The 144,179-nt window shown below is 37.7% G+C and overlaps 5 protein-coding genes and 1 pseudogene across 11 annotated transcripts; 2 read left to right on the forward strand and 4 right to left on the reverse strand.

The window, feature by feature from the left end:
• Positions 1-37,539: 37,539 nt before the first annotated feature.
• On the reverse strand, positions 37,540-40,714 carry LOC114283655 (phosphatidylinositol 4-kinase gamma 2). Its single transcript, XM_028226523.2, has 2 exons — positions 38,454-40,714; positions 37,540-38,167 (listed from the first exon to the last, which is right to left on the reverse strand). Exons 1-2 carry the CDS (start codon positions 39,828-39,830, stop codon positions 37,790-37,792), a joined length of 1,755 nt encoding a protein of 584 aa, XP_028082324.2. The 5' UTR covers positions 39,831-40,714; the 3' UTR covers positions 37,540-37,789.
• Positions 40,715-40,982: 268 nt separating this feature from the next.
• Positions 40,983-44,331, forward strand: LOC114287312 (uncharacterized). Its single transcript, XM_082895698.1, has 5 exons — positions 40,983-40,991; positions 41,155-41,292; positions 41,845-43,000; positions 43,169-43,565; positions 43,686-44,331. Exons 1-5 carry the CDS (start codon positions 40,983-40,985, stop codon positions 44,329-44,331), a joined length of 2,346 nt encoding a protein of 781 aa, XP_082751824.1.
• Positions 44,332-45,153: 822 nt separating this feature from the next.
• On the reverse strand, positions 45,154-52,093 carry LOC114289495 (uncharacterized). Its single transcript, XM_082895699.1, has 11 exons — positions 51,981-52,093; positions 48,749-48,786; positions 47,784-48,637; positions 47,536-47,670; positions 46,846-47,437; positions 46,363-46,666; positions 46,191-46,281; positions 45,949-46,050; positions 45,642-45,860; positions 45,402-45,529; positions 45,154-45,307 (listed from the first exon to the last, which is right to left on the reverse strand). Exons 1-11 carry the CDS (start codon positions 52,091-52,093, stop codon positions 45,154-45,156), a joined length of 2,730 nt encoding a protein of 909 aa, XP_082751825.1.
• A 28,313-nt stretch (positions 52,094-80,406) lies between these two features.
• Positions 80,407-84,456, forward strand: LOC114283652 (SGNH hydrolase-type esterase superfamily protein). Its single transcript, XM_028226518.2, has 5 exons — positions 80,407-80,865; positions 81,242-81,369; positions 81,663-81,902; positions 83,532-83,787; positions 83,897-84,456. Exons 1-5 carry the CDS (start codon positions 80,508-80,510, stop codon positions 84,127-84,129), a joined length of 1,215 nt encoding a protein of 404 aa, XP_028082319.2. The 5' UTR covers positions 80,407-80,507; the 3' UTR covers positions 84,130-84,456.
• LOC114283653 (calcineurin B-like protein 7) lies at positions 84,175-86,503 on the reverse strand. Of its 6 annotated transcripts, none has more exons than XM_028226521.2 (8): positions 86,037-86,503; positions 85,833-85,903; positions 85,566-85,625; positions 85,368-85,476; positions 85,219-85,271; positions 85,033-85,113; positions 84,834-84,946; positions 84,175-84,359 (listed from the first exon to the last, which is right to left on the reverse strand). In XM_028226521.2, exons 1-8 carry the CDS (start codon positions 86,104-86,106, stop codon positions 84,272-84,274), a joined length of 645 nt encoding a protein of 214 aa, XP_028082322.2. In that variant the 5' UTR covers positions 86,107-86,503; the 3' UTR covers positions 84,175-84,271. The 6 variants fall into 6 exon arrangements, with proteins under 6 accessions (XP_028082322.2, XP_028082321.2, XP_028082320.2 ...); XM_028226520.2 differs by having other exon boundaries at positions 85,033-85,104; positions 85,833-85,915; positions 86,037-86,476; XM_028226519.2 differs by having other exon boundaries at positions 85,833-85,915; positions 86,037-86,476.
• Positions 86,504-120,258: 33,755 nt separating this feature from the next.
• On the reverse strand, positions 120,259-132,343 carry LOC114310198 (calcineurin B-like protein 7; annotated as a pseudogene). The gene is made up of 8 exons (XR_014344660.1): positions 129,420-132,343; positions 129,195-129,277; positions 128,910-128,987; positions 128,737-128,845; positions 128,600-128,652; positions 124,014-124,092; positions 123,820-123,932; positions 120,259-120,346 (listed from the first exon to the last, which is right to left on the reverse strand). The product of XR_014344660.1 is annotated as a calcineurin B-like protein 7 (transcript).
• Positions 132,344-144,179: the final 11,836 nt, after the last annotated feature.

Below are 144,179 nucleotides of genomic sequence, written 5' to 3' on the forward strand. Positions count from 1 at the left end.
AACAACCCGAGTAACCCGAAATCTGAATTATACATATATAGATATATAAAAATATTAAATATACATATAAATTATTAGCTATTACATGATATTAAAATAATTTAGATTATTAAATCATATTGAATTTATATTATATATACAAATAACATAAAATCTTACTTTTTTTATTTTTACTCATAAATTGTAAAGACTACTATAGCGACATCCTTCTTACATTATATAAATTATTTATTTTGATGGTATTAATGATTTTTTAAATAAAAAAAATGTAAATAGAGTCAAATTTTATTAATTTAATAATGTAGCTACAAAAAAAAAAAGAGGACTTGTGCAAGTCTTAGCATAACTTGGATTGAGGTTGGATAACCTCCCAATCCGGCCAAACCTGCCTGAATTACAACCCTAGATCGTATATTGATTGTAATAAGGTACTTTGGGTGGTGTTGAACTCTCTAACTAATGAAAATTCATGGACAATTATATTTCCACATGGCGTTGGAATATTGTGGCTTTTACCTATTATTCCTAGGAAAAATCAAGCGAACTTCCGTGTTGAATTCAATGCGTAACAAAGTATTTGCCTATTTTTCCACAATAATTTTTTAGTAAGAGTTTTTTTATACATTTTTTTGGGATTAATTGGTCAAAATATTTATAACCGGGTGATCCTAGAAACTCCATATGATTTATTAAATATTGTGAATATTTAAAATTTTTAACATGATTTTTTTTATATTTTATAATCAGACAATCATATATGATCGAAAATTAATAAACTCCCATAATAAAGAAGAAACCACCAGTCCAACCATGTTTAAGTAAGAATAAAACTTATAACTTTTTAAATAGAAATATACAATGAATTGAAAAAATCATAATAATTTGAGCATAATGCTATAATTATCATATTCTTCTATCATATTTTATCAATAATTGTGGTATGCACATTACCCTATTATTAATATTTAATTAATGGGTGTGTCACGTTAAATAAATTTTAAAAATGTGATAATAAAGATTATCATTGTAGTATTACTAATTGATTAAACTCTTTATATTTCATTAGAAAACTAGAGATTCTTCCCAATTTGTATATGTGTCTTCTTATTTATTAAATTTATTATAATATCTTAAGTTCTAATAAAAACCATTTTCTTCATTCAATTCGATTGAAATCAACGTATGACTTCATCACGTCCTCTTCAATCTTGAAAACTCGGTCAATTTCAAGGTCTAGTTAATACTAAATTCAATTAATTAACAAAGTTCTTGGAATTTTACCACAAATAAAAAAATAAAGTAATAAATTGTAGAAATACAAGAAATTAGTTTTTAGAGAAGTATTTAATGCTCCTCGAACAATCATACAATAATTTTTTAATTTCTTTTTTTAAGAATAAAAGAGCAACATTATTGTATTGTTAGTTTTGTTCACCGACTCCAACACATGATAGTTTTGTTTAACTATATATTTTTTATTTGTGTATAATGGTAAATAAAATCTTCTTACCAATTTGTTCTATGTATAATATTAATTTTATTTATTTAATAATTATTTTCAAATAAAAAACTAATCAAAATTTTTTACATACAGGTGATACGAAGTAGAAGGGGATCCCTATTGTTCACAAATTGTTACGAGAGCCCATCTCTAGTCACTAATAATTTAAATAGCTCATCTCATAAGTTCATTAACAATTTATTTATAAAAGAACTTAAATAAATTAGATATCAGTGAAAATATAACGAGATCACACTTAATTTTTTTTTAAATGAACATGTATGTTCTTGATAATCGGTGATTCAATTTTTTTTAAAATAATAATTAAATTATGATTATAGAGTTATCGAGGTCTAATAATTCAATTTGTTTGCCTGTTTTGAAAGGTTAAAAAAAGAGCATCAAGGTGAAACTTTAGGGTTGCGTTTGGTAAAGTTTTGTAATTATGATTTGAGAGTATAAGTTGTATTTTGAGTTTGTGCGGTTTGAAATTATGATTTGAGTGTAGAAAATTTATTTGGTAAAGAGTTTTGAAAAGAGTTTTGATTTGAGTGGAAAATTGTTGATGTGGCATTTGATATTTGATACAAAAATTTACAATTCATAACTAAATATACAACTCAAAATTATTTTAAAGCACATAAAAAATTTTAAAAATTTCAGAAAATATTTTTTTCAATTATATAAAAATTAATATATCAATTGCAAAAAAAAAAAAAAACTGTTCCGGCCAACCGGCCGGACGACTGGTTAAGTCAAATTTCGAAAAAAAGAATTGAAACTCGCGCTCAGTTTGACAGAATACACAGAACTTTCTGCAGAGTTGTGGAAAATTAATTCCACAACTCCATCCAAACATCATACTCAAACTATCACCTAGAAAACTAATTTGAAAACGGTTCCGAACAGAGCCTAGTATTTTTGCGCAATGTTAAACCACTAACCCTAGTTGTTTTTTTTTTTTTTTTTTTTTTTTTTTTTTTTTTTTTTTTTTTTTTTTGTGAACCTAACACTTGTGTTTTGGATGGAAAGAAAGTGCTTACAAAAGACTACTAGTCTTGCCGTGTACTTGACGATGGTCCACAATTCCACTAGCGTACGATAGATAGATAGATAGATATAAGAATAATTTTTTAGTAATTTTAGAATATAAATATGTAATTTTTATAATATTGTGATTGATAAAAAAAAATAAATAAATAGAGCATTATGTTGAGTGATTGAAAAATATGAGAGAATATATTAAAGATGATTGATTAAGAAATGCAAACACATAATTTTTTAAAAATATTTTAACTCATTTTGAAAAATAAGTGAAAAATCACTTCTCATATTTTAATCCACTCATCTCTCATAAAAAAAAAATAAAATAAAAATAAAAAACTTTCAACCAATTTTCCAAAACACCTTTCTATAATTTCCCTAGACATACTCATCTCAAAAACGGCCCATCAATTCTCTTCCCAAATTGCACTCTATACAACAGTAACCCCTACTCTGTTTCTCTCTCTCTATATATACCCTCTATCTTCCTTCACCTCTACATTAATTCGCCACCATAACCCAACTCTCTCTCTCTCTCTCTCTCTCTCTCTCTAAAAATGTTAGGTCTTTTGCAATCCTACTTCACTGAAACCAGGTCTGACCCAAAACAAAAACTCAAGAAACAGAGCAAGCAAAACTACATATACAGAGATGAGTTAGACAAGAAGTCATCAATACTACCAAGAAAGCTCAAGAAAACAGCTAAAGAAAGTGAAGCAGCCAAACCACTGCTTCAAAAAGAAGATGGTAAAAAAAATATTGAGAGAGAAAACCACCATGGCGACGGTGGCGGTGGTAGTGGCAGTGGAAGCGGAGGGATGAAAGTGAGAGTTTTGATGACGAAAGAGGAGGCGGCGCGGTTGCTGTCAAAATGCAAAGACGGAGGTGTTCTTCAGTTCAAGGATGTGGCTTGTGAGCTCATACAAATTCCCCAGAATCGTGTTAGTGTCGTTGATTCCTCTCAGACTGTATCACCCATATCGATACCTAATCCAGGACCGTTATTTAAAACTAATGATGGAGTACTTGAGAGCATACCTGAAGAAGAGCTTTAGATTAAATTAGTACTATTTTTCTTTTTCTTTTTTTCTGTTTTTAGATTGATTGTCAGTCATCATGTATACAACTGTTGGTTTGTGATTTTGTTTCGATAATTATTCAAATCCACCATCCTCACACATACGAGTCCCATCCCATGCCACTCCATTAATTGTGAAGTTGGGTACCAAATATTTTCTGTTTAAATAAATTTATTTTCTTTATTGATTATCGACAACGTTTTCTTTGTTTTTGAATTCACCTTCAAATGAGCTCTCCCCTCAGGCTGGACTTTGAATTTTGTACATTTAGGGGTTGTTTGTGAGTAATTTTTGGGTGCCAGCACCATCACTTGTTCCATAGGTGTTATGATTGATGGAAAATGTACAGTTTATGATTTTATATTATATATTTGAGAAATATGATGATGTGTTATGATTGATGGAAAATGTAGAGTTTATGATTTTATATTATGTATTTGAGAAATATGATGATATATAATGTATGACGATTAATGAAAAATATAAGGAAAATGACTTAGACCCCCAGCTGGGGGTGTTGGGGGTCGTCCCTGATTGGTGCAAAAACAGTTTTTTTTTTTTTTTTTTTTTTTTTTTTTTTTTTTCGGCCAACCACACGCTGTCAGGTCACTGGGGGTGCCACTGGGGGTCGGAAGCAATGCCCAAAGTATAAACACGTGATAAGCATCCAATAATTTTTTATTATTTGGAGATCATCTAAATAAGTGTATCTATTTAAGTTACATCATCTTTTTTTTTTTTTTTTTTTTTGAATATTTCATAAAAAGTCAACAAATACACTAAGTAAGCAAATCTCAAACAACCCCTTAACCTCTATTCTTGAAATTATATTTTTTGTCTATTTTTGAATTTTTTGTTTTCATCAAGACAAATGTGATTAAAAAATATTAGGTAACGTTTGGTTTGTATTTAGAGTTATGATTTGGGCGTGGAGTTATATTTTGAGTTTGTGGAATTTGTAATTATGATTTCAAAAAAAAAAAATTTATTTGGTTATACGTTTTGAATTGAGTGTTGAATTTTTTAAATGAGTGTTGAGTTTGTGAAAAGTTATTTGATTATGAGTTTTAAAAAGAGTTTTCAAAACTTAATTCAAAAACTTAAAACTTAAAACTCATAACCAAACACACAACTTAAAACTCTATTCAAAACCTATAACCAAACTCTTTTTAAAATTCAATTTAAAAAAATAACTATTGAAAAAAAAATTATTTAAAATATTAAAAAAAGGTTATTATTTGTTAATAAAAACATTCAGTTAGTGCTTTAAAATTACTTTTGATTGTATATTTGGTTGAATTTTTTTTTAAATATTTTTTTTTATTTTTTAAAAATTACTGTGACAAATTAATTTTTAGTTAATTTTTTGTTTGTTAATTTTAAATAAATGTCCAAATAATTTGTCATTTTGGTCTTCAATTTTTTTTTTCTATATTTAAAAAATATCAAACACAAATATAATTTTTTTTTCCAGATAACAAGTGTCAATTGATAAATTAAAAAAAAAAATATTGTTCTAATCAACAGGGAGGATGTCGGGGGTGTAGCAACCCAGATTTTTAATTATTCTGTAGAATTTATACTAATATTATTTAATCTCAGTTCGGAAAATATGTAATTTATTATATATTATTATGCGTAATTTTGTAAAATAATATAATTATTAAAAGTTTAGGGGTCAAAATAATAATAATAATAATGGGTGTGATAGCAAAATAAATAATTAATTTTCTGTTGGTATAAGATAAAATGTAATTTAATTAAAAATTATTTTATTTATATAATTATATTAAAATATTGGGTCAAAAGATAATTATCTTAAATATCTATTAAAGATAAAAATAAATCTATATAATTATGAATTAAATCTTAACGAAAGGGGCACTTGCCACGTGTTAACCGGCTGTGGCTTCCTCCTCCCTATTTAAGGGGAATGAGGATCATCTCCTTGCAGCTCTTGTACTTGCGTCCGTCCTTGCAGGCATTCGGATTTACTTTTAGGTCCAATTTTGATAATTCGAACCGTTCATATTTTATAATTTATTCAGTATATCATACCTGTAAAAAATCAAGTTGATCGGATATCAGAAAGTATGTGTTCGAAAAATTGAACTAAAAGTTATTTTTTAAAGAATTTAATAAACAGTTTTCTGAATATACACTTTCTGATATCCGATCAACTTGATTTTTTACAGGTACGATATACTGAATAAATTATAAAATATGAACGGTTCGAATTATTAAAATTGGACCTAAAAGTAGACCCAAAGACCTGCAAGAATGAGCGCAAGTACGAGAGTGCAAGGAGAGAACCTTGGCTCTATTTAAGGGTGGAGGTAATCAACCTGCGCAAAAGAAAGAAAGAAGAAAGGAAAGGAAGAAAGAAAAAGAAAGAAGGAAGAGAGAAGGAAAGGAAAGAAAGAAAAGAGAGGAAAGGAAGAAAAAAATAATAGAAGTTAAAAGGGTCTGTGATAATGGAAAGAAAGAGTAAGGTATTAAAGTTAATGTGAGTTTTATTATACCTTAAGTTATCAAAATATATTTTACATATGTTTTGACTTATCAAAATCTATTTTATACAAGTTATGTTTTTAATAAAAGTTATGTTTTATAAAGGTTTCAATTACGTGGTTTTATTTCTGAACCCTATTTGCTTAAAAAGAAATCCGTGGATATGTTTGTTTTACTTTTAAAAAATATTTGACTATGACCTTATAAACAATTATGTTTTGTAAGTATCACACGGGAGTTCCATGCTTTGGGGGACTTAAATAACCATTGGCCTCTGTTTGGTTACTTTGTGGCACTCTGATCCATTGACCTCTGTTCTGTGTGGACCAAAGTGTTGTGCGGAGGTAAGTGCTACACTATTGTGGGAGCCACCTCTAGAATCCGTACGAGCCACCTCTTGAATCTGTACCTCTATTCTGTGCGGACCAAAGTGCTGTGCGGAGCTAAGTGCTACACTATTGTGGGAGCCACCTCTAGAATCCGTACGAGTCACCTCTTGAATCCGTACCTCTATTCTGTGCGGACCAAAGTGCTGTGCGGAGCTAAGTGCTACACTATTGTGGGAGCCACCTCTAGAATCCGTACGAGCCACTTCTTGAATACGTACCTCTGTTCTGACTGTCACTTCTGTAACCTCTGTTCTGTTCTGTTGTGTACCATGGTTATGGTTATCTATTTATATAATATCTGTATTCCAGTTTCTGCTACTCAAATGATTTATGTACCAAACTGAGTTATATAAATGTTTTGGCCTAATTAATTGTCCATGGTTATTTCATGTCCCTGGTTATTTCATGTCCCTTATACTCTTGGTATAATATTTCTCACTCTGTCATGTGCTTATAGTTGTTTACCAATTTTCAAGAATCAATGTACTTCAGAAATAGCTTTTAGGAAAGTCGGGTTGCGGAATAGACACGCATAGTACTTTTATTGATATTTTTATATGTAAATATCGGTCTTTTTTGGTCAATAGATTTTGTAATAAAAATAGAAGCTCCAATGATTATTTTGGTACCCTTACTTAAATTTTACTTCCGTTTGCGTTTATTGATTTGTTTAAGAATTGGCCATAGGTAACCTCAGTTACTGGCCATTACGATGCTTAACCCTTGGGTACAGGGAGCGGGTCGTGACAAATGGTATCAGAGCAATGGTTTATATTAAAAAAAAAAAAAAATCATCATTGGAGCATAGGACACGCGCACATTTAAGAACTGGGATAACGGGTAATTAGTACCGAATTATTATATTTTGTTCGTCGATTTAAGTATATTATGATTTTATATGATTATATATATATAATAAATTTTTTTTTTAGTATGCCTAATTTGTGAAGGATATTAGATATAATTTATATTTGTTATAGTAAAAGAAGGACAATAACAGAAGGATGTCGGGTTCAATCACCTTCCAAAATTATAATATAATTAAATATATATAATTTTCAGTTCAGTATTAAAAAAAAAATTATTTTGATGTTTTTTAAAAGTGGGTTCAAATTATAAAGATACTATTTTTGAAACTATTTTCCATCAATGAAAGGTTCATCTCAATTTTTTTACAACTCTTGCATATGATTCTGTTATTATGTTCTCATTTTATTTATTTTTATTTATTTTTTATCGTAAACAAAACAAGTGAAAAGTTTTTAATGTCGCCCATTATTTCTCATTTTAGCCCAAATCAATTTTTGACAACTAGCCAGTGAATTATTTTTGGTAAAGTTTTTTTTTGAGGTAATATTTTCTATTAGATTAATCATCTAACATATATTTATCAGAGTCCGCAGCGGATAGCTTATGCATATGACAAATTTTGAAGACGAAATTTTAGAAGGAGGGAAGATTGTAACAATCCAGATTTTTAATTATTCTACAGAATTTATACTAATATTATTTAATCTCAGTTCGGAAAATATATAATTTATTATATATTATTATGCGTAATTTTGTAAAATAATATAATTATTAAAAGTTTAGGGGTCAAAATATAAATAATAATAATATAGATAATAATAATAATAATAATAATAATGGGTGTGATAGCAAAATAAATAATTAATTTTCTGTTGGTATAAGATAAAGTATAATTTAATTAGAAATTATTTTATTTATATAATTATATTAAAATATTGAGTTAAACAATAATTATCTTAAATATCTATTAAGGAGGAGAATGAATCTATATAATTATGAATTAAATCTTAATGAGGGACACTTGCCACGTGTTAACCGGCTGTGGCTTCCTCCAGGGAGGAGGCGATCAACCTGCGCAAAAGAAAGAAAGAAGAAACGAAAGGAAGAAAGAAGAAAGGGAGAAGGAAAGGAAAGAAAGAAAAGAGAGGAAAGAAAGGGAAAAATGGTGAAGGTTAAAAGGATGTTTGATAGTGAAAAAAAAGAGTAAGGTATTAAAGTTAAGGTGAGTTTTATTATACCTTAAGTCACCAAAATATATTTTACGTATGTTTTGACTTTTCAAAATCTATTTTATACAAGTTATGCTTTTAATAAAAGTTATGTTTTATAAATGTTTCAGTTACAGGGTTTTATTTTTGAACCCTATTTGCTTAAAAGGAAACCCATAGATATGTTTGTTTTACTTTTAAAGAATATTTGACTGTGACCTTATAAACAATTATGTTTTGTAAGTACCACCACGGGAGTCCCACGTCTTGGGGGACTTAAATAACCATTGACCTCTGTTTGGTTACTTTGTGGCCCTCTGATCCATTGACCTCTGTTCTGTGCGGACCAAAGTGCTGTGCGGAGGTAAGTGCTGCACTATTGTGGGAGCCACCTCTAGAATCCGTACGAGCCACCTCTTGAATCCGTACCTCTGTTCTGTGCGGACCAAAGTGCTGTGCAGAGCTAAATGCTACACTATTGTGGGAGCCATCTCTAGAATCCGTACAAGCCACCTCTTGAATCCGTACCTCTGTTCTGATTGTCACTTCTGTGACCTCTGTTCTGTTTTGTACCGTGGTTATGGTTATCTATTTATATAATATCTGTATTCCAGTTTCTGGTACTCAAATGATTTATGTACCAAACTGAGTTATATAAATGTTTTGGCCTAATTAATTGTCCATGGTTATTTCGTGTCCCTTATACTCTTGGTATAATATTTCTCACTCTGCCATGTGCTTATAGTTGTTTACTAATTTTCAGGAATCAATGCACTTCAGAAATAACTTTTTGGAAAGTCGGGTTGCGGAATAGACACACACAGTACTTTTATTGATATTTTTATATGTAAATATCGGCCTTTTTGGGTCAATAAATTTTGTAATAAAAATAGAAACTCCAATGATTATTTTGGTACCTTTACTTAAATTTTACTTCCGCTTGCGTTTATTGATTTGTTTAAGAATTGGTCGTAGGTAACCTCAGTTACTGGCCATCACGATACTTAACCCTTAGGTACAGGGAGCGGATCGTGACAGGGGAGGCGACTGGATAGACCCAAAAATTTAAAAACTGTCTAAGAGGATGTCCAGGTGGACGACCGGATAGATCAAAAATTTAAAAACTCTCTAATTTACCAAACATGTTTTCAAAATGTATTTTGAAATTGATTTGGATTTATGATTTGAAAACTGTAATCAAACAGATGTTGATTCTTAGTATGGAATCATGGTTTGAGAATCAAACCAAACACATCCTTAGTTTCTAAGACCTCGTTTGACAGCTTTCAATTTTAGTAAAAAAAGTCACCATAAATTATCACATCACCCTCTTTACTTTTCTGCACATATTTTCATTAAAAATAAAAAAATTACTAAAATAACATGTGAAAAATCTAGAAATCCCCTAGATGTTGATTTGTGATTATGTATCAATTTTAAACAGTATATAACAATCCAAATCAAACAATCAAGACAAATCGACACAACGATTTTATGTGAAAAAACCACAATTGGACACCTCCAATTGTGATAAAAAAAAACTACGGGCAACAGCCACAAAACAATCCACTAAGAAAATATAAAGGAATTACACAAGTATACTCTCAATTACCTAGCGAATCCACGCTTGAATTGAACCAACCTCTATATGCCTCTTCTAACCTCGTCTTCACCTCGGAATTGTCTTGACGATGAGCCACTCCAGAATCCACCAAAACTTCAGGCTCGAATTCTTCAGAATCCACCGTAGAACAACTCTCTCTTTTGTGTAGAACAAACAAATAATCCTTTGATGTATACTCTTTAAACTATAAGTTTAATACTCAATTAAAACATAAAAAAAAAACTAGCAAAATATCCCCAGATATAAACCCTAGAACCCAAGAAGAAGATCTAGAGAAGTAATCCTAAAATCTAATTGAATCACGTACTTATAGAAATCTGAATCGCGATGCTCGCTCGAGCAAAGACTCTCTCGCTCAAGCGAGGAACCAAAAACGCGTGTTTTTCATAAGTGGCTTCGCTCGAGCCACGCACCCTTCGCTCAAGCGTACATTCATCTCTTTCAGGCTTTCACACAGACGCAGTCTTCGCTCGAGCGAGCACTTCTTCGCTAGAGCGAGCAAGGCCAGACAGGCAACTTTGAATGCAATTTTGCATTTTGCTTCGGGGGCGCTGCCCCTGGACCCTGCCTGAGCGCTGCCCCCTGGACCCCCGCGAGCTGACCGGGCAGCTCGATCCCCATCATAATCAGCGAAGTGACAATCTTGAAAGTATTAACATCACAAACTTCTCTGCAAGGCACAATTCGAGTTGGATTCGCATCTAAAAACTCATAGCCTCACTGAAATAAAAAGTGTGAAAATAAATACAACTTAAAAGAGTTTTGTCAAACGGGGTTGCCAAGTACAAAAACCTAACAATCTCCCCTTTTGGCAATGCCGTGACAAAACACACCTAACAAATAAAATCCTAAACACCCCAACCCTTACAGCCAATAAAAACAAGCTTCTTTCTCAAGGTCATGATCTGCAAAACAACTATTAGTGCCACAATCTCCAAAACAACTATTAGTCCTACAAGAGTATATGAAAAAGCAATTAATAGATGACACGATTATCTTGAAACATGAGATGGAAAACATGAATAGATGAAAACTAAGATTCATGAAAAACAACTCTCAAACAACAAAAATAAGATCATAAACCACACAAGCAATGATATGACGATGTAAATATCAGGAGCATGCAAGAAGGAAATAATTAGCAAACAGTGCATAGCAACATGCAAAACAACTATAGCCAATCTCCCTTACCAAACAAATCAAAGTGTTCATGCTAACAAACTCTTGTAATGATAAACCAAACTCCCCTTCACTAAAAACAATAAACAAGAAGAAAAAGACAAAAAATAATATGATGGAGCAAGCTAGAAATCTCAGATTTGTACCTTAGAACATACAAGATTATCCAAGAAACACAATTACTTGAAAACACAATGTGCGCAACCTCTAGAAGATTCCTCATAAAAGAAAGTGATGCATTATGTGAAAAGCATAGATCCCATGAGAAAAGTGTGTGTGAGACTCTTGGAGTTCGACAAACTCAAGATTCAAATCCTAGTAGTTATCTTAAAGCTGGACCTCTGACAAGAGAATCTAAGCACAACTACGAAAAGTCAAACCACTAGGAATCAAGGGGTATTTGGTGAGTAAAAACGGAGGCTCTTCCTCAATCAATGAATCCTTTATTTTTTCCTTTTTTTTTTTTTTTACATTTTTTTCTTTTCTTTCTTTTGCACATCCTTTTTTTTTTTTCTTTCTTTTGCACATTTTTTTTCTTTCTTTTGAACATCTTTTCTTTCTTTTGCACACTCATTGGCGGCTGACACGCTCAAGAGTATGGAAACCGAATCAGAGAAGCATGGATATAATAAGGATGGCCTGATTGGTGACTCTGAGGTAGCCTTTTCCTCATGGCTGGACTATAAAGAATAGAGGGGAAAGCCGTGGAGATGCAAAAAGATGGAAGATCATTAAGAGACTCAACATCACCCATGATATGCTAGTATAGGTCAATTCCTCTAGAAACGCAAAAGATCAATGATAAAAGTCCATAGAGAAAAAATAATCACTAAGGCGGAAGACTCCAAAATTTGCTAATCCAAGAGTGTGTACAGAATGAGACATACTAATCAAAAAACTCACACTCCAAAATGAGTAATGACCACAGAAAGCACACATATATTAACATGTAATGGATATTCTCATCAATTCCAATATGCACCAAGGACCACTCAAAAATTTCAAGCTTGCAAAACCATACTAAGAAAATCTTTTTGGGAATTTTTTTTTTTTTTCAAAAATAAAGCAAGACAAAAAAATGAACAAGCACACATGTAATGACAAAAAAAAAAAACATAGAAACCCAAAAACTAAAACGACAAAACAAATTAACACAAGTCAAGTTTTCTCACCCAAACTGCTTTAGTACGAACAAAGTTGTGAGAATTACGGTTCTTAGGCGGTGTCTTAACATTGTGGTTCCCTTCCCTTTCAATGGGAACCTATCTCGACATGGTTTCCAACTTCCTATTTCTAGGTCTAGGTAAACACAACCTCTGTTCATGTTTGGTCTCAAGCAAATCAAAATAGCAAGGTTTATTATGACCCTTAACCGCCTTACGACCAATGAAGTGTCTCTTACCCCATGAGATGTTAGAATTTCTTCCATCTTAATGAGACAATCTCCTGTGTAACTTATAACAATAAGGGTGAATATGACCACGCATATCACAATGATGACAAATAAAAACTGGGTGTACAGGGTGTACCTTATTTTCTTTTACCTTACCAACTTTAGGAAGTTTAAGAAGTCCATCCTTATGTTGAATTTTTTGTTCTCCCTTTCCTTGAGTTCTTGTATCATGAGATGTAGATGCACTCTGTGTTTTGCTCTTTGTTATCACCAAAGCCAATGCCACTCTTGTCAAAACAAATTTATTGAGACCCGATGATATTGTCCAAAGTCTTTGATCATCTATTCCAAAGACCAATGGTAACCATAGCACACTTGAGTTCTTCCTCTTTCTTGATCATTAGTTCTTCCAAAGCAACTTGAGACATCTCGAGAGTTTTAATTTTTTCTTTATATGTTGCATAGATTTGTTGTAGCTCGTTCCTCTCTGTCTCACAAGTCAAGAGTTTTGCACAAAGAGCTTGTCGATCATTAGCTATCTTGATGGCATCAATCCTAGCCTCGGAAATCTCCTCATTTAGTTTGACATTCTGTAGACGTCCCCGAACGTCCCGGGAGGGAAATCCCCCCGTTTTGTTCATTTATGGGCTCACTACAGTTTAGAACTCAATGCCACGGTCCTGTATCTAATCTCGCAGAGTGTAATGCAAGACCGATGAATCATCAAAGAGTCCAAATCCGGCAAATCGTTTTTGAAAACAGATTTTTTTTTTGAAAAAATTGCCAAACATGGACTGCTTTGCCAGATACAGAGTCGCCACCTAAATATTTTATTTTGAGAAATTTAGGAAACCCTGACTCGTTGCCTAAGGTCACGTGTCCGTCATCACCAAAGTTGCCTCGGCTCGGGAACTTAGGTACGATTGGGGAAGGTCACTTCGTGAGCACCCCCGCTCGCCCGATCAAAGATCGGCCTCTACTAACCATGATATCTAGTTTTGAAAACGTTATGTGCTCTTATCCCGGTTATTAGCCTAGATTTACTATGTGATGCGCACAGCATACAAATATAGACCGGATCGCCTGAATTGAAACAACACATCTCATGTTTGTTTTGAAAATAGTTTGCTACTCGTAAGTAGGCTTAAAATGCAGATTTTGCCCCCCTCGGGTGGGCTTAGAAAACAAGATGATTTGCCACTCTCAAGTGGGCTTAAAATTCACAATTGATGAATTGTTCCAATCCAAATAACCCAACCTTCACCCACAGGCATTCAGGCAGGTATACCACGTAAGCATGTAGCCTCATGGTAAGCATGCTATCATGGCAGTCACTCACACACATGCAAAGATGCTAAAGCATAAACACTTATCGAGTACTCCAAGCCAAAACAGAAGCTATGTTAGAAATCCATGCATGATCCTAACTATACAGAAATGCCTAATGCAACACATGCAGGAATGCAATTACAATAGGCTCGGCTATTCTAAAGATGGCATGTGATGATGCTACGACTAACACGTATTCAATTTGAAATTGAAATACAAATGCAGTTAGTATGATGCGTCGAGCCCGATGCATGCAAGACAGATGAATGATGCAAATATGCAAGCATAAGTATGCTAATTGAAACATACCCTAATCTAACCATCATAAGATGGTAAATAAAAGGGAGAAAGACGTGGGGTTGGAAGACATACATCACACGCACGCACACTTATTACAATTGTGCCCTTGTTCGGAGGGTCCGAATAAATAATACAGTCCGAATAAGTACAAAACCCTAATTAATTAACAATTTAACTAGGAAAGCAAGTAAATTAGCATGCAAATCCATGGACTGCCTCAACTCTGTTCCGAATGATGAAGATGCATGCTCGAGTTACCTTGCACGGAAATCCATTGCGATGCCCCGATTCGCCTCTGATTGCAATTAATACCGGAATGCTGTGCAAGGCTTTAAAAAGCTACTGATTTCTGATTTGTTGCAATAGAGAGCAAGAAAGGGGCACAGCAAAGTATTTTCATATATGTATGCATGACTACTCTTCAGGGAGTATAGTCCTCGATTCTCGTGCCACCAATCACGCATCTCGATGCATGATGGCCGAGGAGTCGAATTGCATGACTCGATGTGAAATGAATGCACATATAAACACAACAAGACCTAAACTCCATCATGGGTAATCCGGCGTGTTGGCGACCGGGAATTGAGACACGTTCTGTCACTCGGAGTACGAAACGTCCCTCGTTTCCCGTGCTTGGGCTAACTCCTATCCCAAACACAATGCAAATGAGATGGCATACACAATACGACTAACATACAACCTAGCATACGCAATGCTATGAAATGGCATACACAATGCTCGATGTAACATGGCATACACAATGCTCTAACATGCAACTCAGCATACACAATGCTATGGACCGAAATGGCATACACAATGCACGATGGACTTACACCAACATGAGTGGACCTCAGCCACACTCACATCAGTGGCCATTAGATGAAAATGAGACAACCGAAATGCGTGCACACATGCACGAATACCAAGGACCGAACCTAAGGCATCAAATGCCACTCTACCAAGGCATGGAAGGGGATGAAAGATGGCATGCAAGCATGCAATTTCCAGCACTAAAATATGATGCTCAATGGTCCCGAATCATGGAACTATGGCACCCAATGCATGAAAGAGACCCCGAAACTCAAAACTAGACAAATGCATTGAACCACAAGTATGCAGAGCAAGCATTATTTGGCCATGAGGCATGAAAACAGAGCTAAGGCAGTCCAAAATAAGCACAACATCAGTTCCAAGCATAGCCCAAAAGTGCTAACATGAAGGGCTAAAACAACATGTAACCTAGGCTAGTAAGCATGGTTTACATGGCATGTACATGAAGCATAAGAGATGTCACTAATCCAGCCAAAAATAGAAACATGATATGCTAAAATATGCCCAAATAACCATTGAAATACATCCAATGCATGCAAAAATGATGAGCTCCTTTAGAGGGCCATGCAAGGGGTTACTCAACACATGCATCAAGGACACTTAGCATAGCAAAACCAGCTCTGGAACTCAATTATGACAGTCCTAAAACTCACCAAAAAGGGCCTGAAATGGCTCAAGGAAGTATGCAATGAAAGATCCCCTTGAAAGGCCTTAGGGAGGATTGCTCCACACATGCATGATAGACATAAAATATGGCCAAAAGGGCTCCGAAAAGAGCTAAGGCAGTCCTCAAAACTCACATAATAAGGCCTGGAACAAGACTTCAAAGCATGCAAAATGGGGGTCCTTTGGAAGGCCAAAAGGGCCAACAAACAAGACAAGGAGAGAGGGAGTCACCCCCATCTGATTTTAGCTCTCAAAAACATTTCAGTGGCTAAGAGGCCAAACCAAGGCCAATGCGAATGCTCTAATGCATAGCCCTAATCATGAAGAAATGAAGCATGCCAAGAGGAAGATGACCCCAAACAGAAAAATGCCCTTAATCAAACATCAAGAGGGGCTCAAAATAAGACTTTTTTTAGTTCATGGAAAATCTCGAAAATGCTTGCAAGTAAGGCTAAGATATCATGCAAAATAAGCCCTAAAAGAGAGATGAAGCATACAAGGATGTAGGAGACCTCAAATAGAAAAGTATCCTTAATCAAACTTTAAGAGGAGCTCAAAATAAGACACTTTACAGTTTATAACAAAACCCAAAAATGATTTCAAATAGGGCTAAGCTATGGAGCAAAATAATGCAAGAAATGGGAAAATGGAGACTTACCCTTGTAGCACAGCAATGCAGCAACTTCTGGACCAAGTTGGTGAACCTTTAACCCCTGAAAATCAATCCCAAAGTGCTGGAATGGATGGTGGAGGTGGTAGACTATGAGGTGTAGTGTAAATGACCAAGAATAACAGTGTTTTGAGCTTGGATGAGAGAGATATGGAGAGTTGTATGTATATGCCTCAGCTGTTTTTTTCTAACCCTTGCAAATAGAAGAGGAGGCCTCCCTTTATAGAGAAGAGAGGCCAAAGCTTCTCTAAGAAGCTTGAAACCAAGCTCAAAGATCCTCCATACGTGTATGGAGGATCACTTCTAAGGCTTCCAGCTGGCACAACTGGCTTACACTCAAAGAGACCAAAAAGCAGAAAGCAGGCCGACCAGTTAAGGCGGTTGGCCGGCCACTCCCCCTGGTCGGCCGACCAGGGGTCAAAAAGGTCAAGTTGAAAAGGTGGTCGGCCATACCAGATTGGTGGCCTCCCAGGTGAGTACAACACAGCTGTATGGTGGAAAACCAGAAAATGTGACCCAAGAGAGAGAAAAACCAACTTTTTAGCAAGGTTCAAAAGGGTCAAGAAGAATTATTGGTCGGCCTACCCATGTTGGTGGCCTCCCAGATGAGCACAACACAATGGTGGTATAAAAAACCAGAAATTGTGGCCCAAAATTGAGAAAACTAGCTTTTTGTCAGAAAAATCGGCTGGAGGAGAGAGAAAAAGAGAAAGTTGGTTTCCAAGGAGAAAAGGTGGCCTCCCACCATACTACCACCTCCATAGCAATGAAAATAGGGTCCCTACCAAAAATGGACCAAGACGGATGCAAAACGAAGGTTCGGAGGCCAAAACGCATTGTCCGGGGCCCCGAAAACAGGCTGTTAGGCACCAGAAGTGGCGTATGACCACGAAGGTGGTCTCCTGGGCCACAGTGTCCCTCTAAAGGGAGGAAACAAGGTATGTGCCAAAAATCGGAGCAAACGGAGGTAGTTAAGCGGTCCCGAACCGAGGCACACAGCCGACGACTCTGAAAACCGGAAACTGGGCTCCAAACAGGAAAAATGGCCTACGACCACAAAACGTAGCCTACGGCCATTGAGAGATGGTCTACGAGACCTCTCCCTCCCATCGGGAAGAGAAAACAGAGAAAACAGGACCTAGTTCACAAACCGAGGCAAAGCACAAAAGAGCCCCGAAGTCCGGAGACAAGGCTCGCAGCCGAGACTCTGAAACCTCAGAACGAGCACAATATTCATCATCACCGAGCGCTCAATTGGTGACGTATGAGTCTTAAGGTCAGTCAAAAATGGGATGTCTACAATTGCTCCTCTTTGACAGAACTCGAAAGTCAGAAGTGACGGGAGTGAATGTCAAAACCCAGAGACGACCCATTTTTGACAAAGCCGAAGACTTAGACAAACAGGCGAGATAAAAGATGTGCCCGTAGGCAGGGGCAAAATGCAGAATGATATGCACCAAGCCGGACGTAACTCATGATCACGCAAAGCAACAAGCTATAATGAAGCACATATTCACAATGGATGCACCAGTTTTAAGCAAGCATACACAAATCTAACTACATTATATGCAGAAAGGGTATACGAGAATTACTGCAATTCTCACTGCGAATACAATGTGCATGTGTGATAGATACACAAAGCGAACGTGTGATAGATACACAAAGTGAGTAAGCACGTGTGATAGATATACAAAGGTTGAACACAAAGTGTGATAGATGCACTTAGTGAACAAGTGTGATGGATACACAAAAGATGAACACGAAGTGTGATAGATGCACTAAATGAACAGAGTCTGATAGATACACTAAAGGTGAACACAAAGTGTGATAGATGCACTATGTGAACAAGTGTGATGGATACACAAAAGGTGAACACGAAGTGTGATGGATGCACTAAGTGAACAAAGTATGATAGATAGACTAAAGGTGAACACAAAGTGTGATAGATGCACTATGTGAATAGAGTATGATTGATACACTAAAGGTGAACACAAAGTGTGATAGATGCACTATGTGAACAGAGTATGATAGATACACTAAAGGTGAACACAAAGTGTGATAGATGCACTATGTGAACAAAGTATGATTGATATACTAAATGTGAACACGAAGTGTGATAGATGCACTTAGTGAACAAAGTATGATTGATATACTAAAGATGAACACAAAGTGTGATAGATGCACTTAGTGAACAAAGTATGATTGATATACTAAATGTGAACACGAAGTGTGATAGATGCACTTAGTGAATAAAGTATGATTGATATGCTAAATGTGAACACGAAGTGTGATAGATGCACTTAGTGAACAGAGTATGATTGATATACTAAATGTGAACACGAAGTGTGATAGATGCACTTAGTGAACAAAATATGATCGATATACTAAATGTGAACACGAAGTGTGATCGATGTACTTAGTGAACAGAGTATGATTGATATACTAAATGTGAACACGAAGTGTGATAGATGCACTTAGTGAACAGAGTATGACTGATATACTAAATGTGAACACGAAGTGTGATAGATGCACTTAGTGAACAAGTATGATGGATATACTAAAGGTGAACACGAAGTGTGATAGATGCACTTAGCGAACAACTATGATGGATGTACTAAATAAATAAAGTGTGATTGATACACTAAATGAATGAAATGTGATTGATACAGAAAATGAGAAGGTGTGTGATAGATACACAAAAGTGAATATGTGCGTGATAGATACACAAAATGAGAATGTGTGTACTAGATACACAAAATGAATGAAGTGTGATTGATACACTAAATGAGTGAGAGTGTAATAGATACACAAAGTGAATGAAGTGTGATTGATACACTAAATAAATGATCTTAAACGGAACTTCTTTGAATAAACCGTACATACAATATCGTGCATGACTGAGAAAGAAATTTGATAGGTACAATGCATTACAATGCGTGATGCTTAAGGAAAGCAATAAATAGACAAAGCGGCGCTTTAGAAAGCACCTCATGAGGCGAGTGGCGGTGAACTGCTCTTCTCCGACGGGGATCTTCCCTTGTGCTCTTCGAACACTTACTTTCAATTTACAGTACAAAGGTTCTGAAATGCTGACAAGGGTTCTTCATGTAGAACACTCTGGATGCTGCCTTTCTTCCTAATCATATTCACAACTTTCCCTATTCTCCAACGGGGTGACAGACTAGGTTGGTTCGGTATCCAGAATTGAGGTGCATACACGCTATCTCAATCTATGGGGCTTCCATATAGATTTCAAGCCGAGGACACCCCTCTGGGTATTTAAACTAGACTTTAGTTTCGGAAATCCTGAACCTTTGCGTTCTAGGCAACAGCCATTCGAACTCTAGTTTCCACTGTCGCAGTTGGTCTCCTAGGAACTCATTGCGAACACAACCGAGATGCCTCTGGTAGGGAATGGTACTCAGGGAGAGCACTTTTGATCGCCATTCTGGCTTGAAGCAGACTTGATCTTGAGCTTGAGGTAGAGGCACACTCATACTTCGGAGCATTGGCAAGACCTGAAGAGGTTCACACGGAATGTAGTCTCGGAACTTACTGAAGTTGAAACAAATTCAGATACCCGACATTTTCCTTTTTTTCTTATGCTTTGTAGTCTAGAACTTTCATAGCTTCAGATAGGTCCTGGTTGTACTATTCGGGCATGACTTGGGTTGAACCCTGCGGTTTTATGAAAGAATGAATCTTGTTTTGCACAGATGTGGAGAACAACACGGCACTCGGAGCGCAAAACGATTTTATTTTTGAAATTGAGAGATGAGTTCCTGACCGGGGTATTGAGCCTACGACTGAACACAGCGCACTACGACTTAACAACAGAAAACAAAAGGTAAACAACTTAAACACATCGAGTAACACTCGAAACGACTTAAAACAAGAATTGAGATAAAACAAAAAGACACGACACGCAGACATGCACAGGGAGCCTGTTTCTCTGGGTATTATTTCTCACCCTTTCTCATTTGTGATTCTCACATCACTCGGCCCTCAGGCTCGATTTTTCTCTCAAAACCCTTTCCTCGCTTTTCCTCTCAGCGTACATCTCTCTATTCTTTAATCTCTCATTTTTCATCCCTTCCCAGGGTGGTTGATGGATAAACAGAAAGTTGCGGGCTCTTGCCCCTAGCATTCTGCTAGATTCTCTTTCTTGTTCACAACAGTGAGTTTCTCCCACAGAGCAGTTGCAATGCGACTAGACGCGCAGCAGATCTGCAATTGACATCGGTTAACGATGCTCCGCTGGGGAGTTTGGACGTGATCAGATCTGTCCGGATGAGGGAGTGGAATACCTTGCTCCATTCCAGTTCGTGCTTCGCACTTGGCTTGCTACCTCGCTGCTCGAAGGATATAAGAGCTTTCAGCCCTTTTCTGTTAGCTTCCGTTGTGCCTTTCTTGGCGAATGGGGTGCCCTTTCCAGCAAGTATGGTGCCCTTTCTGGCAAATGTATTGACAATGGGGGAAAGACAGGAATCCTAGCTCAACTGTGCCCCTAGTTCATCATTTTGACCATTTTTTTTTGGTTTTCTACTAAAACAATTTTGACCGACATAAAAGTTAGATTGACATGCTTGTTTAATTTTCTGATTTGAAATCATGCTAGTTAGGTTATGATCACTGAAAATTTTTCTTTTTGGGTCCAAGAAATGGTCCAGTTTTGGAAAAGTGGAATAATTTTCGAGAGAATTAGTCAACCTTAGTGAAAATTTTCAAAACTGTTTTTGCAAACGGCCACTGCTCAACGAGCACGGAACCTACTCTCGAGATGTGCAACCTCGGATACATAACAATGGAAAATTGCCCCTTGCTTGAACGGCACTGCATGGCAACGGAAAGTTGCCCCTTGTTTGAATGGCGTCGCAGCGTATTGGCAACGGAAAGTTGCCCCTTGCTTGGATGGCACCGTAGTGCATTGTAATCAATCCTCATAGCGATGGTCACAACTGAACTCTCAGATACAGAGAAGGCGAGGATTATCAGAACCATTACATGGACACAGTCGGATTTGAAATGTTTTACGGTTGGACTTCAGAGTGAAGTTGCCTACGTATCCCAAAGATGGGAATCAAGCCTTACGTAGTTCGGGGTTAAGGTACACTCGGGTATTAACCTCTCCTTTTGCGCTCTAACTTTTGCCAAGGCGGCCCTTCCGGGTTTTCAACCTTGCGAGCTTTATTCTTCTTTTCTTTTCAATTCTTTTCAATTCTTTTCATTTTTTTTCTTTCTTTTTTCTTTTTTCTTCTTTTTTTTCTTTTTTCTTTTCTTTTTTTTTGTTCTTTTCTTTGCTCTAACTTTTGCTTGGGTCGCCCTTCTGGGTTTTCGACCCAGCGAGCCTCCCAAGGGTAAAAGTGTAGCTTTGTCCGTGTCAAATGGTTTTGAGATTCTGAAGTCATCTGAATCCAGGAGAATGGCTGCTGTTCGCTGACGATGTAGGAGTCCATCCGATGGGGGGTTGAATTTGCTCCTAGTGTTGTGGATAGGAACTCGGTTATCCTTCAGCAATACTTTCTTCTTTCCTCTCTTCTGGGATTTGGCATTCTTGCCGATCTTCATTAGCTTGAGAAACATCCCAATTTTTTGACTCTTTGAGCACATCTGACATTTTTGGCCCTAGTTTGAGGGCTTTTGATCTAGCTTCGCAAGCTTCCTTTGACTTTCTTGCCCCTGGTTCGTGGGCTGCTTCAAATCTAGCCACACAGGCCTCGCATTGTGGTTGACCGTTGAACATTCTGAATCCAAGTTCAAGGTTTGAAAGTAAAGGGGTCGAGTCTCGAGGCTGAGAGCGATCCTAAGCTGCACAATCTCAAGAGCGATTCCACACAGGTCTTCGCAGGACTGCGCAAAATATTTTTTGAAATCTTTTAAGAAAGCGACTAATCGCTCGCGCGGAAGACAATGTGAAACCAATCTAGATCAAGCCAGGATCCTTCTCAGTACTCACATTAACAAGCATGATTTCATTTATTAAGGGCTTAGCATGCCTCTCTTTCTCTCAATTGATCAAACTTCATAAAACCCGAGGAATTCCTTCCTCTTCGTTTTCACCACAGTGTACGAAAAAGTTTTGAAAAATTTAGGTCAATGCAACAATTTCAAGGCACAGAAGAGCAGGTGAAAAGTACTGCCACTTCATTCAAACTTTCTGGTACAACTGGCACAAGGCAGAAACAAACACAAGAGTATGAAAATCACTGCTGTTTCATTCAAAATCTGTTGGCATTACTGGCCCCAAGGCAGAAACAGACTCAAAAGAAAACAAAAAGACGAACACAAAACAAGCAAGTGATGTCCGAGGTAACACTCCCGAAATCACCCGACTCCAACAAAACAGGACTAACTCGATACAACAAGACAGACCCAACTGACTCAGTACAAAAAGACTGACTATATACAAAACAACAAGACTAACCCAATACCCAAGTCAGAAAGTACAAAAACTAGCATTCACAAATGCTCAAAACAGTGCGTGCCATACGCCACATCGGGAGTAAACTGAGCGCCGCCCGCAGGTGGTTCATCCCTTGATCACATCACATTATCCCCCACAAGTTCACCGATCAAGTGCCGATAGACTTTGCTGAGCTGGTACGGCGATGACCTTGTTGTCAAACAGATCTTGTACATCGTGGCGAAGACGAAAGCAACTGTCAGTGTCATGACCGGTTTATTGATGGTAGGCACAGTATTTAGTGTGGTCATGCTTTGGAGGGATAGGATCGGGTAGAGGCCGTTGTTCTAATGGTTTCAGATATCCCTTCCGGAGTAAGGCCTCTAGAGCCTTTGACAAAGGCATATAAAATGGGGTAAAAACCCTCTTGACTCGAGGTGGATATTTGGTTTTTTGTGAGCTACTTCCGGACGCACCGGTGAATGGGGTAACTGTTTTTGATGCAGCGGTGGTGACCATACCTACTTCAGAAGATCTTGCAGCTGCATCACCACTGGTGGTCGCATTCGAACTACAGGAAAACGCCCTCCTGGGCTGCTCCTTCTCATGGTCAATGAGGCCCTGCTTCATAGCATCTTCAATTTGTACCCCCATCTCATGTAAATCTGAAAAGGTAGGGAAGGGGAGAACAATTATTTTCTGTATAAGCTTGGGCTGGAGATTGCGCACAATCATCTGAATCTGATCTTTGTCAGTGGGCCTAGTGGTCATCATTGAGGCCTTGGCCCTCCACCGGGTTACGAAGTCAGAAAAACTCTCCTTAGGCTCCTTCCTAGTCGTCTCGAGATCACGGGTTGTGACCTCGATCTGTGTATTATAGGAGTACTGAGCATCAAAAGCCTCGGTCATCTCATCCCAATTCCTTTTAACATCGTTTTCTAATTTTGCGTACCAGATAGCGGCCACACCCGACAGGGTCCGGCCGAATAATGAAAGCTTCTGCGGTCTAGTGAGGCCCATTGGCCGTAGTATATCTGAGAACAACCGGAGATGCACCATGGGATCCCCAGATCCATCAAAGCGATCGATTTGTGGCATTTTGAACTTATCTGGTAGCGTCACAGCCATGTCAGTGTACCCGTCCTCAACGTCTGGGATGGACTTTATCCCTTGGGATTTCTTGAACAACTTCTCAAGCTTGCTCAATTTCAAGGCTGTAGGGTCGACCTCGAATTCGAAGGGAGAGTCTGGTAGGTTGGTAGGTGTTTTGGACAGTTGGGGTAAGATTGGGGGCAGAGCCGGTCCTATCGGAATGTCCGTACCCTCCTGGACATTTGGTGTTTCCCCGGGTGTCTGAACCCCTGGTGGTGGAGGAGCTTGATGCGAAGCAGATGCTCCGCTTTGCTGTTGCAACCTGGTGATTAGTTCGGCCTGCTGGGCCATGATCGCAGCCTGCTGCTTGGCAAATTCTGCTTGACGAACAGCGTCCTCCTACATGGTTTTCATGCTCTCTTGGAGCTAACGCACCATGTCTTCCATCCCTGACATATTGCCCCCTGACCTACTGCCTTGATTTATCTAAACTACCGGTGTATCTATCTTTATAAAAACAGATATCTCAACCCAACTGTGCACAGGTGGGATAACTGTTGATCCGAAGACTGTTGCACTGATGATCTATGCCTGACTGGCTTTTTTACTCTGCCTCTGGCAAAGGAGCACTGATTTCGCTTGAATTGAAACTCTGACCTAACAAAGTCTATTAGCACAAGTCCGACGAACCTCGGAGGATATTGGAGCCTTCTGAAGCTACGGTTCCAAGACCTGCCTAGCAAAAGAGAAAACATGCAGCATCTCAGCCTGATTTCACCAAAACAGATATGAGTAGCCGAATAACTGTGCTCTTCTGAATTTTGTCCAAGATTCCACCTATAAACTGATACCCTCAAGTCAAACTGATTCTCCACATACTGATGCCCTCAGGCCTGATACCCAGACTTGTAAGCTGATATACACAGCCCTACAGAGACACACTCTGACAGCACATAGCAGGCAAGTGAGAGCCAAAACATCCCTATTTTGGGATAGGGTTTCCCTGTCCTATTTTGTCAGGAGCTAGGGTTTCACTACATACGCAGCGGTTTCAAACAACCTATGATCGGGTAAGCAACCTGTCCTAGTTTGGAATGGTCACTATGGATTCCGATATGCACTAGGTCGAATGGTCAAAAAGGGTGCCCTGGTAAAACCGGGGTTTGTGTTCCCGTCGTGGCAGAGCCCGCAACCGGTCAGCCTTATGGCACGCTTCGCAAGGCGAGCCTCTGGTAAACCGTTCAGGAATAACATACGGCAAACACGGTGTCCTAGGCACATCAATGCAAATGCAATGCAAAGAAACACATAAGTGTAGTCAAAACCAGATATCATGCGTTCGAGTCAAGTTCTCCAAATCCCCAGCAGAGTCGTCAGAAACTGTAGATGTCCCCGAACGTCCTGGGAGGGAAATCTCCCTGTTTTGTTCATTTATGGGCTCACTACAGTTCAGGACTCAATGTCACTGTCCTGTATCTAATCTCGCAGAGTGCAATGCAAGACCGATGAATCATCAAAGAGTCCAAATCTGGCAAATAGTTTTTTAAAACATATTTTTTTTTGAAAAAAGTGCCAAACATGGACTGCTTTGCCAGATACAGAGTCGCCACCTAAATATTTTATTTTGAGAAATTTAGGAAACCCTCACTCGTTGCCTAAGGCCACGTGTCCGTCATCACCAAAGTTGCCTCGGCTCGGGAACTTGGGTACGATTGGGGAAGGTCACTTCGTGAGCACCCCCGCTCGCCCGATCAAAGATCGGCCTCTACTAACCATGATATCTAGTTTTGAAAACGTTATGTGCTCTTATTCCGGTTATTAGCCTAGATTTACTATGTGATGTGCACAGAATACAAATATAGACCGGATCACCTAAATTGGAACAACACATCTCATGTTTGTTTTGAAAATGGTTTGCTACTCGCAAGTAGGCTTAAAATGAAAATTTTGCCCCCCTCGGGTGAGCTTAGAAAACAAGATGATTTGCCACTCTCAAGTAGGCTTAAAACTCACAATTGATGAATTGCTCTAATCCAAATAACCCAACCTTCACCCACAGGCATTCAGGTGGGTATACCACGTAAGCACGTAGCCTTATGGTAAGCATGCTATCATGGCAGTCACTCACACACATGCAAGGATGCTAAAGCATAAACACTTACCGAGTACTCTAAGCCAAAACAGAAGCTATGTTAGAAATCCATGCATGATCCTAACTATACAGAAATGCCTAATGCAACACATGCAGGAATGCAATTACAATAGGCTCGGCTATTCTAAAAATGGCATGTGATGATGCTACAACTAACACGTATTCAATTTGGAATTGAAATACAAATGCAGTTAGTATGATGCATTGAGCCCGGTGCATGCAAGATAGATGAATGATGCAAACATGCAAGCATAAGTATGCTAATTGAAACATGACCTAATCTAACCATCATAAGCTGGTAAATAAAAGGGAGAAAGACGTGGGGTTGGAAGACATACATTACACGCACGCATACTTATTACAATTGTGCCCTTGCTCGGAGGGTCCGAATAAATAATACAGTCCGAATAATAATTACAGTCCGAATAAGTACAAAACCCTAATTAAGTAACAATTTAACTAGGAAAGCAAATAAATTAGCATGCAAATCCTTGGACCGCCTAAGCTCTATTCCGAATGATGAAAGATGCATGCTCGAGTTGCCTTGCGCGAAAATCCATTGTGATGTCCCGATTCGCCTCTGTTTGCAATTAATGCCGGAATGCTGTGCAAGGCTTTAGAAAGCTGCTGATTTCTAATTTGCTGCAACAGAGAGCAAGAAAGGGGCACAACAAAGTATTTTCACATATGTATGCATGACTACTTTTTAGGGAGTGTAGTCCTCGATTCTCGTGCCACCAATTACGCATCTCGATGCATGATGGCCGAGGAGTCGAATTGCACGACTCGATGTGAAATGAATGCACATATAAACACAACAAGACCTAAACTCCATCATGGGTAATCCGGAGTGTCGGCGACCGGGAATTGAGACACGTTCTGTCACTCGGAGTACGAAACGTCCCTCGTTTCCCGTGCTTGGGCTAACTCCTATCCCAAACACAATGCAAATGAGATGGCATACACAATGCGACTAACATACAACCTAGCATACGCAATGCTATGAAATGGCATACACAATGCTCGATGTAACATGGCATACACAATGCTCTAACATGCAACTCAGCATACACAATGCTATGGATCAAAATGGCATACACAATGCACGATGGACTTACACCAACATGAGTGGACCTCAGCCACACTCACATCAGTGGCCATTAGATGAAAATGAGACAATCAAAATGCGTGCACACATGCACGAATACCAAGGACCGAACCTAAGGCATCAAATGCCACTCTACCAAGGCATGGCAGGGGATGAAAGATGGCATGAAAACATGCAATTTCCAGCACGGAAATATGATGCACAATGGTCCCGAATCATGAAAATATGGCACCCAATGCATGAAAGAGACCCTGAAACTCAAAACTAAACAAATGCATTGAACCACAAGTATGCAGAGCAAGCATTATTTGGCCATGAGGCATGAAAACAGAGCTAAGGCAGTCCAAAATAAGCACAACATCAGTTCCAAGCATGGCCCAAAAGTGCTAACATGAAGGGCTAAAACAACATGCAACCTAGGCTAGTAAGCATGGTTTACATGGCATGTACATGAAGCATAAGAGAGGTCACCAAACCAGTCAAAAACAGGAACATGATATGCTAAAATATGCCCAAATAATCACTTAAATGCATCCAATGCATGCAAAAATGATGAGCTTCTTTGGAGGGCCATGCAAAGGGTTACTCAACACATGAATCAAGGACACTTAGCATAGCAAAACCAGCTCCGGAACTCAATTATGATAGCCCTAAAACTCACCAAAAAGGGGCCTGAAATGGCTCAAGGAAGTATGCAATGAAAGGTCCCCTTGAAAGGCCTTAAGGAGGATTGCTCCACACATGCATGATAGACATAAAATATGGCCAAAAGGGCTCCGGACAGAGCTAAGGCAGACCTCAAAACTCACATAACAGGGCCTGAAACAAGACTTCAAAGCATGCAAAATGGGGGTCCTTTGGAAGGCCAAAAGGGCCAACAAACATGACAAGGAGAGAGAGAGTCACCCCCCTCTAATTTTAACTCTCAAAAACACATCTAAGCCACTGAAAATCCACTGGATTTTAGTGGCTAAGAGGCCAAACCAAGGCCAATGCGAATGCTCTAATGCATAGCCCTAATCATGAGGAAATGAAGCATGCCAAGAGGAAGATGATCCCAAACAGAAAAATGCCCTTAATCAAACTTCAAGAGGAGCTCAAAATAAGACTTTTTTTAGTTCATGGAAAATCTCTAAAATTCTTGCAAGTAAGGCTAAGATATTATGCAAAATAAGCCCTAAAAGAGAGATGAAGCATACAAGGATGTAGGAGACCTCAAACAGAAAAGTATCCTTAATCAAACTTCAAGAGGAGCTCAAAATAAGACACTTTACAGTTTATAACAAAACCCAGAAATGCTTTCAAATAGGGCTAATCTATGGAGCAAAATAATGGAAGAAAATGGGAAATGGAGACTTACCCTTGTAGCACAGTAATGCAGCAACTTCTGGACCAAGTTGGTGAACCTTTAACCCCTGAAAATCAGTCCTAAAGTGATGGAATGGATGGTGGAGGTGGTAGACTATGAGGTGTAGTGTAAATGACCAAGAACAACGGTGTTTTGAGCTTGGATGAGAGAGATATGGAGAGTTGTATGTATATGCCTCAGCTGGTTTTTTCTAACCCTTGCAAATAGAAGAGGAGGCCTCCCTTTATAGAGAAGAGAGGCCAAAACTTCTCTAAGAAGCTTCAAACCAAGCTCAAAGATCCTCCATGTATGGAGGATCACTTCTGAGGCTTCCAGCTGGCACAGTTGGCTTACACTCAAAGAGATCAAAAAGCAAGAAGTAGGCCGACTAGTTAAGGTGGTCGGCCGGCCACTCCCCCTGGTCGGCCGACCAGGGGTCAAAAAGGTCAAGTTGAAAAGGTGGTCGGCCATACCAGATTGGTGGCCTCCTAGGTGAGTACAACACGGCTGTATGGTGGAAAACCAGAAAATGTGACCCAGGAGAGAGAAAAATCAGCTTTTTAGCAAGGTTCAAAAGGGTCAAGAAGAATTACTAGTCGACCTACCCATATTGGTGGCCTCCTAAATGAGCACAACACAATGGTGGTATGAAAAACCAGAAATTGTGGCTCAAAAGTGAGAAAAACCAGCTTGCTGTCAGAAAAACTGGCTAGCGGAGAGAGAAAAAGAGAAAGCCGATTTCCAAGGAGAAAAGGTGGCCTCCCACCATACTACCACCTCCCTAGCAATGAAAATAGGGTCCCTACCAAAAATGGACCAAAACGGATGCAAAACGAAGGTTCAAGGGCCAAAACGCGCAGTGTAGGGCCCCGAAAATAGGCTGTTAGGCACTGGAAGTGGCGTATGACCACGAAGGTGGTCTCCCGGGCCACAGTGTCCCTCTAAAGGGAGGAAACAAGGTGTGTGCCAAAAATCGGAGCAAACGGAGGTAGTTAAGCGGTCCCGAACCGAGGCACACGGCCGACGGCTTCGAAAACCGGAAACTGGGCTCCAAACGGGAAAAATGGCCTATGACCACGAAACGTAGCCTACGGCCACTGAGAGATGGTCTATGAGACCTCTCCCTCCCTTCGAGAAGAGAAAACAGAGAAAACAGGACCTGGTTCACAAACCGAGGCAAAGCACAAAAGAGCCCCGAAGTCCGGAGGCAAGGCTCGCAGCCGAGACTCTGAAACCTCAGAACGAGCACAATATGCATCATCAGCGAGCGCTCAATTGGTGACGTCTGAGTCTTAAGGTCGGTCAAAAATGGGGTGTCTACACATTCTCACTTTCACATGTTATGAGTTTCGTAGTGAGTTTTTCATTCAATTTGGATAACTTAAGAGATTCCTTATACAACTTTTCATAAGCTTACTCAAGCTCTTCATCATCATTTCCCGAGGATTCATCATCAGTGGCATTCTCAACCAGGCTCTTCGGATACTCTGTTCGTCCTTTAGTTTCGGAAGCCGCCATGAAAGTAAGGAATTGTTTATGTCCCTCTTCACCTTGATCTTCGTTGTCACTTTCATCTTTATCAGATTCTGATTCATCATCCCAAGTGATGGCGAGGGCTTTCTTCTTCTTCAAACGAGTGGGGCATTCTAAAGCAAAGTGGCCAAATCTTTAGCATTCATAGCATTGGACTCTTTCAGAGTTCCCTTGTATCTTTCATTTCTCCTTCTTGGCTATAGAATTAATTTTGAGTTTATCTTTGCCTTTAGATTTATAGGTATGAGTAGATTCCAAAAGATTAGGATTCTTTTTCAAAAAAGATTTTTTAAATTGTTTAATAAAAGCAGCCGTAATCTTGGAATCTATCTCACAATCCTCATCACAATCCTCTCCAACTCTATGAGTACTACTAAAAGCAATATCTATTTGTTTCTTTTTGAAATTCTTATGTGCCTCATAAGTTTGGAGATTTCCAACCAAGTGATCCAGCTTGAGGTTGCTAACATCTTAAGCCTCCTCAATAGCCGTAACTTTTGGTTGGAACCGATCGGGCAAGGATCTCAAAATTTTTCCCACAACTTTGGATTCTGGTATTTTTTCACCTAAATTGAAGCTGGAATTTACAATGTCACTCAACTTCGCATAAAATTCATCAAAGGTCTCACTATCTTTCATTGAAAGGTTTTCGAAATTAGACGTGAGCCTTTGAAGTTTTGAGCGTTTAACAGAAGGAGTGCCCTCATGAATAGTTTGTAAGATATCCTAAGCCTCTTTTGCAACTTCACAATTACAAATACGACTAAACTCTTCAGGTGTGATAGCGCAAAAGAGAGAATTGATAGCTTTACTATTCCAGCTACTATTTTGGTAATCAATTGTGTCCCACTTATCAATTGGTTTGGGAAAGTTACTCTATCAACGGTAATTGTTGGTTCGGTCCACCTATTCATGACAGATTGCCAAACTTTTTCATCTATAGATTTCAAAAACGATCTCATCCGAGCTTTCCAAAAAGAATAACTGGATTCGTCAAGTAGGGGTGGTCGAACTATAAATTTCTCTCACGAATTGAATCTATTATCACAAATCAAACAAGATCTCGCTCAAAAATTTTAAAAAACAAACGAGCAACCGGCTCTGATACCAAGTGAAAAATTTAGAAATCCCTTAGGTGTTGATTTGTGATTATGTATCAATTTTAAGTAGTATATAACAATCCCAATCAAACAATCAAGACAAATCGACACAAAGATTTTATGTGAAAAAACCACAATTGGACACCTTCAATTTTGATAAAAAAATCACGGGAAACAACCACAAAACAATCCACTAAGAAGATATAAAGGAATTGCACAAGTATACTCTCAATTACCTAGCGAATCCACGCCCGAATTGAACCAACCTCTATGTGCCTCTTTCAACCCCGTCTTCACCTCGGAATTGTCTTGACGATGAGCCACTTCGGAATCCACCAAAGCTTCAGGCTCGAATTCTTCAGAATCCACCGAAGAACAACTCTCTCTTTTGTGTATAACAAGCAAATAATCCTTTGATGTATACTCTTTAAACCATGAGTTGAATACTCAATCAAAACATCAAAGAAAACTAGCAAAATATCCCCAGATATAAACCCTAGAACCCAAGAAGAAGATCTGGAGAAGTAATCCTAAAATCTGACTGAATCACGTACTTATAGAAATCTGAATCGCGATGCTCGCTCGAGTGAAGACTCTCTCGCTCTAGCGAGGAACCAAAAACGCGTGTTTTCCATAAGTGGCTTCGTTCGAGCCACGCACCATTCGCTCAAGCATACATTCATCTCTTTCAGGCTTTCACACAGACGCAGCCTTCGCTCGAGCGAGGACTTCTTCGCTCGAGCGAGCAAGGGCGGACAGGCAACTTTGAATGTAATTTTGCATTTTGCTTCGGGGGCGCTGCCCTCGACCCCGCCTAGGTGCTGCCCCCTGGACCCCCGTGAGCTGACCGGGCAGCTCGATCCCCGTCATAATCAGCGAAGTAGCAATTTTGAAAGTATTAACATCACAAACTTCTCTACAAGGCACAATTCGGGTTGAATTCGCATCTAAAAACTCATAACCTTACTAAAATAAAAAGTGCGAAAACAAATATAACTTAAAGGATTTTTGTCAAACGGGATTGCCAAGAATAAAAACCTAGCAACATATTCTTAAAACAAAGTCTGATACTCAATTATTTTAAATTTTTACATAAATATTTTAATTAATGATTTATCTAAACAATTCAAATCACCAAATCAACTCCAAAATGTGATCACTAAGCCCAACCGTTAAAACTTGGAAGAATTCACACATCTTCGGCCAATATGCCCACAAATTACTCAACAGGGGACCTAAAAGAGAGTGTAGATCACAAAGCATTTGCTTGAAAACATTAAAGTAGTAGTTTCGTCAAAGATTATTTACATTTTTATGATAATCTAATTTCACTATAAGTATAATACAAATTCTCGACGTGCATAGTACAAGTCCTTTTATGTGTCAGAATTACATCATAAAAAATTTCATTTTTAATATAACAATTTCTCCATGATCCCACTGGTATAATGACCCTGGTTGGTATGTCTTATTTCCAGTTTATTTCAACTTTTAGCTTAATTTAAATTATTTTGATATGTTTGGTTCAGCTTAACAATATAACTTATAACTTTTTGTAAGTCAAAAATCAACTTATTCTTTGAGTGAGGGAGGAGAAGCTTAATTTATAAGTCAAAAATCAGTTTATATTCACAGTTATAAGCTATAAGTTATTAAGGTATAAATTATAATTATTTTTCCGCAATTCTACTAAACGGGATCAGTATTTCTCCAAAAATTAAAAAATTTCATTAATACAATGGGAAAGAGATCTGACCAGCTCACTTCTCCGATAAATGCGCTTATGGGTTCAGTTAATTAACAATTTTATACTTCACCATCTCGTGAATCATGATGACGAAATGACCAATGAAATAACTGAAGTGTTCGTGGTGTTCGGGTTCAAGACCCAATAAGACCTGAGTTCTGAAATTTGACTAAAATATAGGCCCAAATATTTTCAGCCCTTTTAGTTGGCCCAAAAATAAAGGCCCAATTCAACTTATTGCAGGTTTAAAATCTAAACTAATGGCTCAGTAGGATTAGTTTTGTTATCAATTTAAAAATAAATATATGATAGATAAGTAAAATTATGTAAGCTTAATTAGTAAATTTATAGTTAAAAATGCAAAACTAGTCACTGTGTTTGGTTTGAGTTTTATGAATTAAGTTTTTTGAAAATTGAGTTTTTTGATTTTCGTATTTTTTTGTTTTTAATGAATATTTTTAAAATTTTAAACATTTTTTTTTTAACTTTTTTAGGTGCACCTTACTTAGATGCATCTAAAAAGTAAAAAAATTGTGAAAAAATATTTTAAAAAATTAAGAAATAAATAAAAATACAAAAAATCTACTAAATTCTTGTATTTTTTTTGTATTTTTGGTATTTAGTGAATTTTTAAAAGTTTTTTTATAATTTTTTTACTTTTTAGGTGTATTTATGTTAGACGTGTTTAAAAAGTAAAAATTTTGCATAAAATATTAAAAAAATTCAGTAAAAACAAAAAAACACGAAAAATAAAAAAGTAAAATTTTCTGAAAACTATTTTTAAAAAATGGGAACCAAGCAAGGTAGTGTTTAAGTAATATTTTACTGCAGCTGGTTCATTTTTTATTAGGTATTATGACTTCAGATTTTTCTTTCTTTTTTTTTTTTTTTTTGGTAAGTTGAATGTTGTTAAACTAAAAATCATAGAGACAAGGTTTTTTTTCATCTTTATTAATTATAATGATTTCTTTATATTTTAATCTGTGTAAGCATTTTAATACTTTTAGTGAATACATATGCAAACAAATTTTGTGTGAAATATTAGCAAATAATAATAAATAAATAAAAGAATACTTACTTCTTTTTCTTTTTCTTTTTCTTTTTTAAACATAAAATACTTTACTATTTTACTCACGAACTTTTCTTTTCTTTTCTTTTCTTTTTTTTGAATCTGGAGCTTCCCAAGGTCTTCAAAACTCATGGTGGGTCCTGATTGGATTAAGTTAACCCTACAAGGAAAATAAAAGTGAAAAATTCTTTCCAAATCAAACCTTCTAGATCCAAGTTAAAATAGTCAAAAAAAAAATTAAAAAATTAAAAAACCAATCCAATTCTCAAACCATATCTTAGTATTTTTGTGCAAGAAAAATGCTTGGGAGCACTAATGAGTGCTCCCACTAATTAGGTGGCAGTGGGTCTCGCCATTAATGATGTGATGTTTTGGTCTTGGAGTTGTATTTTTTTTTTTTTTACTTTTTTAATGTATTAGTGCTATTAGTGGTGATATTTTTAATGGGTTATTTTTGTGCAATGTTAAAGCACTAACACTAGTGCTTGGATGGAAAGAAAGTACTTACAAAGACTATTAGCCTTGCCGTGTACTTGACGATGGTCCACAATTCCACTAACGTATGATAGATAAATACGTAACATACGGGTAATTATTTAATAATTTTCAAATATAAATACGAAATATTTTATAATATAGTAATTGATGAAAAAAATAGATAAATAAAATATTATGTTGAATAATTAGAGAATATAAAAAAATATGACGTGATATTTTGACGACATTTTGACTTATTTTAAAAAGGGTGAATTACGCTAACGGTCCCTATAGTTTAGGACTTGTATTATTTTGGTCATTGGCTTTTCAATTGTGACTTATTTGACCATAAATTTTGGATCTTGTTCCAAATAAGAACAATTGAAGATACCATTTAATTTTTAAGGGCAAAACCGTCAATTTGATAAAATAGAACTAATTTGACAAAAATAAATGTCAAAAAAATATTTTGAAATTTTAAAAAATTATTTCTATCCACCAAAGATAAAATTATGTAAAATTGATAAATCTTTTATACATTTATTTATTTATTTTAATTAATTTTTATTATGTTTTTTGATGATAATTATGTAATAGGTGATTGTTTTTGTTTTCATTAAATTAGTTTATATTTTTTCAAAACTCAAATATGGCAACAACTTTAATATCATTATTAAGCTAATCCATTAAATCAAAAAAAAAATTCAAAACTAAAAATATTTCATATATTAAATGTATCGATTACACATTAAAAGTTTAACAACTTCCCATTACATGATTATCATACAAACACATAATAAAAATTAATTTGGTAAAATAAATAAATAAATAAATATCTAAAAGATTTATCAATTTTACATAAATATCTAAAAATTTATCAATTTTACATAATTTTATCTTTAGTGGGTAGAAATAATTTTTAAAAATTTCAAAATATTTTTTTGATATTTATTTTTGTCAAATTAGTTATATTTTATCAAAATTACAGTTTTACCCTTAAAAATCAAATGATATTTTTAATTATCCTTATTTAAAATAAGATTTAAAATTTAGAATCAAATATGTCACACTTATAAACTCATGGACCAAAATAACACAAGTTTCAAATTATAGGATCGTTACTATTTTAAAAAACAACAATGATTTAGACCACTAAAAAATACATCACTAATAGCACTAATATATTGGGAATGGCAAAAAAATTAATAAAAAAATAAAAACAAGACATAGAAAGTGAGCGAGACCCACTGCCACATCATTAATACTCCCTCTAGTGATCCTTTTTTAATGCTTTCAAGCATTTTCCTTTAAAAAATGAGTTGAAAACCACGTTTTAAATTTTATAATTTCCCTAGGTGTACCCATCTCAAAAGCGGCCCATCTATTCTCTGCCCAAATTGCACTCTATGCAACAGTACCCCTACTCTGTTTCTCTCTCTATATATACCCTCTCTCCACACTCCATCTTCCTTCACCTCTACATTAATTCACCACCATAACCCACCTCTCTCTCTCTCTTTCTCTCTCTCTCTCTAAAAATGTTGGGTCTTTTGCAATCCTACTTCACTGAAACCAGGTCTGACCCAAAACAAAAACTCAAGAAACAGAGCAAGCAAAACTACATATACAGAGATGAGTTAGACAAGAAGTCATCAATACTACCAAGAAAGCCCAAGAAAAGAGCTAAAGAAGGTGAAGCAACCAAACCACTGCTTCAAAAAGAAGATGGTAAGAAAAATATTGAGAGAGAAAACCACCATGGCGACGGTGGCAGTGGCAGTAGAAGTGGAGGGATGAAAGTGAGAGTTTTGATGACGAAAGAGGAGGCGGCGCGGTTGCTGTCAAAATGCAAAGACGGAGGTGTTCTTCAGTTCAAGGATGTGGCTTGTGAGCTCATACAAATTCCCCAGAATCGTGTTAGTGTCGTTGATTCCTCTCAGACTGTATCACCCATATCGATACCTAATCCAGTACCCTTATTTAAAACTAATGATGGAGTACTTGAGAGCATACCTGAAGAAGAGCTTTAGATTAAATTAGTACTATTTTTCTTTTTCTTTTTCTTTTTTTCTGTTTTTAGATTGATTGTCAGTCATCATGTATACAACTGTTGGTTTGTGCTTTTGTTTCGATAATTATTCAAATCCACCATCCTCACACATACGAGTCCCATCCCATGCCACTCCATTAATTGTGAAGTTGGGTACCAAATATTTTCTGTTTAAATAAATTTATTTTCTTTATTGATTATCGACAACGTTTTCTTTGTTTTTGAATTCACCTTCAAATGAGCTCTCCTCTCAGGCTGGACTTTGAATTTTGTACATTTAGGGGTTGTTTGTGAGTAATTTTTGGGTGCGAGCACCGTCATTTGTTCCATACGTGTTATGATTGAGGGAAAATGTATAGTTTATAATTTTATATTATATATTTGAGAAATATGATTATGTATAATGTATGATGATTAGTGAAAAATATAAACACGTGATAAGCATCCAATAATTTTTTATTATTTTGAAATTATCTAAATAAGTATAATATAGGATGGTTAGTGAGTAGTTAGAGTAGCAGTTAGAGGAGGTTAGTTGAAAATGCATAAATAGAGGCTTAGGGGGGAAATTTTGTATTTTTGAATTTCATGGATTGAAACCATCCATATGGTGAATATATAAAAGAAAAAGAAACAGAGACCTTATTGATCTATTGACAAATTGAAAGGGATGAAGAGGAAGAAAAACAAGGGATGAAGACAAGGAAGAAAGCCTTGAGAGAGTGAGATAAAACATGCATCTCTTCAACAAAATCGAAGCATCATTCGAATTCAATAACTCATCCATGAACATGAAACCAACGTATTGATCTCAGCTATCCACCATCTGAAATGCCCCAAGCACCAATATTGCACTAGGTATTCCCAAAATTCATGGAACAATAAAGTATGCATGTATCCAAATCCAAAATCCAAGTGAATTAATATTTAAGCAAAATCCAAAATCCATAATATTTTTCTCATTCATGATTTTAACTTCTGTTCAATGTCTCAAGGCAATCCAAGAATTAGTCAAAAAGAACAGAAATAAACCGAAAAAAATTTAAAATAAAACAGTGTCAGGCCCACATAGAATAGAGGAAGCCATCCACCTCGGATACGATCTGCAGTCCACCCAAATGGACTGGTCATTCGATCTGTACATACAGTTACAAACACCTATAGATCAGGTTAATATTATTTAGCAAACTTGTCAAGCTGGAAATCCATGATTTGGGAGACGGTTTCAAGAAATGCAGCTTCACTCATGCCGGGGAGAACGGAATCATGAGCCTCTTGAACAATCTTCTCAATAATCGATTCCTTGTTTAACGTTTCTCTGCACATGATGCTTCCAATGGCAAAGGGAGTGAGTCCTCTCTCTACCCCTTTCTTCAAAAGCATGGTGGAGATACGGAGTGTGCGAGCACACTTAAGGGAAAGGTCCCATCCATAGAATTTCAAAAGTGCAATATCTTGTTCGGTATCGAGCGAATTTATGTATTCAATGGTGTTGGGAGAGTAAGGTTGGTGGGCTTGCGGCCAGTAGAGCCAATCGAATGTGCAATCTTCAAACTGCCAAGAAAAAAGAAATGTCAGTCTATTATGTTAAAATCTATGAATGAATTTGGCATCACAGTAATCCTAAAAACTTATAGCATTATGAAGAGAATTTTTTGTATTGAATTAGTCTCATCGCCTCAGTCCCAAGGGGTTCAGAAAGAGAATAGTTGACATCATCAATGCCACTGAGGGCATAGAAGATCGATTCAAATGCACTGCATGCAGCTAATGTGGCAAGTAATAATAGAACATTTAAAGTGAGGTAAGTAAACATAAACAAAAGACTAGCAACACTTACATTCTCAGGCAAACAATAGCCATGATCAATCGGAATAAGCACAATCCGCCCCTCTTCCCCCTCTCTGCTCATCAGAATATTCCCAGCATGCCTATCTGCATTCGCCATTCTTATATCAAACACACTGATCTTATGGACCTCCTCCACAGGGAAATCCCGAGGACCCATATCCTCACAAGATCCATTATTCTTCATGAACATTTGTAATGACCCGATCTTAACATTCTTTAGAGCATGCTCATACCCATCTGGATGATTAAATCCCCTATGCAAGCACTGCACCATAACAGTTGGTGGCACACCAGCAAAACCAACCTCACCCAATAACGTACGTTGGCCACTCCTAGGATGATCCAGTATGTATGCTGCAACTTCCCTAAATGCACCTTCTCCGACTTTGGTTCCCCTCTTTAAGCCTTCACCATTCGATGATAAGGGTAACCCCAGAGGGTTATTCACAGCCATTGGTTCCTCATCTACGGGCTTAAAGACCGAAAGATACTTGTTGCCTGATGCATCTTGCATAAAATAAGTTCCTCCTGTGCCCTCAGATGATCTGATAGGTTGTTTGCCTCTCTCCAGTCCATCAATGGTAGAATTAATCATATCCCATATCATTTTAGGCAATTTGATCTCTGGACTAACAAGAACAGGTTCCAACATGAAATCTCTAACCGGTGTTTTCCCAGGTTCAACTTGAAGTTCAATGGACCGGTTCTCTCCTTCGTGTAGTCCTTCATCTGTCCTCTCTTTCCAATTAGCTGCCACAACAGAGAGTTCAACATCTTTCTCCACATGCTTGGCCTGAACTTTTGCAGATTTCTGAACTAGTAAGTGAATCACAGCATCTGTGTCCTTACATATATCATCAATTAGCCTCTTATGGTCTTCAAGCTCCTCGCCATTACAATAAATTTCATGATCATCGAGATCAACAAAGCCTTTCCCTTTCTTGACAATTCGATGCTTGAGATATCCAATGTTTTTGTAACGATCGACCTGAAACTCAAATTCCTTCTTCCCACAGGCAGTCCTAACTGTGATGATAATGAGATCAGAGAGACGGACAACCAAATGCAAAACATTCCCTTCAGTGACACCATAGTCCTTAACGAGGGAATCATTTCGTGCCAACTCTCTGCCTTGGAAAACTAGTTTCTGTTTCTTCACTACCAAACCTTTACATGTTTGGATCCTAAGTTTCACTGACGCAATTGAATCGGACTCCAATACCCTCATGGGAATCACAGAACCGGCGACAATGAGGTAAATTATGATCGATTCGTCAGAGCAGAGACCTAACTGGCTATCAAGATAACCAGAAGATCGTACCAACTCTTTGGGAACCGGACTCAAAGCAACATCAGCAACTGACATTGTACAATTTTAGTTCTCCTCCAGAAACTCAGGACCCTTTTTGACTAATTCAACTTACATCTTTCAAAAAAACTATTAACTTACCGGTTGATAGAATTATTAATCCAACTCAGATCGAACAAGGCCTCTCAATCAAACTGAATTTATTATCCTAATGATCAAAAGACTCTTGTTCTAGCCCCAAATGCAAAAATCCCCAAAAAAATATATATTTAAAAAAGAAAAAAGAACTATATACAATAACAAAGGAAAACAAAAGCCCAGAAAGAATTCAACGTTTCAAAGCTGAGAGATCCATTCTGGTTGCTCAGAAACCCAAAGAGCAAACCCTAATTTATATAGGAAATGCCCTCAAAGTCTCCAATGCAGAATTACCAAACACACCTCCAAATTCAGAGGTGTTGAAGATCAAGAAGCTCTAAAGATGAGAGCTTTTCAACCTCCAACAAGAGGATTCAGATTCAAACAACTCGAACTCTTCCTCTCACCCACCAAAAAAAGATTAACAAAACAGGGTTTTTGAGAGATTATCACACCAATGTAATAAAATCAAGATTGTTGGGTGGGGGTCTTAATGTGGATCAACTGTAATGGAAGAGAGTGGATCCTTACCGAGGGAAAGAACCAAAAGTGAATGAGCCAAAGAATGTGAGCTTATAATGAGATGCTGCAGAGATGGCGATTAATTGGGCGATTAATTGAAGCAAAAAAATTTCAATTCGCATTGTTGGTGGTGTGATCTTCTCTGTTGTTTCAAGGGTCCGGTCTTCTCGCCGATTTTTTCTTGGGTTATGCATGTAGAATGTACAAGTGTAGATCACAGAGAGAATAGAGAGGAGAGAGAGACGAAATTATAGCCGTTGGCTTTGGGTGTTCTTTGACTCGAGGATTTTAACGGGCAAATGTTTCATACTAACGGCGTTATTTTAACTGTTTAACAATTTCTTAGAAGGGGCCTCCCTCTTTCTTTGCATTGTCTAAATAAAGAATATACTTTTATAATAATAATATAGAATAAAGCTTGGGACCCCCAGTGGGGGTGCTGGGGTCTATTGTGATTGGTTGAAAAAATTGTTTTTTTTTTTTTTTTTTTCTTTGTGTTTGGCCATTGGCAGCCCCCCATGTAGCACTGGGGGTGCTGGGGGTGCCAAAATGGTGGGGGTCTGTAGCATTTCCGAATAATATAAACCAAACCAAATCAAATCAAATCTTAAGCGTCATTAAATGAGATTTGTTATATGAATATTTCTTTGGAAAATTTACCAATAAATCCTATTTGACAAACTCTTAAACCAATTAGTCCCAACTTTATTCTTTTGTTCAGGTAAGTCCTATTAGTGGGGAAGTTTGTTACTTGTTGATCCTATTTTCCATATTTGGTGTAACTGTGTGGACAGTTTTACCCATTATTGTTATGTTTCCATATTCTGTTGGGGATCACGTGGGACTGCAGATTTTGTGGGTATAACAGTTGATATTTCAATGTTACCTGTTGAGACGTTTCAGCCTATGCGACTTTAGGGTTGTTAGTGGTGTGGGTCAGTGATTTACGGTGGCTGTGTGACGAACTGATTGAGAAAGTTTAACGGAAGTCGGTTCTCCGTTGGTTGAAAGGTATGTCTTCTTATTTGTATAGCATTTGCAGTTTTGTATGTGTTGGTGTTTTTGACTGAACGACAACAGGTGAGGGTGGGGGTTTATGTGGTGCATTTTTTGGGGTGATTTTTGGTAATTTTTCCTTGATTTTTTGTGTTAGGCTGGTATGCTCTGTTTTTTGAATTGCTTCCGTTGTGGGTGTGTGCCGCATTACATGTTCGTGTAAGGGGGGTTCTGTTCAGCCGGTGGGTGAGGGGGTTGTGTGCTGCATTTTTGGGGGTTGGTTTATGTGTTGCAGACGTATGTGTTGTTGTTCGATTTTTCTATTGTGTGGGTGTGTATTGTTTCTGGTTTTATAGTGTTTTGTGGGTTTTCTGGTGTGGGTGCATATTTTCTGGTGTGGGTGTGTATTGTTTAGGGTTTTTCTGGTCCTGATGAAGCACGTGGTAATCTTGATAGGGGGATGGACACACAGGTTATGTTAATTTGTTGTTATGGAAATGTTAATGCCGCAATTAATTTGCAAGCTCCATTTCGGTTTGATGACATGGTTAACTGTGTGTGCGAAAAGTTTCCTGGGTTAACACCGGCCCAAGTGTGTTTGTTCTTCAAGATACCAGGTTATAACAATTTCATATTACATAATGATGTCGACGTGGAAAACATGGTATTTCTTGCACGGTCTTTCCGTCTGCAATGCATCGATGTCATCATTCAATTACAAGAGTCACGCGACGCTGACAATGCTGGCAGCCCGGTTCATAATATGCAGACTGTCCCGTGTCACACAGCGGGGGTGTGTGATGATTCGGACATGGATGACGAACAAGATTTATTGGAAAATTTCTGCCCTCACATTGATAAGGTTTTTTTGTCTGCTCCATGGGCTAATGGGATTCAACATGTTGGTCAAAGTTTTCAAGGTGGAGCATCTGAATTTCGAAATGTTCTTCGCAAGTATGCGGTTGAGTGTGGCTTTCTGTTCAAATTTGTGAAGAACGATTCTGTTCGAATCACAGCTGTATGTACGATGAGAGAATCGAGAGGATGCATGTGGTTGGTACATGCACGTGTATTGAATGCCAATGGATTTTTCTACCTTCGTAAGTGGAACAGCGAGCACACTTGTGGTGTTGCTGTACGGACCCCCAAAAACCCTAGGGCTGGTTCCGATCTGGTGTCCGATGTTATTTGTGAACGGGTACGTGATAAACCACTCACAAGGCCTACTGATGTTGTGTATGACTTGAAAAAAGATTACGGATTGGAGGTTAGTTACCGAGTTGCATGGTTAGGTGTAGAAAAAGCTCGTGGTGAAATGTTCGGTGCACACTCCATTTCATTTGACCAACTACGATGGTATAGTAGCGTAGTAATGGAAAATAATCCTGGGAGTTACATCGACATTGAATATGATGAACAAAACTACCGTTTTATACGGTATTTCATATCATTCAAAGCATGCATCGACGGGTTCAACCATTGCCGCCCATTGCTTTTCTTGGACGAGACTTTTCTAAAAAGAAAATTCAAGGGGAACTTGCTAGCTGCAACTGCGAAGGATGGCAACCAAGGTATTACTATGTGGTAATTATTTATATATTATATTGATGTGTGGCAACTGTACTGACATTGTTGCTAGGAAGGACACTTTTTGTTCCACATTGGGGAGACCGTCATAACAATTGTTCATAAGTTATGCTACACAGATTGGTTATTTGACAAACAAATTAAAAATGCAGGTTTATTCCCCGTTGCCATTGCGATTGTTGATTCTGAAAACACCACAAATTGGGCTTGGTTTTTGGAACACCTCGCAAACGTCGTAAACCGGCAAAGAACACTTACATTTGTCTCTGACCGACATGCGGGGTTACTAGAATCAATACCCATCATATTCCCCACAGCGAAGCATGCGTTTTGCTTACAACATTTGCAGCGTAACTTGCAAGACAAGTTACGTTATGTGAACAGTTCATACCGGTCTGTGATGTTGGCTAAATTTCGTGCCTGTGCGTATGCTCCGACTGTGGCTGCATTCAACCAGAGTATGGAAGAGTTCACAAACTGTGGACGTAAGGTTGTGCCTGCTTTCTTAAAAGATTTACCCCCATATTACTGGGCGAATGCTTACTTCTAGTACGTAATTACTTCCTTCCTTTCCCGCACACACACGACATTCCTACAGTTCATATTTCATGTGTCATGCATGCGCATTGCCTATTTTTTTGACTAACACATTTTATCCTTCTTCAAAAGCAGAGGTTCACGGTACGGTGAGATGAGTTCCAACGCCATTGAATCATTTAACTCATGGATACGGGAAGCACGCCACCTACCAATAACTCAAATGATTGATAGTATCCGGGGAAAAATTATGCGCCAGATGGCAAAACGGAGACGTAAGGCAAATGCGTGGGCAGGTGCTATTTGTCCCAAAATGGAATCTCGGTTGGTCAAAGCATACAACAAAGGTAGATCGTGGCTCGTAAGCCAATCAAACGATGACGTGTATGAGGTTCACTCTTTTCCATCCGTCATGGTCGATGTTGGCAAACGTACATGTTCTTGTTTCAAGTGGCAAATCAACGACTTTCCATGTGCTCATGCAGTCGTGGCAATCCGAAACAGTGGTCTAGACCTGTACCAGTTAGTTATTCCCTACTATCATGTGGCTGAGTACCAGAATTCATATGCACAAAACATAACCCCCATTCCAACTGTAGAGAAACCACAATTTGACTCAGCAGATTTTGTGATACATCCTCCAGCTGTCAAACGCCCACCAGGAAGGCCGAAGAAGAAACGCATGCTTTCCAAAGGGGAACAAGTCCAACAAATTCGGTGTGGACGTTGTCAACGCATGGGTAACCACAACAGGAAAACGTGCAAGGAACCAATTTAGCTTCTACACATAATTCGCTGATTCGCATTTTTGACAATAAACTTTCACAGTTTTCTTATTAAATAAGTGGATGTTCCACAATTCTATATGACGTCATTCAAAGTGAAGATTTAATGAACAATTTTATTTTTAATGCGTTACTCTGTTTACCTCGTCACTGTATTTTTAACATCTGCTTCGTATTGTAGTGCTATTAATTTCAGGACATACGCCATAATTCATTTTGTAGTTGCAAGATTTTATCATGATGTGACCACATCCGCAAACATTACACACAGATAATAAATACACCACAGAATTCCCTGCTAACAACCATGTTTGGACCATTTTTAATTTTGTCCGCATAACCATCATTCGGCCTATAGTCGTGTCGTTTTCCATCTTTTCCATGACTACAATTTTCGCATATATACCATGCCTATACATCAATATCTTTCAATTTTCGAGACCCAACTTCTATTACTACGTGCACATCAACGGCACACAATCTCTGCCCACAACTCAGTCCCACAACTTTTAAATACAATCACACAACCTTACCTACAAACGCATGAAGCAACAGGCCAAACAAACAACCAAAATCATACTGCAAATCATACCATACTTTCCATTCAAAATGCGTAAAATGTTATCCACAACGACTAGTACGTAATACCCACAAAAAATATGTCCAACATTTTCTAAACCAGAATTTTCAAACCACAAGTTCAAACCAACAAACATGTTGTTTCAAAAAACCAAACAAGTTGCATAAACCAAATACAAAAACCAGAAAATGCTGCGTCCGATTTATTTCTCGTCACCGTTTCAGACCAAACACATCTAATCCTTCAGCCCCCGGGTCGGATCGTTGATGAAATACTTAACCATGTTTGCTCGCAACACACTGCAATTACTACCTTGCAATGTTCGCTCCACGTCGCCACGATACACAAACTGTCGCATTATCCCACACACTATCACCCCACAATCAAGCCTGCACATGAAATAAGCACATGTAATCAGTGCCACTCATAACAGCATTGTCATCATTACAGTTCCCTTACATTTACAACAACACTGTTACTTACGTGTCTGGTTTTTGCTGTGGACACTTAGTTACAGCCTCTAATGGATGCCTGAAATTTGCCTCAATGCTCTGCTCATCCTGTCCGAACTGACGTAACGATTGCTTCATAACATCTGACACACGTTCTTTCTGTAATTCAATAAAATTAACAAATTAAACCACCACAAAAACAAATCACCAACCATCGTCTACACAACCACAACCAATTTACAGAACAAACATAATGGTAACACTTATTTACCAGCATAAGAGCTTCGGTGTGGTGCACATCAGTCCTATCCCCACGTTGCCTCATCGGATTATAATGCTTCCAACTACCATCTTCAGTGTCGTACACTACAAGCGTCCAGTGCCCAAGATGACACATTGGAAAATGCATGAAACGAAACTCGCTCCCTGCAGACACATTCTTCCGGATATAATTTCCTATTGAACGCACGTCATTACTTTTCACCACGTCCTACAAATAAGTCATTGTCATCCAACATTACTACACCACCCCAACACCAACAGCAAAAAACAAATAAATAAATAAACCACAAACTCACCAGGCACACACTACTGAAAAAATATGACTTGTCCACCAACTCATTGTCACCATACATCCTCAACTGGTCGGTCTTCAACAACTCCACGTACGCATCAACAACCTACCAACCACCATAACCAATTTTCTGAATAATGCTGTACTAACTACATAATTGTCATGATGCCACCGTTTAAAACGAAATTAACCACAAATATATGAATAGGGAATACAACATTAAAACCCCTATATTTAAAAACTTACATTCCCACGCATGGAGCTCTGTCGTACAAGGCTTTTCACATCACTGAAATAAACCACAACGCCATTCATATTGTCTTCCCACATGACCGCCCTGTACATAGTACTAACGTAAATTATACAAATTTACAATTGAATGCAAACAACACAAATAACACTCAAAATAAATACGTACCCATCACCATGCCGCTCATATGCTTTGGTGATTCTGGCCTTCTCATCCATTGTCATCATCTTCCAAACCCCCAACCGGTTATTCAAATCAAACCCAGACCATTTTTTCTCAGGTAACACCACCGCTTTGACATCAATAATTGCATTATGCACGTCATGTTTGCTGTCATCCACTGCGTCACAATTGTTTCCGATTGTCTTCTTAGTACGCCCAACCAACAGTGGGTAATCAAACTCAGGCATTTTTCGCTCCCTTTTAACTTTGTTCTTGATTTTACGCACATATGAATTTACATAACCCAATCCTGCAACACATTCAACATCACTAGTCAAGTCTTCACCTTCAGCAGCATAACTACTGCTACCATAATGACCACGCAGCATCCCCGGTCCGCACTCCGCCACATTGTCCACCCCCCCTCGTCACCACTGCGTCCATGCTGTGGTAATACACGCAAAGGTGACACATCACATAACATAACACCATCACATCCATCATGCCCCACATTAACCACACCACTACTCCCAATATCCACGCCTTCCCGGAACCTTTGCGTTACGTCATGCACATCACGGTCCTCCAATTGGTCCTCAAGCAGTAACACTCTCTTCCGCAATTCGTCATTTTCATTTTTCAACTTACTCAACTCATCGTTTTTCATCTTCACCACACACTCAAATCCCCCTACTATGTTAACAGCTTGCAACTCCATCTTCCTCTTCAAACCAACAACTTCTTCTTCAAGCGACGACACCATTTTGTCTTTCTTTTTGTTTTGCATTTCAAGCTCTGCGACTGCAATTAGCGCCTCTTCTAATCTGTGGCTACTATCCCTTTCAATACCGGAATTGCGATCCACATGCTTTGTGAACCGTTTCACATCAAGTTTGCGGCCCTGCACCACCTGGTCATCACTTTCATTCTTTCTCGTCCCCTCTGCCATGAAATGCTCGTCCACAGCGTCACAGTCCTCACCTCTGCCATTGATATCTGTGAAACCATCTTCCTCCGCCTCAATGTCTGTGCCCATAACTTCACGTTCATAATCAAAAGACCTCAAACGGTCAACTTTAACCTGCAAATAATTAAAACACATCATAATAAATAGTTACATCTTATTCACACTAGTATAAACTTTAGTAATAAAGTGCATAACTAAACGCAACAAGTTACCTGAAAACCAATTGGACCAGCCAAATCCACCCCTTGAATTTTATTCATTAATGCCCCAATGTCCCATTTCAGGAACCTCGGAAACATGTTGTCGGTTTGAGGCTCCACTATGTTCGAATGTTCACAAAACCAATACTACATGAACAACAAAACAGAAACCAACAAATCAGGCATTTATTGATTGCAAAAATGAAAACAAAAAAATTGCATACATTCAATAACTAACTACTGCCCAGATGTACACATACCAGCAACGCAACCACGCAGCCTGTCACCTTCCCTGGGGTACGATGAAACTCCTTGATTGACGCCATCACTGTTGTCAGTATAGCTCCAGTCCAATCATACATCCTAACGGTGCTCAGGTCGTTCATGTAACGCACAAAAGCCCAACTGATTGTCTCCCCAGAGTTAGAGAAAAAAAGCTTCCCACACATGTACAGCCCCAACAACTTCGCTGTGTCTTCTTCATCTTGTTTCTTTTTGCCATTCAAAGCCTCTAAAAATAATGTTTTAACCAACTTCGACGTCAGGCGCGCAGCGTCACGACACCTACGTTGAATGAAGTCCGACACTGGCCGCTGTCCGGGTGACAAATCTAAACGCCGTTTCCCGCACTGCAAACCAAATATTAACCTGATGTCGCTGCTCCCGAATTTGACACTGACACCTCCAATGTTGAATGCATTATCTCGCTGATTGTATGATCTTATAATCTTGGCTATAAGATCATCACACTTCCTAAACTCGTTATGGTTCAAATTGTTCATGTGTATCGCCTCAATCATAATCCAAAATGGTGTTTTCCGTAACTGTTTCAAGTGTGCGTCCCTCAAATTTGCCTCACGCACAAGTTTAACTATCCCAGCAACATTCGAACGAAAGTTCATCCGCGTTTGTGTCTGCTGCGGGGGGGGGGGGGGGGGTGCTACTATATCCTCAGCCACTTTTCGTCCAACCGCATTGCTCACCCTTTTCGCCTGCTTGAACAAAATGCGCCCCTGCATTTTCACACCCAGGTTGTTCCCCTTTGAACCATTACCATCATCAGCCTTTCTCCGTTCACATGAACGTGTCCACGGACTACTTGCCCTTCTGCACTCTGCCAACAAAAAACAATAGTTAACACAGTCAAAAAACCAGATTCGCCTCACAAACATAACAGCCACCCCTTATCGTTCATGTAATGCACCAAAAAAACTAAAACACACACCCTTTACGCCATACATAAGTTCCACACAACCAACGTTACTAGCATCAACAAAAAATTCCCACAGTTAACACAGATGAACAACCTGATATGCCTGGCAAACCTAACACCAACCCCTAATCATTCATGTCATTCACCAAAAAACTAAAACACACACCCTTTACACCGTACATACGTTACACACAAACAACATAACTAGCATTACTACTGTCAACAACACCATTTGAACTCTACGCCACACCCATATTACAGACCACAAACATGCGGGACACGCATTTCACAACAACATACCAATCATCTCACAAAGAAAAGCAACACGACAGTCATTCACATCATCACCTCACAGGTACTTCACAATTAGATTCACAAATCCCAGCAACAGGAATCAGAACAAAAATTAAAATCAAAAAACCATTACACATCCCACATCCCACATCCCCACACCCCACATATGTACATCACGTTCACACACACAACCCTAAAACAAAAAACCCTAAACCACGTCAGAAAGTAACACACACCCCAAAAAAAAATCAAAACCCCGCCCATCCCAGCCCCACCACACACCATTGTCTTCCACTTGTGTGGTCCCAACGAAGTTTTACTTCCCCACATGCCAACTACTTGTCAGCACTTACACCGACACAGGCCACACACACGAACCCCACACAAACCCTACACCCACAACCAAGTACAACCTTCCCCACATCATCAGCAACACCAACCCACCCCAACACACAAAAAAAAAGCATCACAACACACATAACAAATCAACGACACAGACAACCCCAAAATAAAGAAGGCAAACAAAAAAAAAAAAATTTCCAATCGGGTAATCAAACCGAATAATCAAACACTCACAATCCACATTGTCACACAAAAATTACAGCAAAAAGATATGGCACATACCATTTTCGGCCATAGCTAAACGGCCACAATCAAGGACTGCGAAATATGAACACTAGGGTTTCGTCGTCGTCCACGATCTGCCTTGTCACAAATACAGTGGCCCAACTAATCACAGCAACAAACGGAAATTGCCCACTCAATCTTTATAATTTCCCCCCAAATCACGCGAACGGTATATATGGTCAATCCCAATTTCGAAATCCAAGCAAATCGCAAAAACGAGGGTTTCCTATGTTACGTTTCCACTTCACTGTGTGTGGGGATGTGGATGCTTAAATCGGGTTGAGTTTTTAATGGGTATGGGTTTTCAATAGGTGGAATACGTGGCAACCAAAACCCACAAGCATTCTCTACAAAAACCCTTGGTAAACTTTTCAAGTGCGTAACAGCCAAATGTGTGACACGTGACAAATCTCATGCCATTTTACCTGATCTGTGACACACGCGCAAGCCATGTATCACATGAAAAATCCACACATACTAATGGCAATTGGGTCCTTTCACAACAAACAGGACTAAATGGAGCATGAAAAAACATTTGGGACTAATTGGATTATAATATCAACAAATAGGATTTATTGGTAAATCTCCCTATTTCTTTTTCATTCGATTCTATCAACAATCACTTGATTAGTTAAATTAAGAACATTCATATATCTATTACTATATTCGTCTATATCAATTTAGGTCTGTCCATTCTCCTACTATTTTCATCTATCGTCACTATACCACTTCTAAAGTAATAATATATAAATAAAAATATTATTCCTACCTACCTCATCTTTAAGAGATCAATATTTGGCAAATAATTTGTTTGAGCCAAATATTTTCTTATTTCTCTACAATGCAAAATCAGATGTTACAAGAAAATAAAAGAAAATGTTAAAAACAGTTCTTAAAATTGTTGTTAATGTATCAATCTAAAAATTTAAAAAAAAAAAAAAAATTTGTTAATGGTTGTAAAAAAAAATTATATTAACATAAATAAATATTATTGAAATTATAAATATTTTGACATTTTATATTTTTTATTAATAATGTTTAGATTTGTCATTAACAAGACTAAAAAATAAATAATTAAATAAATTTAATTTTTATCTAAAAAAATCTTTGGTGATGGATATTAAATTCGCAAAAATATCAAAAGGCAAGCTTATATAATTTAAATTTTTTTTAAAATTATTTTCAAAACTTTAAAATCGTCCCATCACCCCCCAAGTCTATGTTAAAAGCATCTAAGAAAAAGGAAAAAGATTGGTAGCTCGAATCTGTGGCTCAAAAAATGGCTCGAATTTGAAGACAGAGACAGAGAGAAAGGAGAAAAGAGGAAGAGGGAAGAGAGGAAGAAGAGAAAGAGGAGGAGAGAGGGAGAAAGAAAGAGGAGGAGAGGAGATCACCACCGCCGTCGCCTTGCCGCCGCCGGTCGCCGCAGCACCAGCGATCGTCGCAGCACCACCGCCGTCACCTCTGGCCCCACCTCCGCCTCCTCCTCCCCCTGTGAATATGCCCCCTCCAGTCCTCCTCCTTCCTCCTCCTCCTCTTCCCTTCTCTTCTCCTTCTCTTCTTCTCCACCTTTCTTCTTCGTCTTCCTTCTGCAACAAAAACCAGGAAAAAGAAAAAAAAAAAAAAAACAAAGACAACAAAACGACGTCGTTTTGGTGTCGAGCCACAGATTCGAGCTACGTAGCAGGGTCGTAAGAAAAATATTGGAAAAAGCTTTGTAGCTCGAATCATTTGGCTCAAAAATGGCCCGAAAAACACTAATTTCTCTCCTCCTTATCTCTTTGATCTGCTGTCATTTCCTCTTCTCTCTTTCATCTGCTATTTCTTAAGTGAAAAACACTTATCCCTCTCATTCCTCACATTTGTGTTCCCTCAGCCCTCTCATTCTGTCATCTCCCTCATATCGACTGAGAACGACAAACTGATAGAGGAGAACGACAGACTGAGGAAGAGAACGACGGATTGAGAACGACAGAGGAGAACGAACCACGATGGAGAGCGAACGATGGACTGAGACAACGAACGACAAACAACGATTTATAGATTTGAACAACTCGTGACCTACCCCAGCAGCCTAATCGTCATTATCTACGAGAAGAAAAGGAATCTGAAGTAAACCTAAAATCGATTGTGACTGTTTGGGGTTCAATTTATGTAGAAATTAGACAATTGTGACTGTTTGGGGTTGGATTTTGCCTTCAATTTGTGTTATGGTTTGAGATTTGCCTTCAATTTGTGATGTGTTTGTTGTCTTTGGTTTGAGATTTGCCTTCAATTTTGCTTTCCCTTCATGGCAGTGACATTGTGAAAAGCAGAGTACCACTATTTCCCATTCCTTGAAGCTGTCACTGGTAGCCACTCATTCAACTCTTTCACCTTCGCTGCTGCTGCTGCTGATGATGATCTCTCTTCCTTATTTGATTCACCATTTGCCATTTTTGTTTTTCTTGTTTTTGTTTTTTTTTTTGTCGTCAAAAATCCAAGTTTAGCACAAATCAAAAATGAAATGAGAGAGAGAACTCTCTCTACTTTGTTCTCTTTTTTTTTTTTTTTTTATATTTTTTAATTATTTCAAAATGAAATGTGTTGGTTAAAATTGAGATGGGTTATACAAATAAATGGGGGTGCACAAAAATATGGGGGTGTATATAGAACTTGGGCCATTTGAGCCATGTGAGTTTCGAGTTACGAATCGCAACTGAAAAATATTTTTAAAATTGATAAAAGCATCTCCATCTCATACTATAATATAATATAATATAATACCCCAATAGAATATCCATCCCATTGCACGAGTTGAATGCCAAGACCAAATGCAATTCCGAGGTATGCAATTCGATTACTACCATGTCACTTTATTTATAAAAAAATACAACAGTTATATATAAATAAATAAATAAATGTCTTACTAGTGTTTATGAAACACAAAAAATGATAAAAATATGAGTAGATGTTAAGACACTTATTATTAAATTTTCAAATATCTTCTACAAATTTAATACACTTTTTATTAGATTTCAATATTAACAAATGTTTTAAGGTATTTGTTAATAAATTTTTAAAAATTATACATTAAATTAAAAAAAAATGTTAACATGTAGATAAAGACATGTTACAAGACTCACTGTCTAAAAACAAAAAGTATAAGTGCTTTAGATAGTATTGAAATTATGAATTTGAATAGGAATTTAAAAAAATAAAATAAAAATTATATTTTACTTATCATTTTTTTTTAAATCTCTGTTCAAATGTGATCCAACATAACTTTAAATAAAAAATGATGTATCACATTCTTAAAATTACAAAATATACTGATAGTCAACATGCTATTTGAACTGATATATGCACTTTTATTGAGGGAACTTCTATGTAGAAACCTTGTTCTTGTGATTGATAAATAATGAATAATAATAAATAAATAAATAAATAAAATGAAGATGTGTTGGTCATTTGGTCATTAAAATATTAACGCTACTGTTCCGTTATATGTTGTTTGTTGGGATACCGTGGCTTTGTAAGTTGTAGTGTACTAAAATGACGAACGTGGTAACCTGTGATTGACAACGCGCTTATGTGTCACTCACGTGTCCCGTGTAATAAAATGACGAACGTGGTGACCCTAGCAAGCTCGCCTCCAAAATTATTTTTTATACTTTTTCAAAAATATAAACATTTAGATTAATACTTGAGACATTTTAGGTATGTTTGGTTTGTGTTTGAGAGATGTGTTTTAAAAATAAAAAGTACGAAAAGTTGTTTGGTTTGGTTTTTTTCAAAAGATGTTTTAGAAAATTATTTTGAGAGAGAGTTTTGGAAAAAGTGATTGATTTGATGTGTGTGAGAGAGAGATTTGTTTGGAAAACTTGTTTGGTTTACAAGTTTTGAGAAATTTTTTTGAAAAAATTTGTTTGGTTTGATTACTTTTAAAAACTTATTTGTAGAGAAAATTTCCCAAAATTTTTTCAGAAATACAAACCAAACGAACCCAAAATGGCTGAACTCCATGACTTTTAATTGATTGGTGATCATTTTATTTTTTTATTTTTTCTTTCAAACATAATTACATTCAAACATAACATTGAGTTTTTTTTTTCATCAATAATTCATTATTTATATGAATGAAAAAATAATATTATTATTTCTATTATATTAAAATGTATATTTTTCATTATTGTGCTTTTTCACAGTCTGTATCAAGTTTCGATATCTCTAATTATAAAATAAAAAAACTAAATTTGTTGTATTTTTTTAAAATTAATTTCTGATTTTTTTTTTAAAATCCGATTTAGAAAAATCAACAAAACAAATGTAAATAAACAATCCACTTGTTAAAATTACTACTAAGAGGTTTTATTTAATTAAGTTGGTGTTTGGGAAGTTGGCTATTTTAGTACAATAGGTTATTTTAATTTTTGGTTATTTTAGTAGGCTAAAATATTTATATTTCAGAAGATTGTTGGATTTTTTTTGTAATTAGATGTGATGTTTGTGAGAGAAAAAGTGAAATGATTATGAGTCTGGTATGATATTTTGTCTTATTAATTATTTTAGAATATTTTTATCTTTTTTGGAAATTTTAACCCAAAAAGCAAAAAAAAAATAGTCTTTGCCAAACATGGCCTAAGTCAGCCTTATCTCACAAATAAAGGGTATTATTTGATTATTCATGAAAAAATAATTCATTTTGGCAATTTTATCACACCTCCTAGGACATAGGTTTATACATAACAAGACTCGTAACAAGACTCTTATATACAAGTCATTATAGACTGTGAGATACACTTTTTCTTTTTTATTATTATTTTTAAAACAATTAGCAAAATTATTCATGTGTAAAGACATTTCATTATTTGAGAAACAGCACTTGCCAATAAATTTATTCAATCTTAACTAAAAAAATTACATTGCCTTTTTTCTTTTTTGTTGCTATATGTTTGTGGAATATTTAGGTTACACGGACCAAGTCCATTGCCCCCTTGTTAGGACGATAGGGTTTAGACTTTAGAACCAACATTACTAATAATCCACAAAATCACTCAAAGGCTCTTTTGCCAGCTATTCATGCCTTCTTGTTAGTGAGTAATAATCATTTTGTAGATGAATTAGATTAGAATATGAGGAAATCAACAATACTAATAATACTTATTTGCCTAATGATGTGTCCACGATCCATCTTTCTTCATTTAGCAAGCGAAGAAGGCTTTTGTTTTGTGAGAGAGACTTTTATTGTGGATTGAAAATGTATAATTTCAGTTTATTGACTCATTTTAGGACCAATTTATCTAGTAGGTTTTTGTATGGAGATTATTCTTAAAAAAGGAAAAAAAAAAAATCCACTAATTACAGTCAAATGATTTTATAGATCAATATAATTTTTCTCATGAACAATTTATACTTAAAAATTTATAAAATAAACAATTTAAATCACTAAAATAGGACGGATAATAAATATACCGAAATTACCGTAGTGTGTGTGTCAATTTTCGACTACACTGCCAATCAAGTACTCAGCTGGAGAGCACCGGCAGAATAGATTAAGCCCAAACAACCTGTCACAGAAAGAAGAGATTCCGCGATGGTTCGTCCACCCGGGGACACTCCGACGATCAAGTCAATAAAATATATCTCAAAGATAACCAATAGTGCTTAACTCACTAGACAGAGCATAAAAATCATACCTTAGACTCATGAGGGTGCCTCTCTTTTATAGTCAACACAAACCTAGTCCCAATAGAAGTCTAGCTTCAATGGACTTAGGATTACTGCTAATCTTAGACTCTCAGTAAGATTGGGATAAATTCTCTAAGAGTCTTATCTTTATCCAAACTGAAGTCATCTCCCATTCTAGGACTCTTGTCCCTTATCCACTTATCCCGGATTCCGGTTTCTTCGCAGATAACCTCAGTCTAACCGAGATCATCTCGGTATCATGACTAGGACACGTGGCATTTCGGCTGGCACTTCGGTGATACCTCGGCCACGTGTTGTCATTCAAAAATCATGTCCCCACAATTGCCCCCTAAGTTCTATTACCTCGGCATCCTGAGGTGATGGAACCTATATCATTCTTTCCTTTAATCATGACTCCGGTTTAATTTCAGCTTGTAAATTTTTCTTAAAATTTCAACAAGTGTTAAACATGACATCGGTTTAACTTCAACTTGTAAATTTAAAATTTCAACAAGTGTTAAACAGGTCCTCGATTTAAACTTCAACTTGTAAATTTAAATTTCAACAAGTGTTAAATACGTCATCGGTTTAACTTAAACTTGTAAATTTAAAATTTCAACAAGTGTTAAACACGTCCTCGGTTTAACTTCAACTTGTACATTTCAATTTCAACAAGTATTAAACACGTCCTCGGTTTAAGTTCAACTTGTAAATTTCAATTTCAACAAGTGTTAAACACGTTCTCGGTTTAACTTCAACTGGTAAATTTTTAAAATTTCAACAAGTGTTAAACCAACCTTAACTTGTAAATTCCAACTCCTAAACATCATTCTCCAGCCCTCTTTGATTCTCCATGCCCGACCTCCCGTGAAGGCCAGTGAGGATGCTCCTTTGCCCTGTCGTGCTGAGGGACTGCATGAACTGTGTTCTGCCCCTCTTTCTGGGCATCTTTCTTGGCCGCTGGAATCGGCGTATCTTGTAACGAGAATGGTGGCTGCATGACGTTGTTCTGCACCATGAAATTAACAATCGTTTGCAGGTCCGCCAATTTGTTCACCATTCCCTTTACCTCGTCATCCCTCCGCAGGCATCTATCTTTCCATACCTGGAGGTCGTCCTCGTTATAATATCCGCTCTGGTCCGATTTCTTCGGTACGTCGCCCTTCTGGCCGACGTTATTTCCTCCGTGATTCTTATCACGAGTCTCTTCGTTGCAGTTGTCTTCTTCGACGTCAAGGTCAATATGTTTCCCACTCTCAGTAAGGGTGTCGTCCCTAACCTTCTCTTTCTGTCTGTCGTTGGCCATCAATTCTCCTTTCGTTCCCACAGACGGCGCCAAATTGTGTGTGTCAATTTTCGACCATACTGCCAATCAAGCACTCAGTTGGAGAGCACCGGCAGAATATATTAAGCCCAAACAACCTGTCGCAGAAAGAAGAGATTCTGCAGTGGTTCGTCCACCCGGGGGCACTCCGACGATCAAGTCAGTAAAATATCTCTCAAAGATAACCAATAGTGCTTACTCACTAGACAGAGCATAAAAATCATACCTTAGGCCCATGAGGGTGCCTATCTTTTCTAGCCAACACAAACCTAGTTCCAATAGAAGCATAACTTCAATGGACGTAGGATTACTGCTAATCTTAGACTCTCAGTAAGATTGGGATAAACTCTCTAAGAGTCCTAACTTTATCTAAACTGAAGTCCTCTCCCATTCTAGAACTCTTGTCCCTTATCCGCTTATCCCGGATTCCGGTTTCTTCGCAGATAACCTTGGCCTAACCGAGATCATCTCGGCATCATGATTAGGGCACGTGACATTTCGGCTGGCACTTCGGTGACACCTTAACCACGTGTTATCATTCAAAAATTATATCCCCACACGTAGTATCAAATTCTTTCCACCTAGAAAGGCCCCTAAACAATGGTGGGTGAGTGCATTCACTGAATTGCCCACTCCAATGTATAAAGCAAATACCTTTGCAAGGAGACAAGGCTAAGAAAAATGCCTTTAAAAAAGTTAAAATTACTCAATAAATCAAGGCTAAGAAAAATAAAGGTAAAAGTTTTGTGTATCCATATGCACAGAAAACTTGCATTATGACTCATCATCGCACACATGGGATACCTGAAAAGGGTTTCAAATGTGGGGGCCAAAGGCTCTTGTGCTATTTCTTCCTTGTTTAGTGGTTGCATGATTGCTTTATGGGGCCTACCCAGCAGTAGTACCCTATCATCCCATATTTTACCAATTTGGATATTTATTGGGTTTAATGGGTAGGCCAATCTCTAAACAAGATATTGATTTTAAGAAAAAGATTTTGGATGGTTTGGATCAATAATTGTAGGACGGTGTGTGTGAACTGTGGAGAGTGTCAAGCTACGGGGATGAATAATTGCGGGATCGTTTTATATATGTATGATTTTCTTAACAACTCCAATTAAATATGAAATTTCATGGTTTCATTTTAATTTCTCAGTTTTGAAATCAAATTTGTTATTTTTTAGATAAATTTTCAAAGTTTTGAGATAAATTTTTGAAATCTTGAATGAAAAAAAGTAAGAAATTCCTCGATTTCTCAAAATGAAAATCAAAGCAATATAATTTTTTCTATAAGTCTTATAAAATGAATAGTTTAAATCATTAAAATAGGATTCAGGGTAGACTCCACATGCCCTCAAGTTCATAAGGATTCGTTTAGAAAGTTGGTTGGCTTTTTGACTTTTTGGCTTTTTAACTTTTTGGCTATTTTAGCCTAGGGCTAAAAAGTTTCATTTGGGATGGACATTTTTTACTTTTGTGAGAGGAAGAATGTAATGATTACGAGTTGGATGTTATGTTTTGTCTTATTGGGCTAAAAAGTCTATTTTGTTTTTTTGTGGCTATTTTAACCAAAAAAAGCTTCAAATCTATCTTCCCAAACAAAGACTTAACCATTTTTGAAATATGGATGCATGTGAAACTTGAAATGTAAAAAAAAAATGGTGAAGAACTAGATCATTTCCAACCCAGCACGTTTGGGAAGTGGGTTGGTTGTTTGGCTATTTTAGCTTAGAGCTAAAAAGTTTCGTTTGGAATGGGCTTTTTGGCTGTTTTGATTTTTGTGAGAGAAAAAATATAATGATTATGAGTTGGATGTGACATTTTGTTTTATTGAGCTAAAAAATCTATTTTGTTTTTTTATGATTATTTTAGCGAAAAAGTCCCAAACCTCAACTTCCCAAACGAGCACTTAGTTATTCCAATCGTTTCATCAAACCAATATCAAATTCAAGATATGTTACAATTTTCATCAAATTGAGGATGACTGTGATTTTCACCAATTTATTATTCAGAGTCATTGGAGTTGTAAGTAGTACAACATCACCAGACGACCGGCTGGTTGTTCTACCGGATAACCACTTTAATAAAAAATTGCTCACAATATATTTCAGATTTGATTGAAAATTATACTGGCCGGTCAACCAATTGAACGTCCACTTGGTTGGCTGATGATTTGATGAGTTTCTGTTATAACGTGCGATATCAGGTGGAATTTTTACTCAAATTTGATGAAAAAAGAAGTTAAACGTTGGAAATGTCCTAAGAGTAAGTTTGACAACATTAGATAGTAGCTAAAAAGTCAAAAAAATCACTAAGGTTCGTTTGGGATGTGGGTTGGCTTTTTGGCTGTTTTAGCCTGAGGCTAAAAAGTCTCGTTTGTGATAGACTTTTTAGCTTTTTTGATTTTTGTAAGAAAAAAATGAAATGATTATGGGTTGAATGTGATGTTTTGTCTTATTGAACTAAAAAGTTTATTTTGTTTTTTTTGTGACTATTTTAATAAAAAAGCCTTTGCCTTTTTTATGCCAAACGAGCTCTAAAAAAGTCAAAGAGCTATTAAAAAAAAATGGAAGATTATCTTTCTTCTCTATTTTTTGTATGTTTTTTCGTAAAAAGTTAAAAAATTTGTCACGACCCGCTCCTCGTACCCAAGGATTAAGCATCGTGATGGCCAGTAACTGAGGTTACCTCCGGCCAATTCTTAAACAAATCAATAAACGCAAGCGGAAGTAATATTTAAATGAAGGTACCAAAATAATCATCGGAGCTTCTATTTTTATTACCAAATTTATTGACCGAAAGGCCGATATTTACATGTAAAAATATCCATAAAAGTGCTGTGTGTGCTTATTTCGCAGCCCTGTGTCTAAGACTTTCCAAAAACTATTTTTGAATTGCATTGTTTCTTGAAAATTGGTAAACAACTATAAGCACATGGCAAAGTGAGAAATATTATACCAAGAGTATAAGGGACACGAAATAACCATGGATAGTTAGTTAGGCCAAAACATTTACATAACTCAGTTTGGAGAATAAATCATTGGTAAATAAATCGTTTAAGTGACAGAAACTGAAATACATAAATTATGTAAATAAATAACCATAACCACGATACAGAACAGAGGTCACATAAGTGACAATCGAAATAGAGGTACGGATTCAAGGGGTGGCTCGTACGGATTATAGAGGTGGCTCCCACAAGAGTGTAGCACTTATCTCCGCACAGAACAGAGGTCAATGGATCCATGACAAACACAGGACCACAAAGTGGTCAAACAGAGGCCAATGATTATTTAAGTCCCCCAAGGAATGAGACTCCCGTGGTGGTACTTACAAACATAATTGTATATAAGGTTACAGTCAAATATTCTTAAAATATAAAACAAACATATCAATGGGTTTCCTTTTAACAAATAGGGTTCAAAAAATAATCCACGTAACTGAAATAATAATATAATTTATAATAATTTATAAATCATAACTTGTATAAAATAAATATGGTAAGTCAAAACATACGTAAAATACATTATGGTGACTCAAGGTATAATATAACTCACTTTAAAAGTAATATTTTACTCTTTCTTTCCACTACCAAATATTCTTTCGATTTCCATTATTTTCTTTCCCTTTTATTCCTTTCTTTCTTTCTTTTCTTTCTTTCTTTCATGGTAAAACGTCTCCTCCCTAATAGGGAGGGAAGCGCATACATGGCCTGCATATCTCCCTCTCCAGATTCGATAATTAATTATATAAATTTATTTTTATTCTTAATAAATATTTAAGATAATTATACTTTGACCCAGATTCTTAATATAATTATATAAATAAATTAATTCTTAATTAAATTACACTCTATCATATACCAACAGAAAATTAATTATTTATTTTACTACCACATCCACATCCACTATTATTATTATTATTATTATTATTATTATTATTATTATTATTATTTTTTTTTTTATTTTATTTTATTTTATTTTTTAATAATATATCATCACATACAACCATAATATTAGTATAAAATTTAAAGGACAACTTAAATTTTCGGGTTGTTACAATCTTCCCTCCTTTTAAAAATTTTGTTCTCGAAATTTATCATATGTGTAAGCTATCCGCTGCGCACTCTGAAAAATATATTGGATGATTAATCTGATCGAAAACATTACCTCAAAAAAAAACATTACCAAAAATAACTCACTGTCTAGTTGTCAAAAATTATTTTGGGCCAAAATGAGAAACAATCGGTGACTTTAAAAACTTTTCACTCGTTTTGTTTACGATAAAAATAAATAAATAAATAAATAAAATGAGAACACAATAACAGAATCATATGCAAGAGTTGAAAAAATTTGAGATGAACTTTTCATTGATGGGAAATAGTTTCAAAATTTAAACCCACTTTGTTTTTAAAAATCGAATGAAATTTTTTTTTTTTAATATTGAACAGGAAATTCCATGTATTTAATTATATTATAATTTTGATGGGTGCTTGAGCCCGACACCCCCTGTTTCTTTTCCTTCTTTTACTATAACAAATATAAATTATATCTAATACCCATCACAAATTAGGCACACAAAAAAAAAAAATTAATATATATATATATATATATATAATCATATAAAATTATAATATAATTAAATCGACTAACAAAATATAATATTTAGGTACTAATTACCCGCTATCCCACTTCTTAATTGTGTGTGTGTCTTATGCTCCAATGATGATTTGTTTATTTTTTATAAATCATTGTTCTGATACCACTTGTCACGACCCGCTCCCCGTACCCAAGGTTTAAGTATCGTGATGACCAGTAACTGAGGTTACCTCCGGCCAATTCTTAAACAAATCAATAAACGCGAGCGGAAGTAATATTTAAATGAAGGTACCAAAATAATCATCAGAGCTTCTATTTTTATTACAAAATTTATTGACCGAAAGGCCGATATTTACATGTAAAATATCCATAAAAGTGTTGTGTGTGCTTATTTCGTAGCCCCGCGTCTAAGACCTTCCAAAAGCTATTTTTGAATTGTATTGTTTCTTGAAAATTGGTAAACAACTATAAGCACATAGCAGAGTGAGAAATATTATACCAAGAGTATAAGGGACACGAAATAACCATGGATAGTTAGTTAGGCCAAAACATTTACATAACTCAGTTTGGAGAATAAATCATTGGTAAACAAATCGTTTAAGCGACAGAAACTGAAATACATAAATTATGTAAATAAATAACCATAACCACGGTACAGAACATAACAGAACAGAACAGAGGTCACAGAAGTGACAATCAACAGAGGTACGGATTCAAGAGGTGGCTCGTACGGATTATAGAGGTGGCTTCCACAAGAGTGTAGCACTTATCTCCGCACAACACTTTGCTCCGCACAGAACAAAGGTCAATGGATCCATGACAAACAGAAGACCACAAAGTGGTCAAACAGAGGCCAATGGTTATTTAAGTCCCCCAAGGCATGGGACTCCCGTGATGGTACTTACAAAACATAATTGTATATAAGGTTACAGTCAAATATTCTTAAAATATAAAATAAACATATCAATGGGTTTCCTTTTAACAAATAGGGTTCAGAAAATAATCCACGTAACTGAAATAATAATATAATTTATAATAATTTATAAAACATAACTTGTATAAAATAAATATGGTAAGTCAAAACATACGTAAAATACATTATGGTGACTCAAGGTATAATGTAACTCACCTTAAAAGTAATATTTTACTCTTTCTTTCCACTACCAAATATTCTTTCGATTTCCATTATTTTCTTTCCCTTTTATTCCTTTCTTTCTTTCCTAGTGAAACGTCTCCTCCCTAATAGGAAGGGAAGCACATACGTGGCCCGCATATCTCCCTCTCCAGATTCGATAATTAATTATATAGATTCGTTTTTATTCTTAATAAATATTTAAGATAATTATACTTTGACCCAGATTCTTAATATAATTATATAAATAAATTAATTCCTAATTAAATCACACTCTATCATATACCAACAGAAAATTAATTATTTATTTTACTACCACATCCACATCCACATCAACATCCACATCCACATCCATTATTATTATTATTATTTTTTATAAACCATTGTTCTGATACCACTTGTCACGACCCGCTCCCCGTACCCAAGGTTTAAGTATCGTGATGACCAGTAACTGAGGTTACCTCCGGCCAATTCTTAAACAAATCAATAAACGCGAGCGGAAGTAATATTTAAATGAAGGTACCAAAAAAATCTTTGGAGCTTCTATTTTTATTACAAAATTTATTGACCGAAAGGCCGATATTTACATGTAAAATATCCATAAAAGTGTTGTGTGTGCTTATTTCGTAGCCCCGCGTCTAAGACCTTCCAAAAGCTATTTTTGAATTGCATTGTTTCTTGAAAATTGGTAAACAACTATAAGCACATAGCAGAGTGAGAAATATTATACCAAGAGTATAAGGGACACGAAATAACCATTGATAGTTAGTTAGGCCAAAACATTTACATAACTCAGTTTGGAGAATAAATCATTGGTAAACAAATCGTTTAAGTGACAGAAACTGAAATACATAAATTATGTAAATAAATAACCATAACCACGATACAGAACAGAACAGAACAGAACAGAACAGAGGTCACAGAAGTGACAATCAAAACAGAGGTACGGATTCAAGAGGTGGCTCGTACGGATTATAGAGGTGGCTTCCACAAGAGTGTAGCACTTATCTCCGCACAACACTTTGCTCCGCACAGAACAAAGGTCAATGGATCCATGACAAACAGAAGACCACAAAGTGGTCAAACAGAGGCCAATGGTTATTTAAGTCCCCCAAGGCATGGGACTCCCGTGATGGTACTTACAAAATATAATTGTATATAAGGTTACAGTCAAATATTCTTAAAATATAAAATAAACATATCAATGGGTTTCCTTTTAACAAATAGGGTTCAGAAAATAATCCATGTAACTGAAATAATAATATAGTTTATAATAATTTATAAAACATAACTTGTATAAAATAAATATGGTAAGTCAAAACATACGTAAAATACATTATGGTAACTCAAGGTATAATATAACTCACCTTAAAAGTAATATTTTACTCCTTCTTTCCACTACCAAATATTCTTTCGATTTCCATTATTTTCTTTCCCTTTTATTCCTTTCTTTCTTTCTTTTCTTTCTTTCCTGGTGAAACGTCTCCTCTCTAATAGGAAGGGAAGCGCATACGTGACCCGCATATCTCCCTCTCCAGATTCGATAATTAATTATATAGATTCGTTTTTATTCTTAATAAATATTTAAGATAATTATACTTTGACCCAGATTCTTAATATAATTATATAAATAAATTAATTCCTAATTAAATTACACTCTATCATATACCAACAAAAAATTAATTATTTATTTTACTACCACATCCACATCCACATCCACATCCACATCCATTATTATTATTATTATTTTTTATAAACCATTGTTCTGATACCACTTGTCACGACCCGCTCCCCGTACCCAAGGGTTAAGTATCGTGATGACCAGTAACTGAGATTACCTCCGGCCAATTCTTAAACAAATCAATAAACGCGAGCGGAAGTAATATTTAAATGAAGGTACCAAAAAAATCTTTGGAGTTTCTATTTTTATTACAAAATTTATTGACCGAAAGGCCGATATTTACATGTAAAATATCCATAAAAGTGTTGTGTGTGCTTATTTCGTAGCCCCGCGTCTAAGACCTTCCAAAAGGTATTTTTGAATTGCATTGTTTCTTGAAAATTGGTAAACAACTATAAGCACATAGCAGAGTGAGAAATATTATACCAAGAGTATAAGGGACACGAAATAACCATGGATAGTTAGTTAGGCCAAAACATTTACATAACTCAGTTTGGAGAATAAATTATTGGTAAACAAATCGTTTAAGCGACAGAAACTGAAATACATAAATTATGTAAATAAATAACCATAACCACGGTACAGAACAGAACAGAGGTCACAGAAGTGACAATCAAAACAGAGGTACGAATTCAAGAGGTGGCTCGTACGGATTATAGAGGTGGCTTCCACAAGAGTGTAGCACTTATCTCCGCACAACACTTTGCTCCGCACAGAACAAAGGTCAATGGATCCATGACAAACAGAAGACCACAAAGTGGTCAAACAGAGGCCAATGGTTATTTAAGTCCCCCAAGGCATGGGACTCCCGTGATGGTACTTACAAAACATAATTGTATATAAGGTTACAGTCAAATATTCTTAAAATATAAAATAAACATATCAATGGGTTTCCTTTTAACAAATAGGGTTCAAAAAATAATCCACGTAACTGAAATAATAATATAGTTTATAATAATTTATAAAACATAACTTGTATAAAATAAATATGGTAAGTCAAAACATACGTAAAATACATTATGGTGACTCAAGGTATAATATAACTCACCTTAAAAGTAATATTTTACTCTTTCTTTCCACTACCAAATATTCTTTCGATTTCCATTATTTTCTTTCCCTTTTATTCATTTCTTTCTTTCTTTTCTTTCTTTCCTGGTGAAACGTCTCCTTCCTAATAGGAAGGGAAGCGCATACGTGGCCCGCATATCTCCCTCTCCAGATTCGATAATTAATTATATAGATTCGTTTTTATTCTTAATAAATATTTAAGATAATTATACTTTGACCCAGATTCTTAATATAATTATATAAATAAATTAATTCCTAATTAAATTACACTCTATCATATACCAACAGAAAATTAATTATTTATTTTACTACCACATCCACATCCACATCCATTATTATTATTATTATTATTATTATTATTATTATTATTATTATTTATTTTTATTTTTATTTTTAATAATATATCATCACATACAACCATAATATTAGTATAAAATTTAAAAAACAACTTAAATTTTCAGATTGTTACAAAATTAACCCAAACAAACTATTTCTTTTCACCTCATATTTTAACTAAAAGTTAAACCAACCCTAAAGTTCAAATATAATACAAATCTTATATGTTGTTTGGTTCCTTTATTAGCCAATTCATTTAAAGAAAAGTCTATAGCCCTATGTTCGGCATGAAGGTTTGGGTTGGGTTGAGACTATTTTAGTCACAAAAAAATAAAATAGATTTTTTAGTCTAACAAGATAAAATATCACATCTAAATTATAATCATTGCATTTTTTCTCTCACAAAAATCAAAAAAATCAAAAAGCCTATCCCAAATGAGACTTTTTAACTACAGACTGACTTTTTGACTTTTAGGCTAAAAAGTGATGTTGACAAACGAGGCTTAAAATAGTTAAAAAGTCAAAAAACTAACCTATATCCTAAACGAAGGCTTAGAATATGAATGTAGGGTTGAAATTCAAATGGTTTAAATCTAAATTATATATAATAATTTTGAATAAAAATTCAGAAGGTGTACGTATTTCATTCCACTAAAATCTATCCTACTATGTGAGTGTTTGGGAAGTGAGTTTTTTTTAAGGTTTTTTTAGTTGTAGGATGTTATTGGAGAATTTTTTTTTTAATGTTTGGATAGATAGTGTGGGGATATATTTTCAGAGAACCAACACGTGGCAAGGCGACGCCGACGTGTAAGCCGAGGTGCCACGTGTCATGGTAGTTATGCCGAGGTTATCTCGGAGTAGCCGAGGTTATGTGCGATAATACCGGAGTCCGAGATAAGTGGATATGGGACAAGAGTTCTAGGACAAAGAAGAGACTTGGCCAAGATAAGGATAAAGCTCTTAGGGAGTTTATCTTTATCTTTTGAGGAATCCAAGTAAGCACAGAATTGGAGTCCATAGAAGTCATACTTCTAGTGGGACTTGGACTGAGTTAACTATAAAAGAGAGGCACCCCTGTGGGTCTAAGGTACGCAATTTATGTTTTGAGCAATAAGTTTAGCACTTGATTATCTTTGAGAGATATACTGACTTGATCGTCGGAGTGCCCCCGGGTGGAAGAACCACCGCTGGAGCCTTTTCTTTCTGTTACAGGTTAGTTGAAGCCATCTATTTTGCCGGTGCTCTCCAGTTGATTACTATGCGGGCAGTGTGGTCAAGAAATCACTCACACAATTTGGCGCCGTCTGTGGGAAGAAGGAAGAATAGATGGCCAGTAACGGATAGAAGGAAAAGATTGGGGACGACACTTCCGCTGGGAGTGGCAGACCAATTGACCTTGACATTGAAGAAGACAACCACAATGCAGAAACCCGTGACCAGGGTCACAGAGAGGAAGACGTCGGCCAGGAAGGCGACACTTCGAAGAAGACAGACCAAGGCAAGTACTACAATGAAGATAACCTCCAGGTATGGAGGGACAGGTGCTTACGGAGGGATGAGGAAGTAAAGGAGTTGGCAAACAAGCTGGCAGACCTACAGTCGGTCGTCAACTTCATGATGCAGAACAATGTTATGCAGCCACCATACCCGCTGCAAGATACGCCGATGCCAGCAATTAATACCCAGAAGGGAGGAAGGAAAACAATCCCCGAAGCCCCTCAGCACCCCAGGAGCGGAAGGCACTCTCACCGACCTTCCAGGGAAGTTGGACGGGAGAAACTGAGGCAAGAAGAGTTCCAAAGGACGCATCACACGAAGGATCCAGGGCCCAAAGAACATCGGCATGTTCGAGGGCAGGCATTATGCTTCGACACAACTCATGGGGAGAGATCGAAAAGGGCCCACCACGAGGCCGAGAGCAGTATGCCGAAGAAACTAAAGTCAGTAGATAGCCGAGCTCCTGGACGGAGCAAAGAAGACTTAAGAAACTACCTCAAGAGGAAGCAACAGAACAGAGAAGCCGAGGTTACCTCACCCGACAAGCCAAAGACACCGTTCTCGGTAGAACTGGACAAATTTGAGGCGCCAAAGAGATTTAGTATGCCGAGGTTTCAAATATACGATGGTAAGTCAGACCCTAACTTCCACGTTGGATTATTCTTGAACTCAATGGCATTATATAGTGGAAACGAGCCGTTGCTCTGCAAAGTGTTCCCTTCGTCCTTTGGGGAGATTGCGTCAGATTGGTTCCACAAACTGCCAAAGGGAAGCGTGAAGAACTGGGAAGGCCTGCCCGAGATGTTTGTGGCCAGGTTTGTGACGAACAAACTACAACCCTTGAGGGTTAACGCTCTGATGGCTTTAAGAATCACCAAGGATGAAGGCCTGAGGGCCTACGCAAAGAGGTACTACGAGGTGTTCAATTGAATACCCGAATGCAACCAAGAGGTGGCGGTCGTGTCTTTCAAGAACGGCCTGAAAGATAACTGCCCACTACGGAAGTCTTTGGCAAAAATATTGCCAAAAAGCATGGAAGAACTCATGGCGAGAATCGAGAAGTACGCCAGAGCCGAGGAAGATACGTCGGGAAACAAAGAGATAAAGCAGGAGAAGGGAAACGGCTCGCCGAAGCGAGCCGAGGTAACAACGGGCCGACCAAACAAGAAACGAAATTGAGGGGTAAACAGGCAGTGACGACGGTGTTCCGAATCCCAATCCATAAAGTCCTGGATCAAATACGAAACCAACCCTATTTCAGGGCACCGACAAGAGCACTAGGGGAATTCATGGGAAGAAACGTTGGTAGGCGCTGTGCTTACCACAATGAAGAAGGACGCCCAACTAAGGGTTGCAGAGCCTTAAAAACACACTTAGAAGACCTGGTAAGACAAGGCCTTTTGAGGGACCTGGTCGATGAAGCCAGGACGAGGGAAGAACAGGCAAGATTGCCTCAAGCACCAGCAGCACTGCCACCGCCAGTACAGCAACCACAAGCAGGAGGACCATGGTTGGTTAATGTAATCCACTCAAAAGTAAACGAAAGCGACATACGGGGAGAAATCCAAAGAGTAAAACACCTGCAGCACGTGAACCAGGTCGGACATAAAAGACCTCGGCCTGAGGTGTGTCGAGGACCGATGATAGCCTTCACTGAAGCTGACCTAGAGATGGTCCAGCATCCGCACAACGAAGCCTTGGTAGTATCCCTCCAGGTTGGGGAGTGCCAAGTGAAGCGCATCCTGATTGATCAAGGCAGCTCTTGCGACATCATGTATATCAAATGTTACAAAGAGCTGGGCTTTCATCCTGACGACCTGGAACAATCCAACAGCCCGATGGTCGGCTTTAACGGAACGCCGACGTGGCCACTGGGCGCAGCAAGCGTAGAAGTACAAGCTGGTACTAAGAAGATCAAGGCAGAATTTATGGTGATTGACACACCCTCGCCATATAACATCATCTTGGGAAGGCCATGGTTACATGCAATGGGGGCAGTTCCCTCAACGTTGCATCAACTACTGCGGTTCCCAACAGAGCATGGGATTGAAGAAATCAGAGGAGATCAACTGCAGGTACAAAATTGCTCCATGGCAGCAATGAAGTCTACCTGCTGCGTACGAGAGCCAAAGAAGGCAGAAATTGAAGATGAGGACGTGGAAGTCTTAGAAGACGTCGGCAAAGAACCAGCCGAGAGGAGCGAAGAGGCGCTAAAGAAAATCCTCATCCAGGATGGGGATGAAGAACGATTCTTTCTTCTCGGCTCAGGCTTAGCCGAAGAAGAGGAGAAAGAGTTGGAAACTTTTCTAAGAACCAACATTGAGGTGTTCGCCTGGACACCTTACGAAATGCCAGGCATTAACCCCGAGGTCACTTGCCACAAACTGAATGTCGACAGGTCGGCAAAACCTGTGATTCAACGAGCCAGAAGACCGACGTTGATGCACGTCGAAGCAGTAGAAGAAGAGGTAGACAGACTTCTGGAGGCCAGGGCCATCTGAGAAGTTCACTACCCGACATGGCTGTCCAACACAGTAATGGTGAAGAAGAAGAACGGCAAATGGAGGGTCTATATAGACTTTACCAGTCTTAACAAAGCCTGTCCCAAAGACAGCTTTCCTCTGCCCAAGATTGACCAGCTAGTAGATGCTACTTCAAGGCATGAAAGGATGAGTTTTCTGGATGCATACAGGGGGTACCACCAGATTGCCATGTACCCTCCAGACGAGGAGAAGACCGCGTTCATCACCCCTAAAGGCCTGTACTGTTACAAGGTAATGCCTTTTGGGTTGAAAAACGCAGGAGCAACTTCCCAAAGGTTAGTAATAAAGATGTTCAAGCACCTGATTGGCAAAACGGTAGAAGTCTACATCGATGACATGGTCGTGAAGACCAAGGAATCTAAGGGTCATCTTGCTGACCTAAAAGAGGTCTTTGATATACTCAAAACATACCAGCTCCGACTCAACGCATCAAAGTGCGCATTTGGAGTTGGATCAGGTAAGTTTTTAGGGTATCTGGTAACAAGAAAGGGCATTGAGGCCAGCCCAGACCAAATCAAGGCCATCCTAGAGCTGAAAAGCCCGACGTCGGCAAAACAAATTCAGATGCTTACTGGAAGGGCCGCAGCCCTAAATAGATTCATCAGCAGAAGCTCAGATAAGTGCAGACCCTTCTTCAACCTGGTGAAAAAAGCCACAGACTTCCTGTGGACAGAGGAATGTGAAGCCGCTTTGACCGACCTGAAGAAGTACTTGACCACAACTCCGGTTCTTTCCAATCCAGAACCAGGGGAAGAACTGTTTTTGTACTTGGCAGTTTCAGAACACGCAGTCAGTGCAGTACTAATCCGAAAGGAAAAAGGGGAGCAAAAGGCTGTTTATTATGTAAGTAAAACCTTGGCCGATGCAGAAACAAGGTACCTACCACTGGAGAAATTAATGCTAGCCTTAGTAATGGCTTCAAAGAAGTTGAACCATTACTTTCAGGTGCACAAGATTGTGGTCCTAACAGAGCACCCACTGAAGTCCTTGTTGCAACAAGGAGACTTAACAGGAAGGATAGCAAGATGGGCAGTAGCCCTGGGCCAGTATGACCTGGAGTTCAGGTCGAGAATATCAATAAAGGGCCAAGTTTTGGCCGACTTCGTGGCAGAATTCACGCCTGGAACCGTCGAACATCGGGCTCCGTTGAGCCAGGATGAGCATTGTCCCAACAAGTAAGGAGAATCCCAGCCAAAGGCAAAAGAACAAAGGAAGGAAAAACTCAGACCCTGCAGCATCTACATCGGTGATTCATTCAGACTGTTTGTTGATGGAAGTTCAAACCGACAAGGAGCAGGGGCAGGAGTACTGCTGATATCTCCAGATGGAGAAATAATAGAACAGTCCATCCGTTTGGGGTTCAAGGCCTCAAACAATGAAGTGGAATACGAAGCATTAATTGCAGGGCTAAAACTGGCAGCAGCAGCAGAAGCAAATGAGGTAATGATTTTTTGTGATTCACAACTTATTGTTAACCAGTCAACAGGAGAATTTGCAGCCAGGGACGAAAGGATGTCGGTATATGCAAAAGAGGTCATCAGATTGGCAGCCCTATTTCAGAATTGTCGACTACTCCAAGTTAGCCGAGATGACAACACCCACGCCGATGCGTTGGCTAATCTGGCAAGTTCAATGTAGACTAGAAAAACAAGGACAATTATGATCGACTATATGTCGGGCCCGAGCATAGAACCACAGAGCACCGAGCAAGAAGCAATGTGCGTGGACTTGGGACCAAGCTAGATGGATGCAATCATTGCATTCCTAAAAGAAAGAAAGCTGCCAGAAGACCATAAGGAAGCACATAAAATCAGATTGAAGTCGGCCAGATTCAGTCTGACAACAGAGGGCCATCTCTACAGAAGGTCCTTCACTGGATCCCTTTTAAGGTGCGTACACCCTTTGCAGGTTGAAGATTTTATGTATGAGATTCATGAAGGGATTTATGGAAGCCACGTTGGGGGCAAATCATTAGCCCACAGGGCCATTACCCAGGGGTATTGGTGGCCCTATATGCAAAAGGATATTGAAGCCCACGTAAAGAAGTGTGAACAATGCCAAAGGTTTGCACCTTTGATACATCAGCCAGCTGCAGACCTGAACCCAGTATCCAACCCTTGGCCATTTGCTCAATGGTGCATGGATCTTGTCGGGCAACTTCCCCAGGCAACTGGGTAGAGAAAGTACTTGCTGGTAGCAACATATTACTTTACGAAGTGGATAGAGGCAGAACCGCTTGCCAAAATTCGAGATGTGGACGTCAAGAACTTTATATGGAGAAACATCATCACCAGATTTGGGATTCCAAGAGCAATAGTTGCCAACAACGGCACACAGTTTGACAACAAACTCATCAAGAACTTTTGTGCAAAATTCAAGATCAAGAATTACTTTTCAACACCAAGTTTTCCCCAAAGTAATGGGCAAGCAGAAGCATCCAACAAAGTAATTTTGGATGGAATAAAGAAGAGGCTGCAGGTAGCAAAAGGAAAGTGGGTAGACGAGTTGCCCAACGTACTTTGGGCATATCGGACTACGCCGAGAAGATCAACAGGGGAATCCCCCTTTGCCATGGCTTATGGCACAGAAGCAGTCATCCCATTGGAGATCGGCATCCCAGGGATCATTGGAGATCGGCATCCCAGGGATCAAAACCCAGGGAGTAGAGAATGGCACCAATGACATACTCTTAGCCCGAGATCTGGATCTTTTAGAAGAACGAAGAGAGAAAGCTGCAATTCAGCTCGCAGTATACCAACAACAGCTTGCCAGAGCTTACAACAAGAAGGTTAATCCAAGAGATTTTCAAGTCGGCGACCTAGTCTTGAGAAAAGTCGTCGACAACAAGAAGGATCCCAGAGAGGGCAAACTTGGCCCAAACTGGGAAGGACCCTACAGAATTACTTCGGTATTAGGCAATGGAGCTTATCGGCTTGAAGATAACGAGGGCAAAGCACTGCCAAGACCTTGGAACACTTGTAATTTGAAATTCTTCTATCATTAGATGTGCATTATTTTTGACCGATGTCATCAATAAAATCTTTTCCCTTTTCTTTAAACACATATGATTGATAAAGTTACATATTGGTGTTTTTGGAGACATGAATAATGAGAACCCAAGTAGAACTCAGGTTCACATTGGGGGCAGAGAGAAGACAGAGACACTTAATTCACTTGTTGAAATTTTTAGCAATTTACAAGTTGGAGTTAAGCTGATTCCTTATCTTCACTTGTTGAAATTTGTAGCAATTTACAAGTTGAAGTTAAGCCGAGATTATTCCTTATCTTCGCTTGTTGAAATTTGTAGCAATTTACAAGTTGGAGTTAAGCTGATTCCTTATCTTCACTTGTTGAAATTTGTAGCAATTCACAAGTTGAAGTTAAGCCGAGATTACTGTTTCTCTTCACTTGTTGAAATTTGTAGCAATTTACAAGTTGAAGTTAAGCCGAGATTATTCCTTATCTTCGCTTGTTGAAATTTGTAGCAATTTACAAGTTGGAGTTAAGCTGATTCCTTATCTTCACTTGTTGAAATTTGTAGCAATTTACAAGTTGAAGTTAAGCTGAGATTATTCCTTATTTTCACTTGTTGAAATTTGTAGCAATTTACAAGTTGAAGTTAAGCCGATATTATTCCTTATCTTCGCTTGTTGAAATTTGTAGCAATTTACAAGTTGGAGTTAAGCTGATTCCTTATCTTCACTTGTTGAAATTTGTAGCAATTTACAAGTTGAAGTTAAGCCGAGATTACTGTTTCTCTTCGTTTATTGAAATTTGTAGCAATTTACAAGCCGAAGTAAAGCCGAGGTTATTGGTTAAACACTTGTAGAAATTTACAAGTTGGCTAACCCGAAGAAGATGCTTAACACTTGTTGAAATTTGTAGCAATTTACAAGATGACGTTAAGCCGACATATGATCATCTGTTGAAATTTGCAGCAATTTACAGGTTGAAGTAAAAGCTAAGTATGTTGTTTAAACACTTGTTATAACTTGAGAAAAGTTTATAGTATATGATAACACTTGTTGAAATTTGTAGCAATTTACAAGCAGGTTTGACTAAGATCACTGTCTGAATACTTGATTGAAACATTGAGAAATGTTTGCAAAGATAGCATTGAATAGTATATACTTGTTGAAATTTATGAAAAGTTTACAGGTCAGTATCTTGCCGAAGTAAAAATTTTGTAGTTATTATACCCGAGGTATGTAACCCCGAGAAGATTGCACAAAGTATGAAAGACATGCAAAATATTCTAAGTATAGAACCATGCAGAAGCAAATCAAGGGAAATTAAAAGATTCAAGCATTCAGAAAAGGGAAGCTGAGTTAACATTTACAAAACTGGGAGGCACGTCGGCCATACAAAAGCTTACATTGTTCAGAAAAGATAAAGAAAAAAAAAACAAAGTACAAGGGTGCAAGAGAAAAGACATGAAAGTTAAGACTTTTCAACATCATCAACTGGTTGGATCTGAACCTCAGAAGTCTCCTGAATAGATACCTCGGCAATCTTTTCCGTAGCCAACTCGGCGTCAATTTCGGCAAGTGTTTGATCAAGACTTCTATCGACTGGAGGAACATCAGATGATGCTTGCTCAGGAGTGGTCTCTTTGATAACCTCCTCATCCTCCTCATGAGTCAAGTCTAGGACATGATCATCACTAGCATCTTTGGGCTTCCTTACCAAGGCCTCATCATCATCCTTATCCTCATCCTCAGATTCAGACTCAGATTCATCTTCAGCTTGGTTTGGAGGTGGAGGTGGAGGAAATGGAAGAGGAATAGCGTCGGTTTGGCGCAGTGGTGAATTATCTGGAAGATTGAGTTTTTTTGCAAGGGCCATCCAACCAAGGGAGAAGCCCCTGTTGCACGCTTACCTAACTTGTAGTTTGTATTCTTCTGTAACATCAGCCATTCCTTGAGCATAGGCCTTTTCGTCGGCCGCTTTGATTTCGGCGCCTTTAGTAGACAAGGCCTCTTGAAGTTCCTTTTCGGCTTGGGCCTTTTTGACCTCGGCCTCTCTCTTCTCGGCCTCAGCAACCTTCTTTATGGCCTCGGCAGATTCGGCTTTTTCCTCGGCTAGACTTTGGGCTTTGGCGGCGGCCTCAGCTTGGTCCTCCAGTTTTTTCATCTTTGATTCGAGAGTTTTGTTCTCCTTTTTCAGGGCAGAAACCTCCCTCTTCATGTCGGCCAATCTTTGCCGATTTTCAAAAGATTGCATTGAAAACGAATGGGCATGCTGGATGGCCTGAAAGAAAACAGAAGTGTTAGAAAATATTTTAAGTATGAAACAGAAAGAAAGTCAAAAGTTCAAAACAGGAACACTTACTTGAACGGAGTGCTGGAGCATTAAAGCGTAGTTCTCATACTCACTGTACTCAGCATTTCGCTCCAGGTCCCCTGGAAGGAGAAGAGCGGTGCTGCGGGCGACGCCGACATTAATGTCGTCGACGCTTTCACTAGACATAATTGGCCTGTCTTCCAAAGTAATTCTGGGGGCCCAAGGGACATCCGGTTTCTTGGACCTCGAGGTAGTAGCTGAGGCTGACCTCGACTTCTTTGACTGTGTGGATTCAGAGGGTTGGGTTTCAGCAGACCTTTTTGCAGGAGCAGAAGAAGTCTTCTTACTCTCAGCCAGTTTGGAAATAGGCAAAGTGTCCTCAGATTCAACCTGAGTCACTTTGGCCTTTGGCTGAGCCCTTTTTGTTCTTTTTGGCTTTGGTGGGGGCATGGATTGGGTTGGTTCAGCATCAGCATCAACTGGGAGGTCGGCTAGGAGATCTTGGGGCGACCCATTTCAGCAGTTTTGACAAGTCGTCGTCGACGTTTTCTTTCTGGTATTGGGATTAAGTATGGGGCTGAAGTAAATGGCAGATCGGCTGGGTCAGAAGTGGATCCTTGGTTTGCTCGTGATGTGGAAACAGTGGGAAGAGTTGTGGCAGAAGGTGGAGAAAGACTCTTCTTCTTCTTCTTCGGGACGTCGGGCATAGTGGATTTGTACGTCGGGATAAAGTTTAATACCAGGGGGGCTCTGCGTTTTTGGATTGGAAGATCTAAGAGTTTCTTTAAACCTTCGCCTGGAAAGTAGGATTGACGGAAGCTTTTCGGTGGCTGATGAAGATCTGCAAGACAAACAACAGACATTAGAAACAGAAAGTATTGAATACTTGAACAGAAACAACTAAGTATTGACACTGGGCTCTTACCCTTGCTCTCTTTTATTGATCGGGGAAGAGGGTAGAGATGGGCGTCCTCGTCTGCACCAAACTCCCAATTTCCCGAAGCAATAACATAATCATCTCCAGCCCCCTTGTTGGAGTTTGGAAGGTCGGCTACGATTTTGAATTCAGTAGACCTCGGCTTGAGGTAATAGACGTAACCTTTTTCCTTCAGGTTAAGGGGGCACATGGTGTAACAATACTGTATATCGGCAAGGGTGATTCTAACGTTCTCCTGCCCAGCTAGGGTTATGATACCATTAATCACTTGATAGGAGTTGATGGTAAGTTGCATGGGGTTCAACCTATAGTAGTGGAGAACTTCGCGAAAAAGGGGATTAAGTGGAAGCCGGAGTCCACATTCAGTAAAGGCTACAATAGGAAAAGTCACCGTATTGTCTGTAGGCATAATGGAATCGTCATCCACAGCTAGCCTAAGGTGAACATCGGTTGGAATGGAGAACTCTTCCCTAAAGTATTCGAGTTTGGTTGGGGTATTTACCCTATGTCTCCACATGCCCATAATTTCGGCGTAAAGGAATTTGATTACCAAGAGAAGATGTTCTTAAAGGGTTATTGGAACCTCGGCAAAAACCTAGGTAAGTATTGGTACGGCTTGTTTCAGTTTTCCCTAAAAATTGAAGGTTCTACAAACAAATCCCAAGCCTAAGAACTATGAAGATGAAGATCAAAGGCACAGATCTAGAAAGGAAAAACAGAAAACAAGAAACAAAGAATGACGTTTAAGAATCAAAGAACAGAGGTATGGTTCTCAAAAGCGAAAGAAATATAGAAGTAAAAGGTCAAGAACAGTGGCAAGCAAAGTGTTGAAACAGTGCAAGTGTTCAAGATATGAGCGAAATCATGGAACAGACACATCCAGATGAATAGTTCAGCAAATCAAAGGTTTGAACAAAGCAATAATAACAGCAAGTAAACGAAAGCACATAGAAGAAATTGGGAATAAGAGGAGCAGAGGCTTACCAAAACAAATGAAGCCGGAATGAAAGTCGCCGAGGTAAGACAACGGTTGCAGACACGACGGAACGGCGAAAGCTTCACTGGAATGGACGAATGAAGACGGTTACAGAGCTTGGAGCTAGAGCAATGGCGGATTTGAGAAAGTTTAGAGAGAGAGAGCCAGAAAATCGAGTGCAAAAGTGAAGAAATGAAGATGGAAAGAAAAGTTTTATCAAAAACTTAAAACGGCGGCAAAACAGGGCATTTATTGCGCCTGGAGGAACGCATGCGTCAGACGGCGCAGACGGATGAAAGACAGCTTACAAGCGCGTCACAGACACGGGCCAATGAAGATAAAGCACGTGAGGGGAACGGTTGAGAAGTGATGCATGACAGCTCATGCGCGTGGGGGAGTTCGTTTGAGTTCTTGTTCTCCGAAGAGAACACGTCGGCTTGAAATGAATGATCTCGGCTAAATAGTTTTTTGAGCCATTATACAGAAAGAAATATCGATATAGGTTCCATCACCTCAGGATACCGAAGTAATAGAACCTAGGGGGCAGTTGTGGGGATATATTTTCAGAGAACCAACACGTGGCAAGGCGACGCCGACGTGTAAGCCGAGGTGCCACGTGTCGTGGTAGTTATGCCGAGGTTATCTCGGAGTAGCCGAGGTTATGTGCGATAATACCGGAGTCCGAGATAAGTGGATATGGGACAAGAGTCCTAGGACAAAGAAGAGACTTGGCCAAGATAAGGATAAAGCTCTTAGGGAGTTTATCTTCATCTTTTGAGGAATCCAAGTAAGCACAGAATTGGAGTCCATAGAAGTCATACTTCTAGTAGGACTTGGACTGAGTTAACTATAAAAGAGAGGCACCCTTGTGGGTCTAAGGTACGCAATTTATGTTTTGAGCAATAAGTTTAGCACTTGATTATCTTTGAGAGATATACTGACTTGATCGTCGGAGTGCCCCCGGGTGGAAGAACCATCGCCGAAGCCTTTTCTTTCTGTTACAGGTTAGCTGAAGCCATCTATTCTGCCGGTGCTCTCCAGTTGATTACTAAGCGGGCAGTGTGGTCAAGAAATCACTTACACAGATAGTGAGGTTTTTTTGTGGTTGGATGTGATGTTTGTGAGAGAAAAAGTGAAATAATTATGGGATTTGATGTGATATTTTGTTTGAATTTGTTTTTTTTGATTTTATAACCAATTTGTCTTTTAGTAAAAAAAAACAAAAAAAACCCAAAACCTAACTTTCCAAATAGCATTATTGATGTAACTATTACTCCATAAATGTTTTTTTTGCCCTGAAAATACTCACAGAACACAATTACTGTTATAAAATGTTTCAAATGTGTCAAATTACTTAAAATAATTATCTTAACTGTTAGATCCATTCACAAATTTAACACACTAATCCTAAACCTACCATCCAAAAAAAAAAAAGAGAAATGAGTGGTAGCTCGAAATTACTGTGGCTCGAATGGCTCGACAGCCCAAAACGACGTCGTTTTGGGCTGTCTTTTTTTTTTTTTTTTTTTTTTCTTCTTTTTTTTTCTTCTTTATTCCTTTCCTTTTCATTCTTTCCCCTTTATTCTTTCGAACACAGAGACAGAAAGGGAAGAGAAGAGGAGGGAAAGGGAGAGAGAGAGAGAAGAGAAGAGGAAGAGAGAAGAGAAGGAAGATCGGTGATGGCGGTCGGTGATGGCGCGGGAGAGAGGAGGAGAAGAATCTGTTATGTATATTTTTGTATATTTATTTATTTATTTTTAGTTCTGGATCTGGATCTGAATCTGAATCTATTCTGTATATTTATTTATTTTTTACTTGTTCTGGATCTGAAAAAAAATAAATAAAAAAAGTTGTTGATAATGATGAATCTGAAAAAAAGGTGTTCTGTTCTGTATATATTTTTTTTAGTTCTGGATCTGGATTTGGATTTGGATCTGAATCTGTATATATATATATATATATATATATATTTTAGTTGTTTTGGATGTGAACTAGTTGTTTTAGTTTTATATACACAATCTGTAGATTTGAATCTGGATGTTTGTTCGGGCAATATAATTGTTTTACAGATTCAAATCTGAAGAGGGAAGAGAAGAAGAGGGAGAGGGAAGAGAAGATGAGGGATCTGAATCTGTATATACAAAGTTACCCATGCCTTGATGATAAAATATATTGCCCGAACTATCATATTATCATCTATTTGCATTGTTGATGAAACCCAGCTGTTGATGTTTCTTCTTTCTTCTTCTTCTTCTCTTATTTTTCTTCTTCTCTTATTTTTCTTCCTCTTCAGCTTCAGAAAATGGCGAAAAAAAAAGACACCAAAACGATGTCGTTTTGGTGTTGAACCAAATTCGAGCCTCCGAATTTTGAGCTACGAATCGGAACTGAAAAAAAAAACCTAAACCCTAATACATACGCATCAAACGGCATCTCCAATAATTACTCAAACTCAAATTTGATGAAAAATGATGCATTTTCTATCCTAACGGTTTCATCAAATATGTATTAAATTTATTTATTTATTTATTTTTATCAAGTTGTTTGGTTTGAGTTTTTTGAGTTAAGTTTTTTGAAAATTGAGTTTTTTGGTTTTCGTGTTTTTTTGTTTTTAGTGAATTTTTTTAAAATTTTAAATATTTTTTTTACTTTTTTAGATGCACCTTATTTAGATGTATCCAAAAAATAAAAAATTTGTGAAAAAATATTTTTAAAAATTAATAAATACATAAAAATACAAAAAATGTATTGAATTCTCGTATTTTTTTTTGTATTTTTAATATTTAGTGAATTTTTAAAAGGTTTCTTTCACAAATTTTTTACTTTTTAGGTATATTTATGTTAGGTATGTCTAAAAAGTAAAAAAAATTGCTTAAAATATTAGAAAGATCAGTAAAAACAAAAAAATACGAAAAATAAGAGAGTAAAATTTTCTGAAAACAGTTTTTGAAAAACTGAAACCAAGCATGGTGAATGTGTTTTCGCTCAAATCACTGTTTATAATCATTTGATTTTTACCAGGACATCCCTCCAGATGTTTCCCAGGTGACCACTCCAAGATAAAAATTTGTGAAAAAATATACTGGCCGGTCGACCCCCGGATGAGTACCTCAAGACAAAAATTTGTGAAAAATTTATATTGGCCAATCGATCGGTCGGACATTTGCTTGGTTGTTTGCCCGGTTGACTAGTATTTTGATAAAATTTCAAAAACCTCCGTTGAAACTATTGATATCAAATACTAGAATTTTTATTTAAATTTTTACTTAGACCATTTCCAACAGTTCACCAAACTGGACATCAAATTTGAATTTTGGTGAAAAAGTCACTGTTTGGTGCTTCAACGGTTGCACCAAATCGGTATCAAATTGAGAATTTACAAAAAATTCATCAAAGTGAGAACAGGCAGCAGCTTTCACTATTTCACTGTGCGTGACCGTTAGGGAGACCAACTGGTCGACCAGCCGGTTGACCAACCGGTCCACCGGTTCCCTTACAAAAATTTTGGTTCAAACAGGTCAAAGGGTTCAAAGAGGTAAAAAAAAGAAAAAAAAAAAGAAAATATGCCTTACTTGTTGACCCCTATTTTGATGCCCACCATTGGAGCACTCTATATCAAAATGAGAAAATAGATCTTTTTTAACTCAAATTTGGTGAAAAATTTGGTTGACTGTTGGAGATACTCTTAAATGAAAAATTTGATGCACCAATTAGAGATGCCCAAGGCATTTCGGAGTTTTGGTTAATTCAAACCTCCATTTACCCGCCAACTGATCTCTCTCTCTCATCCCTCAAACTATCAATGAATTCCCCTGTAATTTTCGCTCTCTTCGTTTTCATCTCCGCCCTGTTTCTTCAGCCAAGAGCTCTGCAATACCCTCAAGAACTCATCAATGGCTACCAATCAGACCTCATTGGCGATCTCACAAGCCCAACAATGTCTCCTTCTCAATCACGACATCCCCTAACATACCCAACAGCGACTTCTTCTCTTCCAGTTCCAGCCCTATTCGTCATCGGAGACTCTTCCGTTGACTGCGGCACCAACAATTTCCTTGGAACTTTTGCCCGTGCCGATCGTCTTCCCTACGGACGAGACTTCGATACCCACCAGCCCACTGGACGTTTCTGCAATGGAAGAATCCCCGTTGATTATCTTGGTAATACCCACTTTCTTGATTTCCTGTTTGGTTTCTGGGAAAATAGACGATACTGTAAAAACAATGAAAGGGAATCATGGGTTTTTGAGGGTTTGTTTTATAAGAATTGAATTTATTAAAATCGGTTGAGCATAGGATCTGAAGGTTGTAGTTTTCTTGGGGTATTTGATTTCCCCCTACATATTCTTGGAAACCAAACGGGTATTTTTCTTGTTAGTGAGTTTTCAGTTGAATTGTTTTCTTGGGTTGTAGTTCTTGATTGGGTTATGCTCTGAATTTTTTTATTTTTACATTTTCTTGGTAACCGAATGGGCATTTGTTTGCTATGTATTGATGTTGCTGTATCAATTTTGATATTTTTGATTACTTTGATCAGCTAAGCGTCTTGGGCTTCCATTTGTGCCGAGTTATCTCGGGCAGACCGGTAGTGTCGAAGATATGATTCATGGAGTGAATTATGCATCTGCCGGTGCTGGAATCATTTTCTCAAGTGGGTCAGAATTGGTAGATTTTCCACTTTTGTTGTTTATTTAATCAGAAAGTAGCATTAAACATAGTGTTGTTTGTGAATTGACAACATCATTGATCAATTCTGTTCCGTAAATGCTGAGAAAATGATAATAATTTTAGAGAATAGAGAAGGTATCTGAAACTCGTCATGTTCAATGTATCGCTAATTCCTTTGATTTCCAAGTTTCAATCTTTTTCCCCCAATTTTCTTGGCAATCAAATAGACCATAATTGAAATCCATAACTTTTTTTTTTTTTTTTTTGGGTTTTTGATTGATGTTCTGCAGGGTCAACACATCTCATTTACGCAACAAATTCAGCAGGTTACGGATACCATTCAGCAGTTTACACTGAACGTGGGCGAGGACGCGGCAACTAAACTCATCTCAAACTCAGTATTTTACATTTCAATCGGAACCAATGACTACATACATTACTATCTCCGTAATGTATCCAACGTGCAATCTCTGTATCTACCATGGAGTTTCAACCAGTTTCTAGCAACCACAGTGAAGCAGGAGATCAAGGTGACTAGCCTACATGTTTCTATCACAGTTTTTAAGACTAGTTTGGTGAAATTCTCAAAGGATAGGCCCATTTGGTGCTTTGTTGCTCCTAAGTTTTTTGAAAACAGTTATCAAAACAAGAATTCAAATTCATATAAAGTTTCTTTTCTCTGCTTTTATCTTTCGGAAAGTCAGGAGAGGATAACTCATATTTTTTCTTCACTTCTCTCCTAAATTATTTTGAAAACAGAAACACAAAACTAAATTGTGTTTGGTAACGTTTATGTTTTCAGTTTATATTTACAAAAATTTTATAAATTAGTTTTTGTTTATTTTTAGAAAAACATAAACTACAAATGCGTTTGGTAATTGACAAAATGTTTAAAAAAATTTAAAAATATAAAAAAGAGTGAGAAATAGCAAGTGATGGCAAGTGGCGGCGGAAGATGGTGGTGAAAAGTGGTGGCAGTGGGTGGTGGGTAGTTGGTGGTGGTGGGTGGTGGCGGTTGGGTGGTGGTGGTGGGTGGGTGGGTGGGTGACAATGGTGGGTGGTGGGTGGTGGTGGTGGCAGGTGGGGATGGCAAGTGGGTGGTGGTGGGCGGGTGGTGGTGGTGGTAGGTGGGTGGGTGGGTGACGGTGGCAGGTGGTAGCGAGTGGGTGGTGGTGGTGGTGGTGGCGGGTGGTGGGTGGTGGTGGCAGGTGGGTGGCAGATGACGGGTGGTGGCGGGTGAGTGGTGGGTGGGTGACGGTGGCGGGTGTTGGGTGGTGGGTGGTGGTGGTGGTGGTGGCGGGTGGTGGGTGGTAGTGGCAGGTGGGTGGCGGATGGCGGGTGGTGGCGGGTAGGTGGTGGGTGGGTGGGTGACGGTGGCGGGTGGTAGGTGGTAGCGAGTGGGTGGTGGGTGGTGGGTGGTGGTGGTCGGTGGGTGGGTGGTAGGGGATGGTGGTGGGGGATGGGTGGCAGGTGGCTAGTGGTGGATGGTGGTGGCAGGTGGGTGGTCAGTGGTGGTGGCAAGTAGGTGGCGGGTGGTGGTGGCGGGCGGTGGATGGTAGTGGCGGGTGGTGACGGGTGGATGGCAGGTGGGGGTGGTGGTGGTGGTGGCGGCGGCGGTGGCAAGTGGGTGGCAGGTGGGTAGTGGCTGGTGGTGGCAGGTGGTGGTGGGGGGTGGGTGGTGGTGGTGGAAGACGGTGGTAGAAAATAGTGGCGGCTGGTGGCTAGTGTTGGGTGGTAAAAAAAAAAAAAACTAAAAACTCAAAACGAAAACACATTTTTTGTGTTTTCATTTTTTGGCCAAATTTATAAACTGAGACAACTGATTTATAAATCAAAAATTTTACTAAACAAGTTTTTATTTGAATTTTTAAAATTTTTATAAATATAAACAGAAAACTGAAAACGTAAATATTACCAAAGGACACCATTGTGTTTGGTGCATATTTTCCCCAAGTTTTTGAAAACAGTTTTCAAAACAAGAATTCAAAATTCTTTTCTTTTCTTTTCTCTCTTTATCTTTCTCAAAATAAGAGGAGAGGATAACTCACTATTTTAGAAAGTACATTGTTGCCAAGTCTCTTAATCCATTGACCACATCCATACCTCTTTTTATCTGCAACGCGTTTTGATACCTTTTTTTCCCTTTGATGATGATGAAGAACTTGTACACTGCAAATGTGAGGAAAGTAGTGGTAATGGGACTGCCTCCAATTGGCTGTGCTCCATACTACTTATGGAGTTATCAAAGTGAGAATGGAGAGTGTGTCCAGATGATAAACGACATGATACTGGAGCTCAACTTTGTCCTTAGATACATTGTTGAGGAGCTTTCTCAGGAGCTCATCGATGCTGACATCATCTTCTGCGACGTGTTTGAAGCATCCATGGACATAATCAAGAACAATGACCGTTATGGTGATAACAGATCAAACCCTTCTCTCATTTTTTTTTTTTTTATTTTAATTTTTAAAATAAAATTTGGGGTACAATCATGTCTAAACAGTATATTGTGTTGGGAATTCAGGTTTCAATGTTACGACAGATGCTTGTTGTGGATTAGGAAAGTATAAGGGTTGGATCATGTGCATTTCGCCAGAGATGGCTTGCAGCAATGCTTCCAATCATTTATGGTGGGACCAATTCCATCCAACGGATGCGGTGAATGCAATCTTGGCAGACAATGTGTGGTCTGGATTGCACACAGAAATCTGCTATCCGATGAACTTGCAGAACATGATAGCTCAGAAAGCCAGATGAGTAGAGAGAGAATTCAAAAACTCTGGATTTCAGCATCAGCTCATATTGACAGATTAGGAACATTTAGATTTGTATAGATGCAACATTACCACATTGTTAACTATTGGCAAGTGATGATTACACATTTCATTTTCACGGTAATTCAAGTCTGTTCTTTTGAAAGGAAGCCGTTAGTATCGTCTTCATTGTCCGATCTCACCACAAAGCTTGGAAATGCAGTTGTTATACTCCTGCACGAGTGAAATGCCACCGTGTATTTATATCAATTCATAAAGATCAACTGCATGATATAAGATAGAAAGGATATGAATTTTCAAACTAGCAAAATTTTGTCCTCTCTTTTTTTCTTCTTTGAAATTTCCTACTTGAATAGTAAAAATGTAGAATATTTTACCCACCATGATGTAGTTTTAAGATGATACGATAATTAGAGATATGTGTTTTTGTTTCCCAAGTGTGTTTTATTTCTAGTTTTCGGTTTTCATTTTCTAGGGAAAAAAAAGAAAGAAAAGTTGTTTCATTTTTTATTTTCAGAGACAAATGTAGGTTGTTTTTAGAAAATTTTCCCTTTCGATAACAATTTGTTAAACAGTTTTTATTTTTTGTATTCTTCAGAAAATGAAAACCAAAAACGAAAACACAACCAAACATATGAGACCTTATTGACTCACAACGACAAAAATATGATGGGATAAAAAGATTACTTCAAGTATGGAATTGTCATGTTCTTCAATAAAGATGGATTCCGAGCAACAAAGTCCTTCCACTCTTCCGTATCAATCTTGCCATCCCCTTTCAAATCTGCTTCCTCGAATGTCTTTAAGCATAAACTCTTTAAGTTAAGCTCAAAACTTGGCATGACCACACTAATTTGTAAACTTTATAACCATAAGCAATCCTTACCTTATCGATAATAGCTTCAACATTGTCATCAGAGAGGATCAAATCAGACTCCTCTAGTAGAGCCAAAATCATCTGCTTGACCTTTCTCCAAAATAGTTCAAGATGTTCAGTCAGATGGTAAAAGAGGCTAAAAAATGTGAACAAAAAAGAGGTCTCAAACAATGTGTACCCGACTTTCATTTTTACCTCCTCACGCTCGATGAAGCCTGTCTCCCATATATCATATAGTTGAAATGCAACTGTGACACCATGTTGAAGCTTTAACAAAACGTTTTGTGTATGTCAATAGAAGCAAGCACATGCACAAACATAGATAAAATGAGAAATTTTCATACAAGCAGCTTTTTCTGCGTGAGGTGCATCCGGGTGGAAGATGCTCAAAGATCGCACAAACTCACCAAAGTCTATCACCCCATCATTTTTGGTGTCGAACAAATTGAAGATCTATCAACATGGTAGAAAAGAAAGTTTTGATATTCCAAAAAAAAAAACAAAAGAAAAAAGAAAAAAGAGACTAAGAATTGGATGCTCACCCTATCTGCACAAAGAGACTGCGTCTTGCTATTTCTGAATAATCCTAGCTGAAACTCTTCCTGCAAACTCCAAAAGAAAATGTGAAGGTCTAGATTTGAGAAATGATTTGAATTTATATGTCAGTTTAGGATAACAATGTAGTGAACTTGTTCAACAAGACCAACCTGATATCAACGTGATAACTCATGTTGTTCATCACCATGATAAGTTAATCTAATAGTTCAGATTTGTTTATTTATTTTGGTACATAGTTGAGATGAATTTACCTTGCTGATAAAACCATCATCAATGACAGAACTGCTTAATTTCTTGAACAGCTCATACAAAGCTTTGATATCTGTGACATTAACTGTAAGAACACATAAAATAAGGAATAGTGACAAGAAAATGTCTTGAATAATCTTACTTGAGACAGAAAAACAGAGTCACAAGGTTGAAGTCGAAAAAATAATGAAGAAAATGTATCTTACAATGTGTCTGAGCTGCAAGCTTTGCTGGATTTTCACATCCGGGCTGTTGCTTCATACAAACACAGCCCATCAAGAGGGATTACTATGTTTTTTCCGTGTGGCTTGATATTTATAAAGATTGAAGGTAGTGGTGTCTAAGTAGAAAATTTAGCAATAATCACATATGAGAATGCTATTGGACTAGTGTTCTTTTCATACACTACGTGTCAAAATGATGACTTCTTTGAGACCATTACTCTTTTTGATACTTGACTACAAATACAAAACTATATCATAAAATCTTTCAGTCTTTTTCCCAATTTTTTGAGGTAGATATGAAAATTTTGCACATTGACTCAATCCTTCCCTACTGTAGCATGTTGCATACATGGTATAGATTGTTTTCCCTATTGTCTGGCCCTAGTTAGTTGAGAGAAATATTTGGCAGAAGGAATGATGCTAAGTCATTGGATGGTTCATGATCGAACATAAAGAACGATCAATAAAAAGCTGCTTTATTGGGCAGATGGAACAGATTCTTGCTGCTTTATTGGGCAGATAGAACAGATTTATTCTCAAATGGCCCTGTGGTATGCATTTAATTAGTACAAACTGTTGGATTTATTTTCTAGTGTGGCCCAATAGGCTACATATTTTTACATATTTTATTTTATTTGGACTCTACAATTAGATAAAGCCAATAGTATATATAAAGTTCAGTAATTAGAATTTTAATATAATCATTCTTCTAAGATAAGAAGGAAACCTTGATTGATTACGAATTTTTCTGATAGAGTTTATTTGGCCCTCTTCGCTCCTCTATATAAGGATGGGTGACTCCCCTTTTATATCCTGAGTATTTTTCCATCACTTTATCCTAATTAAGAGAGATAGAGAGAAGAAGGTGAGCCAAGAATTCAAGGTTCAACTATTAGGGGTATTTTCTCAACTTCTCTAATTCAATGGCTGATAAAGGTATGTTCGTTTTATTCTTGAGTTGTATTGAATTCAAGATCCTATTAAGTTTAATTCTGCATTATTATTATGGTTACATGTGGTATCAGAGCTTTAGTTTTGTGAATCAATACGCCTTGGAATAATAATATATTTATGATACTGTTATTAATAAACGGTACCTTTGTTTTATTAAAAGTATTGACTTTAAAATATTATCTCAATTTGTTTGTATTGATCAAACGTGTAACACACCTTTTTGATTTTTGTTATGCTATTAACATGCTCTCCATAACCCTTTACAATAAGTATATACATAGCCATGACTTTAAAGTTTGCATGATAATAGTCTACTTATCTGCCACATAGGTTGGTTGGTTAAATTTAAAGTTAAAACCTTGCCTGCTTATTAGAGAATTGGACAAGGTTTTTTTTTTTTAAAACAAGCCACGATCAAAAATTTGACTTAGGCCGTTACTTAGTCATTGCACAATCCAACTGATTTTGCCAAAAATTTTGGTTGACTTGGTACATCAAAAATTGATTACAAATTATCAGATTAAAAGTGATTTTAGAATTCGTTGAATCATTCAGTCTATTAAATAAATATTTGATTGTATTACGTCAAAGAATTATGGTTTTATCTTGTCTGATTATGTACACTTTATTATTAATATCTATATATATATATTTTCATGATCTAAAATTGATATCATGATATAATTTTATGACATTAACTATTAAATATTGAAGTGGTTAATTCATATTAGGTGTAATTCTTATTGACCATTATATGAGATATTCATGATTGTCATATTATATATATATATATATATATATATATATATATCTATATATTCATATTTGTCTAGAGTTATTATTATTATCATATTGGTAATTGCAATCACATAAAAAAAATTCTAGAAATCATTAAATAGTGATTGAATTAATGATAATTAAATAACTCAAATTAATGAATAGAGAATATTGTTAGTTAGTTTCGTATTCATAGGGTTTACTAATTTAGTAGCTGCCAAAGTGGCCTAGATTTGTAAAACTTATGAATATAAAACTACATAAAAGAATTGTTAAAAGGATTACATTAAGCTTGATAATATTCTCAATTGCAGTTATAATTAGGAGATTGAGACTAGCCCAAAGGAGAGTCACTTTCAAATAATTATAAACTGGGTAGGATAATGTAACTTATGTAATTTGACAGATTAGAATTGAATACCTAAAGGTAACATGACTAGCTGAAAAATTGCATAAATTACTTTAGACCTACATAAGTGATTCTTGACGAGTGGACAATAGATATACCTAAGTTTTGCCCAAAGGAAAGACTTATGTGATATCAATAGTTCATCATAATTCTCAAAGTTTTAATATGTATATTGTTTATGCCTTTTTCCGTGTTACTTATAAGATCATGTGTTAATACCTCTTAAGATCTGTCAAAAAGATAGCTTACTATCTAAGGTGGTTAGACTTAAAAGGAAGGCTATATTGACTCCTCCGACCTTCCTGGGATCTTACTTGGTTATTGACCAAATGACTCTTTAGTGACTTTACCCTAATGCTTAAAGTAAAATTTGGTTAAAGGCTGTTGAAGATCGACAAGCCACTTGTTGGCACTATTATGGTTGAATTAACAACAATGAAATATAATGGCCACCGAGGAGTTTAGGATCACATCCTCAATATGGCGACAAAGTTGCAAAACTTAAAACTTTAGGAATGCAGGTTGATGAAACTTTCCTCGTGTAGTTTATTCTCAACTCACTTCCATCATAGTTCGGTGCATTCAAAATTCACTATAACACCAATAAAGATAAGTGGAGTTTGAATGAGCTGACTAATATGTGTGTTCAGGAGGAAGTGAGGTTGAGGGAGGAAGCATGTCAAACTGCATTGGTTGTAACTCATGGAGCTATAAAGAAAATGATGGGTAAGTTTGTAAAATCAAAGAAAAATCCACCAAAGAAAAAGAATGAACCTGGGGAAGAAAATCAAGCTCAGAATGGTTTCACTGTCCAGTGCTACTTTTGTAGCAAGAAGGGACATGTGAAGAAAGACTGCAGCAAGCGAAAGGCTTGGTTCGAAAAGAAATGTAAGAAATTTTCTTTTGTTTGTTATGAATCAAATCTTGCTGAAGTATCTTCTAATACTTGGTGGATTGACTATGGGGCCACGATCCACATTACAAATGACATGCAGGGATACCTCTTAACCAGGAAACTGAAGGAAAGTGAAAGATTTATCTATATGGGGAACTATCTCAAAGCTGAAGTCGTAGCTGTAAGAACCTACCGACTGATCTTAGAGACGGGTTCATTAGATGGATCTAGAAGACACTTTTTATGTTCCTTCAATTTCTAGGAATTTAGTTTCGTTATCTAAATTAGTTCGTGTTGGATATTCAGTTTTATTTAGTTGTGGAAAACTCAATTTAATGTTTAATTCAATAATAATTGATTCCAGTAATTTATGTGATGGTTTATATAAAATTACCTTAAATCATCAGTTTGCACAATCATTAGTAACTCTGCATTCGAATATTGGTTTAAAACATGTGGCATAGACGGTTGGGGCATATCTCTAGAAATAGAATTGAAAAATTGGTGAAGAATGAGATTTTGGAAAACCTAGACTTCACTGATTTTGAGATATGTGTGGATTGCATTAAAGGAAAGCAAACCAAACACACCAAGAAAGGTGCCACAAGAAGTAATGAGCTTCTTGAGATAATTCATACAGATATTTGCGGGCCACTTAATATCCCATGTCTTAGTGGTGAAAAATATTTTATCACATTTATAGATGACTTCTCACGTTATGGATATGTGTATCTAATTCATGAAAAGTCTCAGGCTGTTGACATCCTTGAGGTGTACATAATTGAAGTCGAGAGACAATTAGATAGAAAGGTTAAAATAATGAGATCAGACAGGAGTGGTGAGTATTATGGTAAATATGATGAGTCAGGCCAAAATCTTGCCCTATTTGCCACATTCTTAGAAAAGAAAGGCATTTGTGCTCAATATACAATGTCTGGTACGCCACAACAAAATAGAGTTGCTGAAAGGCGTAATCATACACTTAAAGATATGGTTAGGAGTATGTTAAGTTACTCAATTGTACCTATTTCAATGTGGCGTGAAACTTTAAAGACTGCAATGTATATCTTAAATAGGGTTCCTGGTAAGGCGGTCCCAACAACTCCTTTTGAGTTGTGGACTGGTAGAAAACCTAGTTTGAGACACTTACATATTTGGGGTTGTCCAGCAGAGGCAAGAATCTTCAACCCATAAGAGAAAAAGTTGGACTCAAGAACAATATCTGGATATTTCATTAGTTATCTAGACAAGTCTAAAGGGTACAAATTCTATTGTCCTAATCACAGTATGAGGATAGTGGAGACTGGTAATGCTAGATTCCTAGAGAATGGTGAAATTAGTGGGAGTGAGAAAACGCGAGTGGTGAATTTCGAGGAAATTAGGGTGGATGTCCCAACATTTGACCCTTATCAAAAAATTATTGTACCTCAGACTTTTCCATAGGCTGAGGGAAACGAACAACATAATGAAAATCCTTCACCACCTCATGTTTCACCACTTCATGAAGATACCACTATTGAAAATATTGTAGAACCACCACAATCGGCAGTTCTGAGAAGATCTCAGAGGGAAAGAAAGCCTGCCATTCCAGATGATTACATGGTGTATCTACAGGAATCTGATTTTGATATTGGGATTAACAATGATCCAGTCTCATTTTCACAAGTCATGAATAGTGATGATTCTTCTAAATGGGTCAATGCTATAAATGAAGAGTTAAAATCCATGGAACATAATAGTGTTTGAGATCTCGTCGAATTGCCTAATAACTGCCAAAAGGTCAGGTGTAAATGGGTCTTCAAGACCAAGCGTGACGCAAAAGGCAATATCGAATGATTTAAAGCCAAATTTGTTGCCAAGGGTTTTACTAAAAAAGAAGGCATAGACTATACAGAGACCTTCTCTCCAGTATCTAAGAAGGACTCGCTTAGAATCATCCTAGCATTGGTAGCTCATTATGACTTAGAGTTGCATCAAATGGATGTGAAAACTGCTTTTTTAAATAGGAATTTGGATGAAGAAATTTATATGAAGCAGCCAGAAGGATTTGCAAAGAAAGGTAAAGAACATTTAGCTTGCAAATTAAAGAAATCCATATATGGCCTTAAACAAGCTTCCAAGCAATGGTATTTAAGGTTTAATGATACCATTATCTCTTTCAGATTTAAGGAAAATGCAGTTGATCAGTGCATAAATCTGAAGGTTAGTGGGAGCAAGTTCATTATTTTGGTGCTATATGTGGATGACATTTTGTTAGCTAGTAATGACCTTGGCTTATTGCATGAAACCAAGGAATATCTCTCCAAGAACTTTAAAATGGTTGATATGGGTGAGACAAACTATGTTATTAGCATAGAGATCTTTAGGGATCAATCTCAAGGATTGCTAAGACTATCTCAAAAAGGATATATTGATTGTGTTTTGGAGAGATTCAATATGCAGTTTTGTTCAGCCGGTGATGCACCCATCACGAAGGGTGATAAATTAAGTGAAAAACAGTGTCCAAGGAATGACTTGGAAAGAAAACAAATGAAGGACATTCCATATGCTTTGAGGCTACAAATCATGCTTTATGGTTGCGAAATTTCATCTCAGGACTTGGCGTTGTTGACTCAATTGTCAGGCCGCTGAAGATATATTGTGACAATACCACAGCAGTTTTCTTCTCTAAGAATGGAAAGTACTCTAGTGGTTCCAAACACATGGAAGTAAAGTACTTAGTCGTTAGAGAAAGAGTCCAGAAACAACAAGTGTTAATTGAAAACTTAAGCACCTCTCTTATGATTGCTGATCCATTCACAAAGGGATTGCCACCAAAGACATACAAAGAGCATGCTATCAGGATGGGTCTTTTAAGAAACCCTTGATGTGCATGGTTAATCGTGAGTGCTTATTTTTATTTGACACCATTTGCGCAATAATAATTTTGTTTCTATTTTTTCTGTTTCTAAAAGTGTGTGTACACATTAATTTGAATATTGATAAATATGGAATGTCTTAACAAGACAAATTACAGGGGCCTTTCAGGAAAATAATTATATATCCCGATAAAGGACTGGGTTGGTGAAGGTTATCAATGGTGTAGTGCATAGAAGGAAATATGACATAAATGTTATATAACCGCTATGACTCACATTGGTGATCTGAAGTAATCACAGTATTATAGTTTCTAATATATCTGAAATTATTGGCTATTTTTAAAATTCGTGATCATGTGTCAAAGTTTTTAGTATGGAATCCAATGAGTCAAAATTTTTTATAAGTTGCATATTTTTTGGAAAAACTCATAATTGCATCATAATCGGCTTAATGGGCCAACTGGGAGAATGTTGGATTTATTTTCTAGTATAGCCCAATAGCCTACATATTTTTACATGTTTTATTTTATTTGGACTCCACAATTAGATAAAGCCAATATTATATAAAGTTCAGTAATTAGAATTTTAATATAATCACTCTTCTAAGATAATAAGGAAACCTGGATGGATTAGGAATTCTTCTGATAAAGTTTATTTGGCCCTCTTCTCTCCTCTATATAAGGATGGGTGACTCTCCTTTCATATCATGAGTATTTTTTCATCACTTTAAGTTTTATAGTCATCCTAATTAAGAGAGACAGAGAGAAGAAGGTGAGCCAAGAATTCAAGGTTCAACTATTAGGGGTATTTTCTCAACTTCTCTAATTCAATGGCTGACAAAGGTATGTTCGTTTTATTCTTGAGTTGTATTGAATTCAAGATCCTGTTAAGTTTAATTCCGCATTATTATTATGGTTACATGTATTATTAATACTTGCCCATTTTGGGATTGTGCTGAGTAAATCTTGTTTGTAGAATGGATTTTAAAATCCCAAGCCCAGCTGTTCTTCTGAGTTTATTATGTTTAGAGAAATTATTCTAAATATTATTCCAAAAAGTGCAGACAATTTATTTAGGACATCACTTAATCCTCTCTTTTAAGCTTTTCCATAAGAAGAGGTGCTTATGCAGTGGCATCAATTCTCGCCTAATTGTATTGGTGGGATGGATGGTCTCTTAGAATTGTTTATAAGCCGTCATGGCGTGAAATAAGCTCTTTCCAATCATTCCTTAAACAAAGTGCTTATATTTTGGTACAAGAAATATATTGTCATGAAAGGACATAAATATATACACACATACTTTATGACTTTGCAGCACAATACATAATATGGTGTCAAATTCTATTTGTAATTCAATCACTTCCACGCATGTGTCTATATATATACTTTTACATTCTCATATTTTTGTTGTTGTTTTTGGCAACAATTAAAATGGACAAATAGTCTTTATTGTGCCACCTTGAAGTACAAAAGTTATACCAAAATCTCCAAAGGCAAGTTTAATTCTTGATGTTTTTCAGTACTTTTTCGAGAAAAACAAAAATGATAACATCTGCAGTTGCAGATACTTTCAAGAAAGCTTGGAAATGCTAGAGGTACTTCCCCTGAATAAACACAAAGCTTGGAAATGCTAGAGGTACTTCCCCTGAAATAAACCCTACTGTGCTAGGAATGACAATTGGGGTATTTATGATGATATTTTTTCAATGTTTGCAAAGAAGCGAATTTGATTTAGATAATTTTGAAAGGAAAAATAAAGCATTTTCTAATCTAGTCTACTACACTTACACAAATTAACATTTTATTTTTTAAGCTCGTTACCAATATTTTTTGGGTTACAACTAACATTTTAAAATTTAAATATCATTTAATCCTAATAAATTATTTACAAACATGTATAGAATTACAAGAAATTGAACAACCAGAGCCATTTATTTTGCTAAGCTCTTTCATTACAAGTTTTTATTAGTATAATAATTACAATATTTGTGGTAAAGTGGTTTGGAAAAACTCTTGGATCCAATGAGACGCTCTTGATCCTTCGATTGCTACCTGAAAAAGGAATGAACACTCCGGTTGGGAGTGCTGGAATTAGCACTCCGACAGACAAGTCAGTATCCTCTCCAATTTTACTTCTATCTCAAGTTATCTTGTAAATTCTCACATACCTCATTTAGTTGACATTCCTCCCTTTTTATATTACCTCTGGGCCCGAGGGTTGGGCCCACTCTTGATCTCGCACGTAGTTACCTAGTCGGCCTTCCAATTGAGTGTTGGCTTCTATTCGGCTCCTTATATGGTCGATTCATTTATTCGGCTTCATGAGCCCTTGGTCAGGGCCGAATTGCCTTTGGCTTGATGTTGATCAAATGCCTTAGCCTTTTCCTAATTGATTTTATTCGGCCTCAACATGCCCCCTGAACATTCGACTAATACCAATTAGCCGGCATGTTTGGTTTTGTGTATGGAAAGTAAAAAATACAGCGCTCGCACTTCTTCCAAAACCGAAGCGTCAGAATGAACACGGTTTTAGAAATCATTATAACTTCCCGCCCCTTTGTACACGTTGCTCATTTAATGCGATACAAAACCGCGCTGCCTTTTCGAATATTTTTTGAATGTGCAAGGCTTTTTGGTTCTTTCACAGTATCACTCCTCCTTCACGACCTCTGCGACTTATGCCTGCTCCCTATTGTCCTTCTCTCTGTATCTTGTAAGTTCTTTTCTTCTTTGTATTTCTTCCTCATTCCAGCTCCCATTTTCTTGTTCATTTTTAGTTAGCGTATTTTCTATTTCAATTTGAATGGAGAAACACTTGAAAGATCTCCTTTCTGCGGACTGTATTTTCGCCTTTCGATGCCATTTCTCAATTCCAGATAACGTCCATTTGTCATTCGTGGCGGATAGCGTAGTTGATATGGAGAGGGTTGATGCAAGTACGATTATCTTTCCCCTCCTGTCAATCGCTGAGGGCGGAGTTCGTTTCCCCATTCATCCGTTTCTGAGGGCCATTCTTCGTTATTGGGGTCTACTCCCTTCACAGCCAAACGTAAATTTTTTCCGAATCACAATGGGCATAGTAGAATTAAATCGCCAACTTAGGATTAATCTAGGAATCCATGCTATTCGACATTGTTATGCCCTGGCGAAATCTTCTAGTCGATAGAGACGCTACTTCCTCAGGGCCAAGGACATTGATCACCACTTGGTGACTATGCTTGCCAGCTCTGGTAAGCATGTTGACAACGTCATGTCGTTGTTTGAGGTAACTGGGAATTCGACGAAGTCGAAGATCGCCTAGATCTTGTGCCTAGGCAAAAAGGCGAACCAGGTGGCCATACAGACCTTTTTTTTTTTTGTGGCACATTTCTTATATGTTTACTTGGCTTTGATTTCATGAACTTATTGTTTCGTTTGTGTAGGTAACGATATGAAGAAAACACTCATTTCGGCCGATGACGCTGTACTTGAGCAAGTAAAAACCGCGCTCAAATTCTTTGGCTGTCCAAACCTTCAAAAGCAAAGGCGGGCCGCCCATGTGCTACTTCGATACGATCCAACGTATTCGGCTTTTTCGGCTGTAGATCACATTCTAATTCCAAGGGGTGAGAAACATCTTACGACACTCATATTTCCAAATTTCAAAAGCCTTAGAGACATTGACCTTGAAGGTTCAGATTCAGATGCAGGCGGTGAAGTCGGCAATCAGGTCGCTGAGCAGCCGGGCCAGTCCAGCTCGGACGGGTTTGAGGGTCGTTTGGGGGAGGAAGTTTACGCGGCTCTTAATTTGGCTTTTGAAGCAATCGGCTTCAACTTCCCATCTACTTTAGGCCGAATTGACACATCTTTAGAAGACGATATTTTCACCGATCTAGGAGACCTACCCGACACAGATCCTGAAAACATGGATGAGGGAATCGCTCGCACAGATGGCGAGAAGGAAAAATGTCGAAAAGACGACAACCCGAAAAAGGGCCGAAGTCGCCAGATCTGAACCTCCACCACCTGCTCCTGCTGAGGCTGAACCTTCACCACCTGCTCTTGTTGAGGAAATGGAGCAAATTATTGTGGTTGAATCTGTCATTGAACAACCAGACGACCTAGTTGCTGAACAAAGGGAGGAGAAATGCCCCACCAAGATTGAGGTCGACTCTTCAAAAGACTTAACCGATAAACGGCCTCGCATAGAAGAGTCCCAAGATTCGGTGGCGTCGTTTATTATCCAACCCAGAATAAAGAACGCACCGATTTCTGCCGATGCATCGGCTCTGAAGGACCCCACCGTGGCCCTAAGCGTGGCCTCGTCGATTTCTTTGCCAATGGACAAGACTACGTTCCATGCAGAACTGGACGTGGTTTCGATAACACTAGTTGCTCAGTCGGCGATATTGGTACGTAATTGGCAAATTTAAAATGCTTCGTTTCTTTTGTATGCTGACTAACTTACCCATGTTTTGTTTTAAGCAGCGGGCAGAATCGCAGAAATCGACCGCCATCACTATGACGCCGTCGAGCAAATCGGCTTACTTAAAGCCGAGATCGAAATCGAAAAGGGATAGGCTAAAGAGGCGTTGGTCGAATTGGCAGTGGTGTCTCTTAAAGTCGAATCTGAGGCGAGCAAAGCGGAGGAAGAGCAAGCGAGGGCCAATGCTAAGGAAGAGAAGGCCAAACGCGCTGATATACTCAGGGTGGCCGCCGAAGAGAAGGCGAACGCGAGTGACGATGCACTCAAGTTGGCCAAGGAGGCAATCATGAAGCTAGAGGCTGATTTGGAAGAATCGAAGAAGGTGAAAGAAATCGTCGACTCTGAGATTTCCAAGGCGTTCGATGCCGGAGAAAATGTGGCCATGAAAAAATATGTGGAGAAGGTACCTAATTTTGAAAATCGGGGCTTCAAACATGGCTGGCTTAAAGCCCTGGCGGCCGCTAATGTGACATTGGAGCGACCAATTCCATACAAGCAACTGGAGGTTGAGCCGTTGGAGTCTGATCCCGAAGAATAAATAGTGTTAGTGTAATTTTGCTTTATGTTAGGTATCTTTTGTATGTAGTTTTTGTAGGTTTTTGCTCATTTTGTTTAGAAGTCATTTATAAGGCAGTTTTCATGTGTAAAATGATGATTGTTTGTACTCAATTTATTAATGAAAATCGCCTTTTTGTATTTGCTAATTAATAGCTAAGTAGGACAATGTAACATAATTCAGCGATAAATAATTTAAATTAATGGCCAAGACAATGTAGCATAATTCGGCATGAAATTAATGGCTAACCCATGTAATATTTGGCTATAACATAATTTGCTGAATTAAGAATACGGCTCAGTGCTAAGCTCGTCTGGCCAAGTGGGGTAGTATATCGTGATTCGGCTATAATATAAGATGTCGAGTACAATCGTACATTTTCCTTTGCCCCAGTTGGACAGGTCGTTCTAGAGCCGAATACAACATACGACTTGCAACGTGTAACATAATCTGCTGAATAAAATATATGGCTCAATGCTAAGCTCGTCTGGCCAAGTGGGGCAATGTATTGTAATTCGGCTATAACATAAGATGCCGAGTAGAATCGTATATTTGCCCTTGCCCCATTTGGACATGTCGTTCCAAAGCCGAATAAAACATATGGCTTGTGCCAATTTGGATGTCGTTCTAGAGCCGAATACAACATACGGCTTGTAATGTGTAACAATCTGTGGAATAAAATATATGGCTCAATGCTAAGCTCATCAAGCCAGGTGGGACAGTGTATTGTGATTCGGCTATAACATCATATGCTGAGTAGAATCGTACATTCGCCCTCACCTCATTTGGACATGTTTCAAACCCTACTACAAACGCGGGGTTAGCTGCGGGGCGTATTGGAAATGCTACATTCATAATTAATAAATGAGGTATCTAGTATTTAAGAGGTCCCAGGTGTTGTGGAACAGATCTGGCACAGACAACGAATGGGGCAGTCAATAATTTGAGAACAAGCAGAAACTTGAGTGTCGACGGTGGTCATAAGTCGGGCCATAGATGTCTCATAGATTATTCTTCAATAGTAAAGGAGAAAGAAGAAGTTTGGCGGAGCTGGACGCTGAAATGCATCGCGCTGCTGGAGGCGAGGCTCAAAGAACAGGAAACGTGATCGCAGAGGGAAGAGAGAGACGTCGGCCGCCCAAACGTCAGAGCAGGTCCTCCAGAAGAGGTGAAGTAGCGAAGTCCCCTGGTGATGGGGTGCAGCAACGAGGGGGCTCAAAGGCTGCGAGTGGTCATGCAGCTGCGCAAAGTGAGCTGAGTTGAGCAGACCGCCACACCCGCGGAGTTTTTCGGTCTTTATTGGGAGCAAACCAATGACCAAAGTGGACTCAATAGTCCGTGACCCTAATGTGGCAGTGGAATTCACGCGGCAAATATTTTCGCCGGAGGTGCAGCAGTCGCTTGTCGGCCGGGGTGATTACGAAATTTTTAGGAAAGATATACATGGGTTGATCTGAGGACTTTACAGCGCGTATGAAATCGGCACGCGCCTGCAAGCGACGAAAAGTGAGCTCTACCAAAAGGAGGGGTGCATTCGAGATTTGGAGCACCATGCGGAAAGAGTCGAGAATGAGCTAAAAAAGGCCAAGGCGACTGAAACGCAGTTGGCGTGTGCTGCAAACCTGGTTGTCACGGATAGAGTCAACCAGCGCCTACTGGATCATGCTATGGCTGATAGAGAAATAGAAAACATGTTTGCTAAAAAGGCTATAAGAACTCGGGCCTATGAATAAGGCTTTTTTGTTGGCCGAAAAATCGGCATTGAAAATACTAAGGAAAAATTGGCAGAAGACGTCTGTCGAAGCAAGAACCGCGGCTTCAAGCACGGTTTGGTTAGGACCTTACGAGTCGCGGGCGTCGATTCGGTGTCACCACTATTTTAGAATCACAAGTTTCCCTTCAAAGCTTGCGATGCCAAAAAAATTGACGACGAAGAGGATGCTGAGCCGGAGAAGACTTAGATATTAAGAAACATATTATTGTACTTTTGAATTTGTTCAAAGCTATGTATTTGTACCTCTTTGGTGAAATAAATAAATATTTGTTACATTGCTTTGTTTAATATTTGTATGAATTCATGTGATAATTGCATATTTGTAGGCCCTATGCTGTTGTATTGCCAAATACAAAGGGCGTTCTGGATTCAGAGTATCACTCGGCCGTTCGTGGTCATGTATGAAGGGCGCTCTGAATTTGGAGGCTTATTCGGCCTAAATGTGAATTTGCACTAAGGGCGCTCCAAATTCGGAGTCGTTGTGTTTGCCAATTGTGACATCCACGAAGGGCGCTCCTCATTCGGAGTTTTATTCGGCCCAATCGTGACGTCCACGAAGGGCGCTCCGAATTCAAAGGCTTTGTGTTGGCCAATCGTGATATCCACGAAGGGCGCTCTAAATTCAGAGGCTTATTCGGCCCAAACGTGAATTTTCACGAAGGGTGCTTCGAATTCAGAGTCTTTGTGTTGGCCAATTGTGATATCCATGAAGGGCGCTCCAAATTCGGAGGCTTAGTCGGCCTAAACGTGAATTTGCACGAAGGGTGTTCCAAATTCGGAGGCTTATTCGGCCTAAACGTGAATTTGCACGAAGGGCGCTTCGAATTCAAAGTCTTTGTGTTGGCCAATTGTGATATCCACGAAGGGCGTTTCGAATTCAGAGGCTTTTTCACTATTTAATCATTATTAACGAAGCGGTTGTAAAAAAGGGCATTGCATTGCGAAATTCGTAGATGTGTACATGTTAGCATAATAGAAAAAATTAGAAACAGACTAGCACACTATACATGTTGGCTTAATGATAACATTTACGTAAATGTGTAGAATTCCAGGGGCATGGCAAACTTCTGCCGGTCATGTTTGAAAGATGATATGCCCCTGTTCTAGCAATTGAATCAATATGATAAGGACTGTCCCAGTTGGGGCCTAATTTACCGTCTGCCAGATTCTTAGTAGCAGAAAGCACTTTCTTGAGGACCAGTTGTCCGGGTGTGTAACGACGCGACTGCACGCCCTGGTTATATGACTTTGCGAGCTGTTGCTGATATCACACCATGCACGCAAGAGCACGATCTCGACATTCTTCAATCAAAGTCAGATCTAGGGCCAACATCATGTCATTACGGCCATGTCAAAAACCTTGGATTTCAGTGCGGCCAGGCCGATTTCAAGAGGGATGATTACTTGTGTCCCAAAGCACAAAACGAACAGCGTTTCTCCAGTAGATCGCCTCAGAATAGTGCGATGAGCCCAAAATACACTAGGCAATTCTTCAACCCACCTGCCTTTGGCTTTTTCCAATCGTTTCTTGATGCTGTCTAGGATCACTTTATTGGAGGCCTCAGCCTGGCAGTTGCTTTGTGGGTATGCCGCAAGGAAAAGTAGGGCCAGATACCATATGTGTTGCATAACTCCCGATACACGCCGTAATCGAATTAGGTGTCATTGTCGGAGACAAGTGCCCTCGGTATGCCGAATCGTGTTATGATGTTTTTCCATACAAAACGTTTAACATCAATATCTCAAATATGTGTTAATGCCTCTACTTCGACCCACTTTGTAAAATAATCTATTGCGACGATCAGGAATCGCTTGTTCCCTAGAGCCCGCGGTAATGGTCTGACGATTTCAAGTCCCCATTGAGCAAATGACCAAGGACTAGTAATGGTGTTTAATTCTTCAGCTGGCAGATGAGTTAAATCGGTAAACTTTTGGCATTGTTCACACTTCTTTACGTAGTTCTCGGCATCTGTTCGCATGGTCGGCCTATAATACCCCTGCGTTACTGCTCGGTGGGCCAAGGAGCGCCCTTTAAAATGGGCACCACAACTACCTTCATTTATTTCGACCAAGAGTTCCTCAACTTTATCTGGGTGGACGCATTCCTGGTACAGCCCAGAGAGAGATTTTTTGTAAAGCTTTCTCTGCGGATCCAGATAGTATCGCAGGGCTTTATTTCGCAGCTTGTGGGCTTCTTTCTTGTCCATTGGAAGCTGTTCTATGGAAAGAAATGAAACGATAGGGTCCATCTAACTTGGTGTTGGTTCAATGATGTTAATCTGAACTGGTTCAGAAGAGGTGATGCTCTGCTCTGGGATGAACCCTACTTCGATTGTTCATTTAATTTCTGAGTTAATGGCGGAGGCTAGGCAAGCAAGGGCATCCGCATGCGTGTTTTGATCATGGGTTATCTGATTTAGCTTGTGGTGGTCGAATTTTGTGAGCAAGGAATTTGCCATTTTCATGTAGGCAGCCATGCAGTCTTTTTTAGCTGCATACTCCCTTTTCAACTGGTTGATGACTAATTTCGAGTCATAGAAAACAAGTAATTGTCGTGCACTAAGATAAAGTGCATTACGAAGGCTGGTTAGCAATGCTTCATATTCGGCCTCATTATTTGATGCATCAAAGCCTAGTTTGACCGCCTGCTTGATTATTATCCCTTCAGGGGGCATGATTACTACGCCTGCCCTGCTGCCACATTGATTGGATGATTCGTCATTTGCCAAATGTCTCCAACATATATTCACCAGTCGGGTTTAGATTGCACTTGATCGGACTTGAAATTGGCATGGCATCCCGTGAACTCGGCTACAAAGTCGGCGAGCACTTGCCCCTTGATGGCAGTTCTAGGCAAAAACTGAATATCATATTGGCCGAATTCCAAAGCCTATTTCGAGACTCGCCTGATGCTTCCGCGCTACGGAGCGCTGACCGGAGAGGATAGTCCGTTAATACCCCTATGGTGTGGGTCTGAAAATAGTGCATCAACTTTCTTGCAGCCACCACGAGAGCAAGGATGAGCTTTTCCAATGGTAGATATCGTGTTTCGCCATCGACCATTGCCTTGCCTACATAGTAAATTGGTCGTTGCTCCTTGAGTTCTTCCTTTAATAGCACGGCGCTGACTGCCTGATCAGATACTGCTAGATACAAGATGACCGGATCGTCTGCTGATGGGGTTGCCAAGAGTGGTACTAATCGGAGATAAGTTTTCAAGCCGTCCAACGTGGCCTGGCATTCAGGAGTCCATTCAAAGGCTTTGCCCTACTGAAGTGTGTGAAAGAATTGTTGGCAGCGATCTGAAGAACGACTGATAAACCTATTGAGGGTGACAACCATCCTTATCAACTTCTGAACTTCTTTGACCGACCAAGGGGAGCCGAGTTCTAGAATTACTGTGATTTGCCTTGGGTTGGCTTCTATTTTGCGATGGTTGAGAATATAGCCAATAAATTTGCTAGATCTAATACTGAATGCACATTTTGAGTCATTCAGTTTCATCTTGTACTTTTGAAGAATGCTGAAGGTCTCTGCTAAATCAGCTAGATGGGTGTGCTTTTGCTTGGATTTCACCATCATGTCATCGATGTATACCTCCACGGTGTGGCCGAGTTGTTCCTTGAACATAATGGTAACTAGTCTCTGGTAAGTTGCCCCAGCGTTCTTCAGTCCGAAATGACCTTGTAGCAATAGGTTCCCCTTGGGGTGAGGAATGCGGTCTTTTCTTGAACCTTCGGATGCATGGAAATTCGGTGATAACCCCCGTAGGCATCCAAGAAGCTCATGCGTTGATGATATGCCGTTAGGTCCACAAGTTGGTCGATTTTGGGAAGAGGAAAACAATCCTTTGGACAGGCCTTGTTCAAGTCCGTGAAATTGACATAAACGCGCCAAGATCCATTTTTCTTCTTTACAACCGTGGTATTGGATAGCCATGTGGGGTAAGTGACTTCACGAATTGCCCCGACATCAAGTAATCTGTTAACTTTATCAACAATGGCCGATACATGCTTCGTAGCTGACTGCTGACTTTTCTGAATTATTGGTTTGACTTTTGGATCGACGTTTAAACGATGCTGGGCCACGATTGGATCCACCCCCGGCATCTCGTATGGTGTCTACGCAAACACGTCAAGGTTTTCGAGTAAGAAGGATACCAGCTCGTGTTTATCAGCTTCGTTCAGGGAAGTGTCGATTATGAAGAATCTGTCTGGACTCCTAGTGATTTCGATCCGATCAGGATCTTCAGTTGCCTTTTCGATGGGAATTTTGCCAATGTCTTGAAGGCTCTCTTGGTCCGGTATTTCAATCGAGTTTACTTCCAGTTCCTTTGGCCTCTTTGCAACCGCGATAAGATAGCATGCCTATGCCAATTTCTAAGAACCTCGAATTTGCTCAATGCCATACTCAGTTGGGAAGTGGAGTAGTTGATGGTAGGTGCTCGACACAGCCTGCATAGTATGCAACCAGGTTTTTTCCATGATAAGATTGTATGCTGACAAGAGCTTGACAACCAGAAATATCACGTTTATTGATCTAGTACCCGCCTGTACTAGTAGTATGATCTTACCCAAGGGATACTCGGGGTTGGCATTGAAGCCGAATAATGGGTAATCGACCGGTAACAGATCCGAATTAGTGAAACCGAGTTTAACAAATGTCTTGTAATACATTATTTCGGAGGTGCTTCCCTAATCGATGAGAACACGCTCGACTGTAAATTTGTTCACGCCCAGCTCGACGACGTAGGGATCAGCGTGGGGGAGAGTTACTCCATCTAGGTTGGTGTCATTGTAGATGCGCCCCAACGTCACGGGTTTCGCGCGCGAAAGGCGCGAAATCCATCTTGTTCATTGGACTTACTACAGTTTGAACTTAAATGTCATGGTTCTGAATCTAATCTTACAATGTGCGATGTAAGACCGATAAATCACCAAAGAGTCTAAATCCGGCAAATCGTTTTGGCAAACTGATTTTTATAAAGAAGTGTCAAACATGGACTGTTTTGCCAGATACAGAGTCGCCACCTAAATATTTTATTTTGGGAGAATTTAGGAAACCCTGACTCGTGCCTAAGGCCTCGTGTCCATCATCACCAAAGTTGTCTCGGCTCGGGAACTTGGGTACGAGAGGGGAGGTCATGTAATGAGCACCCCCGCTCGCCCGATCAAAGATCGGCCTGTACTAAGCATGATATTTTGTTTTTGAAAACACATGTGTTCTTATTCCGATTTATTAGCTAGTTTACGATGTGATGTGCACAGCATACAAGTATACACTAGATCGCATAAGTTGGAACAAAACATTGCATATTTGTTTGTGAAAATGATTTGAAGTTTGCTACTCGCAAGTAGGCTAAATCGAGGATTTTAATGAATTGTCCCAATTCAAGCAATCCAACCTTCACCCACAGGCATTCAGGCAGTTAAACACCTAAGCAGTTAGCCTCATGGCAAGCATGCTTTCATGGTAATCAATAACATATATGCAGTATGCTAAAGCCTAAACACTCATAGTGTACTCCGAGCCAAAACAAAGAACTAGTTAGAAATCATGCATGATCCTAGTTCATGTTAAGATGGCTAATGCAACACATGCAAAAATGCAGTTAAGATAGGCTCGGCTACCTAGAATGTCATGTGAAATGCAATTTGATAACATGCTGTTGAACACGTATTCAAATAAATGTATTGAAAATACAATGCAGTTAGTATGATGCGCCGAGCCCGGTGCATACAATACAGATGAGTGGATGCATGCATGCGAGCGTAAGGTATGCTAAATGAAACATGCCCTAAAACTAACCATCGTAAGCGGTTAAGTAAAAAGGAGAAATAAATGAGGATTGGAAGACATGCATCACACACACGTACGCTTATTACAACAATTGGCCCTCTCGAGGGAGAGTCCGAATAAGAAGCTAACTAGCTAATCTAAGCTAATTAAACTAATTATTACGCAACGAATAAGCTAATTAACTAACCCTAGTTAACTAACTATTACAAAACAATTAAGCAGCTAAACTCATTAACTACTTTTATTACAAAATGAATGCTTAATCTAGCTAAGTAAAGAAGCTAAATAAAGCAGTAAAACAGGAGGTTCTTAAAGGGAGAAGACTGGATGCATGCTCGGTCGCCTCGTTTGGAAATCCGTCGCGATGTCCCAATTTGCCTCTGTTTGCAATTGTCCTCAGAACCTTGCACAAAGCTCCAGAAAGCTAAAACTCCACCTTGGGAACCTGTGGGAGGGTGGCCGACCACTTATTGGTGTCACCAGCCACTGGCTGACCACCTGTCTTTGTTGAAAGCCAGAAAAAGTGGTCGGCCACCTAGTTTTTCTGGCTGGCCGACCAGTTGTTGCTGCTGAATTCCAGTTTGTTACAACAGAGAGCAAGAAAGGGCATGACAATGTATTTGCAAGATATGTGTGCATAACCACCCTTCCTATCATGTCATTAACTCAAGGAAGTGTAGTTCTCGACCCTCGGGCCACCAATTGCGCATTTCAATGCATGATGGCCGAGAGGTGAAGTTGCACAATTCAATATAAACTGAATGCACAAGTAAACACATAAAGCCTAGAACTCCATCATGTATGATCAAGAGCGTCGACGACCGAGAATTAAGGCACGTTTTATCACTTTAAGTATGAAACGTCCCTCATTTCCCGTGTTTGGACTAACACCTATTCCAAACACAATGTAACACATAACATGGCATGCACAATGCTATGTAACGTGGAGTATGCAAAAATGCAATGCAACACAAGCATGCAAGTGTGCAATATAACTTAAGCATGCAAACATGCAATGCAACATGAACAACCTAACAAGGCTAATGGCATGCACAATGCACAATATAAGGCATACATAATGCAATGGACAACATAGCATACGAACAACATGCAATGCAACATGATCAAACTACCAATGCGAATGGCATGCAAACAATGCTAACACATGCATACACAATGCAATGCTACAAAGGGCAACTTAGCAATGTTATAGACATGCATACTCAATGCAAAGAAACAACTTGACATACACAACGCAAAGCAACTTAAGCATGCAATAACATGTAAACAAACATGCTAAATGGACTTAAACTAAAAGGGGGTAGACCTCAGCCATACCCAAATTAGAGGTCAATGGTGATACAATGAAGGCATACGAAGCATATATAAGCATGCACAATGCAATGGCCTATCAAAGAGGCCTAAGAGCACAACTCTCAAGAAGGCTCAAAGAGTGACAAATGTGTAAGTGTAATAACACTAAATGCACTGAAATAAGATATGAAATGATGCCAAACCATTTAATCAAAACAAGTAAAGCATGCAATGGTCCTTAAAGCATGAAGCTAGTAAAGAGGACTACAAAGGGAGCATGCAATACATGGCACAAATGCATGAACCAATCATAAACAGAGCTTAAGTAGGTCAAAACAAGGACCTAAACATGTTGAGATAGAGGCTCAAGGACCTAGGCATGCAAGCATACACACTAGGCCATAAACTAGGCAACAATGCACAACACTCAAAGGCACTTAAAGAGTGAATGAAGTAGGAACATGGCAATGCTACATGCTCTGAAATGAAGTATTAAGTAATGCAAAATCATCTAAATAGCTCAAAGATAGCATGCATGAGTCATCAAAACACAAGGCTAGCAAGGCCAATTGCACTACAACTATGTAATTCATGGAGCATATGGCAAGGGCAACCTAACACAGTCCTAGAACATGTTAAAATGAGTCTAAAACATGCATGGAAGGAAGCCAAAACATGCTAGCATGAGGGGCATAAAGCACAATGCATACAAGGTAAATAAGGTGGATTACACTACACCCATTAAGACCAAGCATGGGATGACTTAACCAACAAAAATCAGAGTTATATCATGGCATAATAACCCCAAAAACACACTGAAATGATGGCTCACAAGCTTAGGCATGAAGGCATACGCAATGATTCATGTTAAGGCATAAAGGGGCAAATCCTTTAACACATTGAATGAGTGATAAATTCAAATGCATGATCATGAAACATGGACTGAAATTACATAATAAATGATGCCAAATCATTCAATAGTCCAAGTAATGCATGCTAGTGGACTTGATGCACAAAGCTAACAAGCTAGAATGCATTATAGCTATACAAAGCAAGGCATGCATGACCAAAACAACCAAAATTAGACCTTAAACATGGTAAAACATGAACAAAAGCTTCTTTAAGTTTAGCCAAAAGCATGCTAGAATGACATGTCAAAGCATAAGACACATTAGGCTATTTCATGGAATTGCACTACAAGTGCATGGAGCATGCAAGAGGTGACCAAACCAAACCCTAATAGAGGTATGACATGGCAAAACATCACCAAAAATATGCTGAAATGGAAAGAAAACAAGCTAGAATGACATACTACTTCATGAAGCATACAAGACTAGTTTGTGTGATTTACACTACAAGTGTATTAAGCATGCATTGAATGACAAAACCAGGTGAAAACAGTGGCATGCCACAACAAAATAACCACAAATACATGCTAAGATATGGCCAACATAAACTTAACAAACATGCTCACATATGAGGCATTCAAGACAAGTATTGAAGACACAAGGAGAGGGGATGACCCTCTCTTTTTTGGGACCTCAAAACACCCTTACCGCCACTGAAATTCCTCTGAGTTTCAGTGGTGAGAAGGCCAAAACAAGGTGGTTCCAAAGGCTTAAAAAGAAGGCACAAAAGTAAGGCCAAACAACACCTAAGAGGGGGTAAACAGCCCCAAACACAAAAGTGACCTTAAATAAAGATCTTAAGCACACAAAAATAGAAATTTTTGCAATAGGAAGTAAAGCTCAAAACAGCATGCAAGTAAGGTTAAAAGCTTAAGCAAGAGAGGGGGTTTTAAGGGTTAGAAACTCACCATTGATGACCACCTTCAAAAACACAACTCCAACAGGTTTTTCAAGCTCAAACCAATCCAAGAACACCAAAACCAGCTCCTAAGCACCTCAGCAACCAAAGGATGGTGTTTGAGTGTGTGTTTGTGTGTTAAAGTAAGACAAAACTACACTTTAAGGCACAAAAATGAAGCAAAGAAGGAAGTATAGATACAAGTGTATATCTATCACTCAAGCTCCAAAATTCTGAACCTAAAGAAGGGAGGAGGCGGTTCTCTTATATAGAGAACCAAAAGCAAAGCTTCTTGAAGAAGCTAAGGTTCAAGGCAATCCCCCCATACACGTGTATGGAGGATGGCTTCAATGCCCTCTAGCTGTGCCAGCTGGAGGAAAATATCTCCAAAAAGGTGGCAAAAAGCAGCCGACCACTTGAAGTGGTCGGCCAGCTACTTTAAGTGGTCGGCCGACCACCACAAGTGGTCTCCCATGACAACAAGTGGTCGGCCATGGTGGGAGATGATCAAGACACTGAAAACAAGCCAGGGGTGGGGTGGCTGACCAGAAAAGGTGGCCCAAAGACCAAGAAAACCAGTTGTCAGATCAGAAAACTGGCTGGCGGGAAGAAAAGTGGTCTCCAAGGGGAAATACTGGTCTCCCATCCTTGTACCACCTTCCAAACAAGGAAAACAAGGTTTGTACCAAAAACAAACCAAAATGGATGCAAGACGAAAGTTCGAGAGGCAAAGCTCGCAGCTGGAAGCCTCGAAAACTAGCTGATAAGCACCAAAAGTGGTTTACGACCACAAAAGTGGTTTCCCAAACCACAGTGGCCCTCTAGGCCAAGGTAATGAGGTGTGGTTCAAAAACCACGCCAAACGGAGAACGTTAAGCGGTCCCGAGACAAGGCGCGTGGCCAAAGGCTCAGAAAACCAGAAACTAGTCTCCAAACGAGAAAAGTGGCCTACGACCACGAAAAGTGGTCTACGACCACAAAAGGATGATCTACAAAACTTCTCCCTCCCTCAGGTAAGGAAAACAAGGCTTGGTCTGCAAATCGAGCCGAAGCACAAAGAGTTCAGAGGCTCGGAGGCAAGGCACTCTGCCAAAACTCAAGGAACTCGAAACGAGCACAACATGCACTATCACCGAGCACTTAATCGATGACGTCTGAGTCTTAAGGTCGGTTAAAAATGGGGTGTCTACAGTCATCGAAGCTAATCCTGCCAGTTTCGTGAGGTCGTTTGGCTGGTGTGATTGGCTTGGGTAGGCTAGATTGTAACTAAATTGTATATACCTCGGCCGATGACGGTAGGCTGTATATCATGTGAATTACACCAAGTGGAGGTGAATCCCGCTGTACGGCTACCGTGTTCGATGGATTGTTCTTTCAGACATGTTGCGCCAGTCGGTTGTCTTGTACCAACTCCTCTAGGTGGTCCTTTAGTGCATAATAGTTGTCAGTATCGTGGCCATGATCCTTGTGATATTCGCATTGCTTATCCTTTCTCCTTATGTCAAGAGGTCCCATCATCTTGGACGACCATTTAAAGAATAAAAGATGTTTGGGCATGATCTTACTAATCGGCTCCGCTAATTCTGTGTACTTCTTATCTGAACGTCTTATGCGCATGTTATCCACTTGGTATTGTTCGTTTGAACGGTGCGAACATTGGCCGCTTGAACGGCGCGAATCACGCCGGTTGTCTAGTTTAGCCCGAGCCCAAGGTTCTGGGCTCCTTGACAGCACGGCGCTTATCGGCTGAACCAAACCAGACGGTGTCGATTTAACAACTTTCTGTCCGGCCTTGACGAGCAGTGCGTCGTCTTCCAACTTATAGTATTCTTCAACTTTCTTCATTAGCGCCCAGACTGTCTTGGGAGGCCATCTGGTCAACGAACTGCGGAAAGGACTATCAGGGTGAAAACCCATCTTAAAGGTGATAATGGCCATGGAATCATTACAGGTATCATCCACCAAGTTGAAACATTCCCAATAGCGTGCTGAATATTCACGGACGATCTCTTCTGGTTTAATTTGCATTGCCCTAGACAGAGTCAGCTTGCTTTGGCTGAACTTCATTGGTAATGAATCTTGCCCTTAAGGATTTTTGGAGTTGATGAAAACTTCTTATTAACGCCGACTCCAATTTATAGTACCATTTGACGGCCAATGGTCCCAAGCTACTTGGAAACATTCAACACATGAGGGCTTCATCATCAGCATGCAACGTCATCGCTTGTTTCTAATGACGAATGTGGTCAATGGGATTTGATTTTTCGTTGTATAAGGTGAATGTTGGTGCTTTGAACTTTTTGGGCAACACAGTCTTTGCAATGCGTCGTACAAAAGGGTCGTGCCTATTTTCTTCATCTGAATCATCATTTCCTTTCCTTCACCTGTGTCGTGCGTATGGACTTCCTTCAAATGAGCTAGATGCATCGACTCACCCCTTATTTTCGGGTTCCTGAGATGGTGAGTCAGAATCGCTGCCATTATTATGTTTCCAAAGTCGACGTCGTCGATCATCCTTCTTCTTTTCTGGGGATCGACCCAATTATGGCGTGCAGCCAAGTTTTGGGATTTGGCTAACTCCAAGGCCAATTCCTTATGCAAACGCTTGTTCTCAGCTATCATATCTTCTAGATGTTGTTCGTTTCGTTTTACTTGATCCATGATCGTCTGCACAATCTCCTGCATAGAAGTTGATGATGAAGTTGGAGCTACTGGGTTGAAGTTTAAGGCCCGTCGTGTGGTGATATTCTCCAGTCCAAGCATGTTCTTAGAGTAATGTCATCTCTTGGTGTGACATTGTTAGTAACTATCGAAGGGTCATCTGTCACGCCTGCCATAGACGCACTTGAGATTTCCCACAGACGGCGCCAATTGTGGTAAAGTGGTTTGAAAATACTCTTTTATCCAATTAGACGCTCTTGATCCTCTGATTACTACCTGAAAAAAGAATGAACAATCAGGTTGGAGGGTGTCGAAATTAGCACTCCGACGGACAAGTCAGTATTCTCTCCAATTTTATTTCTATCTCAAGTTATCTTGTAAATTCTTACATACCTCATTTAGTTGACATTCATGCCTTTTTATATTACCTCTAGGCCCGAGGGTCGGGCTCACTCTTGATCTCGCACGTAGTTACCTAGTCGGCCTTCCAATTGAGTGTTGGCTCCTATTCGGCTCCTTATATGGCTGATTCGTTTATTCGGCTTCATGAGCCCTTGGCCAGGGCTGAATTGTTTTTGGCCTGATGTCGATCAAATGCCTTGGCCTCTTCCTAATTGATTTTATTCGGCCTCCACAATATTATATCACCAAGTTTTTTAATCATTTTAAAATTTTAAAATTTGATAAATTTTCACAATTTTTTGAATTGTTTAGTGGAAATCTTTCAAACAATATTCATGGTAAAATTAAAAAAAATAAAATTTCACCGTATTAATTGTCATTAGAAGTGAAATGTCTCTATCTCTAGGTGAATAGTACTTTTTTCAATTTTGCATATTTAACCCAATGGAATAAAAATTCGTGGATCTCTCTCTTTCTCTCTGATAAGAATTATTCTATTAGGCAGTTGTTGTCCCGACCTAAACCCGTTCACATAGGTTAGTGTCGTAACCGGCCAGTAATCCAGCGATTACCAAAGGCCTCCAATCTGAATGTCTAATAACATAAGGGGCTGTGGAAGCAAATATACAAAATATAACGTCCATTGAGCTGTGTAAACATACATGAGACAGAAATTTCAAAACTTTTATACATATACGTGACGTCGTAATTACAGTAGTCTTACTTCACATTCATTACAGCTGTAACCAAAATAGGTCTTAGCCTAATATACAAATAAATAGAAAACTTGTTCATAATTCAAAAAGAAACACAAGGTCTTATACGTTCACAAAACATGTCCACATGACTTTCGGAACCTCCTCAGGAGGCACAAGGGTTGGCCGATAAAACGGAGCTCCAAGCAGTCATCATTGAGCCTGGCCACGCGCCTGATCACCTACATACATAAGTAATAGAGTAAGCGGAAGCCCAATGAATAATAACAGCGTAAAGGGTTTTAATTGAATGATGTCCCATATCAGATTCAGAAAACAGATTCCATATCAGAAACAGATTCATATTCTTATACAGAAATCAGAGTTCATGTTTAATCATACGTGGTACATCCATTAGCGTTAATAGAACAGATACAAAACAGATACGGATAGATTCAGAATAGATGCAGAACAAATAGTGGTTATGTATAACCAGTTCCATAAAGGAACCTCCAGATCTGTGTAACAGATAATAGATATTCTGAGCTCCATGATGGAGCCTCCGGTATAGGTAATAGATTGCAGACATATTAAGTTCCATAATGGAACCTCCAATACTAGGTAACAGCTAACAGATATGCTAAGAATGCCACAAATACATTTCAGAAATTGGACAATCATTCATTGTACAGAATATAATATTTCAGAAAATAGATCTTCTTTCGTCATACAGAAATAAATAAAGTTGAACATAGTTTTACTAAGTTATTACTTACAGATGGCTCCGAGAGCAGATAGATAGAGCAGATACACATATTGAAACACACATTCGGATAGTACCTAACTTATTGTGTTTTGTTCTAAGTGTGTTTCTAAGTCTTATCCTCATTATTATGTCTTAATCATAGCCTAGGAATGCCTAGGATGCCAAAACATATTGATCAACATTTGGTCAAATTTATTGAAAACAGGGTTCTCGCTCGAGCGTAGCTTCCTTCACTCGAGCGGGGGGTCAAAAATAAGGGTGGTCACTCGAGCGCAACTTTCATCGCTCGAGCGGTTTGTAAATTCTGCAAAAGTACTGGTTGCTTGATTTTTCTACTCGACGCACACTCGACGGTTGCTCGAGCGTGAGACTGAGGTCTTCGCTCGAGCGCAACTCTGGTCACTCGAGCGGTCTGCAAAATGTGTAAACTTCTGCGAGCATGCATTTTACCCTCGAGCCAACTTTTAGTCGCTTGAGTGGAGGAGTAGAATTCTGGGATTTCCAGATTTGCTCATAAGCTCAAAACTCTAATTTAAAGTTGCAAATCTTAATCTTTTGGGCCAAAAACTTAAGAAAACTTGTATAAACTTGGCAAACTTCATGAATTCAAAATCATTTCACAAAATCAAGGCCCAAAAGCATGCTAATTGTGTGAAATCAAACTCAAAACTTGAAAGTATCACATATATGTAATGGATTGAGTTCAAAACTTCCAAATCATAATAAAATAAGATCAATTGATGAAAAACATGGTAAACTCTCAAACCCAAGGTAGAATTGGCACATACATGTGAGAATTACTTGAAATTCAAACTAAAAAATGTAATGAAAGTGCATGCATGCATGAATGACTCAATTCTCTTCATTTCTAGCTTCATTATTTCATTACTCAACTTAATTCTCTGGAGTTCATGGCCTAAACATCATAATTCTATAATCTAAGGGTTGAATTCTTACCTAGGCTTTCCAAGGTGAAAGCTAGTGGGTTAATTCTTGAGTCTCTAAAGTTCAATGCCTTCAATTCCTAGCAATTCCCTTAACTTGTGCTTAATCATTCTTCTCACTCTTCCTCACGTTTGGAGCTCAAAGAGGATGAAATGAGAGTGTAAAGTGTATCCTAAGGGTCTCACATGCCTTATATAAGGTCAACTAATGAAGCCTAATTAACTTAAGTTAAAGGTAACTAATTGGGATCATTTTATTCTAATCAATTGGTTCTGAATCAAATTTCAATTCAACCCACCATAAATTCCCAAAAAGTCCAAATAACACATAAATCAAGTCAATTTCATGATCGGACACTGATAAGGCCTTCAATTCATAGAACAAAGTAGAAATATAAACAGTTGTTCCCACAACAAACAGATATAAACATGAATAATGCAACACACATGCAATTAATTTAGAATTTCATCTTAATTACTTATTAGGCATCTTAATCATGTTTAGCAAGTAATCATAGTCTGGGGTTGTTATAGTTGTGGGGCAGTTATTCTGTTACGGGATCTGTTACCGGAAAAGGAAATTATGAAAAGGGAAGGAGTTACAAATAGAATGGGGTGGTTGTATTTCTTATATTTTTTTTTTCTTTTTCTCTCTGGTTGTAAAACTCCATGGAAGAGTTCTTCCTTTCGTTTGATGAGAATTGAATAACAAAAGCTGAGTTTTTCTTTTCTAATTTTTGAGATTATTGGCTAGAAGCTTATCAGTGGTATCAGAGCCACCGTTCCTCGGGCTTAGGGCAAACCATTTCGGTAATGGCGGACGGTACACGATCTCAGGATATTAGATGAATCGAGGTTGCTATTCAACATCTAAAAGACAGCTCGGATAAACAAGCTGAAGCCATGGCCGAAATCAAGGATTTGGCTTCAACTTTGAACCTGAAGTACGAACAAATAATAGAAAAAATGAGTTCTTCTTCTTCTTCAGTTCCTCCGATAATTCCTACACAAGAACCCACAAATAATCCAAATAAGTGGGACATTAGATTTGCCAAATTGGATTTTCCAAAAAATTTCGGTGAAGACCCTGAGGCTTGGGTATACAAATGTGAGAAGTTTTTCAAATTTAATCCGATCGATGAAACACAAAAAGTGCGATTGGCTTCAATACACATGGAGGATAGGGCTATTCATTGGTTCTGATGGTATGAAAAGACCCATGTTATTAGATCTTGAAGGGAATTTGTTGGGGCCTTGGTTGATAGATTTGGAGATAGCCTATTTGATGATGCTATGGAATAATTATCGAAATTAAGACAGATATCAACAGTCCAAATCTACTAGGGAAAATTCGAAGAATTGGCTAATAAAACAAATGGATTATCAGAAGAATTCTTTGTTAGTTGTTTTGTGAGTGGCTTGAAAGATGAAATCAAGGCAGGAGTACAAATGTTTAGACTAAGAAATGTGTCACAAGCCATGGGTTTAGCAAGGTTACAGGAAGACAAAATTGAGGCCTTAGCCAAGAATAATAGGGTTTATTCCAAAAACTACAATACCGGTTTCGCTACAAGTAACAAATCAATGGAGCTAGCTCCAAAACCTGTGGAATGAGTACCTGTTGTAAAGAAAATGACACAGAAGGAATTAGAGGAGAGAATAATGAAAGGATTATATTATGGATGTGATGAGAGATATTTCAGAGGCCATGTCTGCAAGAAGAAGCAACTCTTTATGCTCGAAGCTCAAGATGAGGTGTCTTTAAGGATGTGGTGCAGGACATGGACAAAGAAAATGTGCAAGAAGAATTGCAAATCTCAGTTCATGCCCTATCAAGTTCTTTCTCTTATAAGACTATGAGAATTAAGGGAAAGGTTAAGAAGAATATGGTCACTATATTAATTGATTCCGGTAGTACTCACAATTTTTTGGACCCAACAATGGCAAAATGAACTGGAGTTGACATGAGATTATTACCTTTAGGGGGTTGTGACATGGTATTGGGAGTCCAGTGGTTATCTACTTTGGGACCGGTGTTATGGGATTTCCAAAATTTGAGGCTGGAATTCACTGTATTTGGTAAAAAAACATGTGTTGCGAGGTGGTGCAATAGTGGAGATACAACAAATTGAAGTTAAGACAATGGAGAAGTTGATGTAGAAAAAACCACAGGGAATCATAGCTCACCTTTGCACCCTACATTCCAATTATGTTGAAGTTGACCACGAGGTTCATTTGGATCTTGATAGAATCTTACATGATTATGCTGATGTGTTTCATGAACCCAATGACTTATATCCTATTTGATCACATGATCACAAAATACCTCTCAAGGATGGTAGTCATTCCCCAAATATCAGGCCTTATAGGTACCTTTATATTCAGAAGAATAAGATTGAGAAAATATTAAAAGAGATGCTAAACTCAGGGGTTATTAGGCATAGTGTGTCTCCTTTTTTCTTCACCAGTCATTTTGGTCAAGAAGAAGGACAACACTTGGCGAATGTGTATTGACTACAGAGCTTTAAGTAAGGACATTATCAAGGACCAATACCTTATTCCCATGATTGATGAATAACTTGATGAGTTGCATGGAGCTCAATTCTACTATAAGTTGGATTTAAGATGTGGGTACCATCAAATATGGATGCATGCTCTTGACATTGAAAAACAACTTTTCGAACGCATGAAGGCCACTATGAGTTTTTGGTCATTCCATTTGGCTTGACCAATGCTCAATCCACCTTTCAAAGTCTGATGAATGATGTGTTTAGGCCATTTTTGAGGAAGTTTGTGTTTGTATTTTTTGATGATATCCTCGTGTACAGTAAGAGCTGGCCTGAACATATGTCTCATGTGACCTTGACCTTGGAAAAATTGAGAATTCATCAACTGTATGCTAAGATGTCCAAGTGTGCTTTTGGGAAGCAACAAGTGGAGTATTTGTGGCATATAATTTTTGGTTCTAGTGTGATGCAGACCCTGTTAAAATAAACGCTATGTCCACTTGGCCTAGACCTCAATCTTTGAAAGCTCTTCGAGGATTTTTGGGTTTGTCTGGCTATTACCGAAGGTTCATAAAAGACTATGGCAAGATCAGCCAACCCCTTACTACATTACTCAAAAAAGATGCCTTTAAATGGTCTAAGGATGCTGAACAAGCTTTCATCCTATTGAAAAGAACTATGATTACTGCTTCTATATTGGCTTTACCTAATTATGACAAAACTTTTGTGCTGGAATGTGATGCTTCTGATAAGGGGTTGGGAGCTGTATTGATGCAGGAGGGACAACTCATAGCCTATTTTAGAAAGTCATTGTCTGCCACAAGCTTTGGGTTATCTACATATGAGAAGGAATTCTTGGCTGTAGTTCTAGTTATTACCAAATGGAGGCAATACCTTTTAGGTAGGCATTTCCACATTAAAATAGATCACCAAAGCCTTAAATTCTTGCTAGAGTAGAGAATTACCACTCTCATGCAACAAAAATGGCTTTCCAAACTTATGGGTTTTGATTACGAAATTGTATACCGGAGTGGTAAATCTAGTCACGTTGCAGATGCCTTGTCCAGAAAAAGGGAGGAAGATGCCTTATTGCTGCATGACTAAATGAGCAGTATGTCCGCTCTCTCCATTGTCCCCTGCCATTGGGTTAAGGATCTTCAAACCAGTTGCGAACAAGACCCTTGTATCCAACAACTTATCACAGATTTGACTCAGAATCCAACCAGTCATCCTCATTTTCTTTGGCAGCATCAAATGCTCTATTACAAAACCAGATTAGTGGTGGGTAATTCACCTCAGCTAAAGACCACACTCATCAAGGAACATCATGAAACTCCCACAAGTGGGCATTCAGGAGGGGAGAGAACTTATAGAAGAATCAAACAAGGTTTTTATTAGAAAGGCCTAAGACAACCTAAGAGGAGGGTGAATTAGGTTTTTACAAATAAAAATAATAATACCCTAATAAAAATTATGATTAGCACAATAGATAAATATAGTTAATGAAATAAAAATAATAAAAATAAGTGTTCTAACAACTATGTTAGTTAATAATTTTAGCACAGTGAAAATGTGAAATATAGCTATGTCAATTTAAATAAAATAAAGAGATAAGGGAGAGAGAGGCAAACAAATTTATAGTGGTTCGGCTTCAACTCGGCCTACGTCTACTCTTCAAGCTTTACTTGAGATTTTCCACTATACTCTCGCTTCACAGGGTGCTAGCAACCTTTTCATAGATGGAGTAATCCTCCACAGATTTTACACAGGCTTTCTAAGTTAAGAACATTGAGTGTACTATACTCTTACAAGGTTGAAAAGAAGGTGTTTTTGTTTTCACAGAAAGCAATAAGAATTATCTCTCAAAGATAGATATAAAAATGAAACTCTGGTTTTTCTGTAAACCTCACACAGGAAAGATGGGTTTAAAGCTATACGTCTCAGTGTATAATTTTTGAAAGAGGATGTAAACAAAAATTGAAGAACACTTCTCAGAGAATTTTTTAGAGAATAGATGTGAGTGATTATAGATCAAAGAATATTTTTTGATTTTTTTTGTAACTTGTTTACATTAGAAGCTTTGGTATATATAATGAAACTTATAGCCGTTGTATTCATTTGAATATCTTCCACTCTATCATTACTAATTTGAATATCTTCCACTCCATCATTACTAATTTGAATATCTTCCACTTGAACCTTTTGGTCTGCTGCTGGGCTGGGCTGGGTTGTTTGAACCTTTGTTTTTGGCTGTTTGAACCTCTGGTTTGGGCATTATTTTTGGGTTGAAATGAACTCCTGATTTAAGCAAATATTAAATACATTCAAATAATATTTAGGATAAAAGTTTAGGTGAGAAATAATGGGACAAAATAAATTTTGATTCTATTTTTCTCTTTCAAATAAATTAAAACATAATTAAATAAATCATCAAAATAAATTTTGGATTCTATTTTTCTTTTTCAAATAAATTAAAATATAATTAAATAAATCATCAAAATAAATTTTAGATTCTATTTTTCTCTTTCAAATAAATTAAAACATAATTAAATAAATCATCAGGATAAATTTTGGATTCTATTTTTCTCTTTCAAATAAATTAAAACATAATTAAATAAATCATCAGGATAAATTTTGGATTCTATTTTTCTCTTTCAAATAAATTAAAACATAATTAAATAAATCATCAAAATAAATAAGTCTAACAAAGCCTAAATTAGGTCAAGGTATTGTTGTGCAACCTTCTCTTACACCTACCAATCCTGATAGGCAGCTACAATTGGAACCCATTGCGATTTGGATAGAAAACCAATCAAGAAGCATGGCAGGCCTCTTACCATGATTTTGGTCCGCTGGTCTAATTCTATTCCTGAGGATGTCACCTGGGAGACTTGGTACTCCTTGCAGCAGCGTTTTACTCATTTTCAACCTTGAGGTCATGCTTTCTTTTAAGAGGTGGGGAATGATAGGAATTGTTCTGTTAGGTAGTTGTGGGGCAGTTATTCTATTACAGGATCTGTTATGGGAAAAAGGGGATTATAAGAGGGGAGGGAGTTACAATAGAAAGAGGTGGTTATATCTCTTTTGTTCTTTTTTTCTTTTTCTTTCTGGTTGTAAACTCCATAGAAGAGTTTTTCCTTTCGTTTGATGAGAATTGAATAACAAAAGTTGAGTTTTTCTTTCCTAATTTCTAAGATTATTTGCTAGAAGTTTATTACACACACACACACACTCTCTCTCTCTTGTTTCAAGCAGATTCTAGTGTAATAATCATCACCAAAACCTTCATTCAATGGCAAACTATTATCACACACAATTCATCTAAAAAAACCCTAACTTGATAAACCCTAGTCTTTGCAAACATGCATTCATTATCAACAATGAGTAGAGTCGATGTTTTCATATCACCTCGGAGTTTTCATCCTCATTCCTCCATTATTCGCCGTAGTTATTCACATTCCATCTCATTCCCCTTTCGTACCCATTCAAATCGCTTGAATTTCACTCGAATCATTAGAAAAAACCCACCTCTCATTCATTGATCCTATGCGATTTTTCAAGAATTGGATTCCAAGTCTTCTTCTCAATCTGATAATTCTAGTAGTACTGACAATGAAAACGATTTTGTCACTAGGGTTTTGAAAGAAAACCCTAGTCAAGTAGAACCCAAGTTCTTGATTGGCAATAAAATGAATACACTAAAAGAGAAAGAGGATTTGGAGAAGAAAAGTTCGGATGCTGGAATTGCTGAGATTTTGAAGAAGTTGAGATTGATAGTGGGAAAGGAGAGGAAGAGGGAAGAGGGTGGAGTTGAGAGTGGAGTGAAGTTTGAGGATGTGTATTTGAAGGATATTTTGAGGAAGCATAGGCTAATTTGTCTGAAGAAGAGGAATTTGATAGGGATTTTGAGAGTTTGCCGAAGTTGAACTAGGAAGATTTTCAAAAGTACATGAAGAGTGATAAGGTTAAGTTGTTGACTCTGAAGGAGGACACTGGTGTGCCTAATGGTTTTAGGGATTTCATTGTGGAATTGAAAGAAATTTCAGGTGACAAGATTTTGCAGAGAACCAAATGGTGAATATCATGCAGTTGTCTGATTTATTTTTGTAATTTTTTTTAATATTCATAGTGCATTTTTTTTATGTAGTTCTTTGATGTTTTTGAATATCTTCGTAGGGTGATGAAGCTGGATGAGAGCCAAGCACAAGCTATTTTAGGGAAGTACACAGGGTCGTGAAAAGAAATAGAGAAGCAAACTATGGTATTCATTTATGTTCTTTGTTTTGCTTGTCCTAGTTTCCTTAGAAAACATGTGCAATGTCCTATTAGGAGGATGTTTACACAGAATGGGTTGCAATATAGGAAAACTAAGATCGTAGATGAATACATGTACAAGAATCTAGGTATGGCATTGATTATGGACAGAATTAGGGTAAGTTGTGTAAGAAGGTTTTGTGATATACAACAGTGACCTATGAGTGCACAAGTAAAGGAGTTATTTTACCAAGTTGAAGGCTTTGAAGACACAAGAGGAAAAGCCAAACAGGGCGTATAGATGCGACATTACCACATTGTTAACTATTGGCAATTGATGTTTACACATTTCATTTTCATAGTAATTCAAGACTGTTCTTTTAAAAGGAAGTTGTTTGTATCATCTTCATTGTCTGGCCTCATCTCAAAACTTGGGAATGTAGTCGTTATGTCCCTGCACGAGTGAAACACTACCTTATATTAATATCAATTCATGAAGATCATGTGACGCCCCAAAATTTAAGGACATCATATTAAGATTTAGAACTTAAAATCAATATTGCCACCAATATGATCAACATCCATTAATTAACAACCCATAAATTTAAAGTTCTTAAATTACAACTTAGTCTTAGTACATAAAATAACACAACTATAAAAAAAAGAAAACTAGAACATTTAGAAAATAGTTCATGGAACTTGGGCACTCTTCAAGCTAACCAAGGTTGAATGTCGCCTTGCAAGGCCTCGGTGTTCCCTTCGGTTTCTTCAGTACCTGGCATAAAATGCCAGGGTAACGAGAATGTCAATGAGTGACGAGCTCAATAAGATACTACAACCCGAAAATACCCACCCCGATAATAATACTCACAATTAATGAATAATGTGTAGTAACAGAATAGCAAGTAGTATTTAATAAGCATAACAGGAATGCTATCAGTTGAAATAATAACAATAGATAATAATAAATGAATAAATAAATAAAATGGCAAACGAAGCAGTATTTCATCATAAGGAAAAATACCCACCTTTCTTTTTAAATTCTCATAGATTTAATTTATCAGATAAATTTAAGTAACTCCCCGCGGAGCACTATTTTCACTCAACCGCTAAGCAATGGCCAGGGGCAATTCTGACTCCCCCTTGGTCAAATATTCAAATGTTACTTTTTGTAACTACCAATGATGCCCACGCACTAGGGTTACGTACCCGAGTCGTAACATCATGGTCTGTCCCAAGAGAACGGTCTATGTTGTGACACCCGCACCACCAACCTTATATTGCCTACACCGATAAGAGCCAAAATACCTTCCTATGCCATGTTAGGGTTCGCAACTCACTTGCGCACGATTCTAAACAGGGCTCACCCCATCACTTTTAAATTTTAATGTATCATTGGTTCAATTTCGTGTTTAAGATTTGTCGAATTCACAATAATTTAAATTTTAGTCACCAATAATGGTATGCCAACTCATTAAAATTCCCAACATAAAATATTACATAGGTCACACAATAATAAATAAATGCACAAAATTTAAATAAACAATTAATTTAAACCATGGTATGAAATAATAATTTGAATATAAAAATAAATAAATCATAATCACATACATGCATGAATTTTAAATTTACAAGATTAAACTAGTACAATATTAAATAAATCACAATACACCTATACATGGATTACTAATTTACAATATTTAATGAATTAGACCAGCACAATAATTAATTTTTATCCAAATAAATAATTGGAGTAATGATCTTAAGCTTGTCCAGAAATTTTTAGGTTACACCTTAACTAAAAAAAGTTATAAATAAATTATTTATACAATTCTAAAATTAGTGAAAATGTACAGAATATTCAATAAATATGTTTAGGTCATATTTCAGAAAGAATTTCCCAAAAATAAGTTATAAATAATTCTGTAAAATTCTTAGAAATTTTTATGACATAGATTTATCACATTTTCTTAAATTAATTCCATACTTAAATTCATAAATTAATTCCATAATCTAAAAATTTATTATGAAACTAGACTTCTCAAATTTCATCTTTTAGTCAGAAATTACCAGATTTGGCTTAATATAGAATTTGTAATAAATTTTCAAACATATTGTAAAATCTGTCTTACAGTTTTGGATTTAACTAAAAATTTGTATAAATTCGTACAAAGCTCAATAATTGTTTCAAAAATTCATGGATAAACGAGACATCATTCTCAACAACTTTGTAGAAGAAATAATCTTCAAATTTTGAGTATAAAAGTTTCTAAAAATTCGTACAAATGTTTCTAGCAGATTTAATAAAATCTTCAATAACCTTTTTAATGGCATAAACTAACCATGCAAGTCCAAATGCCACAATATTATCATGATTTTAAGACTACCAATATCTTCAAATATTTGATATACAAATCATAAATTTACATACAACTATAAATAAAATTCTATTTACAAGTTTAGTCATTTTATCATATGAATATCATATGAATATAATCTGAAAATTTCAATATTTTTATTTTTTATTTTTTAAGTGAGAGGGTTAAGAGGGTTTTCTTACTTGGACATGCAAGGCTTCATTATTCATGGAGGGAAAATTTTCATGCATTCAAGAGGTCTTTCAGTGTGTGACCATAGGGCAATGAGAATATATAAAGAGAAGATAACAAGAGATAATGCAAAGCAAGTTAAATCTAAAACATGCAAGATAGGCCCTTCTCCTGTTGAGTTCATTCATACTTCCATCATGCATTATCAAGTATATTAGATTGTTTTGCATGCATTTTTAAAAAAAAAATATAAATAAATAAAAAAGTGGAGTATTCCTAAGTATCCTATCTCAATGAAGTTAAATTTTTTTTTCAAGTGTTGAGACCCCTTTCTCCTTCCTTCTCCCTTCTCTCCCTCTTTCTCTCCACTCTTTCTTTTCTTTCTCAGCCGTGTGCATGCATTATGGTTGATGGTGAGGTCCCTTATGTAGGGAATATGGGAGCAACTTTTTGTTTTATTTAATTATTTCCTTTCTTTAGCAAAAATAATTTCTATTTGCTTGGAATTGCCATCCTATGCCATGCTTGCTTCTCTAGGGACGTTGAATGTGAAATTGGGAAAACAAGCATGCCTTGCATGCAACAGAGCAGCCTAGGGAAAAGAAGGCGCAGTCAGCCACTTTTCTTGCAAATTGACATTCTTTTTTTTTTTTTTGAATTGAATTGAATTGAAATTGATGCCAATACAATATTAGTATATAAATAACCGTTTTTTTTTTTAGCTGGATGGTTTTCTTCCTACTAAACTCTAACTAGCTTATTCACTATTAATTTAATCCATTTAGTTTTCACAACTGCATTAGCTACATAATTTTTTTTTTTATCATAGGAAGATAAATAATTTTATTCAAAGGAATTTAACATTGGTATTAATCATGATGCTATTAACACTATAATTTGATAATTTAATAATCACTATTAATTGACTTAATATTATTATTAACAAACTAATTAGTTGTCCAAAAATTCAGATTCTTACAGATCAACTATACCATATGAGATAGAAAGGATATGAATTTTCAAACTAGCAAAATTTTGTCTCATCTCTTTTCTTTTTCGTTTTTTAAATTTCTTATTGGACAAAATTTTTCACATTAAATGGTCTATTTCTTCTTCACTGGAGTGATCAAATTTTTTCAACTCATTGGTCGTACTATTGCTTCCAACACTTGAACATGTATCTAGCTATATTCTTAAGAAATTTTTCATTTTTTGTTTTCAGAAACAAATGTGGATTGTTTTCAGAAAATTTTCCCTTTCGAAAACAATTTGTTAAACAATTTTTTTTTTTGCATTTTTCAAAAAATGAAAACATAACCAAATGTATGAGACCTTGTTGACTAACAAGGAGAAAAATATGATGGGATAAAAAGATTACTTCAAATATGGAATTGTCATGTTCTTCAGTAAAGATGGATTCCGAGCAACGAAGTCCTTCCACTCTTCCGTATCAATCTTGCCATCCCCTTTCAAATCTGCTTCCTCAAATGTCTTTAAGCATAAACTCTTTAAGTTAAGCTCAAAACTTGGCATGACCATGCTAATTATGTTGTAACCATAAGCAATCCCTACCTTATTGATAATAGTTTCAACATTGTCGTCAGAGGATCAAATCAGACTCCTCTAGTAGAGCCAAGATCATCTCATTGACCTTTCTCCAAAATAGTTCAAGATGTTCAATCAAATGGTGTACTACAAGAATTTTCACTATTGGCGATTAAATTTTTAGTCACCAAAAGTCACTATTTAGTCACCGAAGACTTTTAGCGACAAAAATTTTTGGTTGCAGAATTAGTTGGGGAAGAATTGTCGGGAAAGATCATGGGCGACTAAACTTATTTTAGTCGCCAAATGTACTACATTGCCGACTAAGTTTTTAGTTGCCAAAAGATTTGAAATAAAATTAAATATCGTACTTTCGGCAACTAATTTTTTTGTTGCTAAAAGTTCAGTTATTTTTAAACAAAATTAAATATCATATTTTTGGCGACTAATTTTTTTGTCGCTAAAAGTTCAGTTATTTTTAACGACTAACAATTTAGTCGCGGAATAGAGTTTTAGCTACTAAATATATTAGTAGCCTAAAGTAAATAACAATGTTTTGGCTACTAAGATTTTAGTCGCCTAAAGTCAACAAATTTTTTTCTTACTAAAGGTTTAGTTGCCTAAAATCTTATGTTTTTAGCTACTAAGATTTTAGTTGGCAAACATTGTGTTTTGGCTACTAAACATTTGGTTGCCTAAAGTCTCACATTTTTTTGCTACTAAAGTTTTAGTCGCCAAAAGTTTTCTTAATTTCTTCAGCTTATTTTTTTAGCTACGACATATTTTAGTCGCCATATGTTTGATTGTCTTTTTTGGCTACTAAACTTTTAGTAACAAATGTTTGATTGTTTTTTTTGGCTACTAAACTTTTAGTAGCCAAAACTATTTTCTGAATTTTTTTTTTAGCTACTAACAATTTAGTCGCCAAAGACATCGCAAAATTATAATTTATTCACAACCTGTCTATATTCCATGCAACCTGTAATACGTATATAAACAAAACAATACATATACTATCCATAATTTCACAACGCAAAATTATCAATCATGCCACAGTCCATATTACTTCCAACCATCCAAAAATAAATAACTTTATATATTCCATACAAACCAACTATTGTTCAAACTAAAATTATATTTCCATACAAGAATCCAACCCCCCATATGCAAAAAATATATTTACTACCATGCGATATGGCCATTTGGCGTGGTACAACTTACTATCGTAACCTGTACCATGACAAAATGTGATCTATGTGTCACACCAGCAACTATCAGTTGGATTACAAAAGTTATATGTATCAGTAATGCTAATATTCACAAAAGCAAAGGAATACATAGTTAGCAGGATTATACAAAAGTGTCAAGTGTCCTCCATAAACAAAAATGTAGACTATCCACAAGTCCACGCCAAAAGCCATCTACAAAAAATAAAAAAAAAACAATTGCACCCATTACAAAATACCAATTCATTCAGACATAGGAAAAAGGTTGTATAACATGCATTTAAGGTAGAACAATCTATAAAAACCTTTTTTTCGAAATACAATTATATGTACATATCATGAAAGATTTATTCCACAATTGATTTCAATTTACAAATAATACAATTTCTAGGAGCATACCTCTTCATAAATAAATTTTTATGACTAGAATGTTTTGGTGGTAAATTTATTTTAACTCTTCTTCATTCTCATTTTCCTAGTCAAAGTAAAATGATTGAGCAATCTACGGGGTTATCTTTGTAACCATATCATGCTTTCTTAATATGTTTACCACCCAAATGACCACCATGTATGATGAAACAATGGCATCATTTACAATGAAAATGTTGAAAATTTATTGGATGTCAAACTCTCCCTTTTTCGAATAAGTTTAAGTCGTTTTCGGCTCTAACTCCCAAACTACGTGTGCTAATGACATTCTGTTTGTTATCACAAGTCCTATATGTCATGGGGAAGCTGGCCATGACATCCCTACGGTGGTTTCGGGCTGTTTCGATTTTACACTCCCTTAACGCTCTTTTTTGGTTAAGCTTAAGGCATTTTTGGCTCTAACTCCCGATCTACACGTACTAATTATATTCCGTTTATTGTCACAGGTCCTATTTGTCGCAGGAAGGTGGCTGTGACATCCGTACGGTGGTTTGGGGGTTGATTCGCATTTTTGCCTGCTTAATGCCCTTTTTCAGTTAAGTTTAATGCATTTTCGGCTCTAACTCCGAAACTACGTGTGCTAATTACATTCCGTTTGTTGTCACAGGTCCTATTTGCCACGAGGAAGGTGGCTGTGACATTTGTACGCTGGTTCAGAAGCTGTTTCGCATTTTCGCCCCCTTAACGCCCCTTTTCGATTAAGTTTAAGGCGTTTTTGGCTCTAACTCTCAACCTACACGTGCTAATTACATTCCGTCTGTTGTCACAGGTCCTATTTGCTACAGGGAAGGTGGCTATGACATCTGTAAGCTGGTTCGGAAGCTGTTTCGCATTTTCGCCCCTTTGACGCCCTTTTTTCGATTAAGTTTAAGGCATTTTTGGCTCTAACTCTCAACCTACACTTGCTAATTACATTCCGTCTATTGTCATAGATCTTATTTGTGACCGGGAAGGTGGTCGTGACATCTGTACGGTCGTTCAGGGGTTGATTCACATTTTCACCCCCCCTAATGCCTTTTTTCGGTTAAGTTTAATGCATTTTTGGCTCTAACTCCCAAACTACGTGTGCTAATTACATTCCGTCTGTTGTCACAGGTCCTATTTGCGATGGGGAAGGTGGCTGTGACATCCGTACGGTTGTTCGGGGGCTGATTCGCATTTTTGCCCCCTTAACACCCTTTTTTGGTTAAGTTTAATGCATTTTCGGCTCTAACTCCCAAACTATGTGTGCTAATTACATTCAATCTGTTGTCACATGTCCTATTTGTGACAGGGAAAGTGGGCGTGACATTCGTATAGTGGTTCGGGGGCTATTTCGCATTTTCGCCTCCTTAACGCCCTTTTTTCAGTTAAGTTTAAGGCGTTTTTGGCTTTAACTTCCAACCTAGGCGTGCTAATTTCATGCCATTTGTTGCCACAGGTCCTATTTGTCACGAGGATGCTGCTCGTAACATCCATGTAGTGGTTCGGGGGCTATTTTGCATTTTCACCCTTCGAACGTCCTTTTTTGACTAAGTTTAAGGCGTTTTCAGCTCTAACTCCCAGCCTAGGTGTGCTAATTACATGCCTTCTGTTGTCACAGGTGCTATTTGGCATGAGGAAGCTGCCTGTGACATCCATATAGTGGTTCGGGGGCTGTTTTGCATTTTCGCCCCCCAAACACCGTTTTCCAACTTAGTTTAAGGCATTTTTTACTCAAACTCCATGAATATATTCAGTATTTAGCAAGAGAGTTCAAGCCTCTACATCAAAAAAAATACAAAACAAAAAAAAAATACAAAACAAAAAACCCCTAAATCTAGAACAAAAATCACAACCAATTTACTCGTTTCCTAGAAATGAAACTCTTGCAGTATCAAAAGACAAAGCAAAACAAAAAAAAACCCTAGAGCTATAGTGAAATGGGGAAATAGAGGAAGAGAGAGAGGGAGAGAGAGAGAAATACCTAAATCAAAATCAATGGGCTTGAGACGGTGAGCAACAGTGAGTGACGGTGGCGATGAGACAATGTACCGATGGAGAGGGCTTGAGACGGTGGGCAACGGTGAGTGACGGTGGCGATGAGACAATGTACCGATGGAGAGTGATAGGCAGTTCGACCGAAGTGAGAGCAAACAATGTGTTGATTGGTTTTTCCTTTGGTGTATGTATCGATACATACAGAGAAATAAAAAAAAAATTAAATTAAACATAAACCAAAATCAGGCGGCAAAATTGTGTTCCCACCAAAAAAATTTAGTTTTATTGCTGAAATCATTTTGATCACTGAAAATAACCTTTGCCGACCATACTTTTTTGTAGCTAAAAATAAAAGTAAAACAATGTTAATTATTTGGCGACTAAATTATTTTAGTAGTCAAAAATTATTATTCCACGACTAAAACATTTTGGGTCACTGAAAATAAATATTTACCTACTAAATTTTAGTGGCCAAAGATTAATATTAAATATTATGCGTGATGTTTGCTGACTAAATTTGTTTTAGTAGGCAAAAAGTAGAATACAATGACTAAATAAATCTTTGTAGCAAAAAATCAAAACTAACGCCGACTAATATGTCTTTTAGTCGCATATTGGGTATTTTTTAGCGACTAAGTGGTTTTTTTGTCTCCTATTGAGTAACTTTTTAACGACTAATTGTATTTTAGTCGCCTATTGGGCACTTTTTAGCAACTAACTAATTTTTAGTCGCCTATTGGGTCACTTTTTAGTTACTAATTGTATTTTTAGTCGCCAATAAGTAATATACGGCTACTAAAAATTTTTAGTAGCTAAAATATGAACCATTGCCAACCAACACAAATTTTAGTCACCAAAGGGCTGACTTTTGGTGACTAAATTCATTTTAGTCGCCAAATTTGGTCGCCAAAAGTGCGAATTGTTGTAGTGGTAAAAGAGGTTGAAAAGTGTGAATAAAAAAGAGGTCTCAAACAATGTGTACCCGAGTTTCATTTTTACCTCCTCATTCTCGATGAAGCTTGTCTCCCATATATCATATAGTTGAAATGCAACTGTGACATCATGTCGAAGCTTTAATAAAAATGTTTTGCGTATGTCACATGCACAAACATAGATAAAATGAGAAATTTCCATACAAGCAGCTTTTTCTGCGCAAGGTGCATCTGGGGGGAAGATGCTCAAAGATCGCACAAACTCACCAAATTCTATCACCCCATTGTTTTTGGTGTCGAACAAATTGAAGATCTATCAACATGGTAGAAAACAAAGTTTTGATATTCCAAAATGAAAAGAAAAAAAAAAGAAAGACTAAGAATTGGATGCTTATCCTATCTGCAAAAAGAGACTGCTTCTTGCTATTTCTGAATAATACTAGCTGAAACTCTTCCTGCAAACTCCAAAAGAAAATGTGAAGGTCTAGATTTGAGAAATGATTTGAGTTTATATATCGGTTTAGGATAACAATGTAATGAACTTGTTCATCAAGATCAACCTGATATCAACATGATAACTCATATTGTTCATCACCATGATAAGTTAATTTAATAGTTGAGATTTCTTTATTTATTTTGGTACATAGTTGAGATGAATTTACCTTGCTGATAAAACCGTCATCAATGACAGAACTGCCTAATTTATTGAACAGCTCATACAAAGCTTTGATATCTGTGACACTAACTGTGAGAACACACACACACATATAAAAATAAAATAAAATAAGGAATAGTGGCAAGAAAATGTCTTGAATAATCTTACTTGAGACAGAAAAACAGAATCACAAAGTTGAAGTCGAAAAAATAATGAAGAAAATGTATCTTACAATGTGTCTGAGCTGCACGCTTTGCTGGATTTTCACATCCGCGCTGTTGCTTCATACAAACACAGCCCATCAAGAGGGATTACTATGTTTTTGCAGTCTGGCTTGATATTTATACAGATCGAAGGTAGTGGTATCTAAGTGGAAAATTTAGCAATAATCACATATGAGAATGCTATTGGACTTGTGTCCTTTTCATACACTACGTGCCAAAATGATGACTTCTTTGAGACCATTACTCTTTATGATACTTGATTACAAATGTAACCTTAACATACAAAACTATATCATAAAATCTTTCAGTCTTTTTCCAATTTTTTGATGTAGATATGAAAATTTTGCACATGGACTTAATCCTTCCCTAACATAGCATGTTGCATACATGGTATAGATTGTTTTCCCTATTGTCTGGCCCTAGTTAGTTGAGAGAAATATTTGGCTGAAGGAATGATGCCAAGACATTGGATGGTTCATGATCGAACATGAAGAACAATAATAAAGGTTGATTTATTGGGCAGATAGAACAGATTCTTTCTCAAATGGCCCTGTGGTATGCATTTAATCAGTACAAACTTACCCATTTTGGGATTGTGCTGAGTAGATCCTTGTAGAATGGATTTTAAAATCCCAAGCCTAGCTGTTCTTGTTCTGAGTTTATTATGTTCAGAGAACTTATTTCAAATATTATTCCAAAAAGTGCAGATAATTTATTTAGGACATCGCTTAATCCTCTCTTTTAAGCTTTTCCATAAGAAGTGCTTATGCAGTGGCAGCAATTCTCGCCTAATTGTATTGGCGGGATGGAAGGTCTCTTAGAATTATTTATAAGCCGTCATGGTATGAAATAAGCTCTTCCTAATCATTCCTTGAACAAAGTGCTTATATTTTAGTACAAGAAATATATTATCATGAAAGGACATTATTTATTTAAAGAGTCCCCTTCTATGAGAATATCAGTAAAGCCCAGTTCCCTCGCCAAATCAATTGCCTTAGCTGCTGCAAATGCTTCCACACAATCGGCATCCACCCAGAATGGAAGCAATATAATTGCGGATAACCACACCAACGCCAGCTGTCTACAACTCTTGGAACCTCGCCCCATCAAAATTAATCTTGAGCCACCCTTCCTCCGGTACATACCACCGAATGTCACTCACCCTCCGCAATGGACCTTGAATTCTTTGCTGCACTTGAGCAAAATCATCAACCAAACTACACACCATGATCACCGTTGCCTCAGCCATAGTATGGTTGTCACAGAAGATCACTTGATTATGCCTCGTCCAAATGCCCCAGCAAAAGGCAATAAACAAGCCCAGACTGGAATCATTCCCATGAGTCATTACCTGCCAAAACCACTCCTTGAAATCCTGATTATGGGCCCACTGCACCAGATTTCACAATGGACTTAGATCCTACTTCACAATTCCAAAGACAGTGCATCAATGTTTCCCTATTCACACCACAACCGGAGCATGAATCATCAATCAGAATTCTACGACTCCGCAACAGAGACTTCACCGGCAATATATTATTACACGCTTTCCAGGCAAACACTTTGATTTTATTTGGAAGCTTAAGTTGCCAAACTTTCTTCCACAACTGATCCCAGCAAGGTCTACCCACCGAAGACTCCGTCAATTGGGCTGATTGATCAATATTTTGGCATAAGTGATAGGCCGATCGAACAGAAAAGACTCCATGCTTCGTAAAATGCCATATCAGATTATCCAAAGGAAAATCATGGCTTGACAGAATACTCCGAATGACCTAAGCATCCATTGCTAGAAAATTGTGCCGAATAAGCTCCTCATCCCAACATCTTTTATCCTGATCTATAAGACAATTCACCTTAGAATCACTTGGTAAATTCAGCGGCGGTGCAATTATTTGAAACGAATTGGGCCTTGGTAACCATTTATCTTCGACAATTCGAATACTCTCACCACACCAAACCCTCCAACGAACACCCACAGTCAAGAGAGACTGTGCATGAATAATGCTACGCCACGTGTGGGAAGGATTTGTGCCAATTTCTGCTGCCAAAAAGGAAGTATGTGGAAAATACTTGGCCTTCAAAATACGACCCAGGGGGTGTCAGGGTGCTTGAGAAGTCTCCATCATTGCTTAGCTAGCATTGCAACATTGAAATCCTTCAAACACCTGAAGCCCATGCCTTCCACCCGCTTTTGCGAGCACAAGAAATTCCATTTTCCCAATGAATCTTTCTCTTATCCTCCCTTTGCCCCCACCAATATTTGCTAACAAATGGCATCAATCTCGGAACACAAGCTAACCGGCAATAGAAAACAACTCATAACATACGTAGGAATTGATTGTGCCATTGCCTTGATTAGGATTTCCCTTCCAGCCGCAGATAAAGTTTTTTCTTTCCAGCCGTTCTCTCACTTCCGAATTCAATCCTTAAGGTAATCAAACACTTCTTTTTTCGATCGACCCACAAGATATGGCATGCTCAAATACTTACCTAAATGCACCATAACTCCCACGCCAAATACTCCACGAATATTCTCCCGTAAAGACTCATCCACATTTTTACTAAAACATATTGCCAACTTTGTCAGATTGATTTTTTGGCCCAAAGCCTGCTCATATTTCTGCAAGATATCCACCACCACTTGAGCTACCCACATAGAGGCCGTTCCAAACAGTAAGCTGTCGTCGGCAAAGAACAGGTGAGAAACCGTCGGGCTACCTCTACAAACCGTAACACTGGACAAATTGCGTTCTTCCTCAGCTTTATGGATCAAAGATGAGAGCCCACCGTACACAATAAAAAAAGATACGGTGATAACGGGTCACCCTGACGAAGCCCTCTCCTCTCGAAAGGCAAAAGGTTCTGGTCAGTTTCCAATTGATAAGAACTGAAAATGACACCGTGGACACGCAATGCATAATAAGCCATATAAAATCATTACGGGAACCCATGCGACGCATCACACCACTCCACGCAAAAAATCCACTCCATACAATCGTGCATTTTGCTCATGTCTAATTTAGCACAAAATGTCCTTTCTCCTGGCGTTTTTTTGTTTTCCATAAAATGGAATAGCTCATACGCAGTCAAGACATTGTCGCTAATTAGCCTCCCAGAAATAAATGCACTCTGGTTAAGCGACACCACTGATGGTAGAACAACCTTACTAACAATTTTGTTAATTACATTACATGAACTTATCGGATGAAATTTTTTGACCTTCCGAATCAATACAATGAAAGTTTCATTCACCACTGACACATCTTGTGCTCTACAACAACAATGATACATCAGAGCTCTAATTAAACTCTAGTGACGTAGAAAATTCAAAAAAAAAAAAAAAAAAAAAAAAAGACAAGACCAAAACAAAACATCACAGTAGATGAGACCACAACACATTAAAGTTATTAGAGTTTTAAAATTATAGGTTCCAATCTTTTTTTTCTTCTTGTGCTCTATTGAGAATACCAAGGACTGCTTTAGTAACTTGCCGTCCCACAATTCCCCAAAACCGCTGAAAAAACAACGTACGCTTCCCATTTGGCCCGGGGTTTTGTAGGGTGCATTTGAAATAAAGCACGGTGCACCTCCTCAGCAGTAAAAACCTTGGACAAACTATGATTCATATCCTGCGTAACACAAGGTTTAATTTATCGAAGTCAAGACCGGATCAATACCTGGTGGGTTAGGGTTACTCGTCGAGAACAAGCCCTGAAAAAAACCCACTGCTATTCGATCCAACTCTTGGGGTTTAGATAGGGCCAGCTTTGGGCATAAGCCGGTGAAACCACCGCTTTGGACCCTAGAAAATTAACTAAAAAAATGCCCTAAAATTTTGTTAAATATTATATTAAACTATATAAAAAAAATCTGATTGAATTTAAAGGATCTCAACAAAATTCGGTTATGATTTAAAACTAATACATGATTGATGTGGTAAATTATTAAAACTAATAGATAGTTATTTTAATTGAAAAAATCAAAAAATTTATTGATGTGTTGAATTGTTTGAAATTATTGAATGAATATTTTGTAAATGTATAGATTATATAGGAATAGAGGATGGATTACACTACTTACAGTTGCTCTTTTCAAATTAAAATTGATTAAATCTTACCTTTGCTCAATTATGTCAAGTGAAACTGAAAATGATTTAGCTTACAATTTGGATTATGTGAATTAGATCAATAATTTTACGGCTAAAAACGCGAAAAGAACGATATTTAAGTGATTTTTGTTACAATTTGCTTTTTATTAGATATTTCAATTTAGATTTTTTTAGTCATTTTTATAATTATAAACTTTAATGCATATTTAAGTAAATTTTAAAAAATAAAAATTAAACACATTATAATTATTATTATTTAAGTATGTGAAAAAGGCCCGTGCTGAAAATTCGTTTCGAGACCAGAAAAAAAGTTAGGGCCGGCCCTGAACGTAGAGCACCAATGCCCATATTCATCTACCAAACCCACAATCTTTTTCTTCTTATCCCGTTGAGATGCCTTCGAGTGAAAGAACGCTGTATTGCAGTCACCATCTTTCAACCAACTGGCATTTGATTGCTGGCACCACATCAACTCCTCCCTCGCTAGCAATCATCTACCTTCCTTTGTAATCGCTTCTTTCTCTACGAGTTAGAAATCGATAACACAGCTGAACCATCAATAACATGAATCTCAGCCAATTTTTTTTTTTTGATAGGCAGATGGTTTAAATTGGAAATGAATTAAAATTTTAATATTTTTTTTGTTGTAAAACTCAAATTTTTTTTTATTTTTTTATTTGGTGATTTGTCCAATCAAAACTTTGCAATAATTCTTCTAAATTTATCTTCAGTTGTGCCCTATTTTTCATGTCAAATTATAATGTCAATTTTTTGCAAGAAAAGCTCTCTCTTTTATGATAGAGTCCATAAACATTATTAAATAATGCTTCCATTTGACACTTTGTATAAAAAAATTTGAAATGAACCCAGTCGTGACTCAAAAGTTGGGACTGAAAAGAGCTGAATTAGGCCTGTGGTGTGGGAGAGGAGTTTGAGAGTGCAAATTCTTTGTTGCGATTGCGTTGATATTAAGGTTATAAATGAACATAAGGTTGTAAATGAACAAAAACAACTCAACTTGACTCGATTTAGAGCATCTCCAACCACATTCTTTATTTTTCACTAGCTAAAGTATAAAAAAATGACACTCTTTATTTTACCTAATTAGTTTAGCTATTGTGTGTTTCAACTATACTCTTTATTTTAGCTAGTCATTCAAACTAATTTAACCAATCTTCAAAACAAAAAATGCCACATATATATATATTACTTTTTTTCATAGAATGCCACATATGCACCTACTCTCTAATATGGTTGCCAATGTGACATTTGCAATAATATTTTTAAAAATAATATTTTTTAATATTAGTTTTAAAAATATTATAAAAAATAATTTTAAGTAATATTTATTTTTTTATTATAAAATTTATAGTATGTGAATACATTTCAACATATGAATTTGGTGGAACCATCTTGAAAGGAATGGAGGGGAAGAATAAAAGAAAACAATAAAGAATTTTTAAAAAAAAATAACAATACAAAGGAAGTTCTTCAATAATTATAATTTATAAAATTAAGAACCGAAAGAACACAAATTAACTAATTAAAAACCTTACAAAGGTCAATGAATAAATAAGAAAAAAAATCATAAATAGCAAAGTTAGGAATAAAATTCAAAATAAATAAACTATTTCTAACACTAATTGTTACAAATCTCCATGTAGATGCCACAAATGCTCAACTAGGTCTGCTTGGAGTTTAGAATGAGTTTGTCTATCTCTTATGCGATGATGATTTTGAATGAAGTCATAAAGTTCGGGTGTACGCTCGTGTGACACTGCTGGAGGGAGAGTTTCATCGATTGCATCATAATTACAGTCTATATTTTGTTCATTTCGCTCATCCTCAACAATCATGTTATGCAATATTATACATGCCTTCATAATAACTTTAAGGGTTTCAACTTTCCAAAAACGTGCAGGTCCTCGCACAATTGAGAAACGTGCTTGGAGCACTCCAAATGCTCGTTCGACATCCTTCTTTGCTGACTCTTGAGCCTTAGCAAAATGTATTTGCTTATTGCCTCGTGGAGATGGAATTGTTTTAACGAATGTTGACCATTGAGGATATATACCATCAGCGAGATAATATCCCATTGTATAGTCATTTCCATTGATTGAGTAATAAACTTGGGGAGCACGCCCTTCAGTAAGGAGAGAAAATACAGAAGAACGTTCTAACACATTGATGTCGTTATGAGATCCCGGTAATCCAAAAAATGCATGCCATATCCATAGATCATAGGAAGCCACCGCTTCTAAAATAATAGTTGGTTCATGGATATGACCACAATACATACCTTTCCATGCAGTAGGACAATTCTTCCACTTCCAATGCATACAATCAATGCACCCCAACATTCCAGGAAACCCACGATTTTTTTCCACCTCTAGTAATTTAGTAATGTCATCTTTGTTTGGTGCCCTCAAGTACACATCTGAAAAAATTGCAACCACTGCCTGAACAAACCTTTGTAGACTTTCTATTGCAGTGCTTTCTCCAATCCTCACATAATCATCTACAGAATCGGCCGCTACTCCATAAGCGAGCATCCTCATAGCCGCTGTCATCTTTTGAAGGGAAGACAGACCAAGAACTCCAATAGCATCTTTCTTCTGCACAAAATAAGGATCATATGCTTCCACCATAGATAAAATACGAAGAAAGAGATATCGACTCATCCGAAACCTCCTCCTAAATAAATTGGGCGGATATATAGGCGTTTCAGAGAAGTAATCTTGATAAAGTCTCTTGTGGCCTTGAATTCGATTACGATAAATAACTGTATGACCTTGAATAGCACCACGATGTAATCCCAATTGCCTCTCATTATTTAGCCGCTCTTCTTCTAAAGCAACTATTGCAAATATCTCCAATTCATTATCAGAATCAGAGTCATCAATAATCATCTTCATTACACTATTGCGAGCCATGGAAATTAAAAGAAGAATGAAGCTGAGTAATAAACAACTGAAAATAAATATTAGGTTGTGTTTTGCTTCTTAAGCTTTGCAAGTTTCTGCCTAACAACTTCAATTTTCTGCAAAGTCAAATTTATAAAACATATCAAACAACTTCCAAAATCAAAACACCAGCAACTTACATAATCTGTATTTAATTGATCAACAAATAGAAATGTCCTGTAAATAAAAATCACTCCAATCCAACATACAATAAGAATTATATTTAGCCATGGAGTACTTTAACAAGCATTCAACGAGAATTCCACTCAGTAATTAAATTACTACTAGTTCAACCATTCAACAATAGGTAGTTCCAAAACCTTTTAACATATAATAAATAATTCCAACATAAACTGCATAAAAAACATAGTTCTGCCTACAATAGAGAATCAAATCCAACAATAAATAAAGTGGAAAACATAGTTCCAACAACTAAATTTTTTTTGGGTAGTTCCAACAACTAAATCTTTTTTTGGAGAATTTCCATATGGCGGCGATGAAGGTATTCTGCTTGCAATGAAGGCAGACCACTTGTATTTATTGACATTATTCACTCTTCCTCCTTCAATTGTTCCATTCGTATCTTCTCTTTCTCATTATCAACCTTTTCTTGTTCCGTTTGCGTCCTCTTTTTCTCATTATCAATCTTTTCTTGCTTTTGAAGATACGACCTTTCATACATCTCTATTTTCTTGTCATTCATTTTCTTTCTATCTTCCTTTAAATCCTCTAATAATATTAAAATATGTGACCCTCCTTCATTTCCACGATCTTTATTCTTTCTTTTATTCAAACGTTCCTTTTCAGCTTTCCTACCTAGTGGTCTTTCCAAGTCTACATTGTCATTATGTGAAACATCATTGTCCTCTAAATTGATTGAATCCGGTGCACTAGGAGAACAAACGCCGGGAGTTGCCACTTTTTTTGGTTTTTGTTTCTTCATGCTATATTCCTCTCGCCATTTTGGTTGATCTCTTAACTCATGCCAACAATGTTCAAATGGAAATGACGATTTGTACAACTCTTTGTATAATTTCTTCGTATTAAGAATCTGAATAATAGATAAAAGAACACTAATTATCATGAGATTAGACAATTTCAATGATAATAAGTATAAAAAACTCAATGGCATTAACACCTTATCTTTGTCAGTCTTTCCACTTTGATTCAACCTTTGGATTTGGGCGAAGCACCCACTGAACTTATTCGTGGCAAGTTGAATTGCTGACCAACGGTTCATTAAAGAAGTTTGACTACGATTAGATGAAAAAGTTTTGTACTGGTGGAAATACTCCCACACTCTTAGCCAATAAGCCTTTGATTTTTGTTCATTCCCTTGCACTGGATCTAAGCTAATGTTAAGCCACGCCGATATGAGCATACTGTCTTCTTCTGTAGTGAAGTTGCCACCTCGTTGTGGTTTCTTGGTGGTTTCTATTTGAGGAGAGATTGGGGAAGACTGATCCCCTTGGTCAAGAGGTTCATCCATAAATTCATAATCAGTCCCATCATTCATCAAGTTAGTGAAATATGCATCATTTTGTTGCTAACTCATCTATACACAAGGTAAACAAAATTATGGCAATATATATTGGGTTGGAGAAATAACTAAGATTCCCAATTGGAAGCAAATTAATTAATAAATAGAGATCATGTAAATTAAAACACTAGTTGTTTTGTTGAAAATGATTCAATGATAATTTTAGATAAATAAATGGAGATCATGTAAATTCAATGAAAAAGAATTTCTGGAGCTGCGGAAGATTCATCTTTTCTCAAAGAAATCAAAGAATTCCAAGGTATGTGAATCAAAGGATAGAATAATTGTCGGTTGGAAGCGCTCATGAAGTCAAAGGAAGCAAGCTGAGCTTTCAAAGAACCATGAATCAGTATGTCAGAGGAAGCTAACATATATTACATTTATATATGTGTTCTTGTGTATGCATGCTTGTCAAAGGAAGTGGATTTTAAATGCTTGTTTGTTTTAAATAGAGTTTACATAAGAATATGATATGAATGATGTAAAAAGAAATTTAATAATAATAAGACATCTTTGTATATAGGCTTCATTTGGGAAGCCAATAATGTTTTTATTTGTCCACATGGCTGCTAAGAGCTAAATAAAGTTTCAGTTTTTTGGACTCTCTAGAGTGTCTTTGATATCTTTTTAGTGAATATTTTATTATTGCGCAAAATCAAACTCGCTAGAATTTTCTCTCTTTCACATGTTCTTGATAAAAAGAAAACCTTGCTCAGCAAATTTAGTAGACTCCAAAAACTCTCAAAGTTATCACACTTCATATAAGAATAATTTATTTGACTAAGAAACAATTATTTGGAATTTGATGTGTGCATATCATTTTTCATTTTTTACTAGGTACATTGAGTTGGATAAAGGATCATATTTAGCTTATGAAATGAGAATTAATGGGTAAGGAATAACAATTTTTTAAAATTAATATACACTCCATGCTTAAAAAAATAGAACATAAGTCAATATAAAATGCCAAAAATATTTAAGATGGTTATTGAACTGGTTTGAGGTTGATTTACTAAAATCTGTTTAAGTTGTCTGGTTTGAGGGTTTGACTTAGATTTTATGCTTTGTGTAATGTCTCTGGTCTATGTATAAATACTTGCAATTATAATAATGTTTTGGCAGTGGCACACTCATCAAATAGTCTACATCAGCCTAGGTGTTCTTACCAATTTTCAAGGTGACCAGATGTTGTATGATGTACATCTATAAATGTATAACTATTAGACATTCCAGAATGATTGATAACATTCAAAGGAGAGTGTGTAGGTTTTTCAGAAATACACTTAGTTAACAAAATCCATTGCTGTCAACCAAGGCAGTGTTTGTTCACAACAATTCCTGAATCTCTCAAATACAGAACAGAGTGGAAAAGACCTGTTAAAAATTATTTCATTGTAGACAAGTCATAGAGAGCTTCACAACAACCAAAAAATCCATCAAGTCAGGGATCAATGCACCCTCAGGTATTGGATCCGGGCTATAAAATTTTGACCCAAGGTCTCCATAGCCCAGCGAGACGAATAACTCACTTTCATCAGAAAATAAATAAATAAATAAATAATAAAAAAATATCTCAAAGGTTTATTGCAATCCAAAATTGGAAATGTAACATGTAACAAAATTTTTGCACTAATTTCTTATCTTACATAGGATTTGCAGTAAGCTCCAATAGACTTAAGGTCAGCAAAGGCTGGTTCTAGCATGGAGGGAGGATTCCTGATGTAGAGTGTGGAAGGGAAAAGAGGGACTAATTTAGAATTTCACATAGAGCACAATATAGTTTGACTTGTTTAGGATCAATTTGGGTCATACTTATAATTTTTGAGTTACAATGTTGTTGGACTAATTTGTCTATGTTTTACTAAGTTTTAGACATGGACCATGGGTTGTATCAAGTTTCTAGCTATGTTTTCGGATCTCATATATGGTTCTCTAGTTTGCAGATATATATATATATATATATATATGTTGAGTGTCTTAGTTGTTTAATTTTGAAGTCAAAATTCTAGTAGAATTAGTACTTTTTGTGTTATGTGAAGCTTTTAAAAGAATAATCGAATTTATGTAGAAGAGTTTTTGGAAACTTGCCCAAGTGTTGCCTATGATTAGAGTTGTGGTGAGTTTTGTGTAGGAAAAGATTGTATGGTTAGATTTTTAACAGGTAGAAGACAGAATTTATGATTTGGCAAGGAAGAAGGCCGGATTTTGGCTTGATTTTTGAAATGGCAGATTATGGGATTTCTGAAATATTAGTTGCAAGAATTCTTTGAACAACCAGAGTTTTGATTTAGGTGCTAATTCAAAGGTACAAAGGTAGGGGAAGGGTAAGGTTGACTGGGTATAAGTGGACAGTCTCAATGGTCAAATAACTGGTTCTTTGAAACCATCCCACTTTTAGAACTAGCTTTTTGGAATTTTATTTTGGTTGGCCCATGCCCATGTGAATAAATTCCAATTTCGAGTTCTCCATTTGAATCGCCCTACAAAGATATTGGGGAAATTTGTAAATTTGTATACAAATCAAAGAATAATCGAATTTAAAAAAATTGGGGAAATTTGTAAATAATCTTACAAAGATCAAAGAATAATCGAATTTCGATTGAAGTAATAATTTTCTGCTTAGTAATTTACAAGGTCATAAAATCAGATAGGAGAAGAAGATAGTATCTCCATGGTAGCTATTCTTCCTATATATCCTAGGCAATATCAAATAAAATGCCAGAATGTGAGTAAACCCATTATAATATTCTTAGAATATGTAGAATTAAGGTCCATCTTGTAAAATCATTGGCAACACAAAAACTCAAAACACAAAAATAGAACAGTGAAGTATCAAGGTATGGTTGAACTCACAGATCAGACAGACAATACACACATAAATTGTATACAGATTCGTAAAACCAAGAACATGGGAGAGACCCAGATTACAGAGGAACAAGGAAAGTTTGTCCTATACATACATATATATATATATATATATATATATATAGAGAGAGAGAGAGAGAGAGAAAGAGGGTTTATGAGTTGCATAGAAGGGGAAGACAGAGAGATAAAAGGATCCATACCTTGAGGAAGAGGTCGATGGAGGGAGTTGCAGACAACGTTGAAGGAGAAGATCGATTTCGCGCTGAAGGAGCAGATCGATTTCGCGGGAAAGACGTGTTTGGAGATCGATTTCGCACTGACGAAGCATATTGATTTCGCGGGAGAGACGTGAGCAGATCAATTTCGCGGGAGAGAAGAGTTTGGAGAGCCTTCAATCACTCTTCAATTGAAGCCAGCGGAGAAGCCGCGAGGGAAAATAGGAAGCCATTTAGCCAGCCCATTGGAGTGAGAATATTAGGGTCATCCGAGCTAAAATAGCTAACAGTCTCATTTTTACCTTTTCCCTTGGAGTTGCTCTTAGTAATAGCTCAATTAGTAAAATAATAAATGAATTCAAGCTGAAGTTTCAGATTTTAGACTCATTTATAATAAATAAGCCGATAGTCGAACTTGAATAAGCTTGAGCTATTTATATATTGATAATATAAAAATATACATAAATAATATACTTACATATTTAAATAATGTAAATAATGGTTACAAAATTGACATGGGTGGGCCCGTAAAGTATATGGCCCACCACTTAAGCCTCAATCCATGATTCACATACTAATGCCCAACATTCTTGGAACCCAACGTTATATCAAGCATCAATGACATCTAAATACTTGGCAAGTGAAGAACCAGCCACATCAATAGACAAAAATCCTGCAGAATTATTGCACCACACATCAGCCATTAATGAGTTTCCCTGCAGTATTTATTACGATAACCTTTCACGTCGGAACAGAACAGCCTCACCACGAACAAAGCAAGCTAGAATATAGACTTTTGGCCAACATGACAGTTCGGAGTGGACAAAGAAATGATGAGCAAAGGATATAAGCAGGTTTCTAAGACAAAGAAAAGGTTAAGTTCTCTATCACTATTCTATCTCTACTTTCCATCACTCTCACTTCTCTAACTTGCTTGTCGGAGGGTTCGCTGGGGGACTCCCCGTTCCCTGTTGAACTCTTGTGCAAGTTTCTCTGTGGGCTCAGCAATCTGACAACGGTTTGGGAAGCGTGGATCAACCCGAACCGCTCCTCTCTAGAGCTCACAGTATCATCAGTTGGCGCCGTCCGTGGGAAACCTTTTGCTCCATGTGGCAACTATGCTCATTGTCGCCGGAGACCCATTCTTGATAATCCCTACCTGCCACCCACCAAGGTGGATGGTCACAACTAGATCCATGGCTTCGCAACATAACGTTGCCGACCCCCAAGCCGATCCTCCTAACCCAAACAACCCACCGCAGTATTTCACAGAACTCACCAACAGCATTAACCGCTTAGCCGAACAAAACCAAGCCCTGATCAATGCTTTGCTTCAAAGAGACCTTCCCATGCCTCCTCTACCACCTCAAGATATCCCATCCAACCGAGAACGAACCCCGAGCCATCCCATCTAACAATCCCACCCATCTAACTTGGAGGGCTTGCGACCCCCACCTCCAGATATGAACTCGCCACCTCGGGCTCCACATCCATCGTTCCAAGCACCTGCCCTCGAGGAAGAGGCTAGTAGTGTCCAGCCTCCATTGCATTTCGGTGGTGACAACGTTCCTCTTTGGGATGCAGAACTCCAAGCCATGAAACTCCAGCTTCAAGGAGTCATGCAGAACATACAGAACAAACCCTCTACCACAGCCAACTCACCATTTGTTGCCTCCATCAGGGACAAACCCCTACCTCCTATGTTCAAAATGCCCTCGATCGACTCTTTCGACGGTACAACGGATCCAGTCGACCACATGGAAACTTACAGGACCCTCATGGTCCTCCATGACTTCCCTGATGAGATCATGTGTCGGGCTTTCCCTGTTAACACTTAAGGGGTCGGCCCGACTGTGGTTTAGTCAGCTGCTGACAAACTCTATCTCTACTTTTCAGCACTTAAGTGACTCCTTTCTCAGCCACTTCATTGGGGCCCAACATCAGCGGCATCCGGCAACTCAACTCCTCAACATCCGTCAGACGGAGGGGGAGTCACTTTGCAGCTTCGTCACCTGCTTTAACATTGAAGCCTTGCAGGTGGCGAAAAATGATGACAAGGTCATTCTCACGGCTTTCATGGCCGGTCTACGCTCATTCGATTTCTTTTTCTCCCTCTCCAAAAACCCTCCAACCTCCATGGCAACCCTCATCTCCAAAATCCAAAAATACATAAATGCCGAAGATTCCCTAGCTGCCTGACAAGATTCCACAACCAAAAACCCGACCCCCAGAGAGAAGAGAAAGGACTCTGAAACCAGAACCACCCAGTATACACAACAAATACCTTAGTATACCAACCGACCTGCTCGAGTCGACCGGCTCGAGCCGACCGGTCGACACCTACCCAACCACCCGGCCGGTTCGAACGGTACACTCCCCTCAATTCTCCCATGGAACAAGTCTTGAACCAGATCCAACGGGATTATCCCCTGAAATGGCCCCAACCATCGCGGTCTCCTTCTAACCAGTGAGACCAGTCCAAATACTGCCATTTCTATCAGGACCACGACCACAATACCGAGGAGTGTACTAACCTTAAAGACCAGGTCGAGAGCTTGATACGCCAGGGGCGTCTCAGTCGGTTCATGGCAGCCCGCCCTCAGCAACGGCCAAGGACCGAACCTACCAAAAACAACCACCGATACATCCCTCCTCGACAACCCGTACAACCTAACCAAGGCAATGATCAACCCCCACAACAACCCCGGGCACAAGGAAACCCTTCCCCCCCGGTTGGAGAGATCAGAGTTATTGTTGGCGGGCTTGCATGTGGAGGACCTTCCTATTCGGCCCAGTGAGCAGAACTCAGAAAAATCAGGCAGGGCTCCAATAAAGAAGTCGCGACATTGGACCGCCCCCTTCAAACACCCCAAGCAGTGGATGGAGCCCATCATCTTTACGGAGGCCGATTGTACAGGCATCCGTTACCCCCATGACAACCCCCTCGTCATCTTTGCTCTCCTGTCCAATTACAAAGTCAGACAGGTGCTTGTTAACAGCGGTAGTGTAGACACCCCATTTTTGACCGCCCTTAAGACTTGGGCGTTACTGATGGTTTACTTGGTGGAGACAGG

The sequence above is a fragment of the Camellia sinensis genome, chromosome 11 (assembly GCF_055761805.1).
Source record: "Camellia sinensis isolate YWXY chromosome 11, ASM5576180v1, whole genome shotgun sequence".
Taxonomy (NCBI): Eukaryota; Viridiplantae; Streptophyta; class Magnoliopsida; order Ericales; family Theaceae; genus Camellia; species Camellia sinensis.

What these genes read in the sequence shown, in the direction of transcription:
- LOC114283655 (XM_028226523.2), bottom strand. Translation starts at nt 39,830, where the DNA reads ATGTCAGTTGCTGATGTTGCTTTGAGTCCGGTTCCCAAAGAGTTGGTA. An exon ending in GCTATTGTTTGCCTGAGAAT is followed by an intron (nt 38,168 to 38,453) that starts GTAAGTGTTGCT and finishes TTTTCTTGGCAG; the next exon opens with TTTGAAGATTGCACATTCGA.
- LOC114287312 (XM_082895698.1), top strand. An exon ending in TGGGACTGCAGATTTTGTGG is followed by an intron (nt 41,293 to 41,844) that starts GTATAACAGTTG and finishes TGTATTGTTTAG; the next exon opens with GGTTTTTCTGGTCCTGATGA. An exon ending in TGCGAAGGATGGCAACCAAG is followed by an intron (nt 43,001 to 43,168) that starts GTATTACTATGT and finishes TTAAAAATGCAG; the next exon opens with GTTTATTCCCCGTTGCCATT.
- LOC114289495 (XM_082895699.1), bottom strand. Translation starts at nt 52,093, where the DNA reads ATGGCAAATGGTGAATCAAATAAGGAAGAGAGATCATCATCAGCAGCA. An exon ending in GCTTCAAGGAATGGGAAATA is followed by an intron (nt 48,787 to 51,980) that starts GTGGTACTCTGC and finishes TGTTGATGCTAG; the next exon opens with TAACGTTGGTTGTGTGGAAC. An exon ending in AGAGCTCCATGCGTGGGAAT is followed by an intron (nt 46,051 to 46,190) that starts GTAAGTTTTTAA and finishes GGTGGTTGGTAG; the next exon opens with GTTGTTGATGCGTACGTGGA.
- LOC114283652 (XM_028226518.2), top strand. Translation starts at nt 80,508, where the DNA reads ATGAATTCCCCTGTAATTTTCGCTCTCTTCGTTTTCATCTCCGCCCTG. An exon ending in CAGTGAAGCAGGAGATCAAG is followed by an intron (nt 81,903 to 83,531) that starts GTGACTAGCCTA and finishes ATGATGATGAAG; the next exon opens with AACTTGTACACTGCAAATGT. An exon ending in CAAGAACAATGACCGTTATG is followed by an intron (nt 83,788 to 83,896) that starts GTGATAACAGAT and finishes TTGGGAATTCAG; the next exon opens with GTTTCAATGTTACGACAGAT.
- LOC114283653 (XM_028226519.2), bottom strand. Translation starts at nt 86,106, where the DNA reads ATGGGCTGTGTTTGTATGAAGCAACAGCCCGGATGTGAAAATCCAGCA. An exon ending in TTGAAGCTATTATCGATAAG is followed by an intron (nt 84,947 to 85,032) that starts GTAAGGATTGCT and finishes TTATGCTTAAAG; the next exon opens with ACATTCGAGGAAGCAGATTT. An exon ending in ATGACAATTCCATACTTGAA is followed by an intron (nt 84,360 to 84,833) that starts GTAATCTTTTTA and finishes TCACTCGTGCAG; the next exon opens with GAGTATAACAACTGCATTTC.